Source organism: Bos javanicus, chromosome 16 (genome assembly GCF_032452875.1).
Source record: "Bos javanicus breed banteng chromosome 16, ARS-OSU_banteng_1.0, whole genome shotgun sequence".
In the NCBI taxonomy this organism is placed as follows: Eukaryota; Metazoa; Chordata; class Mammalia; order Artiodactyla; family Bovidae; genus Bos; species Bos javanicus.
Genome location: NC_083883.1, coordinates 22,357,508 through 22,479,403, shown reverse-complemented (window position 1 = coordinate 22,479,403; position 121,896 = coordinate 22,357,508). Strand labels below are relative to the sequence as shown.

Below are 121,896 nucleotides of genomic sequence, written 5' to 3'. Positions count from 1 at the left end.
TAGCAGGAGGAGCCCCTTTCTATCACTCAGGTGAGCAATCCCTTGAAGATGCAACAGGTAAGACTTCAAGAGCTGTCTCCCCACTTTGCCATAGCCATATGGGTATTTAACCTCCACAGACCATCCCGATTCCCTCAAGGAGGCAGGTGAGCATTGTGGTTAAAAAAAAAAAAAAAAAGTAGGTAGGTTCCAGATTCAAGTTTTCTTGGATTCAAATATCTGTCACTTTCTGGCTTTATGATCCTGGACAAGTTACTCAGACACCTTGTGTTAGTTTCTTCATCTATGAAATGGGGATAACACACAGCTACCAAGAATATAAGATGATTGTGAATTACACATGGTACGAAGAGAGCTTCTAACACAACCTGGCACTTAATACGTGTTCATTAAATGTTAGCGACCATTTTTGTATCCTCTTTCAGCTTCAATTTGTCAGATCTTTCCCTAATATAAATAGGATGAAAAACCCAGGGAAGATGCTGCTAAGAATTTGCTTCGTGGTAATGCTTCCATGCAGTTTCTATAAGCACAAGCTCACTGTTATTTAAATGTTATGATATTTTGCCCCTACTAGTTATAGGAAGAAAGGATAAGAAAATACACTTTTTCTATGGTGAATAGAACACTTAGTGATTACCAAAATCCAATTAAGTCCAAATCCCAGTTTCAGTTCTTATTATTTAACACCCTAAAATAGAATTCTTTGTTTTCCAGATCAGAGCAGTAGAGGGTACAGCTGTTTCAACTGCTAGCCCTTCTTTGCTTATTAATGGGTCTATTCATTTAACTTACCTGCAGTTCCTACAAGATCCTAAACAAATGCTTGATGTCAAAACAATTACCCCTACAGAGGAGTTTTTCCCCTAAGGATCACAGACAAAAGTTTATAACCTAGTAGGTCCTTCCTAAGTCTGGTGGAAGAATAACTTCATTTGTAACAATTCTGAAAGCCTCCCCAAGGGTTTCAAGCCTTATAAACCAGGAGGTACAGAAAAGAAATATATGGAGCAAATGTAATTGATTATACTCTCAATAGTTACACTTGATAGATGAAAAATAACTCTTTAATGTGAAGACATACCAAAAGCCTTTTTAAGTTCTAACTTATATCTTTGGTTTTGTCTTGTTTACTTGCTAAGTTGTGTCAGACTGCAGAATCTGACTCTACTGACCCCAAGTACTATAGCCTCCCAGGCGTCCTCTGTCCAGGGGATTTCCCAGGCAAGAATATTGGAATGGTTTGCCATTATGTTTGGTAACACGATTCAAAAACAATTTTTTGGTCCACACCATGTTTCGTCTCATGTTCTGTATACATGTCTATCCAAGTTTCTGCTCTCAAAATAATGAAATGATATAGTTTTTTGTTTTTCGCCATGAAAAATCATCCAATTATCATTTCCATTCTGTATCTACAGGTTTATCTTAAGAAAGAAGTGATGGAAGGATGAAGGAGGAACACTGGTAGGGAGGAGAAAAGCTGAAAGAGAAGATCAGAGGTGGTAAAAGATAAAGGGGTGAACTCAGGAGACAGGGACAAGGGAAAGCAGAGCATATCAGTAGGTTGTGAGGTTTCAAAGAGATAAACTCCTCACACTTTGATGATGCACCGTGGGAACACTGGTCTTAACACCTTGGAACTGTGACTAGTTGATGGATTACTGCTGGTGGCTTTGCAGCCCTTCCGTCTCTACATTTTCTTCAGTTCCATGAGATTTCCAACAAGGGGGGCAAACCTCCAGAGGCCTGTATCCTGTCAATGCCAGGGCTTACAGAAATCAGCCAGACTCTGGTTACTCTGGTTCTTACCCCGGGTGCAATTCAGCCACTCAAATAGCACTTGGTGACGGATATCAATGAATAGCATTGAGTGATAGATACAAATACATGGACGTTATGGGGACAGTGCTCATATAGTAAAATATGGATATGTGCTTGATGAAACACTAATGCTGATCAAATGAAGCCAGCAGCAGAGTTTTCCTTCATTTTTAGGGCAGGGTTTGACACTTGCCTTTACTGAATCTCTGCTCCTACTTCACTAACTGCACTAGGTCAGCAGTCCCCAGACTCTTCACAAAGCAAGAGACTGGAATTAGGCTGCTGTGGGAAAAGTATGACAGAGTCGTATGAACAAAGTAAAAATGTAAGAATGAGGAAGGAAGAGAAAAGGCAAAGGGTAAGAGAAAAACAGAATGATATTCTCATAATTAAAATGAGTAGGACAACATAAAGTAGAATTTTTATCATTTAACATATACAGTCTTTAAATGAATGTGTCATCCTTTCAGGGGGCTTCATAGATTGTGGAAAAGTTTGAATGGGCAAATTTCCATGAGCAAAGGTACCAACCATGTTTCCAAAGCCTTCCCTTTCTGCTGCTTCAATTATCCTGCAATTAAAAAAATGAAAATAAAACAAGAACCAACAGGCAGTAGCAACTGCACATCAACAGAAAACCTGGATGTGGTTTTTTTTAAACATTAGAAGGAAGAACTAGCAAAGGACTATCAAACCAGTCCTTTAAAAAGCAGTGTAAATATATTTTAATAAATATTGTAAAAAGCAAAGCCACATGGTAGTAATGGTTTGTAAAAATGGAGACTAAGAGCCACAAACTTTTCCTGATGTTTGTTTCAAGTCTCAGAAAAGGTTAGTCCTTACATCGAGGGCAACAGTATAATTCATCACACAAACCCAAAAACCTTCAAGAGTGAAGAGGATGCTTTTCATCAACACATTGGGCAACAGGAGGAAACCAGGACTGTCCCAGGCTGTCACCCTAAAATGAAGCTACCTTCAAATCTGAACCTGTAACAATGCATCAGTTAAATTTTCACCTTTTCTCAAGAGTGATATATCAGTATTATGCATATTTTCAAGCCTTTTTTTTCTTTGCTTATGCTACTGATGCTAATAATCACTATGAGAGCTATAATTTGAAAATGCTGAATTGTATGATTGTAGCGTTTATATAAACATGCATCACCCCCAAGATGAAGCCCCTGAAAGGTACCTGGTCAAGATTCTTCTGAGCTTAATGAAAGCCCATTTGCCACATGGACAGGAAGAAGAGGATGAGGATGAAAATGACGGGGGATTAGCAAGTGTTTCTTGTATTCTGGGTACAGCCAAACTCATTTTTAAACTTTGGAAAGTGAACAACAGAGAAACAATCTGCAAGGTAAAAATAAAGTGTCCTCTCCCCATTTTAGTGTACAGAAAGAAAGAACAGAATGTTTGTGTCATTTGCCGCTTCCAGGTCATGTCATACTGACTTTTTACATGTTGATCTTTCCAGTTTAGTAAACAGTAAAGGCTGCAACAAAACCAGGGACACCTGGGAGCTGCACCTACATTTCTGGTTTCTTTTTGGATTGTTTCAGCTGTATCTATGTGTCTTTCCAAGAACAAAGGCAGATCTTTACAGTTCCTATCAAATGGCAAACTGTTTATCAAAGACCAAAGAAATAAATCCAGAAAAGAGTGCATGCTAGGAGGCAGAGAGACTTCAGCAATACATAAAAATGATTTAGTTACTAGTTATTAGAGATAACAAGTTTTTGTTTTTTAAGAAGTCTTTGTTAATTAAGTTTCTTACAGTCACTAAACTACATATTGTTATAAGATCAATCTAGTTATGTGACCAGTTATAACAATTAAATGGAATCAACACTCCTGTTATTGGGGGGAAAAAAAGAAAAAAAAATCAGTTAATTCAATGAGAGCCTAACTCATGCCACCTAGAGGAGAAAAGCGGTATGTCTCACAACTTTCTATTTGTGGAGAAAACTGACATGCTCCATTTCCCTGGATATTTTCATCACGGCCTATTAAACAATCATACAGTGTCACTGGGCTATAATTTAAAAAGAAAACTGCAATTAAGCTTCACCTCAATAATATTTTCCATTGACTTCTTTTCTAGAGGAAAAATTATAAAGTTTTAGTTACCTGTTATCTCCTAGCCAATAATATCCTAAAATCTACTCTGAAAGCAGTTTGAATATCTAAATTCTTAATAGCAAAAATGTCAGCCCTTACACTTTCATAAGCCATCTAATATTATGAAGTATAACAACCAGAGTTATGGGCAACATATCATATTTTAATATAAAAGGAGCTACAGACCAGGGAACTAATCCACTCCAATAGTTAAGGTGGTTCCATTTCTGCAGCATCCAGATAATCAGATAGTAAAGTTTCAGTTGTCAGACATACTCAAACAAGATATATAATAAATTCTCCAATCAGATCAGATCAAATCAGTCGCTCAGTCACGTCCAACTCTTTGCGACCCCATGAATCGCAGCACGCCAGGCCTCCCTGTCCATCACCAACTCCCGGAGTTCACTCAGACTCACGTCTATCGAGTCAGTGATGCCATCCAGCCATCTCATCCTCTGTCGTCCCCTTCTCCTCTTGCCCCCAGTCCCTCCCAGCATCAGAGTCTTTTCCAATGAGTCAACTCTTTGAATGAGGTGGCCAAAGTACTGGAGTTTCAGCTTTAGCATCATTCCTTCCAAAGAAATCCCAGGGCTGATCTCCTTCAGAATGGACTGGTTGGATCTCCTTGCAGTCCAAGGGACTCTCAAGAGTCTTCTCCAACAGCACAGTTCAAAAGCATCAATTCTTCGGTGCTCAGCTTTCTTCACAGTCCAACTCTTGCATCCATACATGACCACAGGAAAAACCATAGCCTTGACTAGACGGACCTTTGTTGGCAAAGTAATGTCTCTGCTTTTGAATATGCTATCTAGGTCGGTCATAACTTTCCTCCCAAGGAGTAAGCGTCTTTTAATTTCATGGCTGCAGTCACCATCTGTAGTGATTTTGGAGCCCAGAAAAATAAAGTCTGACACTGTTTCCACTCTTTCCCCATCTATTTCCCATAAAGTGATGGGACCGGATGCCATGTTCTTCGTTTTCTGAATGTTGAGCTTTAAGCCAATCTTGATTCCAGCTTGTGTTTCTTCCAGTCCAGCATTTCATGTTGCATAAATAAACTGACTGTAGCAACCAAAATAAAGCCTATCTTTAAACTGCTTAACGCCCAGGAAAATGCCTTTTGAAATGTGCTGTCCACCCCTATTTTCCACTAGCCATAGGTTCATGTCATGAGTATATGAGACTAAAAAATGTACTACGCTTTTTTCCCCAGGAACAAAGTACAAATTTCTAGAATCTCATTTTCTCTAAGACATTAATATCATCTAAAATGTGAGTAAACCATTGTTGTGTTTAACGGCGTCTATGACTGGAACTTGGACCGGATTGTATTAGTTGGCTCTGTATCCTGGAGCAAGTTATTTAAGCTACTGCCTGTTTCCTTAACTGTATGTTGGGGATAACAACAGCACCTCCTTCACAAGGTTATAGGAAGACAGACCGGATGAGTTAAGGGTATTAGAAAATGTTACATAGTATCTGGAACATGGTAATTACTGTATAAAGATTTGCTATTATCACTTTTTCTGATCCAACTCATATTTGAAAGGTTGCATCTCTCCAGTGGTAAAGAATCTGCCTGCCAAGCAGGAGACGCAGGTTTGATCCCTGGATCGGGAAGATCCCCCAGAGGAGGAAATGGCAACCCGCTCAGTATTCTTGCCTGGGAAATCCCATGGACAGAGGAGCCTGGAGCAGGTTAGTCCATGGGGAGGCAAAGAGTCAGACATGACTTAGCAACAAAAACAACTGTCAACCCTTAGAATGTTGTATTAAGACAGTATTTAGTTTGGGTTCTGGAACAGCTGAAGTGGGTGGGCAGTAAATATGTCTTAAGCTCTCATTTAAACATCAGAATCTTGGTACTCAGTATGAGACGTCTTTTCAGACAGTCAAAAGTTATTTTCTTAAAAAGAGAATGCATTATGTTCTTATATTCATCTAATGAATTTCTGGCATTTGAAAAATGTACTTAAGCTAGCCATAATGCTTGTAATCTTACATTTTTGGTCTACATGCATTCTTGACATGTGATTTCACCAGTCTTCACAGCCCTCATGTTAAACGGTAGCACACACGTGGAAGTTACCATAGTTGATAGACATTTTTATATGTCCTCCTTTCACTGAACTTGTCTATAATCTGTTGCTGTTAAAAATAATGCTATTATATTGTTCACACAGCATTTTCTGTAATTGAGATCTTTTCCTGTGGAGGGTTTTTAGAAGTAGAATTACTGGGTGTTCACAAGTATCTACTATCTGCAAGGCTTTAAGCTTTTATGGGGGAAACTCGTTATCGAGAAGAACACTTACGATTACATAGATTAAAAATGAATACCATATCTACATGTACTGCACCTAGTTCTCCAACCACGTAATACTGTTTTTTCAGACTCTCCCTACTAGAGCAGGCACTGTGCTAGGCAGCCGCTGTGCGTGCATTATTCCAATCCCTCCAATGTAAACAAACGGATCCCTGTGCCTGAGCCACATGTGTGCTGTGCTTATTCGCTCAGTTGTGTCTGACTCTTTGTGACCCCGTGGACTGTAGCCCACCCGGATCCTCTGTCCATGGGGATTCTCCAGGAAAGACTACTAGAGTGGGTTGCCATCCCCTCCTCCAGGGGATCTTCTCAATCCAGGGACTGAACCCAGGTCTCCAGCATTGTAGGTGGATTCTTTACCGTCTGAGCCACCAGGGAAGCCTGAGCTACAAAATAGCCTCAAAAAGTTTTGACATCTTTGCAAGGTCACATGGCTTAATAAGAGTCCAAACTGAACTCTGAACTTAGTTTTGATTTCTTTTGTCATTTTTAACAATGAATACTGGCATTTCTAAAAATACTCCATGTAAATATAGCTTCATTCATCATTAAAAAGTATACTTGGAGTCCTCATGAAGGCCAAAATACGGCAGTTCTGTCATGCAACAGATATTCCTACCATTTCTACCATTTGTAAAGAAGGATAATGTCACCTTGAACCTTCTGGACTCTTGAGGTTATTTACAATACACTTAAGAGAGCCCAGTGTTATAATACAAAGACAAATATTATGCACAAACAGCCCTGATGTTATGCTTGGTACTACTCAGTATTTCAGGGTAACTGCTGTGTCTGGCTGCCTGGCTGATGTTTTGAGAGCTGATGTCAACCCATTGTTTATGTCCATCCCAGGGGAGGGGATCCATTTTTACCTAAGACTGAAGCTGGTTCTGTGAGTGTGCAGAGGCAACTGTCTAGTAGCTCCAGGGTGAATCAACAGCTGCGAGGCCACCCACGCAAAGGACACACTCTCAGCTGTCTCTCCATTCAGAGCCCCAGTTGGTCCTGACCCCATACAAATTTGGTGTTCCTGCTTTGTTGTTTATGAACCGATTGCATTAAAGATGCAGGATAATGATTCAGGGGTTAGAGAAACTGTTATTTATACAAATGTGGTTAACACCTCATCATTTTAAACTGGCTGTGCTAATAATGCTCATGGTGTACTTTGTTTTCTGTTGTTTTTTTTTTGCCCCAATCTGCAAGCTACATTTGCTCGGGCAGGATGTCAAGTGTGTGCTGGCGCAGATCAGAGCTGCCGGACACCGCGGGAGCCCTGCCACGGAAGGCACTTCCTCCGGAGACCCCCAAACTAAGGAGGCTCCTGACCAAAGTCCCCAGCACTGGAACACTGGCTTAGATGGTACCCGCTACCCACTGCTCCTGCAGTTCTCAGTATGTCCTTTTTTGCGTATCACACACCTAACACCTCTTCTTTCAGCACACAGCCACGAGACTTCAAGTTCAGTGTGTTCATTCTGAAAGCCACGGGTGATAATACTAAAAGCTCAAATACTGTTTGGTACGCACAGTGGCCTAACATGTAAGGATAATAGTTACACCTCAGGAAGTAATTACAAAGCAACTTAACACATCTCTTTAAAAAATACAAGTAGTGAAAAAGACATCAATCATAATTTAGTCAATAAAATCACACCAGTATTTGTATGTACATAGATTGTATCTATCAAAGTTTATGGGAGAATTCAAAGTAGACTGATGATTCCAAAATTGGCTGATGTTTTATTAGACTAAATATATGCTCTGGAACTTTAATCTGTTCACAGATAGACATATTACCACTAGCCACATGCAGCTTTTAAATAAAGAGATGCTCAACAGCCACTTGGACTCCCACATTGGGCAATGGAGATACACTCGCATCACCACACAAAGTGCTATTGGGCAGTACTGATGGAGGGACTACGACTGTAAGAAATTAAACCCACTTCTCTAGCATATACTCTTGTTCAACGACTCAATGAAAACCAAACAGCATTAACAGAAATACATACTCCTGCTATAGTGGGGTGGGGGGAGTGAGTGAGGTGAGCAATGTTGGGCCAGATATTGTTAACAAAACATACTTTGTAACTCTGTCTCTGAGTACAACTCATCTGAGTACAGAAGGTTCTTCACACACCTCCATAAAAAGCCTGAAGTCAAAACTCCCTCGAAGGATGCTCACTAGACCAGATGGAAGAATAGTGTGTGGCTCTAAGCTAGAAAACATCCTTTAGAGGACCTAAAATTGTTTAAGAATTGCTGGAAGATATCTTTTCAATCTACAGAGTTCGGATTAGTTCATTACAACTCTTAGGACTTGCCACCAGTCATTATTCTAAACATCTTGTCACCTATCTCAGACACAGTTTTACTTCCCAATGTGTTCAAGGATTCTTATGACTTATTTTTGAAGCATCAGTTTTTATAGATGATGGGTGTGTGCGCTGTCATGTCTAACTCTTTGTGACCCCCACAGACTGTAGCCCACCAGGCTCCTCTCATCCATGGAATTCTTCAGCTAAGAATACTGGAGTTGCCATTTCCTCCACCAGGGGACCCTACCAACCCAGGGAATCAAATCCACATTTCTTGCGTCTCCTGCATCGGCAGGTGGATTCTTCACCACTAGCACCACCTGGGAAGCCCCTCATGATTGACATTTTTAGTCAAGTTTCAGAAAAGCACACCCAAAGGAAAAATTCACTAGGGGCCTAACTTCACTGAAGTAGTTAAGATTCATCTATCCAGCTGGCCCAAAATCACAGATTCCTTTCTGTAGGCAAGGATGTGTCCTCTCTATTTCCAAAATTTGTTCTAACTGCCAATTCACCTCAAACAGTCTTCATACTGTTTCTGCAGAGCTTAACAGACTCTCTACCTATCACTGATGCACGGAGTGGAGATAAACACTAGTCCCATTGATCTTAACAGATGAATTTAAGGAAAGAGCAGTTATGAACTCTGCTTCCCTCAACTGAAAATTGTTTCCAAGTAAAAATGAACTTAACATCAATAGTGTACTGACAAATTAATCTATTTACAGACCTAATCTATTTAGTACAGACATGCTTCGTTATTCCAGGACTCTCTGTTTCTGTACAGTTATTGTACAATTCTACTGTAATAGACTTTTAATGTGCAATTTAATCTGAATCTTTAATCTGTGAAACATCCACTATAATCTTTAAAAGGTTATTTTTTTAACAAGTATTTTTTAAGTCATGGTAGGTAACTGATTTATTTCAAGTTATCACTGGTAATCCAAACTGCGGCAAGATTCAAATCACACAGTGGGCACTTACTACAGGAAGTCAACTTTAGAAAGGAAGAGGAGGTTTGATTTTTTTTTACAGGAGTAAAATTATTCCTTATTTTGCCTAAACAATATCATCACTCAAATAATTCTAGCACAGTTCTTGGAACAGGTACTCAATTAATGCCAGATAAACTTAACTTTCTAATTCTATTGAAATTTAAATATTAGGAAATTTAAGTTAAGAAGAACAAGGGCAGCTAAAGTTCTTTCATGTCTATGTACAAATGTACCGTTTGCTATTTTATACATTGCTATGGACTGGAATTTTGTATCTTCCCCCACAATGCATTTTCCAATTCCTATGTTGAAGCTCTCTATTCCTGATATGATAATATCGGAGGTGGAGTCCTTTAGAAGGTAACTGACAGGGTCATGAGGGAGGTGCCCTTGTAAGAGACACTGAGAAAGACAATCTCTCTCCCTCAAGTAAAGACACAGCAAGAGGTCAGCTGTTGACAAACCAGGAGGAGGGTGCTCATCAGACATCAGATCTGCCAGCACCTTGATCCTGGACTTTCCAACCTCCAGAACCACGAAATAACTGTTTGTTGTTTTTGCCACCCAGTCTACGGTATCTGATGTAGCAGCCTGGATTAAGACACACACTCCATCCCCCCCAACACACACACACACTTCCTTAAGAAATTACAAATGTCAAAAAATACTTACTGATTTCTTCAAATGTTTGTTTTAAAAGTGAGATTCATGTGGCATGAATGTATTAATAATAATATACTAAGCATACTAATGGTCCTCTGTGGGCATTTAAAAAGACTGAAAAAATAAAACTCCCATCCCATTTCACTTATGACTCCTTCAACACATATATTCATAAAAATCTGTAACAAAAATAAGTATATAGAGAGATAGAGGAAAATATATAGAAAGAGGAAAAAAATTATGCAGAAGACGCCAAAGTGTCAACTTATTTGAGCTCCTCTTATCTCTTTTAAAGAGATATTTAAGTCTCATGAAGTCTCCTGCAGGCCTTTCCTTATTACTCCTTTCACCCCTCGGCAACACCATTTGTCTTCAGTTTGTCCGTGCTCCCGCTCACACGTCAACCTCAGGACTTCTCTGCTGTTGTATGTTTGACAGGGGCATCTTTGGGTGTCTATAAACTGTAATTAGATGGCCTCATGGTTCAGTTCTTCATGGCCCTCAAGACCAGCATGGGCGGCTACAGACTAGGTTAGTTGGTAGCCGCTGAATAGTAAGTACGTTCACATGTGCAAAAACACAGTGACTGAAAAGTCCTAAGCGGTTTTCCACAATTTAAACATTCCCTCCACCCACTTATTATAGAAGGACTGGACTTTCCCGTCAACCAATATTCTGCAACTTCCTGCAGAGCCATTTCAGGTTATAAGTACTGACAGTGAGCCTTCAGACTAGTCCATCCAACGTATTTCCCAGATATATTTTTGTAATGAGTAGAATAATACCTGATCTAGTCGAAGTCTAAGTAACTTAAAAAATTCAGTATTTTAAAGTACTAAACTACTGTAATGATTCTAAGTTACTGTCAGTCTATAACTTCATGAGATTGCAAAGCCTAAAAACAAAAAAACAAGTAATTCTAAACTATGCTAATACTGAGAATATTCTCCCTAGCTATCTGAACATCCAGATAAGGGAATATGATAATACCTAGTAATTGGTTTCTTGCTTACTATTTTCCATTGTGCTTTCTAAACAAAAATAAAATCTATTTATTACTATTACCCTAAACAGTTAACCAAAACATATGCCCAAATATTGTTATATTTTAGGTGTCAGAAGAATTTAAATGTGGTAGGGTAAAATATTTAGGGTAGAGATGAGAGATTACTTAAAACATTCACCTAAAGATACACACTTAGTTTCTAAAATAATATGCTAATCCTTAGATTCATGTATGGTGGTATTTTGCTCAATTATTTGATAGTCAATATGCAGAAATACTAATACACAAAAAACATTCCATCTTTTATGATAAAAATTATTTCACATAATTTAAATATGCTTTATAGCCTTTTAGCATAAGTGATACATTTTTTTCCTTATAACAGCACTTCAATTTTATTTTGGAGTAAAACAGCTTCTGAGAGAAGAAAATCTACAAATATTCTCTTACTATCAGTTTGAAGTTAAACCAAGGACTATACAAAAACAACTTTTTTTTTTTTTAACTAAATGAGAAGTTATTTACCCATTTCTATCACCTGATGTTAGTACAGGAGAATTTTTGCAAAGCTTTAATGATTCAGAAACAAATAGCAAAAAAAAAAAATTAAAATCTTTGATTCTGAAAAGGTAAATTTTTAGGTGCTGCAAATTTCTCAAAATTATCTACGTATTAGGTTGCACTGAAATATTTATGTGTGTTAAGTTATATTGAGATATTTAGATGCTCGTGTTACTACTGAGGAATATCTGTTCACATTTATTTATATTACATTGACAAAATAGCAGTCCTATAATTCAAGAAAACACTAAATTTCAAAAGTTTGGATAAATATAAAAATGCATTTTGAGCTCTGCTGGTTTAAGCATTTGATATCTGAGATGTATACCTTCCTTTTAGGATAACAAATACCAGGCCATGGACTAATTTGACTCTGGTTACATAATACTTGTAACACTCAAATGGGTTTGCAAATATAAACATCTCTGCTCTAGCATAGTTCTGAGGGGAGGATTATCCTTCCATATATAACACACGCAAACAAGTGCAACTGGGTAGTAGGAGGCAACTATTTTTATTATGGAAAGATGGCGAAAGAGATGAACTCTTTTATAAAAAAGAACAGATGACTTTTATTAAATAATTCCCCTACAAACTTTGCAGCTTAGGCCCAGTGTCACAGAAATTTTAGAATGGTATTTAAATAGTCCTGCTTTCTTATCTCTTTCTGTTTAACATCTAGACTTTAAAAGTCACCCAATTTAGTAATCTTTAAGGCAACTATAAGGAATCAAGTGTCAACTCAGATGCAGCTTTCTGATGCAGACTATCTGTTGTCTGGGCTTCCCTGCTAGCTCAGTGGTAAAGAACCTGCCTGCAAGTCAGGAGCCGCAGAAGATGCTGGTTCGATCCCTGGGTGGGAAAGATCCCCTGGAGGAGGGCATGGCAACCCACTCCAGTATTCTTGCCTGGAGAATGCCATGCACAGAGGAACATGGTGGGCTACAGTCCATAGGGTCGCAAAGAGTCAGACACGGCTGAAGTGACTAAGCACACACCTACGCATCTATTGTCTACCACTTCACTGGTCAGTCCGTCCATAAAAGAGTATTTAAGCTAACTCAAATATAGGGGGAAAAACTCAAAAATAGGGAAAATAAGAGAAACTAGAACATGTCAAATGTGCTTCCTAAGAAATTATGCCTCACTGTGTAAGTTAAATATGAGAATTTCCACCTCAGTAAATCTCTCATACAAAAATAAACAACATTTAAAATAAATCTAAGTCATTATTTATATACATTACTTAGCATATAAAAGGCAACATATAAGTAGAAATTTTATACTTCTTAAATCATTATTTGCCAGAGTATCTATAAATAAAATCATTACCCCAAATCAGAAATGCTATGATTTAAAAATTTTGTTATTAATACATAGGTTTTCTCAATACCTCACCAAAACCACCACCCACCCTTTCCCACAAAAAATATACATATTCAGGTCTGTAAGTTAGAGGCTTAAAAACACTAACATCAAGGAGTTCATTTTAATTATAAATTGATGTTGCATTTCCACAAACACCGGTGATAGCTGAAATACCAATATCCAAGAGCAATATGTAAACCTACAGTGAACCTAGCAAAATGCACCTCTCAAGTAGAAATATTTCTTTTTACAAATGTTCTAAGGAACAATGCTTAAAATCATATAAGGTTTGAAATGTAATTTTAACAAAGTTTACATGAAAAAAGGAAACACCAAAGTTGGTAATAATGAAAGTCTTTTGGCTTTCTTACAAATGCAACCTTTATAATTTCCCAACTTTCAGAGTATGAACTATTTTTCCAGGAAAAACAAAATGTAAACTGTGTTTCTTATACAGCGTTATGTGTCAGAGTCACTTCCACACCCCAGTCTGCTGCCGTCTGGTCCATCGCTTTCTTTGTCCCAGTCTTTCATGGACGCTCCCATCATGAAATCATCACGCAAGATCATCCATCCTGGGCCCTCTTCTGATTTTGCTTCAGTCTAAGGGAAAGTACATGATCAAAATATTCAAAAGTCAATTTCACCATAAGGAAATTTTAAAATTCTAGGCTACAAAACAAACCTGTCAACACTTTGTTTTATAATAGGAGTAAAACCAAGACAAACGATAGATTAACTGTATGCATTATGATCATATACACACAAATATGTAGTACTGTGTTAAAAAACGTGAGCCTCATACAAGATGTTCAAGCTGGTTTTAGAAAAAGCAGAGGAACCAGAGATCAAACTGCCAACAGCCGCTGGATCATCGAAAAAGCAAGAGAGTTCCAGAAACACATCTTTCTTGACTATGCCAAAGCCTTTGACTGTGTGGATCACAAGAAACTGTGGAAAATTCTGAAAGAGATGGGAATACCAGACCACCTGATCTGCCTCTTGAGAAATTTGTATGCAGGTCAGGAAGCAACAGTTAGAACTGGACATGGAACAACACACTGGTTCCAAATAGGAAAAGGAGTACGTCAAGGCTGTATATTGTCACCCTGCTTATTTAACTTATATGCAGAGTACATCATGAGAAACGCTGGACTGGAAGATACACAAGCTGGAATCAAGACTGCCGGGAGAAATATCGATAACCTCAGATATGCAGATGACACCACCCTTATGGCAGAAAGTGAAGAGGAACTCAAAAGCCTCTCGATGAAGGTGAAAGTGGAGAGTGAAAAAGTTGGCTTAAAGCTCAACATTCAGAAAACGAAGATCATGGCATCCGGTCCCATCACTTCATGGGAAATAGATGGGGAAAGAGTGGAAACAGTGTCAGACTTTATTTTTCTGGGCTCCAAAATCACTACAGATGGTAACTGCAGCCATGAAATTAAAAGACGCTTACTTCTTGGAAGGAAAGTTATGACCAACCTAGATAGCATATTCAAAAGCAGAGACATTACTTTGCCAACAAAGGTCCGTCTAGTCAAGGCTATGGTTTTTCCAGTGGTCATGTATGAATGTGAGAGTTGGACTGTGAAGAAGGTTGACCGCCGAAGAATTGATGCTTTTGAACTGTGGTGTTGGAGAAGACTCTTGAGAGTCCCTTGGACTGCAAGGAGATCCAACCAGTCCATTCTGAAGGAGATCAGCCCTGGGATTTCTTTGGAAGGAACGATGCTAAAGCTGAAACTCCAGTACTTTGGCCACCTCATGCGAAGAGTTGACTCATTGGAAAAGACTCTGATGCTGGGAGGGATTGGGGGCAAAAGGAGAAGGGGACGACAGAGGATGAGATGGCTGGATGGCATTACTGACTCGATGGACGTGAGTCTGAATGAACTCTGGGAGTTGGTGATGGACAGGGAGGCCTGGCGTGCTGCGATTCATGGGGTCGCAAAGAGTTGGACACGACTGAGCGACTGATCTGATCTGATCATACAAGAACCATGGAGGCAGAATTATATTTTTTATCTGCAGTGTGGGGGGGCGGGGGCGCATTGTTTGTGGTGATATAGTAAAATCTAGGTTTGGGATCACTTTTTTAAATCTTCTAACAATCAAAACAGACTTACAAAATATTTCACATTCAGTGATAACCTATTAGAAAACATTTGGCAAATTATTTTAACACACAGAAATTTTTAACATGGTATTTTAATCCAAAATTAATTGAAAGAGTGAAAAATGAAACTAACCTGATACTGTGCTAGGTGTTTATAGATGCTCTCACATTTAAAATTTGATAAAAATCTGGACCAAATGTTATATAAGTTATGATCTCACTGCCTCCCCAAATCATGGACTCAAAAGACTAGTCACACACTAAAACCGTAAATAACCGAACCAGGCAATAAACATAATGGTAGTCAATTCATTTTGTTTATTCATAGGATTTATATAAAACCATGCAAGAGAGTCTGAGAATTACAGCCTTTTATTTCATGGTACAACAGTACCACCTTGTGGCATTAATTAAGTAGTGCAGGAGGCTGAACTAGTTTCTTCATTCCACAAATATTCACTGAGAACTGCCTATCAAACACTGTCCCGAGTGTGAGAAAGAGAGATGAACAAAACAAAGTCCCTGTCTTCATGGAGCTAACAGTCTGTGCTTTTCTACTTACTCCATGCACAGAAATACACAATGTGGGGGAAATATCTAAATATATAAGAACCCATTTGGTTAGAGAAAACAGTTACTTTATGGGAGCCTATTAACCTATAAAAAGCAATTATTAGAAGAAAAGATGTTAAAAACACTTACAGGGTTAAGAGATTACTTATCTAATTCTGAAGCCATTTTTTTTTTAATTTAAAAAAATATAGCCCTGAAACAATAATACCATTATTTTTTTAAAAAAAGGATGCTATCACAAACAGGAAAAAATGTCCTTTTGGCTTATTCGTCAAAGCTTTTTCCTAAATAGACCCCGAAGACTGGAGAGCATATACATGTGAAAAAGTTTTCAGAACTGACTTAGTGAATCAAACAGTACACTTTGTACTATAATTTAACCAGCATGAAGAAACAAGAGACATCTGTGTTGGTTAAAAACCCAACAGTTCCAATGCTTTCTGTGCCGCCACTGACAGAGGGCGACAAAGCAGAAAGGCAGTTTATAACGCTGCTCCTGGAGGACGCCAACAGGCCTCCATTCCTCATCTCTACAGGACCACACCCACATTCCTAAACTTCTGCTTCTGTTAGATTCAGTTACCTAACTGAATAAAAGGCCATTTTCCCTGAGTCAGCTAAAGTTTTCTCTGCCAATCTCACCTTACTTAAATAAGCCAGAGCTGTTCCCAATGAACAGAGATCCACTTTGAACCATTAACTGTAACACCTCTGCCAAGTTAATTACTCAAGTTTAGTCACTAGCAAAGTGAAAGTCACGCAGTCATATCTGACCCTTTGTGACTCCATGGACTATATATAGTCCATGGAATTCTCCGGCCCGTTGGACACTCTGCGATCCCATGGAGTGTAACCCGCCAGGCTCCTCTGTCCATGGGATTTCCCAGAGGCAAGAGTACTGGAGTGGGTTGCCATTTCCTTCTCCAGGGGATCTTCCTGACCCAGGGATCAAACCTGCGTCTCCTGCATTAGCAGGTGGATTTTGTACCACTGTGCCACCTGGGAAGCTCAATCCATGAGGACAAGATCCAAAGAGAAAACAGCAACACGATTTTAGAAGGTAGAAGCAGATGGATCATGTCTTGGCAAAGCCAAGGAAGGTGAATCCTGCAACTCCAACTGTCAGTCTGACAACTAATCCAACTCACCCTGCAGACTTTTCAGGGGAAAAAAAACAAAACCTAGGAATGGGCAGTTCTGGTACTTTTGCAAGTAAGGATAGAACGGAGGAATCAAGATAAAGAGAACTGGGTGAAAGTTAGATTGAGAAACAAGGAATCAAGATAAAGAGAACTGGGTGAAAGTTAGATTGAGAAACAATCAGATTGTTTCCCCTGGATTCCCCTCCCCACTCCCCTGGCGGAAGACTAGAGGTTTAACCTCTGGAGGGGTAATGGGCTAGCCCAGATGAAAGCATGGGGCGGTACCAAAACCAGGGGATTCAGTTCCACACAAGCACATACACATCACCTCCAATAAGGAGTCCCGCCAGTCCCATGGTGGACTCCCAAAATGCTGGCAGCCAGAGCTTTTTCCTCCAGGGAGGAGATCAGGAACACTCCATAGAAAATCTAACCAGTGACTACTAAATAACACACTAAGAGAAGGCTACATTAAAGCTCACATGTCATGTGGACAAACTCCACATATTCAGAGCATCCAATCAACTTTTCTAGGAGTATTTGTTCTAATCATGAACAAATAAGATTTATCAAAAAGAAGAGGAAGAATAATATAAACAAACATTTAAAAAGCAACTTCTAAGAAAAAGAAAGTATTCAAATAAAAAAAACAACTTAAGGGAAAATACCATTAATATCCCTGAAGAGTTAGGAGATTATATTGTATCTACAAAATAAGAACAGTTGCTATTTTAAAAAAGAAACATTAAGAGACTAACAAAAAGCTTAGAAATAGAAGCATGATGGCTGAAAAAAAAAAAGTGTAAAGGTGAGAAGACAAAGCTAAGGAAATCATGCAGAAAACAGAGCAGAAAGAAAAAAGTAATGGAAAATATTAGAAAAAGATAACTGGACAAACAGTCTGGGAGACTCCAGCACAGTGCCTACAGTCAGGCAGCGAGGAAAGCCTGGAACAGTGACCTCAAGGAAGCCAAAACCCCCGGGGGTGCTGCTGTTGTTCAGTCACTAAGTCGTGTCCAACTCTTTGTGACCCCATGGCCTGAAGCCCACCCCATCCCCTGCTCATGGAGTTTCGTATGCTTTACCAAAATAGTGGGAGTATCAATTTACATTCCCACCAGCTATGCAAGAAGGTTCCCTTTTCTCCACACCCTCTCCAGCATTTGACTTTTACCAGCAACACAAGAGGGTTCCCTTTTCCCCGCACCCTCTCCAGAATTTATTGTTTGTAGACTTTTTGATGGTGGTCATTCTGACTGATGTGTGGTGGTATCTCATTGTAGTTTTAATTTGCATTTCTCTCATGAGTGATGTTGAGCATCTTTTCACGTGTTTGTTAGCCACTTGTATGTCTTCTTTGGAGAAATGTCTGTTCAGGTCTTTTTCCCACTTTTTGATGGGGCAGTTTGTTTTTCCAGTATTGAGTTGTATGAGCTGCTTGTATATTTTGTAAATTACTTCTCTGTCAGTTGGTTCCCTTGCTATTACTTCCTCCCATTCTGAGGGTTTCCTTTTCACCTTGTTTGTAATTTCTTTTGCTGTGCAAAAGCCTTCAAGTTTAATTACATCCCACTTGTTTATTTTTGTTTTTATTTCCATTATTCTAGGAGAAGGGTCACAGAAGATCTTGCTTTGATTTATGTCATCGAGGATGCTGCCTATGTTTTCCTCTGTTTTATAGTTTCCGGTCTTACACTTAGGTCTTTAATCCATTTTGAGTTTATCTTTGTGTATGGCATTAGGAAGTGTTTTAATTTCATTCTTTTCAACCGAGCTGTCCAGTTTTCCCAGCACCACTTACACGGGGCACTATGGAAGATGATGAAAGTTGCTCAGTCATGTCCAACTCTTTGTGACCCCATGTACTATACAGTCCATAGAATTCTCCAGGCCAGAATACTGGAGTGGGTATCTGTTTCCTTCACCAGGGGATCTTCGCAATGCAGGGATCAAACCCAGGTCTCCAGCATTGCAGGTGGATTCTCAACCAGCTGAGCAGCACATGGGTGCCATCTCAAAAACAACAGAATGATTTCTGTTCATTTCCAAGGCAAACCATTCAGTATCACAGTAATCCAAGTCTATGCCCCAACCACTAATGCTGAAGAAGCTGAAGTTGAACATATACCCCAACCACTAATGCCAAAGAAGCTGAAGTTGAACAGTTCTATGATGACTTACAAGACCTTCTAGAACTAACATCAAAAAAAGATGTCCTTTTCATCATAGGGGACTGGAATGCAAAAGTAGGACATCAAGAGATACCTGGAGTAACAGGCAAATTTGGCTTTGGAATACAGAATGAAGCAGGGCAAAGGTTAATAGAATTTTGCCAAGAGAGCACACCGGTCATAGCAAACACCCTCTTCCAAAAACACAGTGTCTACACATGGACATTACCAGGTGGTCAATACCAAAATCAGATTGATTACATTCCTTGCAACTGAAGATGGAGAAGCTCTATACAGTCAGCAAATATAAGACGAAGAGCTGATTGTGGCTCAGATCATGAATTCCTTATTGCAAAATTCAGACTTCAATTGAAAAGTAGGGAAAACCACTCAACCATTCAGGTATGACCTAAATCAAATCCCTTACGATTATACAGTGGAAGTGACAAAAAGATTCAAGGGATTAGATCTGACAGAGTGCCTGAAGAACTATGGGAGGTTCTTGACACTGTACAGGAGGCAGTGATCAACACCACAGCCAAGAAAAAGAAATGCAAAAAGGCAAAACGGTTGTCTGAGGAGGTCTTACAAATAGCTGTGAAAAGAAGAGAAGCAAAAGACAAAGGAGAAAAGGAACCAACCATCTCATCCTCTGTCATCCCCTTCTCCTCCTGCCTTCAGTCTTTCCCAGCATCAGGGTCTTTTCAAATGAGTCAGCTCTTCGCATCAGGTGGCCAAAGTACTGGAGTTTCAGCTTCAACATTAGTCCTTCCAATGAACATTCAGGACTGATTTCCTTTAGGATGGACTGGTTGGATCTCCTTGCATAAGGGACTCTCAAGAGTCTTCTCCAACACCACACATGAACACAATATACTACTAAATCATCTGTTATAACCTAAAAATTACACAGTAGAATGAGTACTAAAATACACTGAGAACTGAAGCACACTTTAAGTTAATTTCTATCAAAGTCAGAAGTTGGGCAAATTATCTCACACAACAGATATACATAATTGCAACTTACTGAATCTTTTCCATAAAGATGGCTTTCCATTAAGTATAAAACTTCCTTTAAAAAATGGAGCACCCACAAAGAAAAGATGGATCAGAGATTAAGAGAAAGAGAAAAAGTGTGAGGCAAATTCCAAATGTGTCATTCATTGGTAAAATTTGCCTAAGGTGATCGCTAGATACTGTTGTTGTTCAATCACTGAGTCGTGTCTGACTCTGTGTGACCCCCATGGACTATAGCTCATCAGGCTCCTCTGTCCATGGGATTTCCCAGAGACAAGAGTACTGGAGTGGGTTGCCATTTCCTTCTCCAAAGGATCTTCCTGATCCAGGGATCGAACTTTCATCTCCTGCATCAGCAGGCAGATTCTTTACCACTGAGCCACCAGGGAAGTCCAATCCCTAGAGAGATTTCATTAACTTTTGAGACATCATGAGAATTAAAAGTTTTTGTTTTGTTTCTAAAACAGAAGCAATGGCAAACTGATGTATTACAATTAGAATAGGAATAAAAAACCCAGAGAGTTCTGGATTTGAATTACTAGTTTACTGCTGACTACAACAACACTACAAATGAGAAAGTTTAGATAGAGGTCTAAGATTGGAAAGAAACTAAATATACTTCCCATTCTTCACCTTGATATAAATATAATGTTAAGAGACAAGGCTCCAAACTGTATACAGAAGTTGTGTTGACTGATCAAAATTTACCAGCTTATGAAGTCTGTCAGATTTACTGCAAGGCAACAATGACTCAATGACCTAAAGCAACCTACAGGACAACTCTCTGTGCCTACATCAACTGAAAAATAAAACTGACTTAAATGCAAAAACTTAATGAAAACCATATGACACATGGAAACAAAATAGGCCCCACCCTCACTGGCCTGGCTCTGTGCAAACATTTAATCAAGATCACACAGAAACAGTCAGTGTTGATTTTGAAGATGAAGACAACCCTTCAAAATGTTAATCAGCTTCCATTTCAAGGATCAAACACAGACACTGGCAGCTACTGAAAAGGAAAACGGAAAACAGAACTTTGGAATGATTCTTTAGTCTAATACCAAATAATTAAGAACCTGAACTCATTTCAGTTTTGAAGGGGGAAAAATTAAGTCAAATCCTAAAAAAATAAACATGATAATCATATCTATATTTAAAAGCAACAGCTGATTTCATTGCTTCCCCTAAGAAGACCGTTATGTTTTCATTTTAATTTATTTTCACCTAAACTAAAACAAGTTCACACCACTGGCTAAATTCATCTTAATACCTTTGCTGCTGCAATTTTTTTTATGCGATTTACAACTGTAGTTAGTAAATCTCCCCTACATGTGTGAAAGACAATCAAAATGGAATCAGTAGTGTGCTAAGAGAGCCCCTCTAAAACGGAGCCAAGAAGCCATTAGAGAAGTATGACTCATGTATACCTCTGCCTGGATGGAATCTGACCTTCTGATCGGAAGAAGCCATTCAGGACACTTGCCAGAAACTCATGACAGCAGTCTTATCTACTTGTTGGACCTCCTACCCTGAAACAACTCATGATTCCTGAAGGACAAATCCCTGACTTGAGTCAGTCGATCACAATTCTCGGCGGGTGACTTTTGTTAAGTCCCTGTCTCTTTCTCTTCCAGGATTATCCAAATCTGCCTCCCTCAAATTGTAGTTCTTAAGATCCAACAAATAAACTCTTATTTGCAGCCTCCTGCATTGAGATGTGGTAGTGGTGATGACAGATCCTATCTTAAAGTTCTGCCTGTGAAATTAAGAGCATACGAAAAACCCCTTCATATTAAAAAAATGTATTCTGGTAGAAATCAACAGAAGTAAAATATAGCCCCAAATCTTTAGAATTTGAGTAAGAACATCAATGATTTTCTAACTGTGTAAGACACTGTGACATCCCACCAAAGAACTGAAAGTTGAATCATAAGAATTGAATATTTTCAATCTTGAATATAAGAGAATTTCAATGAAGAACCTACTGATTCAAGATTATATGGAAGATCCCATGTCTAAGCAAACTTTTCTTTAACTCTCAAAGAATTCTTAATAAGCAATTCCCAAGTGAAGAGCAACTAAAGAGCCTCCTGATGAAAGTGAAAGAGAGAGTGAAAAAGCTGGCTTAAAACTAACATTCAAAAACCAAGAAAATGGCATCTGGTCCCATCACTTCATGGTAAATAGATAGGGAAAAAGTATAAACAGTGGCAGATTTTATTTTCTTGGGCTCCAAAATCACTGCAGATGGTGACTGCAGCCATGAAATTAAAAGAAGCTTGCTCCCTGGAAGAAAAGCTATGACAAACCTAGACAGTGCATTAAAAAGCAGAGACATCACTTTGCCAACAAAATAACATCTAGTGAAAGCTATGTTTTTCCAGTAGTCATGTACGGATGTGAGAGCTGGACCATAAACAAGGCTGAGCACCATAGAATTGATGTTTTCAAACTGTGGCGCTGGAAGACTCTTCAGAGTCCCTTGGACAGCAAGAACAAACCAGTGAATCCTAAAGGAAATCAATCCTGAATATTCACTGGAAGCACTGATGCTGAAGCTGAAGCTCCAAGCCTTTGGCCACCTGATGTGAAGAACCAACTCACTGGAAAAGACCCTGATGCTGGGAAAGATTGAGGGCAGGAGAAGGGGACAACAGAGGATGAGATGGTTGTATGGCATCACCGACTCAATAGACATGAGTTTGAGCAAATTCCGAGAGATAGGGAAGGACAGGGAAGCCTGGTGTGCTGCAGTCCACAGGTTCACAGTTGGACACAACTAATCAACTGAACAACTGTCTTGATCAATTTCTGCCTTCTCCTTCCTTCACAGGTCTTTTTTTTTTTAGTTCTTTTAACTGTCTTACTATGATGGTATTCTGGGAACAAGCCCACTTGAGCTTCATTTCTGTTAACTTTTTGTTTAATTTCCAGATTCTCTGCTGCTGCTACTGCTAAGTCACTTCAGTCGTGTCCGACTCTGTGTGACCCCATAGATGGCAGCCCACCAGGCTCTGCCATCCCTGGGATTCTCCAGGCAAGAACACTAGAGTGGGTTGCCATTTCCTTCTCCAAAGCATGAAAGTGAAAAGTAAAGTGAAGTCACTCAGTCGTGCCCGACTCTTAGCGACCCCACAGACTGCAGCCTACCAGGCTCCTCTGTCCACGGGATTTTCCAGGCTAGAGTACTGGAGTGGGGTGCCATTGCCTTCTCCATCCAGATTCTCATATAGATTACAAATTCAGATGGATAATTTCTAAGATCCTAGTAAACTAGAAAAAAGCATTTAGTAGTATATCCTAGGTGAAAAAAGATCAAGATGCTGAAACCACATCACCTTTAATTATAGCCTAAGCATATATTAAATGTACAGAGCTCTCTAAGAAAAACAAATTCTGCCTGGCTTTCCAAGAATTCAGGCCTCATACTCCTGGAAAACACGCTTCTTCGATGCATTTTTTCATCCACATACTGTCTTTTGTTTATTTTTTGATTCCATTTGCTGCCCTTGACTTAACTATGGACTTAATTAACACTTGCTGCTAAGTCACTTCAGTCGTGTCCGACTCTGTCTGACCCCATAGACGGCAGCCCACCAGGCTCCCCCATCTCTGGGATTCTTCAGGCAAGAACACTGGAGTGGGTTGCCATTTCCTTCTCCAGTGCATGAAAGTGAAAAGTGTAAGTGAAGTCGTTCAGTCGTGTCCGACTCTTAGCGACCTCATGGACTGCAGCCTACCAGGCTCCTCCGTCCATGGGATTTTCCAGGCAAGAGTACTGGAGTGGGGTGCCATTGCCTTATGTCCTTGCTCAATGAAGACTCTGGTTTCTTCTATTCTAACTTGCATCCATTCAGCTCCACAGAATTAAATTTTAGGAAACATTCCTGAAACTCCAATTTTCTTCATTGTTTATAATCTCTGAAGGACTGCTAATAAGTAGACAAAACTGCCTAAAAGGACAAAAGTAACATCTCAAGGAGTCTTTGACACAAGTCCTCTATTCATTTTCATACTTAATTAGGAATGTGAGATATTCAGAATACACTCCACCAGTCTCTTAAAGTACATCATTATTTTTTTATCTGCTACATTACACAGTACACATCAATGAGAATTAAGATTTATAACAAATGAGCAGAGCTGTGAATTTATCTAGAAAATAGATACCAATGTTTTAGTATCACAAACTGTTAAAACCTTCAATGACACAAACATACATAAGCCTCTCACACGCAAGCCTCTCTTCCGTGTGAGAACAGAGCAAGAAGGCACCTCTAATGATAAAGGAACCATGTCCTCTCCAGACACCAAATCTCCCGGTGCCGATCTTGGACTCCCAGCCCCCAGCACAGTGAGAAATGAATGTCTGTTGTTTTTAAGCCACCCAGTCTGTGATAACCTGGTGTAGCAGTCTGAATGGGCTAAAACAGTACGTGACCTGACAGTTCTCTCTTCTGAAATGTGAAGGATGATAATAAATACCCCCTCTCTCACATATTACATGCACAGCCAGCCATATGGGTCACTGATTATAAAAACATGGCTGCTTTTACCACCAAACAGACTCCTTGTCAGTCTTTTAAATGTAATACATGATGATTCTCCCTCCATTCTTCTCTTTAACTTGTTGAAGAAGAGCAACCATCAAGGCCCTTGCAGCAACCGAATGCAGAGAATTCTTGCTAGTCCAGCACTGCAGTTAATGAGACAAGGTATCAACAAACAAAAAATTTAAAAAAAAATTTTTTTAAGTTCTTTGTAAGACCATGAAAAGCTATACAAATGAAATGAAGTTTTATCTGGTAGATAATATGCATAATATCAATCTACTGAAGTCAAGAAAAGATTTAGAAATAAATGTATTGTCTCACTAGAGTTCCCTGTACAAATAGGTGATTCCAAATCTGGGATACAGGAAGTTCAAGGTTCAGTCTGGGACATCTTGCTGTCCCAGAAAGCAAGAAAGCACTCAAAGAAAAATGAGGTCATGTCATAAGGCCATGAGGGTTAGTATGCACTGGTTCCCATTACCTCATTTGTGAATTTAAGTGTCAAAAAGCACAATGATTGTAAAGGACTGAACAATAATAACTCCTGTGTCCATGATATTAAAAAAAAAAAAAAATGCAAAAGGGGAGGGAAAGAAGGTTCACTCGCCACAACTGGAGATGACTGTTAAACCAACTTCTCACTCCAAAAAGCAATAATTAAAGGGAAAGGAATCTTAGCCCCCACCTTCAGGAACTTAAATTCAGTCCTAGAAAAACAAACAAAAACTAAAGGAGAAAGTCATCATTCTATAAATGACACTAACTGTTTTAGGCAAGAATAATCAACTGACGCTAAAAGGCAAAGATATACAGGCAAAGGTAAACTAGATACTAGCTCCTTTCAAAGTACACACCCCAGAAATGACTTTATAACTGTAGGGGGGACATGCACCCTTAATAAGGGACTATTCATTACCACTGTAACCAAATGAAAAACCACCATCACTAATATGAGATGTGATGCAACATGAAGTACAGAGCATTTAAGTCTCACACCTATGAAACAGGCCGAGCTGCTGCTGCTACTAAGTCACTTCAGTCGTGTCTGACTCTGTGCGACCCCATAGACTGCAGCCCACCAGGCTCCCCCATCCCTGGGATTCTCCAGGCAAGAACAGCGGAGTGGGTTGCCACTTCCTTCTCCCAATGCATGAAAGTGAAAAGTGAAAGTGAAGTCACTCAGTCGTGTCTGACTCTAAGCAACCCCACAGACTGCAGCCTACCAGGCTCCTCCGCCCATGGGATTTTCCAGGCAAGAGTACTGGCGTTGGGTGCCATTGCCTTCTCCAAAAATAGGCCAAGAGTCCACCCTAAACCCTAACCTTTAGCCCTAACTTCAGGGTTACATAAAAAGGACACAGAGGAACAAGTTAGTAGAAGACATTATGACAAAATCATCAGACGAATTCAGAATCTGGATTCATCTTCAAGACAACTGGTTTCTCTCTGTATAGGGTCTCCTTAAAGGGGGAGGGGGCACACGTGGGATGAGGAGGACTGGTCAGGAAGAAGAGGGAGGAAACAAGATTAACACAACCAAACGTAAGGCATGAACCCTGACTAGATTTTGGGTCTCAAAGTTTCAAAAGCATTCTTTGAATTTTGCAGTATGTGAATCATATCTCAATAAAGCTCTTTCTTAAAAAAAGAGTCTCTGAGACAGTATAGACAATACCTTCAAGTAGTCACCCCAAACAAACAAAAACCAGATGGAGAGAGAATAGGCAGACAGCTATATAAAATAAACACATGGACAACTGCTAACAATTTTAGCAACTAGGTGAGAGAAATAGTGGTCCTTCATACTTTTTTCCATTTAAAAATCTTCTATAAAATAACTGAGGGAAAAAAAAAGGATTCTAAAATTTCTATTAGGCAAACAATTAAATGATATCCAATAACTTTACAAAATTCCCTGATAAATGAATGGAAGTCAATTCCAACAGTAAACTCATAAAGAATTTTCTCTTCTTTGGCCACAGTGCATGGCTAGCTAGATCTCAGTTTCCTGACCAGGAAGTGAACCCAGGCCCACTGCAGTAAAAGCGCAGCGTCTTAAGCCCTGGATGATGAGGGAATTCCCTAAAGAATTTGCCAAATGAGTTTAATGGATTTCATTATTCTGAAGTGTTTCACTATGATAATATTTTATCTTGCTTCCTTCTTAGCAGTTTTGAGGAATAAGATTTTAAAATGAGTTATTTCCAAGTGCTACCATGCAAGCAGCGAAGGGGAGCTGAGACTCGGGAGAACTGAGCAGGCTGCCTGGCTCACCGCCTGGCCCAGTCTGGGCAGGTGACACTGGCTCGCCAGTCTGGGCAGGTGACACTGTGGCTCGCCAGGCAGCCCCCTTCTTTCCAGCTTATCTAGGTGAGAGGACGGAGACAGTCTTCTGCTCTGCTTCTAAAAAAGTACCTCACTACTCTAAGCACACAGGCACTGACGGCTAAAAGATGGTTCTGAAGCAACATAGCCTGGGTTTTGATCCAGAGTCTGTCCATTATTATCAGTGGGACCTGGGGCAGGTCATTTAACCTCATTTTGGGTTTCTCTAAAATGGAAGTTCTGGTATTTCTTAAAGTGATAATTACAGAGAAACACCTTCCATAGTACCTGGCGCAAACAATAAGACGACCCCTCCCAGCCCCGCTACCACAATTCCTACCTAGAAATGCCTTGAGTCGTCATGTACACACACAACTCCCAAATCAGGACATCTGTGATATTCTAATGATGCTCTGTGCTTTGCTCACAATGATGAGAATGCTCAAATAGTAGGAAAGCACACACTTAGAAATCAAAGTCTCCCTGGTAAAAAACATCTTTTAAGTAACACATTTCAACCACAGCTTGAAGTGAGGAGTAAGAAAAAGTGGACACATTTCTAGGTCCTCAAATCTAGCTTTATTATTTTGTTAAGAATTACACGTTAGTAAACCAGATACACCTAAAACGAGAGGTGTCGTTGCTTTGTTGTTTAAGTCGTGTCTGACTCTTTGCAACCCCGAGGACTGCAGCCCACCAGGCTCCTCTGTCCATGGGATCTCTCAGTCAGTACTGGAGTGGGTTGCCATTGCCTTCTCCAGGTGATCTTCCAGACCCAGGGAACGAACCTGTGTCCCCTGCACTGCCAGGTGGGTTCTTTACCACTGAGCCTCCAGGGAAGTGCAAAATGAGAGACAATTTTGCAAACACAATTTTTATTCAATTATTGGATAATTTTTGGACTACCTTGTAATTCAGCAGAAGTAACAACAGTTTCCCTTCAAAATAGCTTTCAACTTTAGATTCATCTTTGACTATTCGTTAGGAAAAAAATAAGAACTGAATATAAGAAACTCATTCTAATAATGACATGCAGTTGCAAACGTTTATATAGCGCTAACCAGATACTAAGCATTGTTCTAATTCTAAGCACTTTACAAATACTAATTCACTTGACCCTCACAGTTATCTCTGTGAGGTGATGATAACCCCTAGAATGACTGTCTCAAACAGAGGAAAAAACCCGAGGTTTGGTGAGGCTAAGCAACCTCTCTTCACTAAGTGGTGGACCAAGTATTTGGAAGCCGTTGGTCTGGCTCTGGAGTCTGGCGTCTCTGCCACTATGTATAATACACCATCCGTCTCCATACACATACTCAACTGCCGACAACACAGAAACGATGAGTCTTAGCGAGATACAATAAAATATTCTTTTGATTTTTAAAAATGCACCATAAGTGCAAACACATGCTACAAGACATACCTTATGCAGGACATTTAAATAAAAAAAAAAGCCTCAATCTCCTTGATGAAAATTTTATGTAGGCAGCCACTTCAGCAACTTCAAATAGAACATTTTTTCAAAGAGGGCCAGAATATGTATGGCACCATTATTAATTTTTATTTTAACAGTAACTAAAGATTTCCACAGCAGCTCCATAATTATATTCTTCACTTATACCCGTATTTTCCCCACGTCAATGCTCCACGTTACCACACTGCCAAACCTAAGTTCACTGTGATTACAACTGCTGTTCACATTAGAAACCGGCCTACATCAAATTTTCTTTTTCCTACATCAAAATTAAACAGCATATTTTAAAAGAAGTGAGTACAAAGAGAAACTGGCTTTCAAGTGTTCCCATCAACAGCAGTGTGCACAATCACGTGCATTCTCATTTCAAACTCCAAGTCCCTCTTTTGTCTAAGCTCCAATCTATTTAGGCATTTTCAGTAAACAAACATTAAGCTGAATTATTTACAAAGTTAGCATTCCACACATTCCTGTTAGAGCAGCTTTTATGTGAGAGTAAAATACTGTTGCCTTGCAATGTAGGGGCAACTTAAGGACAGCATCTTTCTCTACTTCCCCACCCCCAACTCCTTTTCAAACCTGAGGCCTGAAAACTGCTGGGGGACCACTGGGGGACGTGTGTGAGGAGTCCTTCCGTTCCACTCCCAAGGCGTTCTCCTTTGGGAGTAGGCATTCAAGAGGTCTAGGAACCAGCATGGATGCACGATTTTAAAAGTACACAGCAATTAAGAGTCTAGGTCTAAGTTACCAAGATACCAAAGAAGCAGGTATTGCAAAAGTACTCCCACCACTAAGTATCTAGCTGTGAAGAAATTACATGGCTGCCATTTACAAGAAACAGAGTTCCCTAACTTAGCTCTGTGTTTGACACATATCTGTGTTTGTGCTCCTATCACAAAATCAGAAAAAAAGTAAATACCTTATCTCTTCTAGTAACTTCTGCCCTTGATTTTGATGGAAATTTGCCGCCCTGCAATCACTAGGGAAGCTACTTTCTAACAGAAACTAGCTGGCACTTACTACAAGATTATCATTGTAGTTTCATTATCACAAAAGCCAAAATGGACATACTGGCAATTTCAAATAGATGAAAACCTTGCAGAAAGTCTGTAACTCAAGAGTGCTAAGTAACAGTTAGTCAATGATCTCCTAACAGCAGCCAATATATTCTCAAGAGACTTACAGATTTAAATTGCATCACGCTTGCTTCAATGCCACCTTTAAGGAAACAGGCACTTAAATGCCAAGAAATCTGACTGAATTTCAGTCAACTTTTCAAGAAAGGAGCAAAAGGAAAAATCACAACTTTAAAGGTATGGAAAAACATGAGCAACTCTAATTACCAAAATCTTGGGTTATTCAACATACTGGGAAAACAGATCACTCTAGACGGGTACGTGTTCTGAAATGAGGATAAGAAGGTACTATTTCCTTAAGGCGTAAAACAAATCTTTCTTACACAAAATGTAAGTTTTTGTTGCTTCCTTAAACAGACTGTCCTAAATACAATTTAATCTTTGTTTAAAAAAAAATTCACTCAAAGTTAACATCAAGGAAGCAGCCAGTGTGCCCTGCCGTATGTTGGTATGTGGCTGGTACAGGGCTTCATTTATTTGGTCCAATAGAGGGATTTATAGATTCTAGATTAAAGAATTCCCTCCAAATAGGTGACAATTACTTATTTGAACCTAAAAATGTTAACATTTCTAAAATATACTACTTACATTCCCCGACTGTGTAAACTGGCTAATTGTTCTCCGGGTGCCTGGGACCCTACAGAGACAGAAAAATTGGCCCACACACACACATGCACACATACCACACACAAACACACACACTTGGCTATCCAGGCTGCCTGCTTCTTTGTGTCATGTTTCCTGCACTAACCCAGGGCCTCTCCCCACAGTTGATGTTTTTAACCTCATCATTGCTTCTTGTCATCCATGTCATTTCCAATTACAACCTGGAGCAGGCACTGCCTCCATAAGTCTTGACCTCTCAGACACATTCCACTTTTTACAGTCTCCATTTGGTGAAAGCTCTCACCATCTGAATCTCCCAAGCTGTCACCCTCACAGTCCCTCCCCCTCCTTCATCCTTCTAAATCCTGTCAGTCCCAGACTCACTCAACCTCCAAACTGCCTTTCAAGCCTGCTTCCTCTTTTCTATTCACCCCCGACCCACCCCATCTTATACAACCTTAGTTCTCCCCTCTTCTCTGATTACTGCAAGAGCCTCCCACTTATTGGGCTTCTAATACAGGTTTTACATCCTTCAGCCTTCCTTTCCTTAAAAATAATCAACTCTGATCACATCACTTACTTGATGAAAAATTACAACTGGCACCCAAATGCCAAAAGGATAAAGTCCAGATTCCTTAACTAAAGGCACAAGACTAAAAAATCTGGTCCCAACTTCCCCAGAATCCCCTTTTCCAGCTCCCCATTGCAAAGAATCGGACACAACTGAGCGACTTTCACTTTCAACTATCAGTAAACACCCTATATCCCAACCTCTATGGAGGAAGAAAAGAGGAAAAAAAAATTATAAAGAATGTGAAAAACTGGAAAACTGTTAGGCTTTTCCGCCTTCGAGTAGTACAGTGATTGGCAATTCATTTTTCCCTAACCAATGAAGTAAAAACTAGATGCACTAGCTCCTTTTCCTTGAATTAATAGTAGGGAAAACGTCTACTGATTATGGCATCATTCTCTGATGCTTACTTCTAAGTGTTTTCAAAGACTGTCTCAATATAGGCTGGTTTCAGCAACACTGAAGACTTGGTCTTTGTGACCGTAACTTTTCCAACATTTAAGACTCTAATTTCATAAGCAAGTATCTGTACTACCTAGAACACATACTACATCAATTTTCCAAATGGTTTCTCTTCTTGTTTCTATATGAACTATTTGGTGGACTGATTCATTCAAAGAAGCAAACCTCCATCTACTGAATTTGATATTCAATACTTTATCCAAAATTTCTATTTTTTCAGGTAAGAATCACTCCTTTCTTAGGCTTTCTCACTTTCACTAATGATGCTCCTTTTCATAGCCCTATCTCACAAAAAATTAATAAAGAATAAAAATAAAGTAAGTCTGCCGTATTTAATAAGATTTGCTGTATCACAATGTGATAGGGAATAGAGAAAACAAGGGGCATTACTGAGAAGTGAATACTGTGTAGCAAACTCACCAGTAAGTGATATATTTCTGCACATAAGCTTTACAATATTAGGAACTTTTAATACATCCTCTGTACAAAGGACCTGGCTTAACATGATGAAAGAGATACAAAATTATTAAGAAAACAAAAATAAGCCATACATATTTAACTGAAGAAACAGCTCATTTTTAAGAGATGAAAAATACTCAGAATAATAACTGCCCCAAGCACAAATGAAGGCTTTTTTGATTTATAAACATTAACTGTTATCTCCTCTGAAATGAGCCCATCAAGTACCTTTTTGCTTTACTTCGCAGTACCCCAGCTTACCTCCAAGGAGTATAGTAATTAATTACTCACATGTAATTTAATATATCTGTGTGACATGTTTTAAAATACTTAAAAACCATTTCAAAATCTCTTTCCCTAAAAATGATCTTGGAAGAGCAGTTATACCTCTTCTGCCCTAAGGAAGGCTTTCTAACACGAGTTCCCAAGTACTCTTCTGCAGAATAATGACTACACGTGAAATAATTGGGGCGGGGGCAGGGGTGACTCTAAGAGCAATAATATTATCCAACTCAGCAGGATCAGAGGATGAAAACTGTCCTGATGAACAGCTAATGACATCAATGGCAGTCTTTAGAACGTATCAAAAAGTACTCCAATCTATGTACCAAAAGCCTTAAAGAAGATCATGGTTTTAAATGAAATAAGCAGAGTTTAAATAGCTAGGCTGTAGCTCACAAAAACAGTAAATATGAAAACATGAGATAAGTCAACTGTAGATGTATATAGTGCATAAACAGACTTATAAATCAGATATGTGACTTATAAAGAAATGAATTCGTAATTCTATTTTTCAGACTAGATAACAAAAATGATCGGACTAGTCAAAATTTTTAAAACACATACACTCTTTCCTTCTTTATTTTCTAAGAAATAATGCTAAACACACATGTGCTAGAGCATGAATCTAAATATCTAAAGATTTTCAAAAGAACAGAGATAATCACAAAGATTGTTTCCAAAGAAGAAAAAAACCCAGAGAAAGGAGGTATATACACCTGCTTTCTGTAGGCATCCCTTCTTTATATGGCTAAAATTTTAGGAAGTATTTTTTTTAATTAATTCACTTCACTTAAAATGTCCATTATCAAAATTTCAAGGTTTACTATTTGTGAAATACCTTATAATCAACTTAAGACTACCAACAATTCTATTAATATGATAAGATCAACCTTTTTGCTGTCAAGATAAAAAGGAAGTCTTCCAATTAAACATCAGCCATGCATTTTATCTCCAATTTTTATGGAGAACTTTAATTAAAATAAAGGTATAAAGTTATAAACATACAAGGAAACAACACAGAAGAGAAAATAAGAGTAAACACAATAAGCCAATTAATTTGGAGGGGGAATGAAAACTAGATAGAGTAGCAGCAACCAATTAACAGAAAAATAAATTGACATTTAAGTGAAAACCAGTGGATCCATGCTCAGAAACTGGAAGAAACGGGCAGAGGTGGGGAGCAAAGCATGTGATAAAAACAGAAGACTGGCTGACAGTCCGTGTAAGAAGCAGCTATTAAACCTCTAGGTCCCCTCTCCAGCCTATGGAGGCAGTGACTGACTCTAACATAGACAGTAGGTTACTCCCTGAAGATAGTTAAATCAGAGAGGTCTTGGACTCCAGAACATTGGTTAACACAAACAGCTTATACTGAATAAAGTCTTCATACTGAATGCTGGAGCCCCAAAGACTATTCCTATATCCTGTTCCAAGAATACTGGCAGTAGTAAGTTCTTAACCCATACATAGGCAGCAGATTGCTAAGAGTCTTCTCTAGAAAAGATAAGTTCCCAGAAGAAAGTCCTACAGAAAACTGATATTTGGACATTCCCCAATGAAAGAACCAACGCTCTTAACTCTTCCACAGCTGAGCTCACCAACCAGTAAACTCTGGGCTCATCCGGGAATGTGCAATCCATCCTCTTTACTCTTAAATACGAATGGACAGTGAGGATCACCATGTACTAAGGAAGGCCTCCAACTGCTGAGTGAGGCCAAGACAAACAGCATGAATGAACTCAAAAGAGATTAAAACAAGGCAGAGAAAAAGAAAAATTTAAGATGGCTATAATTAATTCCCCACAGAGAACAGACAGTGCATTTGTGAAATAACAGGGTCCCAAGAACAAAAACAAAACAACAAAAAAAGAGTTCTTCAAAAATAAAAAATATGAAGTCATATATTTTTAAAATTCAACGTAAGGGCTAGAAATCAAAGAACTTCCCCAGAAGGTGTCAGAGAGAGAATTAGAGGGGAAAACGTGAGAATAAGAGGATCAATCCAGAAGATCTAACAACCAATTAGCAGAAGCTCCAGAAAGGGAACACAGAAAAAAAGGGACAAAAATAATCAAAGATATTAATTCAAACAAACCAAACAATGTGTAGAGAAGGGAGGAACGTGAATTTCTCACTGGGTAGACAAAGTCGCCACGGTGCAGCACAAGGAGTGAGCAAGCTGCACAGGGCACTTCACTGCCAAGCTGTGGACCAGCAGAGATAAAGAGACGACCCGAAAGGTTTCAAGGAGTACAAAACCAGAAACCAGAGCAGCACCAGACCGCTAACCAGCAAAAAAAAAAAAAAAAAAAAACAAGAAAATGAAACAGTAACTTCAAAGTTCTGAGGGAAAATTTTTTCTAACACACACATCTATATGGTATTAGTTTCCCATGGCTGCTATATGATTACCACCAACTGGGTGGCTTCAAACAACAGCAATATATCCTCCCACAGTTCAGAATCTGGCCAGGCCTCCCTTCCTGGGGACTGTGGGCACCCTTTGGCTCACGGCTATCATTCCAGCCTCTGCCTTGGCTGTCACCTTACCAGCCTCCTGAGAAACCTGTATGCAAGTCAAGAAGCAACAGTTAGAACCAAACATGGAACAACGGACTGGTTCAAAACTGGGAAAGGAGTACGGCAAGGCTGTATATAGGCGCCCTGTTTATTTAACTTATATGCAGAGTACATCACGTGAAATGCTGGGCTGAATGAATCACAAGCTGGAATCAAGATTGCTGGGAGAAATATCAACAACCTCAGATATGCAGATGATACCACTTTAATGACAGAAAATAAAGAGGAACTAAACGGCCTCTGGATGAAGGTGAAAGAAGAGAGTGAAAAAGATGGCTTAAAACTCAACATTCAAAAAACAAAGATCGGAGGAGAACAAGATGGTGGAGGAATAGGTGGTCGTGGAGTACCTCTCTCTCCACAGAACATCAGAAATACACCTTCAAACACAGAAGTACATGCAGAACACCAGCTGAGAGTAGACAGGAGTACCTGACCAGCGGAAAAGAGTGTATAGAACCACCCAAAACTCGGTAGGATAAAGGAACTAGGGGGCAAAACAGGAGTGTTAGGAGGACTGGACCTGCCCTCAGTTGGGGGAAGAACTGAAGCAGGGGTCCAATCCCCACATCAGGGCAACTGTCTGAGTCAGAGGAGGAACATTTAAGGCTGAGAGTGAAACAGCTGACCTGTGGCAGCCTAAATGGAATGAGAATCAGACAGTCCTTGCCGCAGCCATACGTTACCCAGACAGGGACGCAGGTCCGCTGGAAGGTGCAGCGGCTGGGAGCTGGAGTTTAGGGATTGTGGAGCAACCCCAGGCGAGGGCTGCTGTTGACTGTGGAGAGACTGGATCTGGGGGATGTGAGGGAGGAGATTGTGGTGGGAAAGGCCTGTGGAGAAAGCCAGACAGGCAGCCATGGAAGCCAGGCAATACTGCTGAGTCACGCAAGGGGGTGGAGCCATCACCATAGCCTCTCACCCCACACATGACAGCATCAGCAGCTGAACAACAGAGGCCGGCCCATCAAATGCCTGAGGCACCGAACTACAAAGCAGGACCGCACCCAGGGCGCTCCTTTATGTGACTGACATGCAGATCTACAGAGCAGGACCCTGACCTGCCGAACAACAGGGAAGGACCACTAAGTGCCTGAACGGGTGGAGCTATGGAGAAAGACTGGCCAAAGGGGCCTTCTGATCATTAGCCACAAGAAGCTTGAAAAAAGACCCTGACAGGGCCATAACTCCTGCACCGGAAGCAGTCCATGTGCCTGCACACTTGGCGCCGCCAGGGTCCTCACAAGCCAAGAAACCATGCCACCTTCACACTCAACTCTCACTGGGAGAGAGCTGCTACAGGTGCAAAGTCTTCGTCTATGCGTGCAGTGTCATTTTGGTCATGAACAACTCTTTGCAACCCTGTAGACCCTGGGCTGCCAGGCTTCTCCGTCAGGGAGGGGGTTCTCCAGGCAAGAATACTGGAGCTTACTGGCCAATACTGGTCGCCATACCCTTCTAAAGCACTATACTTCCTGCTGCCCTAGCTGCCAACTCCCCTGAACACCTGGTGCTGCCAGAACCCCTGGGACCCAAGCAGCTGCACCACCTCCACACCTGGCCCTCACAGGGGCAAACCCAAGTCCTCCAGGGCAGCCTCAGGAGCAAACCCCAGTGAACGACCCACATGCAGAGGTGGAAATAAAACCACAGTTGAAACCCAGGGGCAGTGTGACTAAGGAAGAAGACCTAAAACCTTCCCACCAGCTCTACAAGCTGCAGATTAAATCCACACTATCAATTAGGCAGACTCTGTGTCTATGGAATATTCAAAATGACACTGAGAGCTCCCACAAAAGAAAACGCACTGGTTCTGATAGTTGTGGACACTGGAGGAAAGAACACACAGTAGGACCAGATGAGGATCTGAGATGCCCCCACAGCAGGTCCAGAGACCAGCACAGTGTTGGAGGGCATCCCAGGGAGGTAAGGTGGACTGCGATGCCCAGCAAGGGAAAGGACTCTGACAGCAGTGACTCAAGATAAACATTTGTTTTTCTTATGTTTTGACTTATTCTGTATACTCTTTTGGATTTTATCTTTTTTTCCCTCCCTTTCCCCACCCTGCTCTGTTGTAGTTATTGATTTTATTGGCACTATGAAATCTAATTAAGATTTTGAGCTTTTTTTTTTTTCTCAGTCACATTTTTTATTGTTGTTATATACCTCTGCCTCTACCTTGGGCTCTGGCAGTTCTGCGGAGTTTTTCTTCTTTTTTCTTCCTTTGTTTTTTTCATTTTTTAATTTTAACTTAAACCTATTATTATTTCTTCTACATCTGTTTCTTTGTTTGCTTTTCCTACTGCTCTTTTCCCCTTGCAATTAATCTTTAATGTATACAAATCTTTTTTATCTACCTCTATTTAACTTTGCATATCTTTCTTTTCTTTCTTTCCTTTCCTCTCAACAGATTTGTTAGTTTTATTTTCCTTGCTTTATTTCCCAGTTGGCACCATGCTTTAGTTTTGTTTTCCAGTCTGTGCGTTAGTTTTGCTCTTAACTAGTAGATATAATTTTTGGTTTCCTTTGTTCATCAGATCAATCTTTTACAGTTTATTTTTTGTTCTTTTTTTTTTCTTCTTTCTCTTAAACCTATTACTTTTTTCTGCATTTATTCCTTTGTTTGCTTTTCCTACTGTTCTTTTCCCCCAGCAGTTAATCTTTAATGGATATAAAACTTCTTCATCTACCTCTATTTAACTTTGAATATCTATTCTTTCTTTTCTTTCCTTTCCTCTCAACATATTTGTTAGTTTTGTTTTCATTGCTTTATTCCCTACTTGGCACCTTGCTTTAGGTTTTCCAGTTGTGCTTTAATTAGTTTTATTCTTAACTGGTAAATATAATTTTTTATTTACTTTGTTTGCCAGGTCAATCTGTACTTTATTTTTGTTGTACTATTTTGACTTTGTTTATGGGTGTGTGTATATTTATATACATGTGTGTATGTGTGTATACTCCATTATTTTAATTATTATTTTCCTGATTTTGTAACTGCCATTTGTCTGGGGTTCATCATGGTTTCTCGTTTCTGGGTATTTGTTTTAATCTCACTTAATGTCATAACAAACCACTTGTGGAATCTTTGTTCCTGATCAGAGATCAAGCGCTGAGCCTTTGGAGTGGGAGCACTGATTCCTACACCCTAGTCCCTAGACTACCAGAGAACTAAACGTGGGGAGTATTAAATAGTGAGAACTCACAAAGGAAACCATCTGAATACAAGACTCAGCATCACCCAACCACCAGTAGCACCTTGTGCAGGACGCCTCATCTAAACAACAAACAAAGCAAAAACACAAACCCAATAGTCAGCAGACAGGATTACCACCTCACTCAGCCTTGCCCTCAGAGGAAAAACAAAGAAACAAACAAAAAAGTCAGTGGAAATTTCACCCTATATGAACCTTACACAAACCACTGGTCCAACCTCAGGAGGGCAGAAACCAAAAGGAACAAAGAATTCAACTCTGAAGCCTGTGAAAAGACCTCAAACATAGTAAGCTAAAAAAAAAAATAATAATGAAAAGGCAGAGAAATACTACACAAATGAAGGAACAAACTAGAAACACAGAAGTCCAAATATATGAAGAGGAAATAGGCAAACTACCTAAAAATAATTCAGAATAATGACAGTAAAGATGATCAAAAACCTTGAAAACAAAATGGAGAAAATCCAAGAATCAATTAACAAAGACCTAGAAGAATTAAAGAATAAACAGACAAACAACACAATTACTGGAATTAAAAATACTCTAGAAGGAATCAGTAGCAGAATATCTGAAGCAGAACAAAAAATCAGTGAGATGGAAGATTAAATGGTAGAAATAACTTCTGAAGAGCAGAATAAAGCAAAAAGAATGAAAAGGACTGAAGACAGTCTCAGAGACCTCTGGGATAATATCAAACACACCAACATTCGAATTACAGGGGTCCCAGAAGAAGAGATAAAGAGTATGAGAAAATTTTTGAAAAAATTATAGTTGAAAATTTCCCCAACATGGTAAAGGAAATAGTCAATCAAGTTCAAGAGGTGCAAAGAGTCCCATAGAGGATAAACCCAAGGAGAAACACGCCAAGACACATACTAACCAAACTAACAAAGACTAAACACAAAGAATATTAAAAGCAGCGAGGAAGAAGCAACAAGTAATATACAAGGGAAACCCATATGCTTAACAGCTGATCTTTCAGCAGAAACTCTGCAGGCCAGAAGGGAATGGCAGGATATATTTAAAGTATTGAAAGGGAAAAATTTACAACCAAGATTACGGTATCCAGCAAGGATCTCATTCAAAATGGATCAAAAATAAAAAGCTTTTCAGATGGGCAAAAGTTAAGAGAATTCAGTACCACCAAACCAGCTTTACAACAAATATTAAAGGAACTTACATAGACAAGAAATACAAGAGAAGGAAAAAGATCTGCAAAATCAACCCCAAACAATTAAGAAAATGGCAATAGAAACATATATATCAGTAATTACTTTAAATGTAAATGGATTAAATGCTCCAACCAAAAGACAGACTGGCTAAATGGATACAAAAACAAAACCCATATATATGCTGTCTACAAGAAACCCACTTCAGACCTAAAGACACATACAGACTGAAAGTGAGCGGATGGAAAAATATATTCCATGCAAATGGGAAGCAAAAGAAAGCTGGAGTAGCAATCCTCATATCGGACAAAACAGACCTTAAAGTAAAGAAGATTACAAGAGATAAAGATGGACTCTACTAATGATCAACAGATCAATCCAAGAGGAAGACACAACAATTGTAAATATCTACACACCCAACATAGCACCTCAATACGTAAGACAAACACTAACAGGCATAAAAAGAGAAACGGACAGTAACACAATCATAGTAGGAGACTTTAACACCCCACTTACACCAATGGACAGATCATCAAAACTGAAAATTAATAAGGAAACACAAGTCTTAAATGATACATTAGATGAAATGGATCTCACTGATATCTTCAGAACATTCCATCCAAATGCAGAAGAATATATGTTTTTCTCAAGTGCACATGGAACATTCTCCAGAATAGACCACATCTTGGGTCACAAATCAAACCTCAGTAATTTTAAGAAAACTGAAATCATATCAAGCATCTTCTCCAACCACAACGCTATGAGACTGGATACCAATTACAAGAAAAAAACCATAAGAAATATAAACACATAGAGATTAAATAATAAATTTCTAAATAACCAATCGGTTATTGGAGAAATCAAAAAGGAAATCAAAATATTTCTAGAAACAAATGACAATGAAAACACGACAACTCAAAACCTATGGGATGCAACAAAAGCAGCTCTAAGAGGGAATTAAATAGCAATACAAACCAACCTCAAGAAACAAGAAAAACATCAAACAAAGTAACTTTACACATAAAACTGGAAAAAAGAACAACAATGACAAAAAAAAATTAGAAGGAAAGAAATCATAAAGATTCAAGCAGAAATAAATGAAAAAGAAATGAAAGAAACAATAGTAAAGATTAATAAAACTAAAAGCTGGTTCTTTGAGATAAAAACTGACAAATCTTTAGCCAGACTCATCAAGAAAAAAAGAAAAATCAAATCAACAAAATCAGAAATGAAAAAGGAGGTTACAACAAACAATGCAGGAATACAAAGGATTCTAAGAGACCATTATGTACAACTATATGGCAATAAAATGGATAACCTGGAAGAAATGAATAGATTCTTAGAAAAGTTCATTTTTCCAAGACTGAACCAGGAAGAAATAGAAATTATGAACAACCCAATTATAAGCACTGAAATTAAAGTTGTGATCAAAAACCTGCCAAAAAACAAAAGCCCAGGATTAGACGGCTTCACATGAGATATTCTATCAAACATTTAGAAATGAGCTAATGCCTATCCTCCTAAAACTCTTTCAAAAAGTTGCAGAAGAAGGAACATAGCCAAACTCATTCTATGAGGCCACGGTCACACTGATCCCAAAACCAGACAAAGACAATACAAAAAAACTACGGGCCAATATCACTGATGAACACAGATGCAAAAATCCTCAATAAAATTTTAGCAAACAGAAATCAACGACACATGAAAAAGCTCATACACCATGATCAAGTTGGGTTTATTCCAGGGATGCAAGGATTCTTCAATATATACTAATCAATCAATGCGATATACCATATTAACAAATTAAAGATAAAAATCATATGACAATCAAAGGAGATACAGAAAAAGCCTTTGATGAAATTCAGCATCCATTTATGATTACAACTCTTCAAAAGTGGGCACAGAATGAACCTACCTCAACATAGTAAAGGCCATATATGATAAGCCTACAGCAAACATTACTGTCAACAGTGAAAAACTGAAAACATTCCCCCTAAGATCAGGAACAAGAAAGGGTTCACCACCTTCACCACTATTATTCAACATAGTTCTGGAAGTCCTAGCTACAGCAATCAGAGAAGAAAAAGAAATAAAAGGAATCTAGATTGGAAAAGAAGTAAAGCTTTCACTGTGCACAGTGATGTGCAGTGAGTATGACATGATACTGTACATAGAAAACCCTAAAGATAGTATTAGAAAATTACTAGAGCTAATCAGTGAATTTAGCAAAGTTGCAGGATACAAAATTCACAGAAATCACTTGCATTTGTATATACTAACAATGAAAAATCAGAAAGAGAAAATAAGGAATCAATCTCATTCACCACTGCAACAAAAAGAATTAATTATCTAGGAATAAACTTATCTAAGGAGACAAAAGAACTGTACACTGAAAATTATAAGACACTGATAAAAGAAATCAAAGATGACATAAACAGATGGAGAGATTATCCATGTTCCTGGGTAGGAAGAATAAATACTGTGAAAATGACTATACTACCAAATGCAATCTACAGATTCAACGTGATCCCTAGCAAATTACCAATGACATTTTTCACAGAACTAGAATAAAAAATTTCACAATTCATATGGAAACACAAAAGACCCTGAATAGCCAAAGCAGTCCTGAGAAAGAAGAATGGAGCTGGAGGAACCAACCTTCCTGACTTCAGATTACACTACAAAGTTACAGTCATCAAGACAGTATGGTACTGGCACAAAAACAGAAATAGAGACCAATGGAACAAGATAGAAAGCCCAGAAATAAACCCATGCACCTATGGGTGCCTTATTTTTGACAAAGGAGACAAGAATGTACAATGGGGCAAAGACAGCCTCTTCAATAAATGGTGCTGGGAAGACTGGACAGCTACATGTAAAAAAATGAAATTAGAACACTTCCTAACACCATACACAAAGATAAACTCAAAATGGATTAAAGACCTAAATGTAAGATCAGAAACTATAAAACTCTTAGAGGAAAACATAGGCAGAACACTCGATGACATAAATCAAAGCAAGATCCTCTATGACCCACCTCCTAGAGTAATGGAAATAAAAACACAAGTAAACACACAGGACCTGATTAAACTTAAAAGCTTTTGTACAGCAAAGGAAACTATAAGCCAGGTGAAAAGACAACCCTTAGAATGGGAGAAAATAATAGAAAATGAAACAACTGACAAAGGATTAATTTCTAAAATATACAAGCAGCTCATACAACTCAATAGCAGAAAAACAAACACCCAATCAAAAAGTGGGAAAAAGGCTTGAACAGACATTTCTCCAAAGAAGACATACAGATGGCTAACAAACACTTGAAAAGATGCTCAATACCACTCATTATTAGAGAAATGCAAATCAAAACCACAACGAGATATCACCTCACCCCAGTCAGAATGGCCATCATCAAAAAGCCTACAAAACAATAAATGCTGAAGAGGGTGTGGAGAAAAGGGACAGCTCTTGCACTGTTGGTGGGAATGTAAATTGATACAGCCACTATGGAAGACAGTATGGAGATTCCTTTAAAAACTAGGACTAAAATCACCATATGACCCAGCAATCCCATACACCCTGAGGAACCATGGTTGAAAAAGACACATGTATCCCATTGTTCATCGCAGCACTATTTACAATAGCTAGAACATGGAAGCAACCTAGATGCCCAATGACAGATGAATAGATAAAGAAGTTTTGATACATATACACAATGGAATATTACTCAGCCATAAAAAGGAACGCATTTGCGTCCATTCTGATGAGGTGGATGAACCCAGAACCTATTATATAGAGTGAAGTGACTCAGAAAGAGAAAGATAAACATCGTATTCTAACATACATATACAGAATCTAGAAAAATGGTACTGAAGGATTTATTTACAGGGCAGCAATGGAGAAACAGATATAGAGGATAGAGTTACAGACATGGGGAGAGGGGAGGAGAGGATGAGATGTATGGGAAGAGTAATAAGGAAACTTACATTACTATGTGTAAAATAGATAGCCAAAGGGAATTTGCTGTATGGCTCAAGAAACTCAAACAGGGGCTCTGTATCAACCTAGAGGGGTAGGATGAGGAGGGAGACAGGAGGGAGGTTCAAAAGGGAGGGGATATATGTATACTTATGGCTGATTCATGTCAAGGTTTGACAGAAAACAACAAAACTCTGTAAAGCAATTATCCTTCAATAAAAAAATTAATTAATTTTAAAAAATAGGAATAAAAAGAAAAAAGAGACAGATGTCTCCTGGCAGAACAGACTGTACATGGAGTGAGGGCCCTCTAGAATTGCCAGAGGGCTGGAGAAGGGGACTCTGGAGTGGTCAATTAAGGGCAAGTCGGGGCACTGGTCCTCTAGGGGAGCCACTACCTGGGCCTGGAGGGGACTAGGAGGCCACCAGTGGAGGTGCTAAATTAAAACATGCACTGTCAGTGCATCAGAAAAATAAGGAATAGTTGCATCTATGTATGGTGGACATGTGATAAACCAAAAATAACACGTCAGCAGTGGGAGGATCTGGGTGGTGTCTTTATGGATATTCACTCTACAATACTTTCAACTCTTACGTATCCTTGAAAAGGCTCATAATTAACCAAACAAAATAACATACTTGTAGCATCTGTCTATAGCTGCTATTACTCTAACCGGCCCTTTAGATGGCTGCAGGGTGACTGGACACTGGAAGGGTGAGTCTGGCCCCTGCATGGGCACATCTGCTGTGGCCATGAAGCTGGAGCTGTGGGAGATCAACTTTCTTACCTATCATCACCACATCTGCCGTCAGCAATGTCCCAAGTAGCAGGAAGATGGCCCCCACCTTGCCCCTCCTTGCTATCTTTCCTGCAATTCTTGCAAGAGTGCTTTAATTTGAAGAAAATTAGTCTGACTCCTTAATTCAAGGAAATCTGAGAATCACGGTTCTTAGCTTCGTAGTGTCTGCAGTTTAGGGATATACAGAAGGAAATTATATGGAGTGAAGTTAAGTGGGACAGACAAAGACAGTTGTATGATTTCACTTACATGTATAATGTAAAAAAAAAGTCACAAATGAACTTATATACAAAACAGAAATAGAGTCACAGATGTAGAAAACAAAGGTTTTACCTGAGGGGAAAGGGGAAGGAAGGATACATTGGGAGATTAGCACTGACATATACACACTGCTATATATAAAATGGATAACTGATAAGGACCTGCTGTATAGCACAGAAACGTCTACTTGATACTCTGTAATGACCTATAGGGGAAAAGAATCTGACTATACTTCAATAAAAATTTTAAAATATATATACTTTAAAAAAAAAGATTGTGGCATCTGGTCTTATCACTTCATGGCAAACAGATGGGGAAAATATGGAAACAATATCAGATTTCATTTTCGTGGGCTCCAAAACTACTGTGGACAATGACTGCAGCCATGAAATTAAAAAATGCTTGCTCTTTGCAAGAAATGCAACGACAAACCTAGACAGCATATTAAAAAGCAGAAACATCACTTTGCCAACAAAGGTCCATCCAGTCAAAAGCTATGGTTTTTCCAGTAGTCATGCACAGATGTGAGAGTTGGACCATAAAAGAAGGCTGAGCACTGAAGAACTGATGCTTTCGAACCGTGGTGCTGAAGACTCTTGAGAGCCCCCTGGACAGCAAGGTGGTCAAACCAGTCAATCCTAAAGGAAATCAACCCTGAATAGTCATGAGAAGGACTGATGCTCAAGTATACTCCAATACTTTGGCCACCTGATGTGAAGAGCCAACTCATTGGGAAAGACCCTGATGCTGGGAAAGACTGAAAGCAGGAGGAGAAGGAGGTGACAGAGGATGAGATGGTTGGATAGCATCACCAACTCAATGGACATGAGTTTGAGCAAACTCCGGGAGATAGTGAAGGACAGGGAAGCCTGGTGTGCTGCAGTCCATGGCGATGCAAAGAGTCGGACACAACTGAATGAGTGAACAACCACCATTCAACCCACTGCATGTACCCAATCAATACATCAATTTAAAAAATGAGGATACCTAAACCCTTTCCCAGAAAGCTGCTGGTAAATGTAACTGTCAAAATGAGAGAGAAAGCCAAGAGAAAAGAAGACATTTAGTCCCAGAAACAGAGGTTACTGCACAGGAAAGAGACAAAGGGAATTCCCAGGACAGTGATAAAGCAGAGCTGAAAACAGACAGTGCATACCAGGTAAAAAACAACCAGTCTGGATTGTAGCAGGATGACCATGAAGAAAGTAGTACTGAGAAGGGTTTAAGAATTTTTTTTGCAGAGTGTAGGAAGGCTTTGGTGCATAAACTAAGCAAATGAGAAGAGGCGGCCATTAATTCCAGGAAAACAAAAACTATAAGGAAATAAGTTAAAGAAAGAAAATAATATTACCGAGCATTACTTTGCACAGCAAAGAACAATGTTTACATTGAATATTGATTTAGCCAAAATATGAATATATCATACTAGAAAGACCAAGTATTAGATATATGGGGGTGAAGGAATGTTAAGAGTGCCAATTCTTTATCTTCCATTAAATATAATAATATTGAGAGTGAGATAGTATAAATATTATTTAATATACAGAGGTAAATACTAGTAGAAAGATCTATTACTTTGGGGTGAGGGAATGAAACAAGGAGTAGAGGCAGATGTGGAAGGATACTGGCTATTTTATTTTGTAACTGTGTTCCTATTGCTTTGAAAACAAAATTAAACAAAACTACATGATGCAGGAAAAAAGAAAAGGTTCTGAGAAAAGGATTTGTTCAGGGCCATGACACAGTTAAGAAATATGTCACAATGTCTCAAAGTTTCTAATAGCTTGCAGGAGTATGGAAATTCTTGAAACAGGGTTCTTCAAAAAAAATAATAAGTTTCCAAAGGCATAAGTCTGCCTAAGGAGTCAAAAACAATCAAACCACACACACCACCACCAGCACTCCTGAAGTATGCTGACTAACAGATCCACCCTCTGTTACATTATTATAACTCTACCCAGCTTTGCTTAATGTAACACTGCTGGCTCCTTTTCATTTTTGAACTTTATAACTCACAACCATAAGTAACTGGTATAACCAGGTAAAGGAGTTGAAGATATAATCCAGACTGGGATTATCTGGGAAGATACCTGCCAGTGAATCCAGTCTGTATGTGAATGGACTCTAAAGACTGCACAGTATTAGGAGGATGAGATTAAAAGCCTGTGTTCTGAATACACCCAGAGAGGGACAATGAGCAGCTTCCATAAAAGCTCTTCTGTCAAGCTTGTATGAGGAGAGGAGGAGAGGCTATTAGGGAAATGTGTGGCAGCAAGGGTGCTAGGACAAGGTGAAACAGGAAAGGGAAATCTTACTCTCTACTTAATCAATGTCCTCCTTTATCCAGTTCATTAATGTCTGACTCACTGGCACACCAAATCTATTTCCACTTTGGCCTTCCCTCCTCTTCAGTTGCCTTGAAAGTCCACCTACTTCCACTAGACACAGACTAAACTGCTCTTATGTCCTAAATGCATATTGGCTACTTTGAAATTCTCCCCACAAATACGGACAGCCACTTAATTACAGCTGTTATACTCAGTGTAACTGACAATAACAAACAGTCTAAATGGACCAGTTTAGAATCTCGATGTTGTCATGCTAATCTTATTTACTTATTTTCTTGAGGTCATGTGTCTACCTGAATTGTAAACCTTTAAAAGATACAAGGATAGCACCAGGTACAAATAGGTATTTAATGTTTTCCTATAAATGTATGAAAACAAATATTTTTAAAAGAAAATGTGTCAGGGTAATTAATCACTAGTGTGAGGTAGGTAGCTCTAGAAATAAATTTTTAAAGCCAAGCCATTTTGGTTAACATCTCAAGCAGTTTTTTGACCTTGTCACAGATTACTACCACACCTGTGATCACTGTAGTAGGAAAAGTCGAAGGTCAAGAGCAAAAAAGCAAATGGTAACAAAGAAAATACAATGATGCCACTGAAAAGAACCCTTCATATATTTTCATAACTCATGAAAAAATTAATCCCAAAGCAAAAACAAATGCTTCTATTAAAAGTTATTTTGAAACCAACAAGGAAAAGGTGAAAAAAAAAACCTTTTTTGATGGAAAACATCAGCTCTTTCTCACCCAATGCTGCTTGATCTTTCTCCAATTATTACAATAAAACACTCTTATCATAAGTGAGGACAGTCTGTTAAGACTTTTTAACTTACAAGTGTAAATGCCCAATCATAGCATTCATGTCTTCATAATTACTTCTGACAAACTTTAAAACGCAGCACTAGTGAGCACACTTACATAAATATGCAAAATGTGAGTCCTTTTGATATTCAGAAGGAATATATATCAAAATATTGACATTTTGATATTCAGATCAAATTCAAACAGCTTAGAAAACTTTTGTCAAAATTAGATAAAATGGCAACTTAATCAAGAAACTTGAAGAATACTTCAACTCTAGAAGAGCATGAAATTCCTAAATGCTCTTCTTGCCAGAGTTTCTTTTGTTTTCCCAAAATACAAACAAAAACTTATGACAGAAACTCTAGTTTCCTGATTGAAGTTCTCTTTGTTGGCAACAGAAAGCAAGCCTTAAAATACAACTATGTACTTTGCTTTAATTTAAAAAGTAAATAAGCCCTTTTGAGAGTAAAGCACATTTCAGAACCTTTCACCTGGTATAGTAAAAAGAAAGCTATTGGGATTCATAGGTCAGAGGGCTGGAGAACAGGAGTTGCATGCCAAAGATCATGAAAAGCATTTACGTTCTTTATCTCCCAATCAGTCGAGTATCATCAAAGCTGCCTCAGCATAAGGATGAGTTTTCATCATACTTCCTAAAGCTCCAATTCTTCATTTTAGAAATTATGCACCATGTCAATTATCACTGTGGGTTAACAGTCTCAATTGAAGATGTATCCCTCACTTGGCCTTCTATTCTACAAAATGCAGGATTTCAAATAGGAGACCGTCCTATCTCTAAAAAATTTACCTAAATCTACCAGTTCCTGAGTTTTAACAGCAAGGCCCTGGCATATGCAACTGGCAACTTCCATATTGAATAAGTCATCATGAAACATAAGAATACAGAGTTAAAGTAGGCTGTGGGCATGTGGAAATCTTAATAACATCTGAAAAGAAAAAATATTAATTCTATAGTATGCTTTTTTTTTTTAATTTGGCTGCTTCAGGTCTTGGTTGTGGCACACACGTATAGTATGCTGTTCAACCTCCAAACTCTAAGAGCTGACATATATCTGATGTGCTGAATCCTGTGTAAAAGTCTTACCTGTTTGGCTTTCGAGTTCTTCCCAGCAGAATTTTTCTCACTTGCACTTCCGTCCATCCCTCTCAGAACACTGATGAAGTCCTTCTTGGAAACCGAGGATATCAACTTAGCTCGTTTTCTAATAGAGCCTCCAGCTTCTTTAACCTTTTCATCTACATTCTTTTGATGCTTTTGAACAGCATTAAATAACTGCACCACACCCCTATGGAACACAAATGACCAGAATAATTTCACTAAATAACAATTACACTAGAACACAAGCTCTTGAGGACGGGCGCAATCTATTTTCACTGCTCAGAAACGAGGCAATCATCTAATACGCGCTCAAGTGAAAAGCACAGAATAAATCTGAAAAGTGAACATACATTTCAATGAAACTGAATAGAAGTATCTGAATAGAGAATAAACACATGTGAGTTGATTTGTAGTTTTTCTCAGCTTCACTCTTTCTAAATCAACTTCTGAACAGATACTTCTCAAAATCTAATCATATAATGGCTGAAGACTTTAAGTGTCAATGGGATGAGCACAGGCTTTACAGTTAGCTATCTGATTATCTGACGCTAGAAAGATCTCCTGGATCTTGATTTCACCTGTAAATGGCAAAAATAATACTCAAGAAGCTTAGAAAGTATTCAGCTACCTTATCTGCAAGTCTTATGATATAAAACTATTTTTTTTAAGTCTATTTGAAGTACTTTATTCTGAAGTTAAACTCATTGAAATTCTGAAGATTAAGACTTGTAGTGTCCATTACAGTAGTCACAGGTTACATGTAACGAGTGAACACAGGACATACGGCCAGAACAATGTTGCAGTGTGCTCCAAGTTTAAAATACACACTAGACTTTAAAGACAGTATGAGAAAAAGATTTTAAATTTCATTAATACTTGTTTTTTATTACATGCTGAAATAATTTGAATATATTGAGTTAAACAAAATTTATCATTGACTTTCATTTCACTTCTTTGTTTTTACTTTTTTCAAGGAGGCGCTCAGAAAATTTTAAGTTGCATGTGTGGCTCACACTGGATTTCTAGTCGATTTCTACTGGCCAGCACTGCTTTACACCATCGACACCCCTTCCAGCTCTAAGCTTCTATCATCTATTCATGTTCCTGCTATAACCATCATCAGTGCAGACGATCCGCCACAGGTGCTGAGCATCCCTGCACGTTCCTGCTGGGTTCTGAAGAGCACAACGCCTGCTCTTTACCAGGCCGTTTCTCAGGGTTGTGTCTGCAGTACGCAACCTTGAGAGATGAGGTAATGTCTCCCCCCAGACAAAGAGCAGGCTTGTTACCGTTCCCCATAAAAGCAATGGATCCCCAGATGCAGAGTTCCTCTCCTGTAACACAACCCACTGCACGCACAGGCATCTGTCGAGGGCACCTGCGCCACCCCCGGGGACACGGGGAACCGGTGGGAACGTGAAGCTCTGGCTACGGCTTCAGCTGTGAGTAACAGTCCTTTGTCTCTGACCTACAAGCGTCTTGTCTTCTGCCAGAATCCAAGAAACCTTACCAACCTAGCTTATTTGTTTATAAGTTGGGTAAAATTCCATACACTCCACAGCAGGGCTGGGACCAAGGTGCCGAGACGGAGGTGCCCAGGGTATAAAATGTAAGGGGCACTTACTCTCTGGCACCAATCCTGTACTCTTCTCAGCTCTGCGTGGGTATTAATTCATTTAATTCTCAGAGAAATCCTATAGCATAGGTATAACGTTCTCGCTTGTTTCCACAGATAAATAAACTGAGACAGAAGGAAATTAAGTAACTGCCCAGGGACACCCAGCAGCCTGGCCCTGCTCTCACTCCCTCAGCCATCCAGCCTCACTGGCTCACCATCCAACACCCAGATGGATTGCTGTAGGCAGCTAGGAAGTTAAAAGGGATTTCACTGAATGTAACTGTTGTATTCTTTAAATGGTAATCCAACTGCTACCTCCTTCATGGAGCCGTCCTCAACTCCATACACAATCTCCCATTAGATGTTCCCAACACGCAGGACACACCTTTACTCCCAAAGAGACTAGAACCCCCACAGATAAGTGGGCAAGGACCATGCAGTAGCCACCAGATTCTATTCATCTCTGGGCACAGATGGCATCAACTAAATGTTGGTGCCAATTTTAAAAAAAAATGCTGAGTGGAAGGACAGCACGAAGCTGCTATAATGTGTAATTTGTTAGGTCATAAGTATAGTGCAAGATAACAAAAATGATCACCTCGTGCCATAAATTTAGATAAGCATCCTAAGAGAAACACAGGCAGAGGTCTGATTATAATGTTCTCGTGACCATAAAACACAAGATGATCCGAAACAGGTTCATACCACATACACACTTAGCCCATTAGACTCTTGCCTCACGAGACCTCCAAAATCTGTGGCTGAATCCAGTATCAGGTAGGCAGGCTGAGATATAAATCACTTGGCTCTGACCAGGCAGAGCTTAAGAACCAAACCTCGTCAGAAATGGATCACTACAAAGCTTTAGTGCACTTAGTTTTTAAAGGGCAACAACACTGTCTTACCTCGTAGCAATTCTCTGAAGATTTCTCTCCGTTTCTTTGTCTTTGACAACATCTGGCTTTACTCTGCACATCATTTCCCATTCCCGCTTCTTATCAAGCTGTGTTATAAATAGTGTTATGTGAAAGAATATTAGGCATTTTTGAAAGTGCAGCACACTTTGATATGATACTCTGTGAAAGGACAAAGGTAATAAATCATTCGAGCTTTAGTTTGTCGTAGGGCCTTTCAGAAACCCACCCTTTCGGGGGTCCGGCTCCGGGAGCCTGCGGTTAGTGCTCAGCGTGTCATGCGAGAGGCACCAAGTAAGCAGCCGGCAGGCTCTCCGACAGCAGGGGCCTGGAGCACTGCCAGCGTGTGGAGCCAGGAGGGCCAGGCTGGGGGTGAGGGAGCCCCGTGCCCAACCTGCCATCGCCAGAAGCCTCAGAGGGCAGCATCAGCAAGACGCCAAACCACCCTCTTCCGTAACCATGAGTTTAAGCACCGCTTCTCTTTATTTTTAGAACCTGACTTCCCCAGCGGCCGGAATTATTAAGAACTTGTATCAGCTTTTAAAAGAACAGCATGGTGTCCTACTAGCACTGTAATAGATAGAGACTATTTAAACAGTGACTGTTCTTCTTTCCTCTTATGGCACATCTGACCACTGTCCTTGCCGTATATGGCTTATCAGTCACAAACTACAGCAAGCTGACTCTCTGCGATAATGCAGACATAGAAACGGATTAGGAAATAAGAATATCCCACAGACAACATCATCTCATTCAAAACTGTTCTCAAGGGACTTCGTGACCTCAGGTCCTTGATTCGGTACACTTGCTTCTCCAGGTCCCCTGCTCAGGTCAACATATCACCAAACATCAAATATACTGAATATGATAAACTAATTATCAAGAAGCTGGTAGTAAGCATCAAAATCAGGAAGAACCAGTGGGGAAAAGTCTCCTTTTATCTTTTCCTTGTCTTCATTCATCTGATCTCTCACTTTGTATTAATGAAAACATCTGTTCACAGTAAAACCAAATCTTTGCTCTTGCTATACTCTGGAGCCTTTTTAAAGAAACAGATTCTTCCCCAAATCAGGTATTTTAACTATAATGAAATTCATTGTCAGATTATACCCAAAATAAAAAACCTTACTTTTAAGTGTAAAACAGTCAATCCTTAATTATCTCTTGTACGGAGGGGATAACAGGCATGCATGATCCCCAGGTATTTTTTAACTCTGAAATGTATTTCTTTACCTATAATTAGAAACAGGTAGCCAATATTCTGGAAACCAATAATACTTAACGTTAAGAAACAAACACGTTTACGCAGACTCTACCCGGAAGTATATACTGAAGAGCATCTCGGCTGCTGTGTCGTGTTCCCGGGATCAACACACGTGCTCTCATGCATTATGCGGACAGCATCAGCTCTAGCACTCAAAGCTCTGGTCTAGAGCAGAGTCAGGAATTTCTTTATGTTGGCTTTAAAACATTGTTCTCTTACTGGAACACTTGGACTAGGGGTAATTAAGGATTCTGATATTTTTAAAGCCTCCTCTAGTTTTTGCCAGATTAAAAAAAAAAAAAAAAGGTTCGAATTTTAAGTTGAAAAGCTATCAGTAAGACTCAGAGACAAAGTTGATCTTAAATAAAGTACAATGAGAATACTGAATTAGTAATAGAGTACGTTCTGTTTTGAAGGGCAGCACTTGAAAAGTTCCATCTTTATACAGCCTCCAACAGAGGGCACCCAGTATTAGGAACAAAGGAAACATTCATCTTGAAACAAGATAAGGGGATGGTGAACTTAAAAGGAAACAAATGCCAACTGAAACTTAAGTTTTCTCTCCTTTTTACATATAAAGTATCTCTTGGAAATGAGCACTTCTATATTGTCAGTATGACCGTAGAAAGTTATTTTTCTTTCATTAAAAAATAATATCTATTTCAGCAGCCAAATAGTTTAGACATATTCTTGTTCTACTGTTCATTTATCTTTGCGATACACAACAGCAAACTTAAAGTCCAACTTCTGGCCTTTCATTAGCAGACAGCACCAGTCTAGCTTCTTCCATCAGTGGTTTAACAAAAGATAGAATGAACTCAAGTTTATCCATCAGTAAAATAGTTTGTTTCAGAACTGCAACCAACCCTGTCAATGACATCATCACAGGTTTATATCATAAAATAGCCTTTAAGCTAAAAGTAACTAACATGATTCTATTAGTTCAGAGTTAACTTTATTAATAAAGTTAGCATCTGAACAGGTAAGTTGAATAAGATATTCAAACCCAGGAGTCACTGGCACAGGTATAAGTACTTGACTTTTAAAAGGATACATTTCCTTGGAGTTCACACTTTTATTATTTTGCTTAGATGAATAAAAAACATGCTCAAGAGAATGACTCAGACTAGGTTTCTGAACACAACCTTGGTTATCCACTCACAGATAAAACACAAGTTACGCACTGGAATGCTAACTGGACAAACACTGAACGAAGCAATGTGGTGCCAACGAGAACTAGCCTTGACACCCCAAGGTACAGAACAACTGGCAGGACACACCTGTTTTCTTTTCTCTAGTCTCTCTTGCTTTAGCTTCTCCTTTTCCTTCTCCAGCTCTTTGTTTCTGACCAGGATGGTGGGTTTGCTTTCAGGAATCTTCTTGCTCAGGATCCTAGCCATGGCATCTGCCCAGCCCGCGTTAGCCCCCGCAGTAGCTTCTGCAGCACTGTAGTTGTCATCCTCGCGGGGCTCAGCTTCATCTTCGTTGTCAGCTTCTACTGCTTCATCACCAGAGGAAAAGTGATCTTTTTCCAATCCACAGCTTCCTAGAGAACCTAAAGTAGAAACAAACTAAACTTTAATATTGGAGGCAGAGTTTGGCAAGGCCATGGTGAGACCCCCCCAGGGGCCTTCCTAAGGCTAATGGCTCTCCATCTGTCTCCATTCTCATTTCCGAGTCCCACAGCTGCCCTAATAGTGGAGAATGGCAGGACCCTCCATCCTACCGTCGCCCACCCGCAAAGACCTGGCCCGGCCATGTGGACAGGGGAGGCCGCCACAGCGTCAGCGCCCAGGGCCCAGCGAGTGGAAGTCAGCCCACCAGCCTCAGGGCATCCTGTGGTCAGTGGTGACAGATGCTGCCATGGGGCTGCTGCAGGGTGTGCTCAAACCCACAGGCTTTTAATTGTGTTATTAAACTACTTGAAGAAACTAACAAATATTATTTTAAAAACAAGTAACAACAAAAAACTAATCTCTCAAGAAAATGGAATAGTGTTTCCACGGCACAGAGAAGTCAGAGTAAGTTCTCTGAGGGCTTTGGCCCAGATGTTTAAAATCCTGAATCCTGGTACGGGAAAATCTAAAGACTTGTTTCCTTTTATAGAATCTGCCTATAACATTAATAAACTGGGTGTTGCAACATTTTTGAAAAAATAATCTAATGAAGTGATATGTGCCCAAAATTTGACTGCACTGCTGGATGGCCGCATGAAAATATCAAGTTTTGAGTGAAGGATACAGATTTGTACACTATAGAGTTGTATCATGCAGAACCACTGAGAACCACCCCAAGCATACACATGGAACTATGTCATCTGTAAGATTCAAACGGCTGAGATCAGAGGAGTGGCCAAAACATGATCCAGTTGGTGGCCTCGCTTGAAAACCAACTTGCCGAGAACCCCTGGGTACTTTAAGTTTTGCAGTCCGTCTCAAATTCTGAAACTCATTGTAGTTTAACAACAAGAGCACAAAGTGCCAGCGAAATCTGTGTGCAACTATATGATCCAGAGCCTTCTGAAGAGCTTCTGCTTTGCTCTTCAAAAACCTGTGGAGCTAAATTAGGAAATACTTCAAAAGTAGTTTTATATTAGCTCATGGCTACAATCAAAGGGAATGGAACTGACTGTACAGTCAGCTCTTCCACTCTGAGTGATCCTCCCTAACCTCTTGACTTGAAGTCATAAATTAAGACAGAACTGCTGAAAAGACTTGACTTAGCTAGTCATCACTACACTTGCTTTTTGGTATTACGTTTGCCGAATATCTTTGTTTTTTTGCTTGCTGAGAACTCATGAAACAAAAGGATGGAAAACTAAGTATTTAATACATTTCAAACAAAAATTTGCAGGATATTAGAAAATGGCAAATAAAAATATACTAAAAAAATCAGTTTATATATATATAAAATGAGTCTCAAGCATAGGAGTAAAAATGAAGTATCTTCAAAAAGTAACAGAACAATACATTTAAACACAGACAGCAAAATAATACTTTACAAAAGCATGATCTTACATAAAGTATGTTAATGGTATTAAAAAAATTAAAGGACATGATAAAGAAGCAAGAATCATTAATAATTCTACTGCCCTAATGTGTTGTGTATTTCTTAATAAAGAAAAAAAATTTGAAAGAGAACTTAATTTGACACATAATTTGAAGCCTCTAGTGTATCCTGTATGCCTGGCAAATTTACAAAATCTGAGAACGTGACAAGGATGTGACATGCAGATTTGGGTGACATAAAAATGCTCACTGCCTGCAATGGAAGAAAAAGTATACAAATTTCGCCAAAAGCTGAAAGCACTACCATTCAATGAAAATCTGCGTGTCTACTATACACCAGATTCCAGAGCCCAGAAGTATCTCCTAGGACCAGTGTTCCCTGGAAAGTACATTGAGAAACAGAGTTTGGAGAACGTAGTTAAGTGAAAAACATGTATGTTAATACAGAATATGTTTATTCCTCAGAGTCAGCAGCACTGGACAGGTACTAACAACAAAATAAACAATTCTTTGAAAAGTACTTCTAGGTACGCATTCATCTAAATGTAAGGAGGCACAATGGTTTATGTCAATGAAGAATCTCAGAGTGATCAGAAGCAGAGGTCTTTACTAGTTTCTGGTAAAAAATGTCAAACTCCAACACTGACACCTAGTGTTTTGTCCTAAGGAAGTCACACACAAACTGCAGTGAATTTCACATTCACCTACACTGTGAAGGCAGCCAAAGACTCACTGTCTAAGCCACTTCTCCATTTCTAAACCTGGGCTACTTTTCTTTAGTGTGTTTCTTACCCAGCTTGACTACCACAACGTGCATGCTACGGACACAATGAATCCATGACGTTTTATAACACCATTTCACACAACCTGCACTTACTCCACCAATTCAAAAAAAAAAAAATCCAGAAGAATTTGCTGCAGTCATGGCTTTTTATTTTATTATATTTTTAAGAGGCCCTAACTCAGAAGTTTTCAGTCATGCATTCATAGCCAATGGAAATGATGGTATGTTCTAGAAATAAATTTAAATATGTCAATGTTATGAGGTCAGCTAGCATATTACAAAACAAAGTTTTCTTCTGGAATACCAAAGAGAATCACTACACAAGTCAGAAAATAGAACTGGCCCTTAAAAATTTACTGTGGCCAATGAAGACGAGATTTTTTTGAATTTACCACAAACTGATACTCAACAGAAGTGGATGTAACCCAGGGATCTAAGGGCCCCAGATAAGTAAAAAATTCCTTTGAAGTCCTGTGTGTTATTTTAAATATTAACTCCAATTTTGCATTCTATTTCAAAAACCTGGAAATTAAGGAAGGGTAATAAAGAATGCTTACTGGAAGTAATAACCAATGGTTCCAACAGAAGCTTCTGTGCTTATGGAAATGTTCTCTTATCAGAGCTGCCCACCAACCACAAGAGCCCAGTGGGTCCTTCACATGAGGCTAGTACAATGAAGTCACTGAGTTTTTTTTTTAACTTGACGAAGTTTTAATTCCTTCAGCGTGACTAGTGGCCACCACACTGCGCAGGGCAAGGTTAGACTTCTGAGGTAACCACACAGGCAGAGGCGTCTCTCCGTCTCTTGCTGCACTTTCCCCAAACTTCCACCAGTCTTTCAAACTTGCCATCTGTCTCTCATCCCAGATATGGTGAGCTGCTGGCAGAAAAGGGAGTTATTTTCCTTAGCTTTTGGAACTGGGATAAAGTTTTTCAAAAAACTCACAGTCCTTCAATATTTACCAAGTACTCGTGAATGAAGATGAAGGAAGGAGAAAATGAAAAATCTAGATTTTCCCCTTGAAGAAGTAAAATATTTAGTAGGATACATAAATCAGTTAACACCAATAGAAAATTTTGGTTTAAAATTTATAAGCATTCTTCTAATAGAAAAATAACGAAGAAAAAGGTTTAGGGGTATCTTTTACAAAGATGATTTCAAGTTATTTCTTAAAGGTAAAGTAAGAGCTGGAATGACAAGAAAAGGAAAAAGCCAAAGAAGTAAGATTCTACAATAAGGCCAACCAAAAGAGGCATGGGCAAGACCACTGAATTGAGAACCGAAACTTTATATAGATTTGAGTCAATGCTCTGTATTAAAGTTAAAATTACTATTGTAATCATCACTACAACACTCCAGGCAGAAGAAACCAGCATGTCCAAAATGCTTGGGGATGTTGAAGAAGGTAAGTGAAGTGAAATCGCTCAGTCGTGTCCAACTCTTTGCGACCCCATGGACTGTAGCCTACCAAGCTCCTCTGTCCATGGGATTTTCCAGGCAATAGTACTAGAGTGCATTGCCATTTCCGTCTCCAGGGGATCTTCCCAACCCAGGGATTGAACCCGGGTCTCCCACATTGTAGACAGACGATTTACCGTCTGAGCCACCAGGCACATCTATAAAATATAAAGAAGTTCACATAGGCTGAAACTGGAGATGTGGGGATTGAACAATAAGAACGGGGTGTGAAAAGCTGGTTAGTTTATATAAATAAGCCAATCTGATTTATCATCCAAGAAAAAATACATACATCAAGCCCCAGGTTCTGCACTATACGTGTGTACTTCCAGTAAGTGGCCAAACTGCTACTGCTATTTTCACCTCCCACTTAACCTCAGATCCCTCCTTTTAAGAAAGTTTCTCTACTGGATTAAGAAGGTTGTTCTTTTAAAATACAATTATCATCTGGGAGCACTAAGGATATTGCTTAACCTTGATCTTCAGTTCAGTTTAGTTCAGTTCAGTCGCTCAGTCGTGTGCGACTCTTTGCGACCCATGAATTGCAGCATGCCAGGCCTCCCTGTCCATCACCAACTCCCGGAGTTCATTCAAACTCACGTCCATCAAGTCGGTGATGCCATCCAGCCATCTCATCCTCTGCTGTCCCCTTCTCCTCCTGCCCCCAATCCCTCCCAGCATCAGGGTCTTTTCCAGTGACTCAACTCTTCGCATCAGATGGCCAAAGTACTGGAGTTTCAGCTTTAGCATCATTCCTTCCAAAGAAATCCCAGGGTTGATCTCCTTCAGAATGGACTGATTGGATCTCCTTGTAGTCCAAGGGACTCTCAAAAGTCTTCTCCAACACCACAGTTCAAAAGCATCAATTCTTCAGTGCTCGGCTTTCTTCACCATCCAACTCTCACATCCATACATGACCACAGGAAAAACCATAGCCTTGACTAGATGGACCTTTGTTGGCAAAGAAATGTCTCTGCTTTTGAATATGCTACCTAGGTTGGTCACTTTCCTTCCAAGGAGTAAGCGTCTTTTAATTTCATGGCTGCAATCACCATCTGCAGTGATTTTCGAGCCCCAAAAATAAAGTCTGACATTGTTTCCCCATCTATTTCACACCTTTAGAGTTTACTGTAAATCAAACAGAACTTATAAAAACTTGAGATCAGTTAGTAGTGGTTAAAGAGTAAAGACACAGAATTCAGGCTGCTTGATTCAATCTTAACTCCAGACACAAACCTACGTGACTTTTCTGAAGGTTTTTACCTTCTCAATCTTAGTTTCCTTGTCTGTAAAAATGGCAATAAAACAGTACCTTCTTCATGAGGTTTTATGATAATTAACTCAGTTTCTTAAAAGAGTGTCTAGCCCATAAGAAATGTTTACATGTCAATTACACCCCTCCCCGGCCCCCACCCCCATACCCCTCAAGACACACATAATGTGGCTGCAGAGAAGACAGGAACAAAGAACAAACAGCGCTGGTGGCTGGAATCTGGAGGACATGTGCAGTGCTGAATGGGAAGCTTTAGATGACCTGTTACAGCACAGGGGTTAAGCACTAAGAATATAAAATGAGCAGATGTGGAGCTACGCCCCACTTCCATTACTTCCTACAAGCATAATCTTGGGCAAGTTACCTAACCCCTCTGTGTCTCAGTAAACTGGGAACAAAAACAGTACCTACCACAGGAAAAGCACTTAGCACAGCTCTGGCACACAGTAGGCATTAAATAGATGACAATAATCAGAAGACAAACAAGGAGACTAAGAACCTGGGAGCCAGAGCAGGGAGGCATCCCAAAAGTCCTAAAAAGGATTGACAAAAGACAGGGGGAGGGGGAATAAATTCTCCTTCCACTGTAATTCCACCCAGTCTTGGCTCTCCTCTAACCCATACGCAAGGGGTTCATGGTGAGCAAGACACCTTTGATTCTGTTTCAGAAGCGGTCGATATCTCTGTCCTATAGCTTCCCAAGCACTCTAAAACAATGATGAATATTAACTAACCAACAAGTGTTTAGGGCTAGGTACTATTTAAAGTGCTTTTTATGCATTATCACTTAATCCTCACAACACTCGTTGAGATGCTATTATTATTCTATTTACAAGGAGAATGCTTCTGAAGCTTAGAAAGGTTTTAAAAATGTCCAGAGTCACAAAGTGAACAGGTGGGGTGACAGGGTGCTGATTTTTAAGGCACTACAAAGCTCTGAATCCACCATTCAACTCAGACTAAGGTAACTGAACTACTGCAGAGAGTAGCCACAATACATTGGGTTGGCCAAAAAGTTCATTTGGGTTTATCCTACCAAAAACCTGAACAAACTTTCTGGCCAACTCAATAGCTTAATAAAGCTTGAATTAAAGAGGAATTTCTCTCTAAGCCATAGCTAACCAGAATGGCCAGCGCTCACATCCCATTCTCATTTCGCCCCTAGTCATTCAGAGCTCTAGGAAACCACTGCTCCCCAGTCCAGGTATTAAAACATCTGTTCTATCTCGCCATGTGCTCTTTCCTGCCCTTCACTACTTAATTTAGAATATTCAAAATTGATACTTGAGAACTTTTTAAAAAAGCATTTACCTCTAAAAAAAAAAAAAATGAAGTTACTCAGGTTTCCATAAAAATAACCAAAACTAAAATGAAAGTTTCACCATGGGACAAACTGTCGGATGTGATTACTATGTGCTATCTGGGCAAGCCAGACAGAGCCCGGAAGTAGTCTGTTTCCTGAGCCTGTTCTATAAATTGCTACTCAAGTAGGACTATGACATACTTCATTTCTTAGGCATGTTCCTTTGCTATTTTAAGTAACTTAAATGATGCAGAAGCTTGTAAGTTACAGTTTGATAAAAAGTTTATTTATCTGCTAGGTTATTACATCTTAAATACTACTTTGTAGTTTATCAAAAAAGGAAGGGATTCCTCCTAGGACCTTCTAAACTGGATTGTTATCAAGTCTTGTTTTAGAAGTATATGGCCATTATTCAAATATGTGACCAGAATAATTCAGAAAAAATGAAATTAGCATTCCTCCTTCTAGTTTATAGACATATGGGCACATGCTATGAGGGAGCAGTCAATCACTTGATGGCATGGGACCAAGGCTTTTTTTACATGGGTTGATTTACCGACTACAGAGCTTTTTTTTTTTTTAATAAAGATTACAATCTTAAGCAAGTAGGCAGTGCATATAAACCTCCAACAGTGCATAAATTCTGTAGGTCTGAGTAATTCAGTAACTCAGAGGTAGAGGTCATCATTATTGTTGTTTAGTCACTAAGTCACGTTTTGCAAGCTTGTGAACTGTAGCCCACTGGGCTCCTATGTCCATAGGATTTCCCAAGCAAGAATACTGAAACGGGTTGCCATTACTGCTCTTTATAATACTTGATATCATCACCACTGTTTTCATTTTTTTCACCTGAATTGATCTACTGAATGGGAAGGCTGTGTTTTTTATTTAGACTACAAACATAAGAGCCAAGCATACACGGTATCTAAACCACCAACAAGGTATTAATTCAATAAATCTGCGTAGCTCCAGGCTAACTCATGTAGGGGTGTCACCCTCTCCTTTATAACGCTTGGCATTTATGTATTACTCTAATGCTGACTAAGGCATCTTACCTTACACATCTCTCTGATTTGGGATCATTCGTAATTTTACTGTGACCAAAGTTCAAACCCTACTGAAGAGTAAGTATTACAATTTATCAAAACTTACAGTCTGAATCATTTTGCTATCATTCAAGTTTATATCACATATAACTTCTGCTAATCTGTAACCTCAGTGATATCTGGTACATGAGAAGAGAGTGTAAAAATCACATTAAGAGAAGTTTCCAATTTTATAATAAATGGATATCGAGTACTACATCATGTATCAGGATTCATGCCAAGTTCTGAAACACAGCTTTTACCAAAGCTTTAAGGTAAGGGAACTAGGAAACTTCTGCAACGTCTGACAAACAATATCCAAGAGTTTTACACTCATGAAAGCACCATTTTCTACCTTTCTTACACAACATGTCAAAAGAAATTAAAGCCAAAAGATAAAAAATAAAAGTGCAAACAACACATGAGCTATACTTGTGTGTTTTTCTAGGAAACGTAAGTAGCATCTCGCTGAAGGAAGCTGCTTTCAAATGTTGATATAAGGCACATCCTTATCAATTTTTATGAACCAATTAAAATTCAAACATAAGTGTCTAACTCAACTCCCTGATAAAATGAGCTGTACACTTCAGTAACAAGCCTGTAATGTGCACGCTGATTCCTCATGTGTCTGAAGGCCACTTCAATTGCCTGCCTTTATAGTCTTTCAGAATCCAGTCTCTGTGAACTTTTTATAACAATATAGTTCTGCCAAGGCCACACGTACACAAATATCTGAACCAAAAAGCTATTTCTGGGGACTTTCCTGGTGGTCCAGTGGTTAAGAAATCTGCTTTCCAATGCAGGGGACACAGGTTCAATCCCTGGCAGGGAGCTAAGATCCTGCATATTGTGGGGCAGCTAAACCCGCTTGCTGCAATTAATACTCGAAGCAGCCAAATAAATAAATTAAAATTTAAAAAAAGAGAAAGCTGTTTTTATGTATCATCTTTCCAGAAATACCTGATTTCACAGGAGGAAAAAAAAAATCCATTTCTTATATTAAATAGAAAATTCTGAGTTAAATCAAAGGAAAACATCTCCATCCAAAGGGCCTGCTGCTGCTGCTAAGCAGCTTCAGTTGTGTCCGACTCTGTGCGACCCCATAGACAGCAGCCCACCAGGCTCCCCCGTCCCTGGGATTCTCCAGGCAAGAACACTGGAGTGGGTTGCCATTACCTTTTCCAATGCATGAAAGTGAAAAGTGAAAGTGAAGCAGCTCAGTCATGTCTGACTCTTCGAGACCCCATGGACTGCAGCCTACCAGGCTCCTCGGTCCATGGGAGTTTCCAGGCAAAAGAGTACTGGAGTGGGGTGCCATTGCCTTCTCCGAAAGGACCTACATTACTGAATTTATTACATAAAAGGTCTTTTATTATTTGTCTTTATTGAAGAGACACATTCTAAATCCTGAAAGAAAAGGCAGAGGGAGACAACTAAATAGAAATCTAGACAAGCTGGTCAAGAGAAAGTGAAGGGAAAAAGAGAGTACCTAGTGGGCCAGCACAAGCATGGCGAGGAGGGCGGAGAGGAACTGTATTCAAGAGATGAGGAGTTCAGATACCGTGTCACCAGCAAGCCAAGGGGCAGCAAGATGTGTGCCCGGAGGAGTAAACAGCCGTCAGGTCACATGCAGATCACCAGTGCACAGTGACACAGGCCATCCTCCTCATCCACTGGGTTCTGTTTTGAAGATGAAATCATGAATTCAGCCTGGCAAATATTAAGTGCACGCTATCCACAGAACAACTAGGCAGAGACAATCCATGGTTGTCAAAATCACTATCCCTAAAAAATAAATAGAACCACTATTCATGCCTAATTTTACCACGAAAACATGACTGAATGGTTAATTACAGAGTAAGAAGGACAGAATTAAGAGAGAACACCTGGCATCTATGGACGGACAGTTTTCCACTGAGAGGCTTTCTACTATAATGGAAAACGGTATCTCCAAGCCTGTTTCCTCATCTGTAAAACAGAAAGGCCATCAGCTCCCTTGTAGGGTTACCTGAGGAAATTTTAACCTCTTTTCTGGAGAAAGCTCCACCGCTGTTATCAAAGGCTGGAAGGCTTATTGGGTGGCTGAGAGATGGGACTAGAAGTTTTGTTAGATCAGAAAAGATGTCACGATCATGACTCCAAATATTTATGAGTAGGCTGTTGTTGTTTAGTCGCTAAATAGTGCCTGACTCTTTGCGAAACTATGGACTGTTGCTCACCAGGGTCCTCTGTCCATAGGATTTCCCAAGCAAGAATACTGGAGTAGGCTGTCATTTTCTTCTCCAGGGGATCTTCCCAACCCAGGGATCGAACCCTCATCTCCTGCACTGGCAGGCAGATTCTTTACCATTGAGCCGCAATGGTATGGTATTTATTTTATGGTTGCCATGTGCCAACCATTAAATTAAATGCTTTACATACATGAGCCCATTGAATCTTCACAACAATCCTGAGGAGACACTATTACCACATCCATTTTATGGATGAGGGAACTGAGGCAAGTTCCCTACTAAGAAGCCCAAAATCCCTCTGAAAGGCAGTACAAACACAGATGCCTCTTATACAACTGAGAAAAGAGTGATCATTTATTTCTGGAGATAATACACAGATTTTAGGAGAAAAGAAAGGATGGAAGAAGAGAGGAAGGAAGGAAGACTACAGTTATAAATGGGAGAAAGACTGCTATAAAATCTGACCACAAAAACACCCCTTAGTGATCAAACCTTAGAGAGTGGAACAAAAACCTGTCTCAATACCATGGTCTGCTCATAACCAATTCTTGCTTTAGATTCTGTGGCCCTGGTCTTTTACTTTCCAGAAAGTTTTGTTTTGTTTGATCATTTCTGTACTCCTGGTTCCTCAACCTTATCAGGGAACTGTAGTGTTGGAGAAGACTCTTGAGAGTCCCTTGGACTGCAAGGAAATCCAACCAGTCCATTCTGAAGGAGATCAGTCCTGGGATTTCTTTGGAAGGAATGATGCTAAAGCTGAAACTCCAGTACTTTGGCCACCTCATGTGAAGAGTTGACTCATTGGAAAAGACTCTGATGCTGGGAGGGATTGGGGGCAGGAGGAGAAGGGGACGACTGAGGATGAGATGGCTGGATGGCATCACCGACTCGATGGACTTGAGTCTGAGTGAACTCCGGGAGTTGGTGATGGACAGAGAGGCCTGGCGTGCTGTGATTCGTGGGGTCGCAAAGAGTCGGCACGACTGAGCGACTGAACTGATCGGATCTGATCTGAGGGGTCAGAGAAAAAGCTCCAGAGCAAGCTCCAGTGCTGGTTGTGTCCTCTATCAACTTATCAGCTTGTGCACTGCGGGAGCAAGATATAAACTCTCTACATCTCAGTTTCTTACAAGTAAAATGAGGATAATATTAACAATAACCCTGTCTTACAGGATTGTTATGATAATTAAAGTGACACAGTACCTAAACTATTACTATTACTACCTAATTCCTCTAACAGAAATATACCCAAAATCTATGGTGCTACAAATTTATTTGGAAGTTGGTTGTCTAGAAAATTGAATGCTTTCCTTCTGAAAAACGTTTCAAGTGGGGACCCTCTCTCTGTCTTCACTGTACTTTCCTAGTGAAATCCCTAGTGGAGCTTTGCAACTCTGCCTAACTGTTCTGGCACTCTATGGCAGTCACCATACAGTTAGTAGTGATACTTATAAAGAAGTGGCATTCTCTTGCTTAAAATGTCTCAAGAGCTCCATATTGCCTACTAATAGAGAATCCAATCTTCTTCATATGGCACACAGGGCCCTCTACAATCTGGCTTTATCCTGTTCCTAGTCTCAATAACACCTCTGAATAGCTAGAGCCACAGCCAATAATTCATTTCAACCTAACTAGCCATGTGTTTCAGGAGACTACATGCCGCTGTGTGTGCTTTCCCTGTGTCTGAGAAAACTGCGCTGTCTACCCCCAGACTTAGAAAATTAAGGCCCTGATGAAATGACTCCTTATTTATATTCAGCAAGAAAACTTACTTAGTACCAAAATGTATAAGGGAGGCCCCATGAGAATAAAGATAAAGAAGACATGTTCCAGCACTTGAACGACTTGTATCCATAAGGAGAAAGACACGTTAAAATAAAAATAATCATACAGTATGAAGTTTATGTATAAGACAGAAGGAAGCAATGCCTCGACTGGGTTCTACAGGATATGGATTTCTCTGTCTCCATCCTTATTGTTAACTGGACCAGGATCATGAGAACTACCTTTGTAACCACCTCTCAATATATTAAGGAGCAATCTCTGAGCAGAAGATCAGGGGTCGTCTGCGATCCCATGTAACCTGAGAAGCCAGTGCCAAGAACGATGGGAAAGAGTGGCAGCATGGGCATATCATAGTCGAAAGCCTCAAAATACATTTCCTTCCTTTCAGTATAAACGTCTCTGAAAAAACATCTTTATCAACCGCTACTTTTATTTATTCTACTTTAACCACCTACGGTTTCCTCACTAGTATCCCATCCCTAATTCCCCAACACACGCACGCACCTACTGCACAAGAAAATTCAAGTATACCGGCCGTCTTCGTCTCTCCGCCTTTCCATCCTTGCTCCTTATAAGCCTCTCTCGGACTTTCCCTTCTTGCTCCCTAGGAGACCCAACTCATTCTTGTAATTTTAAATATCGCCCTTCCTTTCGCCCCTTGCTACCGTAAGCCTCCTTTTTTTCTTTTTTCTTTTTTTTCCGCTGCTGCTATAAAAAAAAGCAACAGACTCATCTTGCTTACAAGAAGTTAATTACAGTGACAATGAAAATGTCTAATAAACTAAGTTGGAGGCTTTAACACGCGACAGCGACCTTCCTTCCCCTGAACACCACTTTCTCAAACCTTCTCACACGGAGCCAAACTCGCCCCTTTGCCGTCCTGGGGAGATGAAATTCGGGCTGCCAGAGGGAAATTCACTCGCACCCCCTGCTCCCGCAAACTCAGCCCGGCCTTTTCTCTGAGTAGCCAAAGCTCAGCCCAAGTAGGTTACCTTCATTATCGGAAGCGTCTTTGTCCTTATCTTCCAGCTCCGATGCTACAGACGCGACTACCATTTTCATCCTCTTTTTCCTTAGTGAAATTTTCAGCTTTTTCCCCGCACTCACACGTGAGTCTCCAACGGCCGCTGCCATGATTCCTAACCGGAAGCGTTCAGTTACATTTGCGTCCGGCAGTAACACAGGGAACTTCGGCATCTAGTTCTGGCGAAACAAGGTTCCAGTAAAGCAAAGTTCCGGTGAAACAAGGTTCCGGGGCGGGGCCAGCTAACGGGAGTTCTCTGGCTGGAGCTTCAGAATTCGGGGGAAGAGGACTTGTTGGTTGTCTTCCCGAGCTACCGGCTCCAGTAAAAAATAATAATAATGAAAAAAAAAAAAAATCAGTGAGTGTAAGTTCTCCTCCGAGTCTGCCAGCTCGCCCTGGTCCTGGCCCGCCGCCCCACTCTGACCCCAACCCGACCCTGCTGCTGCTGCTGCTAAGTCGCGTCAGTCGTGTCCGACTCTGTGCGACCCCATAGACGGCAGGCCAGCAGGCTCCGCCGTCCATGAGATTTTCCAGGCAATAGTACTGGCGTGGGCTGCCATTGCCTTCTCCGGATTAACCCCTGAGTGGCTTCCAATTGCACACCGACAAGAATCTGGATTTCTTCCCCGGGGTCCTGGGTGTGAAGCACTCCAGCCCCATCCTCCTGCCTCGGACCTAGCTCCGCCCGGTAGGCTTGCGGCGCCCTCCCGCGCGGTGTAGACCGAGGCTGGAACAGCTCTGCCCTTGGCAAGATGCCCCTGCCTCCCTCCCGAGGCCGGCTTCTCCCTGAGGTCAGCCTTTGTCACCTGTTTTCCCAGCCCCGCTTTCCCCAAAGCTGCTACCACAATCCGCCGCTATTCCTTTTCCCTGACTTGTCGGCTCCTTCTCAGTAAGGACCACATTTCATTCACCATCCTGCCCCCAAGCCAGCAATGGGACCTGGCCCAAGGTAGGAACTCAGACATACATTATTAGAAGCGATAAATGAATGAACGACAAATACCATTCACAAAGTTAATAAGTCGAAAGGATAATGTAGCATATTCTTACATTGTGTTCTATAGGCCGGGCATAGTCTAAAGGCTTTCTGTAAGCTTAGCATTTTCTTGGAAGAGCATTCTTGGTTTTTTTAATACCCAAAATTTCTAAAGGGGGAGGGAGCACACTTTTTCTTTGGGTGCTGTATCTCTCTACTTCTTTTAACTGCTATTACTATATTCTTTAGAGTTCTCTTCACTTATTAGCGCAGTCCCTTGCTATTACGATCCTCTGTGGGATCACGGGATCTTCCCAACTCAGGGATTGAACCCAGGTCTCCTACATTGCAGGCGGATTCTTTACTGTCTGAACCGCGGGGCTCAAACTTATATTAAAATGTATAATCAAATTCCTAAGTGGTATCCATCTCCTAATTGGCCTTGACTGATACAAAGTTAGAATGGGTGTTGTGATGGAAATATTATCAGTACCCAACTACTGTCCCTGCCAGCCTACAGCACTGTTAAATGTTCCACTAAAGGTTATTCATTTTTGGAATAGTGGGAGGTATTAAGGGGGCTTCCCAGGTGGCAGTGATTGCCTGCCAATGCAGGAGATGCAAGAGACTCCAGTTGGATCCTTGGATCAGGAAGATTCCCTGGAGTAGGAAATGGGAACCCACTTCCGTATTCTTGCCAGGGGAAATCCCATAAACAGAGGATCCTGGTGGAGATACAGTCCTTGGGGTTGCAAAAGAGTCCTCTCACAGGACTGACTAACACTTTCACACCATGTTCATGGATCAGAAGATGCAACATTATTATCACTTCTTCCCAAAGTGGTCAATACATTCACTGAAATCTCAGTCAAAATTCCAACAGATTTTTTGTGGAAATTGACAAACTGATTATAAAATCCTTATGAAAATTCAAAAAATCTAAAACAAAAAAAAAATGAAAAAGAAGAACAAAGTTCAAGAGTTAGCACTATATAATTTCAAAGCATTATAAAACTACAGCTACCAATACAGTGTAGTATTACCATCAAGTAGACAAACAGATCAACAGAACAAAATAGAAAGTCAGAAAATAAATAAATACATATATATATATATGGAAAATTGATTTTTGACAAAAGTGCAAAGTCACATCAACAGAGAAAGGACAGTATCTCCCACCAGTGTTATTGGAACAATTGGATATCCAGATGAGAAAAGATGCACTTCAATTCATACCTTGTACAACACATAAAAAAATTGATTCAAAATGGAGTAGGCCTACCTAAACATACAACTATAAATTTTTAAAAAGAAACCAGAGGAGAAATCCATTGTGCCCTTGAGTTAGGCAAAATTTTCTATAAGAAACCATAGGAGAAAACCATTGTGTCCTTGAGTTAGGCCAAGTCTTTGGTACAGCACCAAAAACATGATCCACAAGGGAACAAATTGAAAAATTAGACCTTATCAAAGTTAAAAACCTGCTCTTTGAAAGACACTAGAGAATGAAAAGAAAAGTCACATCAAAAGAAAGCAGGAGTAGCTGTATTAATTTCACACCAGCAGAATTCAAAGCAAGAAAAGTTATCAAGGAGAAAGAAGGGCATTATATAATCCCAAAAGGATAATTCTCTAAGAAGACATAACAACTGTTAAGTGTGTTTACCTAACACCAGTTGTCAAACTATGTAAGACAAAAGCTGTTAGAATTGCAAAGAGAAGTGGATGAATTCACCAATCATAGCTGGAGATGTCAACACACCTCCATCAGAAACGGAGAGATTCAGGAGGCAGATAATCAGGAAGAACACAGTTGAATTCAGAACACCATCAACCAAAAGGATATAATTGCTATGTATAGACTCCATCCAACAATAGCAGAATTCTTCTCAAGATCACATGCAACATTCACCATGATAGACCACATTCTCAGCCATAATACACAACTTAACAAATTAGCACTGTAGCCTGCCAGGCTCCTCTGTCCATAGGGATTCTCCAGGCAAGAATATGGAATGGATTGCTGTACCCTCCTCCGGGGGATCTTTCCAATCCAAGGATCGAACCCAGGTCTCCCACATTGCAGGCAGATTTTTTACTGTCTGAGCCACCAGGGAAGCCCTAATAGACTTAAAGAAATAGAAATAATGCCATGTCTGTTCCTGGATCACAAAGGAATTAAACTAGAAATCAATGGCAGAAAGATAAATGAAAAATCCAAAAACATGTAAAGATTAAACAGCAAGCTTCTAAATAACATATGAACTAAAGAAAAAATCTTGAGAGAAAAATTAAAATATTTTGAACTAAATTAAAAACAACATCAAAATTTGTGGGATACAGAAAAAAGTAGTGCTTAGAAGAAAATTTATAGCATCAAATGCATACATTTATAAGCATATAAAAGAAGAAAGCTCTAAAATCAATCATCTAATTTCCACCTTAGGAAACTAGAAAGAGAAAAGCAAATTAAATCCAAATGGAAGAAAAGAAATAATAAGCATTACAGCAGGAATCATTAAAATTGAAACAAGCATCTCAAACAAGAAAATTGATGAAACCAAAAGCTGCTTCTTTGGATAAGTCTCTAGCCAGGGTAAGAAAAAAATAAGTTCAACAATTACTAATATTAGAAACAAAAGAGAGGACATCACTAGATACTATGAATGTAAAAAAGATGATGAAAGAATACAGTGAACAACTATATGCCCACAAATTTGATGACCTAGATTAAATGGACCAATTTCTTAAAAAGTGTTTTCTCCAGATTCACACAAGACTAGACAGTCCAAATAGGCCTCTCTCTATTAAATAAATGGAGTGAATACCCGACCTGTCTCTTGAGAAACCTGTATGCAGGTCAGGAAGCAACAGTTAGAACTGGACATGGAACAGCACACTGATTCCAAATAGGAAAAGGAGTACATCAAGGCTGTATATTGTCATCCTGCTTATTTAACTTATATGCAAAGTACATCATGCAAAATGCCAGACTGGATGAAGCACAAGCCGGAATCAAGATTTCTGGGAGAAATATCAATAACCTCAGATACATAGATGATACCACCCTTAAGGCAGAAAGTGAAGAACTAAAGAACCTCTTGATGAAAGTAAAAGAGGAGAGTGAAAAAGTTGACTTAAAACTCAACATTCAGAAAACTATTACGGCATCTGGTCCCATCACTTCATGGCAAATAGATGGGGAAACAATGGAAACAGTGACAGACTATCTTCTTGGGCTCCAAAATCACTGCAGATGGTGACTTCAGCCATGAAATTAAAAGATGCTTGCTCCTTGGAAGAAAAGCTATCACAAACCTAGACAGTATATTAAAAAGCAGAAACATTACTTTGCCAACAAAGGCCCATCTAGTCAAAGCTATGCTTTTTCCAATGGTCATGTATGGATGTGAGAGTTGGACTATAAAGAAAGCTAAGCACGGAAGAATTGATGCTTTTCAACTGTGATGTTGGAGAAGACTCTTGAGAGTCCTTTGGACTGCAAGGAGATCCAACCAGTCCATCCTAAAGGAGACCAGTCCTGGGTGTTCATTGGAGGGACTGATGTTGAAGCTGAAGCTCCAATACTTTGGCCACCTGATGCGAAAGGCTGACTCACTGGAAAAGACTCTGATGCTGGGAGGGATTGGAAGCAGGAGGAGAAGGGGACGACAGAGGATGAGATGGTTGGATGGCATCACCGACTTGACGGACATGGGTTTGGGTAGACTCCGAGAGTTGGTAATGGACAGGGAGGCCTGGCGTGCTGTGTTTCATGGGGTCGCAAAGAGTCAGACACAACTGAGCAACTGAACTGAACTGAACTGAACTAAATAGAAAACACTAGGCCCAGTTGTATTCACTGTTATGGGTTGAATTGGGTTCCCAAAGTTCATAAGTTGAAACTGTAACTGCCAATGTGACTATATTTAGAGATAGAGCCTTCAAAGAAATTATTAAATTTAAATCAGGGCCTATGAGTGGGCCTCTTTGAGCAAACTCCAGGAGATAGGAAAGAACAGACAAGCCTGGCATGCTGCAGCCAATGTTTGGTAGCAAAAGAGTCATACATGACATAATAGCTGAACAACAATGAATGATTGGGCCTCAACCCAATAGGACTGGTGTCCTTAAAAGAAGAGGAGAAAACAGCAGTGATGTGTATACAGAGAAGGTGGCTACTTAGAAGCCAAAGAGACTGGCTTCAGAAGAAACCACCCCTGCTGGCACCTCAAAACCTCTTCAGTTCAGTTCAGTTCAGTTCTTCAGTCGTGTCCAACTCTTCTTGACCCCATGGGCTGCAGCACGCCAGGCTTCCCTGTCCATCACCAGCTCCCATCGCTTACTCAAGCTCATGTCCATTGAGTCAGTGATGCCATCCAACCATCTAACTGTGAGAATATAAACGTGTGTTATTTAAACCACTGAGTCTATGGTATTTTGTTACGACAGCCCAAGAGAACTAATTTTGCTGTTGCTGTTGTTTAGTCACTAAGTCATATCTGATTCTTTGTGGCCCCATGGATGGTAGCCCACCAGGGTCCTCTCTCCATGGGTTTTCCAGGCAACAATGGGAAGTGGGTTGCTATTTCCTTCTCCAGGGGGTCTTCCCTACCTAGGGATCAGACCCACATCTCCTGCATTGGCAGGTGGATTCTTTACTACTGAGCCACTTCCTCTCACCCTGTATCTATCCTTCCTTTTAGTGAGATAAATTCAATCATTATTTAGGTCAGTTTGTAATAAGTCAAGTTTTCTGTTCTTTGCATCCAAAAACCATTGCACTGGATACACTACATGATCTTGGTCAAGCTGCTTTACTTTCAAAGAGGTAAATGTGTTTCAATTTCCTCATGTTAAAAATAGGGGAGCTGGACTAAATAAACTCTGAAAAGTTTTTCAACTTACATTTCTATGCTATTGTAGAATATACTTCCAGGAAGTCTTTGTTTTCCCAAACCATCCCCCCTTCATCCAAAATCTATGATTCAATACTGATATGCAAAGTTACTTGATAACTTTTCCAAAGTTATTTGATGGCAGTAATCTAAAATTAATAGTAATAATAATAGTTTGGGGTTCTGAACTCTGGGTGTTTATTAGAGTATAGCAGAGTAGAAAGAATATAAAGATGAACATAAATTCTTCTGTGTAGAAAGACTCTGAACACAGCAAAGGAGTCTTCCTTTGTGGGGAAAGAGGACTCGTGGAATTTAGATGCCTCTGGAGATTGGCGCTAAGGACAGAAGAAATTACTTGTAATGATCTTTCATGTGCGTCACCTTAAGGCTTTTGAAATCCACTAAGGAGCAGCTAACTAGAACACCATTTCCTCTCAAACCAGGTAACTTTGATTTGTAAAGAAAAAACATAACTCCTCACAAAGCCCACGTATTCCAAACTCCTGTTCTTATGGCTGTTTCTGAATCTTAACATCTTTATTTTAAGGGTGTCCCTGGTGGCTCAGTGGTAAAGAATCCACTGGCCAATGCGTTCAATTCAATGAATGAATGAAATTATTTTTAAATGGACACATGCCTCTGAATCCTTCGGAGCATCTTAAGAGGAGGATAGCTTCCCTCTGTCTTTCTTCTCCTCTAGCACTGCACTTCTGCCAGTGATAGAATTAAGACCCAAGCAGTGGCTTCATTATTCGTAATCAGACTGAGGCATTGTTAGATTGCCTCTTTAGAAACACCCCTGTAAACAAGAAAAGGACAGATTATATCATCCGGTTGGTGTTAAACAACGAAGCAGGGGAGTACTGGCAAGACTAACAGGCATTATTTCATTTGAACAAATTACTCTTGGACTCCTGGTCTCAGAGCCCGCATTAGTAAGATGGCTACTATCATGCATCAAGAAGACGTATTCCACCTTGCATAAAGCCTTTCCATTAAACACTCACCTCCCTGTGGGAGCTAACAGTCTCTTAGGCAGTATTCATCAGCCATGACAAGATTTGCCCTGGATTTCTGAATGATCAAGCAACCGTAAGATAAAAGTGGGCTTCCTCGATCCTTCTAGACTTTCAGATTCTCACTGGTGCTAGTATAAAGTGCATCCTGAATTATACAAGGAACTGCTGCTTCCTTTCCACGGTGACAGTGAAACTCAATCTGTGCATCCTTAATAGACCAGAGATACAGATGAAAGAGGCCTTAAGAGCTTGGCCTTCTTATTTCATCCTTCTGAAGTTGAATGGTTTCATCATCCAAGACAAGTGATTGTTTGTCCAGTGGTAAGGTCCCAGGCTCTAGCTTTCCCAGACATGACATCTGTTCATTCATTTATTCATCAAATATTTAATGAATGCTTACTATGTACCAGGTTCTGTTTGAGGCACCAGGGATTCCTTAAAAAAAAAAAAAAAAAAACAGCCAAAGTCCTTGTTCTTATTGACGCTTACATTCTATGTGAGAGAAACACCAACAAACAAGTAAATAAAAAAATAAATAGCTACAGATAATAGTGTCAGGAAGATAGTAAAACAGGGTCATGTAATACAGACTGATTTGGTGATAGGGTGATGGCTGGAGTGGAGTACCTTAGATAGAGGTCAGAGCACTCCCAGGGATGACATTTGAGCTGGGATGTGAATGGTGTGACTGAGACAGTCATGTGGCAATCTGGGGAAAAATTTTCAGGAGAAAGCAAGTTCTTTTGAGGAACAGAAGCATAGTGAGAAAGGGAGATGCAGGACATGCTGAGATAAGAGGGTTAAGAAGAGGCTAGATGAAATTTGTCCTTATAGGTCATGGCAAAGACATTCAACTTTATGTCAAGAGAAGTGGGGAGCCATGGTACTGTTTTAAACAGGGCAATAACAGGATCAGAACTCACTTCTCAAAGCAGCTTTAAGTTCCTTTGGAAAATATGGGGATCAGAGTGCCAATGCATAGACCAGTTAGGAGGCAACTCTAAAATTCTTTATGAGAAATAATGGTCATTTAGACTGGGGTGGAGATAAATGACAATTGACATAGTAAGGGTATATTTCAGGTATGGAAACAGCTGTTGATGGTTTGGATATAGGAAGTGAGGGACAATAAATTAGAAATTAGGCCTAGATTTTTCTGTTTAATAGCTAAGTGGATGATGGTGTCATTTGCTAATAAGAGGAAGGCTGGGAGGAACAGCTTTATGGGAAAAGTCAATTGTTTCTACTTGGACTTTTCAGGTTTAAGATCTTGACAGCTAAGTCTAAATGTTGAATAAGTAGTTGAATCTCAAGAGAGGCAAGGGTTAGACATATGGGGTCTAAAATTTGATAACAAAAGGCCTCCTATTGGTGGGTTTTAACATCCTGGGATGGTGGAGCTTTTCCAGGTGGAAGAGAGAAATGGAGGCTACAGCCCAGGTGGCAGGAACTCCAGTACCAGGAGATCTGGAGTCAATGCATGAAAATGTATAGCCAGAAAGTAGGAAGAATTTGCAAATTAAGAAAGCAAAGGAGGAAAGTGTTTCAAAAAGGAAGCAAGCATCATCTTTGTTAAATGTGAAGTCAGGATAGATGGGAACAAGACTATGTTCATAAGGTATTTTCAAAGTAGAAATCTCTACTCATCTCATCCATCTCAAAGAGATGGTGGGAATGCCACACAGGGGAATATTTTCATCATCTCATTCAGGCTGAGAGGAAGGGACCGTGTCCCTTCCACAGAGAAGAACCAATGCCGAGGTGCAGGGAGACTCAGCCACATAGAGACCACGGTCCTCACCCCATCCCCACTGCCTTTTCCCTGGGGTTCCCAGCACTTGCTGAGACCCGCCTACTCCCTGAGGGCACTGGGTAGGGAAGGCTGTACCAGGAGCCTGCCCTGAGTCTGGCCAGCACTAGTCGTCTGTCATCCTTCCTGTTTGCAGACTGAGGCTCTCCTGCTGGCCTATTGGGCAGACATGGTGATCTTTGAAGTCTACACCGACATAACCAGAGGCTTTGCTACCAAGACCAACAGCCAGCTGGGCACCTGTATCTCCTTTGGGATGTGAAGAGTGCTCTCTTTTCTCGGCCATGCCAGGAACTTGAAACTCAACTTTGCAGAGCCCATGCAGCCCTTGGCTGGAACAGCCCTGAGTTCTCTGAGCTGAAGCCTGAATCCTGACGTGCTTTATGGCGTGAGGAGAGACTTCCTTTGAGTAAAACAGGTCAGGTGATCTGAACCATTTTGTAAGGCTTCTCACATGGCCATGGGAAGCTAAGATTTCCAGTGCTCTATTTACTAAGCCCTTGTACCAGGCAGGTACAAGGTGTTTAATAACCCCATTTTACAGATAAGGATTGTTGCTGTTGTTCAGTTGCTCAGTAGTGTCCAACTCTTTGCAACCCATGAACTGCAGCACGCCAGGCCTCCCTGTCCCTCACCATCTCCAGCAGCTTGTCCAAGTTCATGTCCATTGCATCAGTGATGCCATCCAGCCATCTCATCCTCTGACAAATAAGGATATAGTGGCTCAAACATAATCTGTGAGGTACCCAGAATCAAGATTTTAGCTCTAGCAATTATTGCTTCAGGTATTTTGAGTCTCTGTTACTTGATAAACACAAATTTAGGATTGTTAATGTCTTCCTGGTGGATTAATCCTTTATCATTATGTAATGTCTGTCTCTAGTGATTTCTTTGCTCTGAAGTCCACTTTACCTGATATTAATATAGTCTCTCTTCTTCTGTCTTCCATTGTATCCATTCTACTATTGAACAAATCCAGCCGGCTTTTTATTTTCACTATTGTATTGGATTGGTCAAAAAGTTCATTTGAGTTTTTCTGTAACAGTTTTTAAAAACCCAAATGACCTTTCTGGCCAACCCAATGTTTTTCAGTTTTATAATTTCCATTTTTCCTTTTAAAAAGTAACTTACAGTTATTTCTCGAGATTTTCTATTTTTTTATTTGTTTAAAAAAATCATAGTTATTGTTGAGGCATTTTATGATGGCTGTTTTTATTTATTTTTAAAATTTATTTTTTTTATTTACTTTTGGCCATGCTGTGCAACCTGTGGGACTTTAGTTTCCCAACCAGGGATTGAACCTGCGCCCCCTGCCTTGCAAGTGCAGAATCTTAAATGCCGGACTGCAAGGGAAGTCCCGATGACTATTCCTAAAATCTTTGTCATACTTCTAAGATCTGAGTAATCACCATCTCGGAGTCTACTGATTGCTTTTCTCACTCAAGGTGTAAATGTTCCTGGTTGTTATTATAATGAATAATTTTTAAAAATTGTATTTTGGACAGTTAAGGTATAATATTATAAGACTCCAGACCCGATTGAATATTTGGAATATTATAAGACTGGATCCTGTTTAATCTTCTTTATTTAGCTGACTGTGCCCCTGTTGAGGTGTGACATAGGGCCACCTAGGCATGTGTGTTGCTTTCTGCTGAATCCTCTGATCTCATCCCAGCAAGAGTAGAACTCATTCATGTTGCTTAGTTGTTTCTAAATGGAGGTGTCAGCCCAGCTCCCTGTTGGGCGCTGCTGACATCAGCCACAAGCTCTGTGGCTGCTGGGCCCTCCGGACACTAGGCCTGCCCTCCTCCCAGCTCCCTGTGCCTTGTCCCACCTCCTTGCTGCCAGATGGGAGTGGAGGTGCTGCTGTCTCCCGGGCTCTGCTGCACTATCCTGATGAGGCAACAAGAGCACCGCCTGGCAGAGTGGGGGACAGAAGGCAGCTCCTCACGTAGCCTTTGACACCATTGGCAGGCCTGGAAGTACTGCCTACTTCCATCAGGCACTGGAAGGAGAATCAGCTCCCTGTTCCTTACACACCACCTAGACAGCGTATTAAAAAGCAGAGACATTACTTTGCCAACAATAGTCAAGGCTACAGTTTTTCCAGTAGTCACGTATGGATGTGAGAGTTGGACTATAAAGAAAGCTGAGCGCCAAAGAATTGATGCTTTTGAACTGTGGTGTTGGAGAAGACTCGAGAATCCCTTGGACTGCATGGAGATCCAACCAGTCCATCCTAAAGGAGATCAGTCCTGGGTGTTCACTGGAAGGACTGATATTGAAGCTGAAACTCCAATACTTTGGCCACCTGATGCGAAGGGCTGACTCATTGAAAAAGACCCTGATGCTGGGAAAGATTGAGGGCAGGAGGAGAAGGGGACAACAGAAGATGAGATGGTTGGATGGCATCACTGACTCAATGGACATGAGTTTGGGTAAACTCCAGGAGTTGGTGATGGACAGGGAGGCCTAGCATGCTGTAGTCCATGGGGTCACAAAGAGTTGGACACGACTGAGCACCTGAACTGAACTGAACTGGACGGGAAGACTGGTGCACTACAGCCTTCGATGGGACAGATAGGAGTGGACTGAAGTGGGAGATCCTCTTCTTCCTGAGAGATAAGTCCTATTCCAGGATCACTAAACCCACACCTCTGGGGAGAGGGCACCAGCCCTGGTGTTTTCAGGAAGCATTTCGGTTCATTCTGATGTTCAGTGAGGGTGACAGCCATGAGTCTATGCAGCTGCTGAAGTCACCAATGATGATAAGAGGTGCTAAAATCCATGATGAATGAGGTGCTGAGACTGAAGGATGACAAAGCAAGGTGAATGGGAGCAAATGTTTCGGGAAGGTATGGTTCTAAATGTTTATCGTTTATTTCTGGTTGCTCTGGGTCTTCGTTGCTTTCTCTAGTTGTGGTGAGAGGGCTTCTCACTGCGGTGGCTTCCCTCGTGGTGGAAGCCGGGCTCTAGGTGTGCAGGCTTTGGTATTTGCAGCACATGGGCTTTGATTGCTCCCTGGCATGTGGAATCTTCCCAGACCAGGAATTGAACTTGTGTCCCCTACCTTTGCAGGCAGATCCTTATCAACTGTACCACCAGGGAAGTCCCAGGAAGACGTGTTTTTTAAAAAGGAGATGCGGGTTTGGCAAAGAGGAGCAGGAAAAATACTTTGGCCACGTCAGGCATGACAGGGAGAAAAAAACAAAAGCAGCCTCCCTATGAGAGGTTTCTAAGGTCAGTCAAATTTCAGATGAAGAGGATGTAAAAGGAATCCTGAGGGAAGAAGTTGAGACATAGAAAATTTACTGATGGCAGGATTTGGCTGATGTAGGGCACAGGAGGAGGGTTTGAGATGGTGGCAGAAGAGAGAGTGCATCAGATCAGAGATTATCCGAGCAGCGCGGGACAAGTGTCTGGGTGAAAACGGATGATCTAGAGATCTCAGGGGGTAGGTAACTGAGGGAAAGAGGGAGGTGCAGTCATGGTGGAGCTCATCCGATCACCAGCTAGTGAAAGGAGCAAAATTCAGATACAGCTCAAGAGTCTGTTTTTGGTAGACATGGGCTCACTGAGCAACTATGAAATCCTGTGGCAATCTAGGCGAGGGGCCATCTCACCTGGGAAACGTGGTCTGCTGGCTTGAAGGTGATACTTTCTCATACAGTCACAGCATGCCCTTGTTGCTACCTTAGGGTAACTCCCTGTTTCCAGTCCACAGGATATTTCTCTTCTCTCCTTTGTCACTGAAAGGTATTCCCCTCTCTTCCCAGCAACTTGCTTATCGTGCTGTAAGTCTTAGGATCAGTAAAATACAAAGGCCTAGTTACCTGCTTGCAACTAAAAAGAGGGGAGGCTGGGACTTCCTGGCAGTCCAATGTTTACAACTCTGAGCTTAAACTGCAGGGGGTTCGAATTCCATCCCTGACTGGGGACTAAGATCCAGAATGCCACACAATGCCTCTAAAGTAAATTAATAAATAATTTTCAAACATAAAAAGAAGGGAAGAGTCTAGAAAGAAGAACACAAATTAATGACTCAAAATTATCTGGACTCACCATACAGAAAATACTTTGTTCAGCCAAATTTAATTGAAAATTTAAGTGAAGGTGTTAGTTGCTCAGTCATGTCCCACTCTTTGCTACCCCATGGACTGCAGTGCGCCAGGCTCCTCTGTCCATGGGATTCTCCATTTAAGAATACTGGAGTGGGTTGCCATTTCCTTCTCCAGGGGATCTTTCTGACCCAGGGATCGATCCAGGTTCTCCTGCAGTACAAGCAGATTCTTTACCATTTGAGCCACCAGGGAAGCCCAAATAAATAATTCTTAAAAAATAAAGAGAAGGAGGAGTCTAGAGAGAAAAACATAAATTAATATCTCAAAATTATTATCTGGACTCACCATACAGAAAATACTTTGTTCAGGCAAATTTAATTGAAAATCTTCCTTATAAAGAACCTTATAGTGCTTACTCGGAGAAGGCAATGGCAACCCACTCCAGTCCTCTTGCCTGGAAAATCCCATGGGCGGAGGAGCCTGGTAGGCTGCAGTCCATAGGGTCGGGAAGAGTCGAACACGACTAAGCGACTTCCCTTTCCCTTTTCACTTTCATGCATTGGAGAAGGCCATGGCAACCCACTCCAGTGTTCTTGCCTGGAGAATCCCAGGGACGGGGGAGCCTGGTGGGCTGCCATCTATGGGGTCACACAGAGTCAGACACAACTGAAGCGACTTAGCAGTAGCAGTAGCAGTAGTGCTTACTGGAATCTAAAATTATCTTACGTATTTATTGATTTGATTCAATCAAAAATATTTGGGGGATACTTTTTATATGCCAGATGCTCTCCCAAGTGCTTAAGATACAGCTAAGGCTAAGAATGGGGCTTCCCTGATAGCTCAATTGGTAAAAAATCTGCCTGCAATGTAGGAGACCCCAGTTTGATTCCTGGACTGGGACGATCCTCTGGAGAAGGGACAGGCTACCCACTCCACTATTCTTGGGCTTCCCTTGTGGCTCAACTGGTAAAGAATCTGCCTGTAATAAGGGAGACCTGGCTTCAATCACTGGGTTGGGAAGATCCCCTGGAGAACGCAAAGGCTACTCATTCCAGTATTCTGGCCTGGAGAAGTCCATGGAATGCATAGTCCATGGGGTCGCAAAGAGTCAGACACGACTGAGCGCCTTTCACTTCAAGGCTAAGAACAAGACAAGCTAGGACATTCTTCTTATGGAGATTATATTCTTATGGGACTGAGTGAACAAAATCCCATCAACCATCAAGAATATAAACAAGGAAGATGCCAGTTAATGAACCTCTTCACGTTGACTTTTCACTTTCATGCATTGGAGAAGGAAATGGCAACCACTCCAGTATTCTTGCCTGGAAAACCCCAGGGACGGGGGAGCCTGGTGGGCTGCTATCTATGGGGTCACACAGAGTCGGATACAACTGAAGTGACTTAGCAGCAGCAGATCGTTCATGAAATCTTTACCATGTACGGTAAGTGCTGCCACTTGTCCCCTCCCCAGAACTTAGGGTCTTGCCTCAAAAGCCTAAATAGGTTTAGGCGAATCTTGTCCATTTCCTCCTCAATTATGCTTATTAAGGTATTATTTACATGCACTAAAACTAACCAATTTAAAAAGTACAGTAATGAGTGCTTGAATAGAATCATGTCAGCACAATAATTAAGATACTACCCTAATTCTCGTGTTCCTTTGAATTAGATCCCCTCAATCTGCCACCAGGCCCTAAAAACAGCCGAACTCCATTTAGACACCCTAGTTTTGCCTTTTCTACAATTTCATATAAATAGAAGTGTGTAGCACATGGGCTTCCCAGATGGCACAGTGGTAACGAATCTGCCTGCAAAGCACGCGACAGGGGTTCGATCCCTAGACTGGAAAGATCTCCTGGAGGAGGAAACGGCAATGTACTTCTAGTATTCTTGCCTGGAAAATCCCACGGAGAGAGGATCCTGGAAGGCTACAGTTCACGGGATCACAAAGAATTGGACACGGCTGAGCAACCGAGCACACAGTACATAGTCTTTTGTATTTAAGTTCTATTTTTATTGAATCTGTAATTATAATTTCCTTAACACCATCCCATTGATTCAGTAAAGATGACCACAGTCAGCTTTATCTGCAAAGATATAATGTTTTTAAACTAGTTATTTTATTTTATTTTTAAACTTTACATAATTGTATTAGTTTTGCCAAATATCAAAATGAATCCGCCACAGGTATACATGTGTTCCCCATCCTGAACCCTCCTCCCTCCTCCCTCCCCATACCATCCCTCTGGGTCGTCCCAGTGCACTAGCCCCAAGCATCCAGTATCGTGCATCGAACCTGGACTGGCAACTCGTTTCTTACATGATATTTTACATGTTTCAATGTCATTCTCCCAAATCTTCCCACCCCCTCCCTCTCCCACAGAGTCCATAAGACTGTTCTATACATCAGTGTCTCTTTTGCTGTCTCGTACACAGGGTTATTGTTACCATCTTTCTAAATTCCATATATATGCGTTAGTATACTGTATTTATGTTTTTCCTTCTGGGTTACTTCACTCTGTATAATAGGCTCCAGTTTCATCCACCTCATTAGAACTGATTCAAATGTATTCTTTTTAATGGCTGAGTAATACTCCATTGTGTATATGTACCACTGCTTTCTTATCCATTCATCTGCTGATGGACATCTAGGTTGCTTCCATGTCCTGGCTATCATAAACAGTGCTGCGATGAACATTGGGGTACACGTGTCTCTTTCCCTTCTGGTTTCCTCAGTGTGTATGCCCAGCAGTGGGATTGCTGGATCATAAGGCAGTTCTATTTCCAGTTTTTTAAGGAATCTCCACACTGTTCTCCATAGTGGCTGTACTAGTTTGCATTCCCACCAACAGTGTAAGAGGGTTCCCTTTTCTCCACACCCTCTCCAGCATTTATTATTTGTAGACTTTTGGATCGCAGCCATTCTGACTGGTGTGAAATGGTACCTCATAGTGGTTTTGATTTGCATTTCTCTGATAATGAGTGATGTTGAGCATCTTTTCATGTGTTTGTTAGCCATCTGTATGTCTTCTTTGGAGAAATGTCTATTTAGTTCTCTGGCCCATTTTTTGATTGGGTCGTTTATTTTTCTGGAGTTGAGCTGTAGGATTTGCTTGTATATTTTTGAGATTAGTTGTTTGTCAGTTGCTTCATTTGCTATTATTTTCTCCCATTCTGAAGGCTGTCTTTTCACCTTGCTAATAGTTTCCTTTGATGTGCAGAAGCTTTTAAGGTTAATTAGGTCCCATTTGTTTATTTTTGCTTTTATTTCCAATAAACTAGTTATTTTAAAGCCACCTGCCTCACTTTTGTAAATTGCACAATAAAGTACTGTAGGCAAATATTCATATAATGCCAAGTGCCATGACACTAAAGACAGGGATTTTGTGGTTCTTATTCCTAATCTTCTCATTTGCCCCATGATGTCACACACATATACACACACACACACGTAAGAGAGCATTTAAGTGCTGTAATATAACATCCACCTTTCCTATGCTTAGCAAAAAACATGTAAATTTTTGGCACAACAAGTCAAAGTCATTAATACATGCATAACATTTGAAAAAATAAAAATTAAAACTGGAGTGACTTCTCGGCTTGCATAGATTTGCTTACTATTTCTATGTTTTCAAAATGGAATTTGTTGTATTTTTACAACAAAATAAAATTTCACTATAATAATTTTGGAGAGAATGCATATAAAGAAAAATTTATGTTTATAATTAAATATAATTTGGAGCATAGTTGTATTTATTACTTCTCTACAAAATGTCATATTATAAGGATTTTGTCTTCAGATTCTCTGCTATTTCACTGCATCATTTCAACACTGAACGTGTTTTCCTCTTTGTACCTGGAAGGGGTGCCCAGCACAGAGGACTGATGCTATTACCCTACAGAGTTTTTCAGTGTTTATTTCTTATTGAATTTATGGGGATTGCTAGCACTTGCTGGGTTCAAAATATGGACTCAGCATGTAGCATAATTCACCACTCAGTCCTCAGACTTCTTTGTCATAGAAAACCAGGATTCTGTTTTCTGAATCTCTGATTCACAGATGGGTCATAACAACAATTTTGACGTTTAGACAATGGAGAAATTTGTCTAGTCTTTCAGTCTTGTTCTGAATACTTGCTGCCTGGTGGTGTGAGAAAAACATGCCTATTTTCAGAATGATCCCAGGCCTGTGCAGAAAAGGACGCTAATGTGCAGTGTCTGGAGACTGAGTTCTCTAGTTGAGAGAGAGATTAGGGGACAAATCACCAAAAGCCAACCTCTCGTTTCTCAGCAAGGGAATTTGTTTCTCTTTTCCCTCTTATGGTCATATGCAGCCATGGAGGATTAAAAGAAGCATGTAATCTTGTGAATTCTTTTTCTGTTAATTTTTAAATTTTTTCTGGCCACATGGCTCTGTGTGATCTTAGTTCCCCAACTAGGGATCAAACCTGTGCCCCTGACAGTGGAAACATGGAGTCCTAACCACTGGACCACCAAGGAAGTCCCCAATCATAGAATTTTAATGCCTGACAAAGCCTTAGATATATGAGACTTGAGTGGGCTGATACTGACTATGACCAAGACCACGAAGGGAGAGGAACTGTCCAGCACTCGTAGGCCTGACTCCCAGCTCTGCATACTTTCTTCAGCACAAGTTGCCTCTCCATGGCTAAGAAGGTTGTCCTTTTCAGGCTCTACTGAAATATTAACTTCCCAGTTTTTTGGACTCCACTGCTTTGAGTGGGCTTCCCATGTGGCGCTAGTGGTTAAAAAAACAAAAAACAAAAACCCTCCTGCAATGTAGGAGACACAAGTGAAATTGGAAGTCACTCAGTCGTGTCCAGCTCTTTGCAACCCCTTGGACTCTACAGTCCACGGAATTCTCCAGGCCAGAATACTGGAGTGAGTAGCCATTCCCTTCTCCAGGGGATCTTCCCACCCCAGGGATTGAACCCAGGTCTCCCACATCGCGGGTGGATTCTTTACCAGCTGAGCCACAAGGGAAACCCAAGAGATGCAGATTCTGTCCCTGGGTCGGGAAGATCTCCTGGAGAAGAGTATGGCAACCCACTCCAGTACTTTTGCCTGGAGAATTCCCAGGACAGAAGAGCCTGGTGGACTACAGTCCATATGGTTTTAAAGAGTAGGACACGACTGAAACAACTTAGCAAATATGCAGCTTGAGAAGTAGTGACAGATTTTATTTTATTTTTTTGAGCTCCAAAATCACTGTAGCCATGAAATGAAGAGACACTTGCTTCTTGGAAGGAAAGCTATGACAAACTTAGACAGTGTGTTAAAAAACAAATACATCACTTTGCTGACAAAGGCCCATATAGTCAAAGCTATGGATTTTCCAGTAGTCATGTATGGATGTGAGAGTTGGACCATAAAGAAGGCTGAGCACCAAAGAATTGATGCTTTCAAACTATAGTGCTGGAGAAGACTCTTAAGAGTCTCTTGGACTGCAGAGAGATCAAACCAGTCAATCCTAAAGGAAATTAACCCTGAATATTCATTGAAAGGACTGATGCTAAAGCTGAAGCTCCAATCCTTTGGCCAGCTGATTGAAAGAGCCGAATCACTGGAAAATATCTTAATGCTGGGAAAGATTGAAGGCCAAAGGAGAAGAGGGTGGCAGAGGATGAGATAGTTAGATAGCATCACTGACTCAGTGTTAAGAATTTGAGCAAACTCCAGGAGATAGTGAAGGACAGGGAAACCTGGTATGCTGCAGTTCATAGGGTTGAAAAGAGTTGGAGATGACTTGGCAACTGAACAACAGCCTTGAGAAGCTGTTGTGGTATTAAATAGACATAACTTTCCTTTAAAAAAAAATAGGGATAGTCCTTTTTTTGATCAAGTCTAATTTTAGTCATTGTCACAAACAAATAAAAAATGACCATTATCACCACAAACATTTCTTGAGATAAGATAGAACACATCGCCTACTTGCTTTTCTAATTTTATTTCAAACTTGGTTCATTTTGTGATTTCTAATAGACTCATTCATATGAAAATAGAAAACTTGAAATTTAAGTTTTTTAAGATGGAAACTGGGCAACATTTGGCAACAACAACAGTATTGAACTCAGTGCCCTTAGGTCTTGATTTTGCACAGAAGATGAGGAATGGGTGGAGAATGTGGGAGCTTGCAAAAGAATTCATAGCTAGCTTCACCGCCAAAGAAGAAGGTGTCTCCACGAAGCTAGTGGTTCTCTAGTGACTTGAGATCAGGTTTCCAGGTCCTAATCTAGTCGTGTTCATACAGCTCTAGGTTGAAGTAAGTACCATGGCTTTGTCTCTGTATTTACCCATGGATCTTCCCAACCCAGAGACTGAACCCTGGATCGGAAAGATCCCCTGGAGGAGGGCATGGCAACCCACTCGGTATTCTTGCCTGGAGAATCCCAAGGACAGAGGAGCCTGGTGGGCTACAGTCCATGGGGTCGCAAGGAGTCAGACACAACTGAGCGACTAAGCACAGCACAGCACATATTTACCCACAGATTATTTTGGAAGGAGTGCTATTAAATTGCTCCTGGAATATGGTTGGCTTTAATCTTGGTGCCTGTACTGAAGAGTTTTCCTTTCAGTGTTAGTATTTTTTCCTGAACTTGCCATTGAATAGGGTTCACCATGGTAAGACTAGATATTTACAATGGCTTTGGATCAGAAGTAGGTCCCAAATGGTGACTTGTCCATTCAGTTTCTTTAATGTGAGGCATAGTAATAGCATCCTGGAGCTGGAATCTCACATTTAGAAAACCCATCATTAATAGTCTTGCTGTGCCTTGAATATCCATTGATGATCTGTGTCTCACTGATAGAAAAACCAACAAAAATGGAATTGTGTATTTTTTATTTTGTAATGGGATTAGGTAATGGCCCAATTATGTTCAGCCTCACCGAGTAAAGGGTCTCTCTCTCTAATTAGTGGGTGGACATTGCAGGATAGCTCTGACCTTTTGTTCCTCCTTATACTAATGGAAAAGACCTTATACTGTGTGAGGGGGGTCATAATGAGATTGTTGCTGAAATCCACTAAATAGGGTAATAAATATAGTCTGACGACTGTTGATTTTTCTGTGACATAACCAGAAGGCAATTCTGTTGACTTCAGCAAGTGCTCAGACTGTGGTAGACTCACCAATGGTAATTATTTTTTCCCTTTAAAAAGTTGGGATTTCTCCCTGAGTTTCCTTGTAAAATGGGGATCAATGGAAAGATGGGAACTGCTTCGACAAGCTTCTGCTAATTCTGCCTCCAAGAAAGACAGGTAGATAATCAAAAGGGGCATGTGTGTCCTCGGCTTCACTTCAAAAGAAAATGCACACAGTCTTTCACAGTTAGGAATTATAGCAATAAGTAATAAGCAAGGAGGGCTCCTGAGTCAGAAAAAGGACCTAACCAATTGAAATCAGACAGGTATTAACAAGAAGACTTCCTCTGCTGATTCTTCCTCAAGCATGAGTAGAGTCCAATAGAACAGTGAAAATGATCAGAAAAAAAGATGCAGGCAAGATTATTAATACTACTTGCATTCTACTCCCTAACATCCCTTGAATCTACCAGTTTTAGTCCATCTGACTGCCACCACCTTAGTCAAAACCTCCGTTGCCCTCGAGTGGACTCCTTACCGTGGCCTCCCAGTTGGTCTCTCTGCATGGATCCAGCAGATAGTAATTTCTTTAAAATGCAAGTCAGGTCACAGTGATCTCCTACACTTCCTTGTGTGACCTGCAAGACCCTACCACGACCTAGGGCCCAGTGCTTCTCAGCCTCAGAAGTTTGTCTCTTAAGGGGCCTTTTGGTGGCATCTGGAGATGGCTGTGGTCACCCCACTGGGGCAGACTGTTGGCATCTAGTGCTTGTGCTGCTAACCATCTGTTCATGCAAATTCATATGCCTAACACGCAGTGAGGCCAAGCAAGCTGAAACATTGGAGTTTGGAGCAGAAAAAGGTTTATTGCAGGGCTTTGCAAGGAGATAAGGTGGCTCGCACCCTAAGAAGTCATCAGGGTACGTGTGTGTGCTCAGTCAGGTCCCACTCTTTGCAACCCCATGGACTGTAACCTGCCAGGCTCCTCTGTCCATGGGATTCTCTAGGCAAGAATACTGGAGTGGGTTGACATTTCGTACTCCATGGGATCTTCCAGATCCAGAGATCGAACCCATGTCTCTTACATCTCCTGCATTAGCAGGTGGATTCTTTAGCCCTGTGCCACCTGGGATGCTCCATCTTACCCCCCAGGCAAAAACGTCCTTGAGTTCCACACATACTCCCCTTCCCCCACCAAGAGTTTCAACAAAGCACTTTTAAAAGCCAGATGAGACAGGAATGTCACCGGGTCACAGATCAGATCCTACACAATTGTCTGACTGGCTGATGGTGAGAAAGTAGTGTGGAGTCACAGGGGTATCAGTCCTTAGGCTCCAGGAGGCCTGGGGCCATGTGCTCAGGTCATCAAGTAGTTAACATCTTTAGTTTGGTTCCAGGGTTTTCACATTTGCAAAACAACTCAGGAAATGTATATCAAATACTGTTATCTAGGTACCGGAGAGGAGCAAAAGCAGAGGATCAGCGGGGAGAGGTGTCCTGGGGACACCCAGAGGGTCCTGCTCAATTACACATCCACAGGGCACAGGACCCTGAATATTTATTGGAAGGACTGATGCTGAAACTGAAGCTCTGATATTTTGGCCATCTCATGCAAACAGCCTACCCACTGGAAAAGACCCTGATGCTGGCAAAGAATAAGGGCAAGAGAAGGGGGCAACGATGGATAAGATGGTTGGATGGCATTATCTACTCAATGGACATGAGTTTGAATGAACCCTGAGAGACAGTGAAGGAGAGAGAAACCTGGTATGCCACAGTCCATGGGGTTGCAAAGAGTCAAACACGACTTGGTGACTGAACAGAAAGCAAAGGCGCAGGATGGAACTCCACATCAGAGAGTTTTCTGGCCTCAAATGTCAAGCACAGAAATTGCCAACCCAGCCTAGCCCTGCCCACCTCTTACCCTCATCTTGAACCACTCTCCTCCTGACTTATTCTTCAAGCATGCTGGATTTCTTCCACAAATTTTCCATCTTTCCCATTTTCAGTCCTGTGTGTCTGTTATTTTCTCTGAAGGCTATACTCTCTCCCCTAAAATTCCCCTCACACATCATCTGAATGTCTCTTTAGGAGTTCTTTTCACAGGGAAACCTTGACCAATGTCCACCCAATCTCTTATATGCTAACTGACGTGGTTAGGGTCATTTTCTGGAGAATGCAATGGCACCCCACTCCAGTACTCTTGCCTGGAAAATCCTGTGGACGGAGGAGCCTGGTAGGCTGCAGTCCATGGGGTCACTAAGAGTCGGGCACGACTGAGCGACTTCACTTTCACTTTTCACTTTCATGCATTGAAGAAGGAAATGGCAACCGACTCCAGTGTTCTTGCCTGGAGAATCCCAGGGACAGGGGAGCCTGGTGAGCTGCCGTCTATGCGGTTGCACAGAGTCGGACACGACTGAAGTGACTTAGCAGCAGTAGCAGGGTCATTTTCAAATCTAAGTAGGGCTGATTGTAAACTCTTTACATAATGGGAGAACTAAGATCCCATATGCTATGTGGTGCGGCCAAAAAAAAAAGAAAGTGGAAGCTAAAATCTACAGTATTGGTAGCTGGCCAGTGGAGAGGGCTGTGGTGGATGCAGGTTGTAGGGGGCTTGAAGCAGACATGGCTGAGTGCTGATCCTCCCCCCTCCCCGCTTAAGTTTTTTATTTGAAATGATTATTAACTGACAGACATTTTTCTCAAATAAATTCCAAGCCCCCTCTATGCTCCAGTGACTATGCCAGGTAAGGAAGGGTGAGGGGAATACTAAGATGAACATAACACGCTCTCACCTGGTGTATTTTTCAAAGTGCTGTCTCATTTGTGCAGAGCAGAAGAGGAAGTGAGTAACTTGATCTCTACTGGTGTTCATAATCATACAATCATTTTTTTCACTAAGTATCTACTAAATGCCAAGCATTGTGCAAGGTGCAGGGGATACCAAAGTAAATAGCAAATACTTTTTACTCTTAAAGAACTTCCTATTCAGAGGAAATAATAGCTAACTTTACTGGGCTTCATAATTCCTTCACACAGATTGTATCTCATCCATTCCCTCCTTCTTTCTCCATGAATTAGGTGTTATTATTACACTGAATTAACAGAGGAGGAAGGTGAACTTTGGAGAAGACAGTTCAGTTCAGTTGAGTTCAGTCACTCAGTCATGTCCAATGCTTTGCGACCCCATAGACTGTAGCATACCAGGCTTCCCTGTCCATCACCGACTCCCAGAGCTTGCTCAAACTCATGTCCATCCAGTCGGTGATGCCCTCCAACCATCTCGTCCTCTGTTATCCCCTTCTCCTCCTGCCTTCAATCTTTCCCAGCATCAGGGTCTTTTCCAATGAAGATAGTTAAATAGAGTGAAATCTTTTGAGTGAAGGGCCCATACCTGACTTTTTATTGTCATAACTCCAGTGGTCAGCTGAGAGTGGGTGGTCATTGTATATTTGTTGAATGAATGAATAAACTTCTTTGCCAAAGGTCACAGCTTACAAAGTGATGTGCTAGGATTTCCAGCCTTCCAAGTTCACACTCATTCTTTCATATCACAGCCTTCAATGGTTTCATGCTTGCCTTCACTTAATGTCTGTTTGTCTACCAGGTGGCTAATCTATGAGGTATAAGAAGGAGGTTTATAAGAGGAAAGGAGAGGCACTTCCTTGGTGGTCCAGCCTATAAGAATCTGCCCTCCAATGCAGGGGATGTAGGTTTGATCCCCGGTCAGAGAACTAAGGTCCCACACGCCCTGGGGCAACTAAACCCCTAAGCCACAACTAGAGAAGCCTGAACGCCACAAGGAAAACCCAACACAGACTATAAAGAAAAAGTAGAGGAAAAGAGCCACATAGGCGAAGCAAAAGGAATGCTCATGGTTCTGTTTCTCTCTCTCCCTTCAGCTAGTTAGAAGCCCCTGTAATAACAGGCTGTTCTTTAATGAATCGCTGTGAACCCCCTGTTAATGGCAAAGAGTATTCAATTTTACACAGAAGTTATCTAACAGAGGAAAACTTACACAGCAGAAGGAGACCTTTAAATCTATGCTTCATTTTCACAACCATAGACCTAAATTTAAGTAAATGAGACCTCCCTTGTTAGCTGTGAAGGGTTTGATGATTTTATAAGTTCCACGAAATGCTTTGGCTGTTAACTATAGTTGACTTTCAGAAGCAGAGTCAGGAAAGTTAGCAAAGTGGAAATTATACAACAAAGTATTTTGTTCCCCTTAAATGGTTGAAAAGAGTTCTTTAAGAAGCAAAAACACTAATTCAAACATATACATATATCCCCATGTTCATAGCAGTAAGATTTACACTTGCCAAGATATGGGAGCAACCTAAGTGTTCATCATGAGATGAATGGACAAAGAAGAAGCACACACATCTTCAATGGAATACTATTCGGCCATGAAAAAGAACAACATTTTGCCATTTTTAGCAACGTGGTTGGACTTGGAGGGCGTTATACTAAGTGAAGTAAGTCAGAGAGAGAAAGACAACTACTGTATGATATAACTTATGTGTGAACCCTTAAAAATACAACAAACTAGTGAATAAAACAAAAAAAGAAGCAGATTCACAGATATAGGGAACAAACTAGAGGTGACCAGTGTCGGGGTAGAGGGGAAGGCATAAATTATTGGGTGTACGATAGGATCAAGGATGTATTATACAACGTGGGGAATATAGCCAATATTTTATAATAACTGTAAATGAAAGTAACTTTTAAAATCATGTAAAAAATAAACAACAATTTTAAAGAATTCTTTGGGTAAAAAGATATTATAAGACTTATGTATACAGTATATGACTTGAGTTTGAGTGAACTCCGGGAGTTGGTGATGGACAGGGAGGCCTGGGTGCTGCGATTCGTGGGGTCACAGAGAGTCGGACACGACTGAGCGACTGAATTGAACTGAACTGATACAGTATATGAGTAATTATACTGGTGCCAAGTAGATATAAACATGTATATATGCTGTGTCATTAGTGACTTAGTTTGAATAATTATATACTGGGGATAACAATTAGTCCCACTATTCATGTCATGTCAATCCAACCCTGGACTAATCATGAGCATTAGAAACCTAATACGAAGTGGTCTGCCACTCATAATTCCAAACCCTGTTCTTCTGGAGTCATTAATTGTAATTTGTGGATGTTACAGATAGTGGCAATTGCACATGTTGCCAAAATTGACATGCTTATGATTATCTAAGCTTAAACTGAGTGCTACTGCCAGGGAGTCTTGTCTGAAAAGCTCTTAGGCATCAGCCCTGCAGGAGACAATGACGCAGTGTCTGGGGTTAGGCTAACAGAAACTGCCAGATTCATTTTCCCTTAAACTCCATCAAAAGTGTCTAAGCTCCAAACCTAAGCTCTAAATGTAATCAAACACTTACATTTGCCTTTTCCTACCAACCATAAAGAGTATGATGTTTGGTAAACTTTTAGAAGATGAGTGGGAAGTGGGCCCAAGCCAGCCAAGGACTGTTTTTAGAGAAAGAAATGGGAGAAGCAGGAGAAAAACTAAGAACTTCTTTTTAATTTGGGGATAGAAAGAGAAATTAATAGAAGTTCAAAATCAATTCTAAGACACTAGAACAAAATCAAATCTCAGTGGCCTCACTGACTGAAAGGCAGGTCCGGTTTGAGAAAGGACCTCGAGACTTCTGAGTGGTGATTCTTGCATTTAGTGTCATCAGTGCCAGACCTCCTGAGAGGTCTGTTCAGGAAGGTACAAAAGATACCAGAACAAATTCTGGCCCAGTGGACTGCTGGGAGGAACTGGGATAAAAGAAAGAGGTCAAGTCCCTACCTGTAATAGTTTGATGCTTTCGAACTGTTGTGCTGGAGAGGACTCCTGAGAGTCCGTTGGACAGCAAGGAGATCCAACCAGTTCATCCTAAAGGAAATCAGTCCTGAATATTCATTGAAAGGACTGATGCTGAAGCTGAAGCTCCCGTCTCTCAGCCACCTGATGTGAAGAACTGACTCATTGGAAAAGACCCTGATGCTGGGAAAGATTGAGGGCAGGAGGAGAAGGGGGAGACAGAGGATGTGATGGTTGGATGGCATCACAGACTCAATGGATATGAGTTTGAGCAAACTCTGGGAGACAGTGAAGGACAGGCAAGCCTGGTGTGCTGCAGTCCATGGAGTTGTAAAGAGTCAGACGTGACTGAGCTACTGAACAACAACAATTCATTTCCTAGGGCTGACACAAAGTACCACATACTAGATGGCTTAAAATAACAGACATGTATTCTCTCCTCATACTGGAGACTAGACGTTTGAAATCGAGGAGTCAGCAGGGTTGGTTTCTTCGTATGCTCTGAGGGAGGCAGCTGTTCTACCTCCCTCTCCTAACTTCTGGTGGGTGGTTGTCATCCTTGGAGTTCCCTGGCTTGAACACATGTCACCAAATTCCCTGCCTCCATCATCATGTGACATTCTCTCTGTCTCTCTGAATCTCTCTCTCTTGATAAGAACTCTAGTTATTGGATTCAGGGCACACTCGAATCCAGTGCAACCTCACCATTTTATTATTATTATCTTTCATTTTATTAAAGCTTCTTATTTTGTATTGGAGTGTAACTGATTGACAGTGCTATGATGGTTCCAGGTGCACAGCAAAGGGACTCAGCCATACTCACACATGTATCCATTCCCCCCATTCCGCTCCCATCCAGGCTGCCACATGACGTCGGGCAGAGTTCCCCGAGCTGTACAGTAGGGCCTTGATGAGTCCTTCTTCTTAACTTGACTTCATCTGCCTAGACCCTATCTCTGAATAAGCTCACGCCACTGAGACCAAAGATGAGGACTTGAACGGACCTTTCTGGGAGAGACACTTCAACTTACGACAACCTCTTTCCTTCTCTTAGGCTAGCATGCCTTCCACCATTCTTCACCTAGCCGCCATTCATTCCTGATGTTTCACCACCCTAGCTGTCCCATGACCTGAGTATCCCCTTGAGCTGAGTATCCCCTTGAGTATCCCCTTGAGCTGAGTATCCCCTTGAGCTGAGTATCTCCTTGAGTATCCCTTTGTCTCTCCCATTATGGACACTGTTCGGATTAGTGCTGGCCTGTAGCAGGTTGTATTTGTGATTTGGACTGCTGACTCTTCTTTGCTCAACAGGTGGAAGTGGGTGGGGTGAGGGAGTGGGGAGAGCAGGGTCACACTTCTCTCATCATTCCCAGCCCCACACCCCCCTGCTCCCAGGTAGCATCAGTTGCATCTGGCATCTGGGTGGTGTCTGTCATCAGCAGTGAGGCCTCAGCTTGCCTCTGAGCAATGACTACGCCATTTATGAACAGTGTGCAGTCATGCCACATCCTCCTTTTCACATCGTTCTTCACTCTCTGTTATTCTCAAATTCAGACAAAATAGAGGACCATAATAGGGACTCACGACTAAGTCCCAATACCTGGGCTTGAAATCTTTGCAATTTCCTGTATAAAACATTTTTCTCTGTCACTAATCTCTTTCAGGACCGTGTGATTCTGAAGGGAGGAAGAGAGGTTTTGCTGTTGATTGCTATATAGCTTGAAACCATCCTTATTCTTTATAGTACAGAAGTGATAATCTCTCATATTTTAACACACAATGCCAGGAGGGGAGGGGATCCAAGGGGACCATATATTGGGATTCTACTGTTTTCAGATTTCCAATATAATTGAAGAAGGGGATTCTCCCATAATAGAAGCTGTAGACCTGAGTTACTATACCAGTCCCACAAATTCAATCCTCTTTTGAATTAATTTAATTAAGCCATGATTTACAGTTCTCTTTGTAATCTTGAGGCAGGAGGTAGATACTCCCCTCCCTGCCGCGCCCACCCCCCCCCCCCAAGAGTAAAGCAATTGGAGTTTCATTCCCTATGGACTGAAATTCCAAGAAAGAATAGCAGGACAATTGAGAGAGGAGGCTGGACCCTGCTGAGACCACACATTTCTCAATCTCAAGTCAGGAGACCTCCCCACCCACACATGCGCAGAAAGGCTCTGTGGAGGTCGAAAGGGAAGTGATGTTAAGAGACGCTTTGCCCGTATGTCCCTTCTGTAGAACCCATCTTGGCTAAGAGATGCACGTGCACGCATGGGAGGATCCTGAGATATACTAAACATGGACTTAGAACCAAGCAAATCAAAATGATCGGCAAAGGAAACCCAGAAGAAATGCCCCATGTAGGTGTCGTGAGAGCACAACTCAGCAACTCTCTCTCTCTGAGTCTGTCCATGTGTCCACATCTCCTGTACTTTTTTTCCTCCTAATAAATACTATACTTGTTTCTCTACTTTCCATCTTTGAGGAAATTCACTTCTGCAGAGTGAAGGGCCGGGGCCTTGACCTTTGATCTAGTGTCTGGAATTCGGTGCCCTCACCGCTATGACCCAGCCTCAATCTTTGACCTGGAGCCCAAGCCTTGCTCTGAGCCACTGAAGGCTGAAGCCACCTGAGGTCAATCTGAACTTAATGTTTTTATTTTAGAATAATAAAGTACAGAATTTGAAGGAAAAAATTCTTTTCTGCTGAGATGGGAACAATAAGAACTAAAAGAGAAGAAAATTATGCCCCCCTAAAGCCATCTCATCCTCTGTTGTCCCCTTCTTCTCCTCCTGCCCCCAATCCCTCCCAGCATCAGGGTGATGCTGGATGGCATCACTGACTCGATGGACGTGAGTCTGAGTGAACTCCGGGAGTTGGTGATGGACAGCGAGGCCTGGCGTGCTGCGATTCATGGGGTCGCAAAGCGTCGGACACGACTGAGCGACTGAACTCAGCTGAAATCACGTCTAAATAGCAGAAGCAGATAAAAAGCTTTCTGCTTTGCTAGTATCCTCTTATTGTTACTATAGATAAAATATTTTAAAAGATAGAGTTATTGATACAAAAATTTTTAAACACAAAATAAATTTCCAGTCATCGGAAAGGCTTTTCTTCCACTCTCTTTTCTAAAACAGAAATCCCTGGAGTAAAGAGAAAAACGACGACAACAGGAAAGTCACATGAAAATGGACATGGAAACCACCAGACTCCCTGAAAATACTCCCGTCTTGCCTGCTTCCTTATTTGCACTATGCTACATTTACTGCAGGACAATCTTGTTATTGTTTCAATGTACAGACATGCAGGTTTATTTATCTGGCCAAGTGCAAATACTAATGCCACTGAGAAGACAGCAGTGGTTGCTTCCAAATTCAGGACTTAACAATTTCCTGTCCCTGAAGACTTTTCCAGAGCACCATTAAATGCACAGCCATGTCTGAAATCTGAAAAAGAGTTCTGTGTCCCCCCTGGTCAGCTCTGCTTTGGAAAGAGGTCTTTCCCCCATCTCTTGGGAGGGGGAGGGGGTGCATTCTTGGCCTCACTCTAGCGTTCTTTATTTGCATGTGCTAGCTTTTTTACTGCAAATAGGGCTTTAAATCTTACTTTAGAAATGGATATTGCACTGAATGTGGGTGCCTGCGAGGGAGAAGCTATCAATAATGTTAGTTATGAAAACCTGATCATAAGTGTTTTTAGTCCATTAGCCATTTCGCTTTATTTATGTCCCCTTTCAGGCAGGATTTGAAGCCAATATTCAAAAGATGAAGTTTGGATGAAGAGCAACACAAGAGGATATAAAACACTGTCACGTATTTTCATGCTAGAAAATATTTCTTCCTTATATGATTTTTTTTTTAAACAGCTCCTAAAAATCAGTAACCTCTGGGCAAATGAGGAATGCACAAAAGAGGAGCTGGGTCAAGCATAGATATTATTTAACATTTATCTATCTATCTATTCCTTTTCTACCGTTGCATCTAATTACTTTAACCAAAGGTAAATTACAAAATTTTTAAAATTACTTATCACACCCCTCATAAACATACCCACAGGCAATTTGGACACGTTTTTTTCCTCCATTTCAGCTCCTGACAGAAATTCAGCTCATGATTTATTAATAAAGTCCCGTTTGCTCTCATTTGCTGCTTTATCTTCCAAAGAGCCTGCAGTCTGAACAGTTAAACGTACAAGGAGAGAACACTTCTGGGCCTTTTCCTGGTGGACAGTGGCTGTCCAATATTGAGATTGTGTGGTTACCAATTTAATGCATCCCCGAAGCGACTGCCTGATCCTGATGCACAGAGAAGCACGTGGAAATGTCAGCCCAGGGACTTTGCTCCAAGCTTCACCCCAGCGTAGAGAGCAGAGCCATATTGAGCATGTCCAGTGATTCGCTCCCATTTCACAAAAATAATGCTCAAGGAGAGTAGGAGAAGAAACCAGACTGGTGAGGAAAAGGACATCTTGAAGGATCTAACTTTCTACTGTATTAAAACCCATCATAATATAAATGCAAAGATTAATGCGTTTTTTTTCCAGGTTAATAGACATTTGGGGGTCTTTTAAGAAAATATCAAATGTTTCAGTTGAATGTCTCACACCAGTGAGCAATGTTGTTTCTCAGTGTTGGGCTCTGTGCTTCATCTGAGCTCTGCACCCTTAATGGTAAGGCCCTGACTTTCATGTTAATTTCCATGAATGACAAGGCAGAGATGAGGTTTTAAGTCCTCCTGCACACCCAAATGAAGGCGAACCCTAGCAACTTGAGTCACCTAGTCCTTTTCTGTGGACTTATTTCTAATTGAATGTTAAGATCAAAGTTTAAGTTTATAAGAAAGAAAAACAAGTGCCTATAAATAGTTATTATCTGACATCCTTATGAAAATTCATGACCTGCCGTTTTATCAGAGACCTTCGAAGAATTCTAATTGTGAAGTCTGCAGAGCTATTAAATGGCTAGTACACTTCAGTCTCTTGATAAGAAGTGAGTTAAATAATTGTCCTGTTTAACTTGTGCTTGTTAACCTTTAAGGTCAACTAGTTTGAACATACGTTTAATGAAATCCTGGAGCCAGAATTTATGATACTGCTGCTGAATGTTAAATTGGACAATTTACATAAGCAGGACATTAACCTTCTGAGCACTAAATAGCATTTTAGCACTTAGCCGCTGGGGACAATAAGGAACATGTTCTATATATTTGTGATTAGCTTGCCTGGAAACTCTCATGATGACCAATTGGCCTACCAAGTTTAGCAGCATAATTAAATGAATGGACTCGGCCTAAGTAAATTATCAGTGCTGTGTACAGTATATCATTATAGTCTGAAGGAAAAAAAGATATGAATAATTTAATAATACATTACTAATTTATCAATGCTAAGTGACTTCGAGGAGGCTCTTTGTAGTTCATTGTTTTCAATTTGATATTTGATTGACTGCTCATATGATTAAAATTGAACCTATTTCATTTGTTACCAGGAATATATAGAAGCAGAAGATTTGATGTATTTTTTTTTTTTGAGCTGAGCGGTGTGGTGTTTTCTGCCTTGATGAGATTACAAGATAGCTACTACTGGGCGCTGATTAGCAGGTAAGGTAGGCATTTGTCACAATCAGATGTGTGCAGTCCCTACTTCTTTGTTGCTTTCCTGAGGGAAAGGTGCTAACCCTTGCTTTGTTCATAAGCCCAGCTTGCAACACAGCAGCAATTATCATTATGGCTTGGAAGGGTCAAGCTTGAGGGAAAGCAATTTGCACTTCACCTAGAAATGTTCCTGCTGATTGTGGACAATCAATCCACTGGGCGGGCTGTCCAGGAGTTGCATTCTATAACCTCAGTCCAACACTTGGGTGTATTGATAGCCAAGCACATATTTGGGGAAATAGTAGCTTACCCTGAAGTGTGCTGTCTTCAAAGACAATACCAGGATCTTGTAGCTCTTCCCCGTGATATTCTATTTTGTATGAATTTGTATGTCTATCTTTTGATATCGACTTGGTAACATACTGGTCATGCTAGTCAGATCTTTGATTTTTCACATAACTATATGTCTTGGTGTGGAGAAGGCAATGGCAACCCACTCCAGTACTCTTGCCTGGAAAATCCCATGGACGGAGGAGCTTGGTAGGCTGCATTCCATGGGGTCGCTAAGAGTCAGACATGGCTGAGCGATTTCACTTTCACTTTTGACTTTTCACTTTCATGCATTGGAGAAGGAAATGGCAACCCACTTCTGTGTTCTTGCCTGGAGAATCCCAGGGACGGGGGAACCTGGTGGGCTGCAGTCTATGGGGTCGCACAGAGTCGGACACGACTGAAGCAACTTAGCAGCAGCAGTAGCATATGTCTTGGTGACTGATCTCTTAGCACACACTAATATGTTTAATTTCTTTTAAGGTTGCATAGTACTTTCTTGTATGTATTTGTCATAATTTATTTATTCTTCTGGCTCCATCAAATTTTTTGTCTTTTCCTGTTACACACAATTTTAAAATCTTTGTAATACATTTTTATGTTTGAATTCAAGTATATCCAGAAGATTAATTTCTTATTTGAAAAGAATCACTCTGATACAATTCCTGGTCATGCACTGGTTACTCAGATTGGCACCAAACTTCCTCATTATAGAAAGCAGGCTTTCCTATTAGCATGTATTCCATTTTGCTCTCAGCTGATTTAACTTAATTCTATCTTTCCAAAGTAAGCTGTCTTTGGGTTTGATAACCAGCATTAGGAATATAGCAGAACATTAGGAAGTTAACTGAGACAGAGGATCTGGCTAAGTTTGAGTCAAGTGGGCATAGTAAAAGGTTTAGACTCTGGAACACTACAGCCTCGGATTCAAGTGGTAGCTCAGCTGATTAGTAGCTGTATAGTGTGGACAAGTTACCTAGGCACTCAGTCTGTTTTTTACATCTTTTTTGTGTAGCTAGTAACAGTATTGGCATTCATGTAATTGTACAGGAATGAAAGTATGTAAATGCACAGTTTCTGGCTCACACTAAGCAGTCAAAAAACTTAACTATCATTAGCTATTAATATTATTTAAATTTTATAGAATGACTAGATCACTGAGTCAATCACAGACAAAATTTGATTGCTCACTTTTAAGTAATTTAAATTTAAAACCGTTTCCATCAAGCTATTGCTTGACTATTTTTACCTGGTCAGAATAACAGCCAGACAATGCTTTTGACCTAACACTGTTTAGAACTGTCTTATAACTGGATACGGTTCAAGCTTTAGCAACTACTATACATACCTTTGGCACCCCACTCCAGCACTCTTGCCTGGAAAATCCCATGGACGGAGGAGCCTGGTGGGCTGCAGTCCATGGGGTCGCTAAGAGTCGGACACAACTGAGTGACTTCACCTTCACTTTTCACTTTCATGCATTGGAGAAGGAAATGGCAACCCACTCCAGTGTTCTTGCCTGGAGAATCCCAGGGACAGGAAGCCTGGTGGGCTGCCATCTATGGGGTCACACAGAGTCGGACACGACTGAAGCGACTGAGCAGCAGCAGCAGCATGTATACCTTGTTAGGTGAGAAAAGTATTACTAGTCAGATAAGCATTTTCAACTGAGACCTTATAGTAAAATATTTTGTAGGTGTGAAATCATTTTCTTTCACTGTTGCTGTTAACTTTATATTAATCTATAATGCGAAAGGACTCATGTATTGGATTAACCGACACCTACTACCATATAGAAGAGATTAACAAAAAGGATTTTACTGTATAGCACAGGAAACTATATTCAATATCTTGTAATAAACTATAATGGAAAAGAATAGAAAAAAGAATATATATAAAACCAAATCACTTTGCTATACACCGGAAACTGACACAGTATTATAAATCAACCACACTTCAATTCAAAAAATAAAAGAAATTCCAAGGAAAGCATTTTAACTATATGTCAGAGATTAAATGTGCATATCTTTGAACCCAATGATTCTACCTTAGAAATTTATATAACAGATATTTGGAAAAATCTATAAATACTCATGTTTTTGTTCTATTGCTTCTACCAATAAAAAAGTAATAGAGTGAGGGAAAAAAAGAACTCAGAATGTTTGGCCTTCACTACTTTGGAAGCCTCCAGGCCTATGGTTTTTACATAGTTAAGAGAAAAGTAAAGGAACGAATCAAGTTAGTTGTCTCCCTCTGCCTAATCTGACTGTGGAAGGCCGGAATCCTTCCTCTTGAATTCTCTAGGAGGACCACTCAGATCAAAGCCCTTTGGGATATTCAGTTTCCACTTGGAATGTACCATCCCACCTCAAAACCTGCACCTTTGCTTCTAGATGTTCCATGACATTTCAACTCAGTGGGGGCGGGGGTTGGGGGGGGAAGTACTAGGATCTGGAGTCCCAGGGCTTGAGTTTGTGGCTTATTCAGTTGCTTTGCACTCTGGGGAGCGGCCGAAGTCAGCTTCTTCATCTGTCAGGTTTTATAAAAGTACTGACCCTACCTACCTCACAGAAGCAAATGAACTGATAAGAGTCTTTGTAAATAACAGAACTTGGGGAAGAGTTTAGCAATTATTGTTATTATGATTTTCTTAGAGACTGGAAACAATGTTGAGTCGGAGGTAGTATCTGAGGCCAGCAAAAGAAGTCATCCCTGGAATTAACTGGCCCTTTTGTTAGACTTCCGATTCTGTCCAGTAAACCCTTTGTCAGTATGTGCAGACCAACTGAGAGCTTTTCTATGGGCAGAATTTAAGTCTTACTCCAGGGTTCAGCTTGAAATTATAGATGTATATGTGTGTGTTGACAATACCACTGAATGATTTTCTCACCTTGCTAACACTCAGGTCAATACTTTGAGCTGACAGCTGATACTATGAAAATTCAGTGTCTTTTTAAATTTCTTTTTAGATGATCTCCTTTTTCTTTTTCCATGATCTTCCTCCTGGGCTTCCCAGGTGGTGCTAGTGATAAAGAAGCTGCCTGCCAATGGTGGAGACATAAGAGATGTGGGTTCTATCCATGGGTCAGGAAGATCCCCTGGAAGAGGGCATACAACCCACTCCAGTATTCTTGCCTGGAGAATCTCCCATGGACAGAGGAGCCTGGAGGGCTACAGCCCAACAGATCAAAAAGAGTCAGAAACGATTGAAGCGACTAAGCACGCACACATGGTCTTCCTCCTAGCCTGTCTTTCAAGTCAGTCAGTCAGTTCAGTTACTCAGTCATAGCCAGATCTTCGCCATTCCATGGACTGCAGCACACCAGTCTTCTCTGTGCATCACCATCTCCCAGGAACTTACTCAAAATCATGTCCATTGAGTCAGTGATGCCATCCAACCATCTCATCCTCTGTCATCCCCCTTCTCCTCCAACTTTCAATCTTTCCGAGCATCGGGGTCTTTTCCAGTGATTTGGCTCTTCGCGTCAGATGGCCAAAGTATTGGAGCTTCTTCAACATCAGTCCTTTAGTGAATATTCAGGGTTGATTTCCTTTAGGATTGTCTGGTTTGATCTCCCTGCAGTCCAAGGGACTCTCAAGAGTCTTCTCCAACACCACAGTTCAAAAGCATCAATTCTTCAGCACTCAGCTTTCTTTATAGTCCAACTCTCACATCCATACATGCCTACTAGAAAAACCATAGCTTTGACTAGATGGACCTTTGTCAGCAAAACAATGTCTCTGCTTTTTAACATGCTGTCTAGGTTGGTCATTAGTGATGTCATTAGTGATTAGACTATCACTAATGACAAAGGCCGCTTGAGCAAGGAAGACATTGAATGCATGGTTCAAGAAGCAGAGAAGTACAAAGCTGAAGATGAGCAGCAGCGGGATAAGGTGTCTTCAAAGAATTCACTTGAATCCTATGCCTTCAACATGAAAGCTACTGTTGAGGATGAGAAACTTCAGGGCAAGATTAATGATGAAGACAAACAGAAGATTATTGACAAGCGTAATGAAATTATCAACTGGCTGGAGAAGAACCAGACTGCAGAGAAGGAAGAATTTGAACATCAGCAGAAGGAGCTGGAAAAGTCTGCAACCCCATCATTACCAAGCTGTACCAGAGCGCAGGAGGCATGCCTGGGGGACTGCCAGGAGGAAGGCCTGGGGGCTTCCCTGGTGGTGGAGCTCCTCCATCAGGTGGTGTCTCCTCTGGGTCCACCATTGAAGAGGTTGATTAAGCCAGCCTAGTATAGATTTTGGGGCTTCCCTTGTAGCTCACTTGGTAAAGAATCTGCCTGCAGTGCAGGAAACCTGGATTCGATCCCTGGGTTGGGAAGATCCCCTGGAGAAGGAAATGGCAACCCACTCCAGTATACTTGCCTGGAAAATCTCATGGACAGAGGAGCCTGGTGGGCTGCAGTCCACGGGGTCGCAAAAAGTCAGACACAACTGAGTGACTAACACAACAAGGTTGGTCATAGCTTTTCTTCCAAAAAGCTCTTCTTTTCATTTCATGGTGGCAGTCACCATCTGCAGTGATTTTGGAGTCCAAGAAAATAAAGTCTGTCATTGTTTCCATTGTTTCCCCATCTATTTGTCATGAAGTGATGTGACCAGATGCCATGATCTTAGTTTCTTGAATGTTGAGTTTTAAGCCAGCTTTTTCACTCTCCTCTTTTACTTTCATCGAGAGGGTCTTCAGTTCCTCTTTGCTTTCTACAATAAGAGTAGTGTCATCTGTAAATCTGAGGTTATTGATATTTCTCCCAGCAATTCCAGCTTGTACTTCATCCAGCCTGGTATTTCGCATGATGTACTCTGCACAGAGTGATGTACTCTGCACTTTCCAGCAGCGGCCACAGGACTGGAAAAGGTCAGTTTTCATTCCAATACCAAAGAAAGGCAATGCCAAAGAATGCTCAAACTACCGCACAATTGCACTCATCTCACACACTAGTAAAGTAATGCTCAAAGTTCTCCAAGCCAGGCTTCAGCAATATGTGAACCGTGAACTTCCACACGTTCAAGCTGGTTTTAGAAAAGGCAGAGGAACCAGAGATCAAATTGCCAACATCTGCTGGATCATGGAAAAAGCAAGAGAGTTCCAGAAAAACATCTATTCCTGCTTTCTTGACTATGCCAAAGCCTTTGACTGTGTGGATCACAATAAACTGTGGAAAATTCTGAAAGAGATGGGCATACCAGACCACCTGACCTGCCTCTTAAGAAACCTATATGCAGGTCAGGAAGCAACAGTTAGAACTGGACATGGAACAACAGACTGGTTCCAAATAGGAAAAGGAATACGTCAAGGCTGTATATTGTCACCCTGCTTATTTAACTTATATGCAGAGTACATCATGAGACATGCTGGGCTGGAAGAAGCACAAGCTGGAATCAAGATTGCCAGGAGAAATATCAATAACCTCAGATATGCAGATGACACCACCCTTATGGCAGAAAGTGAAGAGGAAGTAAAAAGCCTCTTGATGAAAGTGAAAGAAGAGAGTGAAAAAGTTGGCTTAAAGCTCAACATTCAGAAAACGAAGATCATGGCATCTGGTCCCATCACTTCATGGGAAATAGATGGGGAAACAGTGGAAACAGTGTCAGACTTTATTTTTTGGGGCTCCAAAATCACTGCAGATGGTGACTGCAGCCATGAAATTAAAAGACTCCTTGGAAGGAAAGTTATGACCAACCTAGATGGCATATTGAAAAGCAGAGACATTACTTTGCCAATAAAGGTCCATCTAGTCAAGGCTATGGTTTTTCCAGTAGTCATGTATGGATGTGAGAATTGGACTGTGAAGAGAGCTGAGCGCTGAAAAATTGATGCTTTTGAACTGTGGTGTTGGAGAAGACTCTTGAGAGTCCCTTGGACCGCAAGGAGATCCAACCAGTCCATTCTAAAGGAGATCAGCCCTGGATGTTCTTTGGAAGAAATGATGCTAAAGCTGAAACTCCAGTACTTTGGCCACCTCATGCGAAGAGTTGACTCATTGGAAAAGACTCTGATGCTGGGAGGGATTGGGGGCAGGAGGAAAAGGGGACGACAGAGAATGAGATGGCTGGATGGCATCACTGACTCAATGGACATAAGTTTGAGTGAACTCCAGGAGTTGGTGATGGACAGGGAGGCCTGGCGTGCTGTGATTCATGGGGTTGCAAAGAGTTGGACAGGACTGAGCAAATGAACTGAACTGAGCTGAGCTCTGCACATTAGTAAATAAGCAGGGTGACAATATACAGCCTTGACATACTTCTTTCCCAATTTGGAACCAGTCTGTTGTTCCATTTCTGGTTCCAATTGTTGCTTCTTGACCTGCATACAGATTTCTCAGAAGGCAGGTAAGGTAGTCTGGTATTCCCATCTCTTGAAGAATTTTCCATGGTTTGCTGTGATCCACACAGTCAAAGGCTTTGGCATAGTCAATGAAGCAGAAGTAGATGTTTTTCTGTAACTCTATTGGTTTTTCTATGATCCAACAGATGTTGGCTATTTGATCTCTGGTTTCTCTGCCTTTTCTAAATCCATCTTGACCATCTGGAATTTCTCAATTCATGTACTGTTGGAGCCTGGCTTGAAGAATTTTGAGCATTACTTTACTAGCTTTGAGATAAGTGCAATTATGCTGTAGTTTGAACATTCTCTGGCATTGCCTTTCTTTGGGATTGGAATGAAGCTGACATTTTCCAGTCCTATGGCCACGGCTGAGTTTTCCAAATTTGCTGGCATATTGACTGCAGCACTTTCACAGCATCATCTTTTAGGATTTGAAATAGCTCAGCTGGAATTCCATCACCTCCACTAGCTTTGTTCATAGTGATGCTTCCTAAGGTTCACTAGACTTCACATTCCAGGATGTCTGGCTCTAGATGTGGGATCACACCATCATGGTTACCTTGGTCATTAAGATCTTTTTTTTGTATAGTTCTTTATATTCCTGCCACCTCTTCTTAATAGCTTCTGCTTCTGTTATGTCCATATCATTTCTGTCCTTTATTGTGCCCATCTTTGCATGAAATGTTCCCTTGGTGTCTCTCATTTTTTGAAGAGATCTCTAGTCCTTCCCATTCTATTGTTTTCTTCTATTTCTTCACGTTAATCACTGAGGAAGGCTTTCTTATTTCTCCTTGCTCTTCTTTGGAACTCTGCATTCAGATGGGTATATCTTTCCATTTCTCCTTTGCCTTTCACTTCTCTTCTTTTTTCAGCTGTTTGTAGGCCTCCTCACTTTGCCTTTTAACATTTATTTTTCTTGGGGATTGTCTTGCAAGGGCCTCTGACAAATGACTGTGTATGCTGAAATGCAAAATCACTAGAATATTTGTCATATCAAGATGAAATGAGAATCATAACTTGCTATGAAGAATCCCAATAAACTTCATTCTTCTCTCAAAGCTAAACAGATGTGGTTTATGGTTTAGCTGATAGTTTGGGTTAGCTAAACTGGCAATCCTCTCTAATGTGTTTGATACTCGAGTTAGAGACTTCCCTGGTGGTCCAGTGGTTAAGACTTCACCTTCCAATGCAGGGGGTACAGGGTCAGTCTCTGGTGGGTGAGCTAAAAATCCCACATGCCTTGGGGTCAAAAGACCAAAACATAAAACAGAAGCAATATTGTAACAGATTCATAAAGACTTTTAAAATGGCCCACCTCCAGAAAAAAAAAAAAAAAGGTAAAGGTGTCGTGGCTTCTTTTTTCCTCCTAATTCTTATGATTTACTCAGTGGTTTCGAGTTTTCCGGCCAAGAGGTGTAGTAAGAAAATGTTTCCATCTTTGCTTCTGCATCTCCTTTTTGGCACAGCTTCCCTTGAGGCTATATCGCTACATTAATGTTACTAGGATGATTTAAGTATGGAGAAACTATTTTTTATTTATTTTTAAAATTTTTATTGAAATATAGCTGATTTACAAGTTGTGTTAGCATTAGGCCTACAGCAAAGTGATTGAGTTATACATACACCTACATATTGATTGTTTTTTAGATTCCTTTCTATTATAGGTTATTATAAGATGCTAATATGGTTCCCTGTACTAGATAGTAGGTCCTTGCCAATTATCAATTTTATATATAGTACTGTGTATATTTTAATCCCAAATTCCTAATTTATCCTGCCTGACTTTTCCCTTTTGGTCACCATAAGTGCCTGTTCTTTGTCTCTGAGGCTACTGAAATTGGTAGATTTGGTACATAAGTACCTATTTTGGAATCTGTAGCGCCCCCTAATGGTTGCTATGTTTACCCATTTAGACAGTTTACTTTTTCTCTTTAAACATATTGCTTGTCAGACACCTCAAGAACATTAGTTTCAGGACAATTTTCAAAGAATGCAAATGATTTCATGGCCTTCTAATCTTAACTAGAGCTTGGTTTCAATAAACATTTGATGCCTTGTAAGCATATTTTCTTGTCTCCTGTTTACTGCTCTTCCATGTTTCCTATGTTTTCTTTCTTTTCTGGAATAAATTACTTAGTTGCACAAGGATAACCTTACATTATTCCCAATCAACACCAGGCTAGAAATACATACAAATTTTTTTCATCTATAAGGACAAGCTCAAAGCATTTGATGGAGAGGGAAATGGCACCCCACTCCAGTACTCTTGCCTGGAAAATCCCATGGACGGAGGAGCCTGGTAAGCTGCAGTCAGTGGGGTCGCTAGGAGTCAGACACGACTGAGCGACTTCACTTTCGCTTTTCACTGTCATGCATTGGAGAAGGAAATGGCAACTCACTCCAGTGTTCTTGCCTGGAGAATCCCAGGGATGGGGGAGCCTGCTGGGCTGCCGTCTATGGGGTTGCACAGAGTCGGACACAACTGAAGCGACTTAGCAGCAGCAACAGCAGCAAAGCATCTGAAAAATGAAAAGTGTTCTTGTAGCCATCTGAAAAGATTTGAAACATTCTTTTCAACTTTAGTGCAACCATTCTCCTGCTTTGCAAAGAACATGCTTCCTGTTAACTGGAAGGAAAAGAAATTTCCCTGACATTTTTCCCACTCAGCCCTCTTCAAGGTAATTCCTTTCATTACTTTGGGAAGTCAATCACACTAACAGATACCAGCAATTCTATGCCTGCCTTGGGCTAAATAGAGCAGGTGACAAAAACGCTTTCAGGTTGTCAGGTATTAATGTAAAATATCCCTAGACCTCACTGCTTATTCATCTTCATCTAGTTGACTAATGGTTTTCCCATGTTCTTACATGTTGGTAAATTAAAGAAACCTTCCAGACAGTTCTGTCAACAGTTTACTGAAACTTACCTCATTAGTGAAGTTGAGCTGTCACATGAGTGTAATTTAATTCCATTGAATTATCACTCAAAAATGCCGAGATGCTTGGTTTTTATACACCAGATAGAACATAAGGTGCTAACACTGTCATGTTTCCAGTTGATGAGAGAGGAAACAAGCAAAAAATATGCAGGCCCCTGTCTCCACCTGCCCCCCTTCCCCAGTATAATGATGCTAATGTCAACTCCTGAGCACAATATTATGTTTCACTGTAGATCAAAAACATCCCCACGGATCATTTTCTTTTCAAATCTACAAAGGAAAGCATGAATGCTGACTGCTATCTTTATTTCCTTGTCTACCAACAGAAGAACTCATTGATACACAGACCAATCTGAAGGAGGAGGTTGGTTTGCAGAGTCTAGGTAGCATTTATTACATGTTAGTGAAATTTCTTATTGTGAAATATTATTTCTGACCTGCTGTAAGTAATATCATGTTTCATCAAACAGTACATGACATTAATTATTTTGCTTTAGTTCTACCTTTATTGTGATTTTTACATTATTCCGAGGTGAGCTGTGTCAAGAGAAGGACAAGAACTGATTACAAGGAAACGATGCATACTTCGCATTTTGTTAAGCTCTCCTTTGCAGAACACATTTGCAATTGTTTCCTTGGTTATTCCAGTAATAGTCATGATAAGATCAAGGTGTGAATTTTTTCAGTGTTGTGATCTGCCAAGTTAATCAGCCTAACCTATAGAAATTGAGGATAGTCTCTTTAATAAGTAAAGTATATTGTGTGTTAGTCACTCAATTGTGTCCAGCTTTTTGTGACCCCGTGGACTGCAGTCCACCAGGCTCCTCTGTCCAGGGAATTCTCCAGGCAAGAATACTGGAGCAGGTAGCCATTCCCTTCTCCAAGGGATCTTTCTAACCCAGAGATCGAACCCAGGTCTGCATTGCTTCAGATTCTTTACCATCTGAGGCACCAGGGAAGCCCACAACAGGTAAAGACAAAGCCAAATAACTGTATGTGCTGCTGTGCTTAGTCACTTATTCACGTCTGACTCTTTGCGACCCCATGGACTATAGACCGTCAAGCTCCTCTCTCCATGAGATTCTCCAAGCAAGAATACTAGAGTGGGTTGCCACGCCCTCTTCCAGGGGATCTTTCCAATCCAGGGATTGAACCCAGGTCTCCCACATTGCAGGCAGATTCTTTACCATCTGAGCCACCAGGAAAGCCCATAATAGGTAAAGACAACCAAAAAACTATATAAGCAGGTCTAAGTAAATCAGCCTGATGTATCACAGACTGGTGAGCTACCTGTCATAATTATAAAAGCTTCCTATGGAACGTATTCTGTATCGTACATGGATTAGTGTTTTCTTTTAACAGCCCTGAGTGCTTGTCTTTATTCTGGTCACCATCCTGTAGTTAAGGAAAATGCAACTTATTGAAGCAGAAGTCAAAGTTATCCAGCTCACAAATGGGAGAATCAACATGTGAACCCCAAACCCATGCCCTGAACATCTAGGCAGGACTAAGGTCACAATCACACAGTCACAGAGTCAGAGCCCAATCATAAGTTCCGGATGCCCTCATCGGTCACGAAGGTTCTCCAAAGCGATGTAGTTCAGTTGCTTGCAATTGGCCTCCTGGTTATCAGGCAGGGAAGCGGCAGAGTTCTGCAGTTGTTGTCCTGTTCTGTCAGAGTAGATTAGCTCTGGCCCTAGAGCGGGCCTTTTGTGCGCTGCGATGCAGGTCACAGGATAATGAGATAAAACTCTGTGGTTTGTGGAGGCCTGGCTAGCCCCCGTAACAGCGCCCTCGACCTTACCTGCTTGCTGTGCTCTTATGGTCCTGAAGACTGTAAATTAGACGGCTGCTTTCTTAGCCCTCTTACCTTCCTCCAACCTCTCTCTACCGACCCTCAGTGTACCTGTCAGGCTTCACCAAAGATGCACTAAATCCTAACTGGTGGAAAACTGACTCTGCATAACGGCGGGTGAAAAAGGCCAGGGGGCCTTATATTCCTATTCAGATGGCAGCCCACTTTACCTGAGAAATAAAGAGGGAAACACCTGGGAGAAAAATCTCAGAAAGAACACATTTTCATACTCATTTTTTTTTCTTCTAAAAGTGGAGCAAAGAGATCAAAATCAAACTAATGCATGTGTATTTTTTTCTGTAATTTCTACTGATGGAATAAAATCCATAAGCAACATCTGAGATCGCTATAGACACAGAACTTAATGATTTCCACTATTCCTTAATTATTTCCGCTGTAGCTATTTTACATGGGCGACGCAAAGGCAGGGTGCCAGTGAGGGATTGTACCAGATATGGGAAACCTTATCTGAGAAGCAGAGAAGACGGTGGACAGAAGTTGGTTTTGGAGTATCAAGCTCAAGTTCTACCACTATTGACTTGTGTTACATAATATTTGGGAGATTAAATAAGAAGATCTCAGAATTCCCTTTCAATTCTAAAATTTTAAGTCAGTCCTACCATCATATGATTCTTGAGGAGTAAATATAAGCTCACCTGCCACCACTGACACCGTATTTTAGTCTTCTCAAAGTGTGGTTCCCAGACCGGGAGAATCAGCATCACTCGTTAAAAATGCAAAGTCTTGGTAGCATCACCCTGTTACCAAGTCCAAACATGGTATGACAGGTTAGTAAATCGAGAGAAGGGTTATTGGGGCAACGCATGGTGACTTTATTTGGAAAGGCAGCAGATTGAGAAGGTGGTGAACTAGTGTCCTGAAGAATCATCTTCCCCTTGTTGGAATTCAGGCTTCTTTTATACTAAAAGAGAAGGGGAGTGAAGTCCTGGTTCCAGCCACACTCTTTAGAGTATGTGCTAATTTCTTTCTTCCTGTAGCCATTCACAGGTCAGGATGTTTCCTGTGAGCTATACAAGGTATTTTTCCTTAACCCTCATTACTTGGGAGGCAGGATTTCTGGAGGTAGACCATTATGTAGAATTTAAGCTTATAGGAAGTGATTAACTTGTAATAGAATATAGAAGTTTTTCCTTATTACAACCTAACACCTACTGTATTAGCAATTCTGGTGGTGGGGCCCCAGTAATATGTGAATTAACACAGCATCCAGGTGATTCTCATGCATGGCCAAATTTGAGACCCTGCTGCGATTTATGGGGTCGCAATGAGTCGGACACAACTGAGCGACTGAACTGAACTGAACTGACTAATACTTGCATGATGGTCTGTTTACACATATGGTTCTCCATGTATTCTATGATAAACTTCTTGGAGTGGAAATTGCATTAGTTTTGCTCTAATTTTAGCTCATAGATTATGAGTGAGGCATGGCCTTTGCTTCCCCAGAGATTATGATCAAGTAAGGAACATAAAACTAACAACTCTCAAGGTATGAAAGAGACAGGCTCCTCTTATCATTCTGAGAATTACAAGTGTGGGAGTGACACTTGAAATCATATGTGGTAATTTTTGATAATAAAGTATAAAATGCACCTTAAAATTCATATCTACTGATAAACTGGCAGAGAAACATATTTGATTCTCTACAAAATGATCAGCGTGCCGATATCGCTTTCTTGGACATGTCAGCAAATGGTTTGATACAGGGAAAAAGAACTGAATACGATACACCAAGCCTTTTGAAAAAGTCATCACAAAACTTGCCAAGTGAGGACAAAATTCCTAACCTTCCTCAGAAAGAAGAGTCTCCAGTAAATGAAAGGATGTTTCATTGTTGTTCCTTGCTTCAAACCACATTCAGCCAAGCCATGATTAGTTTGGAAATGGTTGCAATTTTCAGATTTTACCTTCTCCTCACCATGGAAAATCCCATGGACGGAGGAGCCTGGTGGGTTACAGTCCATGGGGTTGCGAAGAGTCAGACATGACTGAGCAACTTCACTTTCACTTTTCACTTTCATGCATTGGAGAAGGAAATGGCAACCCACTCCAGTGTCCTTGCCTGGAGAATCCCAGGGAAGGAGGAGCCTGGTGAGCTGCTATCTATGGGGTGGCACAGAGTCGGACACAACTGAAGCAACTTAGCATCATCAGCAGCACCCTTTTATAGAAAGGGTAGGGTGAGCCTACCCTTTCTATGAACTTGTTAAAAAAAGAATTAATGACAACATGTGGTTTAGGTGACTTAAGAGTTAGTGCATCAATGTGCTTTCCTTCAGCATTTCTTCTTTGTCTTATTTTTCTTAATAAACCACACACACATAAATTACATGCACACAGCTCTTCATTCATTCATTCGTTTATGAAGTGGTCATGCCTATTTCCCATTCCAAACCTTTTTACCCTATCATGCCTGGTCAAACTCTTTTGCCTGCCTTCCCACCTGTCTCTCCATCTTCCAGTCTCTACCGCTGCTTTTCTAATTCCATTTTTCTTATCCTCAGGATCCTTCACGTTTATTGCATTAGAAGGTGGAGGGTGTAATAGCCCTATTTACATGGGTGAGAAATGTTGGGAGAGACTAGAAGGTGGGTGGAAAGGATAATGTGGACTTGGTGTATTTGAGGTGCCCATGGAACAAACATGTGGACATTCTTTCCAATATGTGCAGATCCAGGGCTCAGAGGGACGACGTGTGATGAATTAATGATGCACATGGTAGTTTCAAGTCCACATATAGATGAGATCATTGCAGAAATTAAGTAAAAGGAAATGAGCTCTGAACTTAGAGTAGCTTCCCAGTAAATGTTTGTTGTTTGTGGCATCTTTACTTGGATATTTACTACCAGTATGTATGTCATTGCGTCTTCCCCAATGGCTCAGCAGTAAAGAATCTGCTTGCAATGCAGGAATGGAATTTTGATCCCTGGGTTAAGAAGATCCCCTGGAAGAGGAAATAGCAGCTTATTCCAGTATTCTTGCCTGGAAAATTCCAAGGACAGAGGAGCCTGGTGGGCTACAGTCCATGGGGTCGCAAAGAATTGGATGCAACTGAGCAGTCAGGCATGCGCGTCATGATCCTTTTAGGCGGTCATGACCTGCGCCTTGGCGGTTGTTAAACTTGCTCATCCCCTATGTTCATTATGGATTCTAACTCTCAAAAGTCACTTTAAGAGAGAAATTCCTAGAAAGTTTTGGATAATCAAACGGCAGCTCAGTGGATGGAACACTTCCAAGATAAATACTGAAAATAGGTTTTAACTCTCACCCATTTTGAGGATAAGAAAAGAAATATTTTGTAGAAGAAAAATCCAACAGAAGCTATAATCAGAGAAGAAATACTGGCAGGGACCTTGGAGACTGAAGCTGAAGCACTTACTTCCTATGAGAAGACACTGAGGCAAAGAAAAGTTCAGAAGCTGAAGCAAGGGCTCCTGCTTAAAACTAGCAGAAATCTCAAGCCATGTCAACTGAGTAACAGATTTAAAGACAGAATATTTACTGTAAGTTCTGATAATGCTGAGAGTGCTCCCTGGAACTTAAAGGGTCAAAATAATGGCCTGTTACCTAATTTCAAATTAAAGCTTTAAAATTTCAATTATATTTTTACTTAATTAAAAAAGGAAGGCAAGTTCTGTTATTAGTGAACTCTTAAAAGTGTTTTTTAAAATATAATAACAACAATAATTATAAGTATTATAATAAATAATAAATATAACATAATTATTATAATAAATCTAATACTAATTTTTATAATTGTTACTATCCTGGCAGCACTGTGCTGCATGCAGGATCTTAGTTCCCCAACCAGGGATTGACGTCATGCACCCTGCAGTACAAGGGTGGAGTCTTAACCACAGGACCAATAGGGAAGTCCCTAAGCTGACTTCTTGATTTAAGTTTCATTGTTTTTTTTTTCTTCAACATTTGTTTTTAAGAGGGGAATGTGGATTGGAATAGGTAGTATCAGGTAACTTTTAGCTCCAAAGGGATGTGCCTTGAAACAGATAACATTAGGACACTTTTAGCTTCAAAAATGTGAGACATCCTATGATTTTTAAAAATCCCTATATACTTGTGTGAGGAAGGATGAGAATGCCAGTAAATCAAATACTAACATTCATGCTGACATTTTATAATTATAAAAAGATTCAAAATTCTTGACCAACACAATCAGTTGTAAAGTGAAGATTTTGCTTGCTTTATTCTATTTTTACAATCTGTATATATAGCTCTTCAAAACACTTTTTGAATCATCATAGATATGGATGACTTCTACAGTTTATAGAGCCATACTATAACATTCAAAGGAAAACTTCAGACTACTTTTATTTTAGAACAAGCAAAAGTAACAGTTCCATCTTTCTTTATACCCTATGCTTTTTTCCTCCAAGTTAATGAATTTTTTAAGTGTGAAAGCCCAAACTTCCCAAGTACCTAATGTTCCTTTAAAAAGAACAGACACTACCTTTTCTCTGACTTTCCACCGCATAAATTGATAGTGGTGGGGGGATGGGAGGAGTGAGTTTTAGTTATAAAAGAAATGATCATCTCTAATATTCTCTTCCAGTTCTACAAGTGAGTCACTATAGCTAATACCTATAAAACATCTTTTATGTGCAGCCAGAATTCAAGAACATGCCAATTATTTATTCATCTGATGTTAATTTTTTATTTATTATTCATTCAACAGACACTATTCAGCCTTGACTTGTGAGCTAGGTGATCAGGTTAAAAAAAAAAATCTGATGTAACACCTAGCAGTTGCTTTCACTGAACTGTGGGAGGAAACTCTTCTATTAGGCAGAACTTTTCAAAGACAACTTAGAGCATGATATGGAGTAATTATGGAGGTGATCACTAAAAGAAAAAGAGATAACACAATTCCTTCATCATTGCCCTTGTCAAATCAACTTGTAAAATCATTAGGAATCACTAAATCTTTTGACAGATTCACAAATAGGCAAACAGAATCACGATGATAAGATGAGAGAAAGTTTTACTGTTCAATATGAACATCGAACAATAGTTTTATGAATTGCAGAGATTTATTTCAGAGTTTCTTCTCTTTCCCCCATACCTGTGTGCTCAGTCAGTCGTTCAGTCCTGTCCAACTCTTTATGACCCTACGGACTGTAGCCCACCAGACTCCACGGTCTGTGGGATTCTCCAGACTAGAATACTGAAGTGGGTTGCCATTTCCTATTCCAGGGGATCTTCCTGACCTAGGAATCAAGCCTTAAGTCTCCTGCATTGGCAGGCAGATCCTTTACCACTGAGCTACCTGGGAAACCCTTTTCCCCATAAAACACATACAAAATACTTCTGAAAATCAGCAAACAACCAAAGTCACTCAAAGGTTTTGATTTCTTGGCTAGCCATCCAAAAATGATCAGCAGGTTGTAACAAAATAAAACCATAGGATTAGGGTATATTTTTGGATTTGACGTAATCATGAAAAAGTTTCCATCTTCATTTTGTCATATAATCATTCTGGACATTGTTTTCTTTTTTGACTGTGTTCCCAGCTTACCTCCACCATCCATGGAACAGTTCATCCTTTCTGTCTCACTCTAGTCATTGTACTTTGACCACATTTCTCATTTTGCTCATGTACATTTTTGATTACTCTTTCATATTCAGGGTTGATTATTTATTTACACAAGAGTAAGGCATTGTTTTATTACTCTTTGCATTTCTACAAAGTGTCTAGTGCAATGCAAACACATCATAAGCCTCCCAATAAATGAGGATTCAATGAATAAAGACTGACTCACATTCAACCAAATTATGATATAAGCACTGTTAATTCCCAAAGAGTGATTTGTTTACACATTCATATCATTGCTGCCTTGGTTCTTTCTGTTTAATGTTTAAAACATAATGAACATATCACAGCTGAAATTTATCTGTAAATAGTACCAGATGTTATAGTAGATCTAAGCTTTATAGCTACAAGAAGGATTCTAAGAAATATTGTTGAGTTTGTATCTATTTTGAACCCTTAAAGTCTCTGCATAGGATACAACCTTGTATCTTTGATAAGTATGAAATGAAATGAAGCTAAGCAAAATCTTAATTATAAATAAAGGAAGCCCCCACATCCATGCAGTTCACTTATTCAATAGTTGCCTATCAAATGGCACTGGACTAAAAATTCCTTGCCAAATATTGAATTTACAGCATTCTATGAAAATAAGGGATCATGCTATATCAATATGACTTTTAAATAAATGTCATTAATTAAAACTGAGAAAATATTTCAGGCTTGCCTTCAATCCAACAAATGTTTACAGAATACCTATTAGGTGTTAGATGCTATTCTGGGTACTCAGCACATAGCAGTGACCACACTTTTTGTCCTTAAAATTCACGCACAGTCTGAATTCATTTGCAACTGGAGGCATGTGGAGAAGATAGTAGCTTACTTCTTAAGCAAGTTAATAAATATGTTGTTTGCATTTTCTGACATTTAATTACTTGACGTTTCAGATTTCATATGAAAGAATTAACATAGTAAGGAAAGAAGGCATTAATTCTTTCTGTATCCTTTCCAAACATTCAAGACTATTTAAAAACTGTTACTTAGAATGCTTCAATAAGGATTTGGTGGATTCCCAATTAGGATGATTTTCTATTTTACTTTCTAATTTACTGTTTTACTTATGTGTAATTATTATTCCTTGCCTTGTAGAAATATAGTTACAAGTAGCTATCTGGCTACATATTTAGGCAATAGGTTCAAATTTAATGTTTTATTTTAAAAGAAACAGAATTTGTCTGAGGATAGGGAAAAATAAGCAGGAAAAAAAAACCCTACCTCTGGTCATTAGTATAAATCCAGTTGCCTGTACTTTATAGGGAATTAGTCGCTTTTTAGAAAGAGCTTTTAATTGCTTAATCTAAGTAATGTGGGCAATGGCATACGTGTTTTATTTTAGAGTCTATCTAGCCCACTCAGAAAATGTAATGGACCTAATTTTCATTTAGTATAGGTCTGTGCAGTTCCTAAAACATCCAAATGGCTATTAATTTAATCAGGTAATTTAACTATAGCTCGAGAAAAGGCCACCCGCTAGTTGTCACGCAATGATTACGAGGATGACATTTCTATCCCATGATGCCAGAGGCAGACTTTGATACATCATTTTCTTTTTGAAGGTTAAACTCAGATAACCTGCCTTTGGCATTTAATTAGCTACATATTAAACACTCTTTTAATAATAAAATGATTAAAAATTTTATTGCTTCTCAAATGAGGCCCTTTTAGATAGATTTAATGACTTGGTTAGAGCTCTATAGTTTGTGAACCAAACCTTACTTAGGCCAGTATGTAGTAATGATATGCTTTACAGCTTACGAAATCTGTATTTTATTCAAATGATGGCCATAATCATTTTGGATAAAACTTATAATGCTTTCTTCTGTATTTTTAAGTCTAACGGTTAAATGTCATTGGAAAGTAACCAAAACCCCCTCAATTCAAAATTTCCAGAGATTATCAAATTCAAGATGAATAAAGAGACCATGAAATGTGTGTAATGTGCTGAATCTTATATACTAATTGTTTACCCTTTGAAAAATCACTCGTCCCCATTGAACACCTGCCAAAAATTCATAAAATGATTGCAGAAATGACGGAGAAGTGTGAGTGGACTGCAAATCCTCATCTATATTTTCACTTAATACCAGCTCTTCAGTGAAAATGGTCATCAGGAGACTCTCCATTGTTCATCCTGAGCATGAACAGGGAGTTAAAATACCTGTACCTGTAAAATAGGTTGAAGAGACCAGAAGCCATCACACAAGCACAGGTTGTAACTACAGTCTGAATAAAAGTGATCACTGCCCTCTTACTCCTTCTTAAAATTTTAATTTCAAACTTATTTTATCATTTATATATGCACACGTTATAAGTGCTCAGTCCAATAACATTTGATGAAAATTTCCAATAATAGAACCACCGCCTCAGCTGATCTATGGAACAATTCAGATATCACTCACCCTTCCTCATGCCTCCGTCTAGACAGCTGCCCATGGCTATCCAGCTGTTTTGAATCCACCCTGTCATTATAACTTGGTATACTTGTGGTAGAATATTACATAGACGTCAGCATGTAGGATGCACACTTCTTCTGCTCAACACATTATTTTTGAGCTATATTTGATTTTGCTCCTATCACTGGCTTGTTCCTTTTTTAAAAAAAATATTTATTTATTTATTTGGCTGCCTGAGCTCTTACTTGTGGCATGGATTCCTGACATCCGTGAATCTATAAGGGTATTTTTTCTCCAAACAACTGACTTATTAGTATTTTAGTTATTCCAGCTAAATTCTGTGCTGGTTTCCTCCTTGATAAGATGTACATTTGGGTTCCTTGGGTCAAAGAAGGAACCCAAGTATACAATCAGTTTCTTTGTTAATTCTCTTTCTACAAAGATAATAGAGAATATATCTATATATTTTTTAAATTATTGATTTTGTTTTATCAAATAACAGATATTGGAGAAAAATTTAAATGCAAATATGCAAATAGGAAAAGGAGTACGTCAAGGATGTATATTGTCACCCTGCTTATTTAATTGATATGCAGAGTACATCATGAGAAATGCTGGGCTGGAAGAAGCACAAGCTGGAATCAAGATTGCCGGGAGAAATATCAATAACTTCAGATATGCAGATGACACCACCCTTATGGCAGAAAGGGAAGAGGAACTAAAAAGCCTCTTGATGAAAGTGAAAGAGGAGAGTGAAAAAGTTGGCTTAGAGCTCAACATTCAGAAAACGAAGATCATGGCATCTGGTCCCATCACTTCATGGGAAATAGATGGGGAAACAGTGGAAACAGTGTCAGACTTTGTTTTTGGGGGTTCCAAAATCACTGCAGATGGTGATTGCAGCCATGAAATTAAAAGACGCTTACTCCTTGGAAGGAAAGTTATGACCAACCTAGATGGACTATTCAAAAGCAGAGACATTACTTTGCCAACAAAGGTCCGTCTAGTCAAGGCTATGGTTTTTCCTGTGGTCATGTATGGATGTGAGAGTTGGACTGTGAAGAAAGCTGAGCGCTGAAGAATTGATGCTTTTGAACTGAGGTGTTGGAGAAGACTCTTTAGAGTCCCTTGGACTGCAAGGAGATCCAACCAGTCCATTCTGAAGGAGATCAGCCCTGGGATTTCTTTGGAAAGAATGATGCTAAAGCTGAAACTCCATTACTTTGGCCACCTCATGCGAAGAGTTGACTCATTGGAAAAGACTCTGATGCTGGGAGGGATTGGGGGCAGGAGGAGAAGGGGACGACAGAGGATGAGATGGCTGGATGGCATCACCGACTCGATGGACGTGAGTCTGAATGAACTCTGGGAGTTGGTGATGGAAAGGGAGGCCTGGTGTGCTGTGATTCATGGGGTTGCAAAGAGTCGGACATGTCTGAGCTACTGAACTGAACTGAATGCAAAAAGGAAAAACTAGTGGTAATTCTATGACACAGAGTCCCTAACATCACAGCACATATTCTGTCAGTTTTTTATGTTTTTATATATATACTGTTGTTGTTATTCAGTCACCCAGTTGTGTCCAGCTCTTTGCAACATGATGAACTACAGCATGCCATCGCCTTCACAGATCACTGCCTTGTTGTGGTGAAGGGGCTTGCATAACTCAGTGAAGCTATGAGCCGTGCCGTGTAGGGCCACCCAAGATGGACAGGTCATAGTGGTTGAGTTCTGACAAAACGTGATCCACTGGAGGAGGGAATGGCAAACCACCCCAGTATGTTTGCCATGAGAACATCATAAACTGTATATATGTGTATACTTAAAAAAAAAAGTAACCAATTTCATTCATCAAACAAAATACAGAAATACCTTGTCAATACATATTATCCACAAAATAATTTTGAATATTTGAATCATAGTCTATTGTATCACAGTTGATGTAATCATTCTCATATTGTTGGACATTTACATTGTCTACAATTTTATTTTCTTATACACAGTGGTGAAGTAAATATTTTTGTAGACAAAGAATTTAATACATACATTTAAATTTCTTTCCTTAGGATAAATTTCTATAAGTAGAATTGCACAATTACTAGATATCCATAGTAAAGATTCTTATTCGGCAAATTATTTTTGCCTGAAGACCAATCAAACATAGCTCAGTTCAGTTCAGTCGCTCAGTTGTGTTCGACTCTTTGCGACCCCATGAATCACAGCACACCAGGCCTCCCTGTCCATCACCATCTCCCGGAGTTCACTCAGACTCATGTCCATCGAGTCAGTGATGCCATCCAGCCATTTCATCCTCTGTCATCCCCTTCTCCTCCTGCCCCCAATCCCTCCCAGCATCAGAGTCTTTTCCAATGAGTCAACTCTTCAAATGAGGTGGCCAAAGTAATGGAGTTTCAGCTTTAGCATCATTCTTTCCAAAGAAATCCCAGGGCTGATCTCCTTCAGAATGGACTGGTTGGATCTCCTTGCAGTCCAAGGGACTCTCAAGAGTCTTCTCCAACACCACAGTTCAAAAGCATCAATTCTTCAGTGCTCAGCTTTCTTCACCGTCCAACTCTCACATCCATACATGACCACAGGAAAAACCATAGCCTTGACTAGACGGACCTTTGTTGGCAAAGAAATGTCTCTGCTTTTGAATAGCCCATCTAGGTTGGTCATAACTTTCCTTCCAAGGAGTAAGCGTCTTTTAATTTCATGGCTGCAGTCACCATCTGCAGTGATTTTGGAGCCCCCCAAAATAAAGTCTGACACTGTTTCCACTGTTTCCCCATCTATTTCCCATGAAGTGATGGGACCAGATGCCATGATCTTCGTTTTCTGAATGTTGAGCTCTAAGCCAACTTTTTCACTCTCCTCTTTCACTTTCATCAAGAGGCTTTTTAGTTCCTCTTCCCTTTCTGCCATAAGGGTGGTGTCATCTGCATATCTGAAGTTATTGATATTTCTCCTGGCAATCTTGATTCCAGCTTGTGCTTCTTCCAGCCCAGTGTTTCTCACTTTACTACTAATCCATGTTACTCACTTTTAACTTTTTATGGAACATTTTGTTAACTATAATACAAAATCTTGAGAACACTTGTGAACCATAGAAATATCCTTGAACTTTGATCTTACAAAAAGAAATTCATTATAGCTTGACTTTATCAGCTGAGAATAGATTCCTGTTTACATAGAACCTTAATTTTTAGGGTAATAGTGTATACAATTAAGGTAGAAACTAAACAATAATGAGTCAAATAAAACTGGACTAGAGGTAACTTTACTTAATGATTTTTAACCTCCTTTTGATGATCGAGAGCAGAGAGGTCCCTGACCTCTAGGATCTAATGCCTGATGATCTGGGTTGGAGGTGATATAATAACAATAATAGAAATAAAGTGCACAGTAAGTGTTATGTGCTTGAATCATCCCCAAATCATCTCTCCTCCACCGGGTCCATGGAAAAATTGTCTTCCATATAGCCAGTCCTGGTGCCAAAAAGGTTGGGGACAGCTGATCTAAAGCTTCATTTCCCAGTAAGGTAGCCACTGGCCACATGTGGCTCTTGAGCACTTGAAATACAGCTAGTCAGAATAGAGACTTAGCACCAAAGATATAAAATACCTCATTAATGATTTGTATATTGATCACATATTGGAATGAGAATACTTGGGATATATGGGTTCAATAAAATATGATATTAAAATGAATTTCACATGTTTCATTTTACTCTTTTCGAATGGCTATTGGAAAACTTTAATTTACACATGTGGCTCTTATTTTATTTCCACTGGACAGAATTCATCTAGATGTATATTCTACTGCTATAGAATATGTACAAGGATCGCTACATACTAACTATATTTTTTAGGCTTATGAACTGAGAGTGGTTTCAATGCTGCTGCTGCTGCTGCTGCTGCTGCTAAGTCGCTTCAGTCGTGTCTGACTCTGTGCGACCCCATAGACGGCAGCCCACCAGGCTCCTCCATCCCTGGGATTCTCCAGGCAAGAACACTGGAGTGGGTTGCCATTTCCTTCTCCAATGCATGAAAGTGAAAAGTGAAAGTGAAGTCGCTCAGTCGTGTCCTACCCTCAGTGACCCCATGGACTGCAGCCTTCCAGGCTCCTCCGTCCATGGGATTTTCCAGGCAAGAGTACTGGAGTGGGGTGCCATTGCCTTCTCCGCTGGTTTCAATAGTGGTTTCAATAACTGATCCACAAAATTTCCCTAAATTGTACTCTGATGAGTGAGTAAGTGACTGACAAGAGAAATCTTAGTTTGCTCAGAGTACCTAAGCTCTATAGATGGCAGAAGAAGAATTCTCCCTGGCAGCTTAATAGACTTTCTCCCTACTGAAGTTCCACATTGTTGAAAAGCATTTACACCAGTTTTCATGAGGATGAATTGAGGGTGAATGGATAAAGTGAATGGCATTCTGTTCTAGATCCACTTTTCTCATGTCAAGCTTCTTAAAGTATGTATATATATATTTTATCTTTGGCTGCATTGGGTCGTCATTGTGCACAGGCTTTCTCTCGTTGCAGCAGGTGAGGGCTACTCTCTAGCTGCAGTGTGCAGGCTTCTCCTTGCAGTGGCCTCTCTTGCTGTGGAGCACAGGCTTTAGGGCATTCGGGCTTCAGTAGCTGTGGCACGTGGCCTCTGCAGTTGCGGCTCCCAGGGTCTAGAGCACAGGCTCAATAGCTGTGGCATGTGGGCTTAGTTGCTCCGTGGCATGTGTAATCTTTTTGGATCAGGGATCAAACCCGTTCTCCTGCATTGGCAGGCAGATTCTTTAGTACTGAGCCATAGGGGAAGCCCCTCAAACTTTGCTGATCACCATTCGGCCTATGTATTGTTTGCATTTATCCTCATGCAGTTTCAACATAGGCAAAAAGGATGAACTCAAGTGAAGAACTAACTTACCCTGAAGCAACTCGAGACTTAAAGTTTGAAAGTAAAACTCCATGTGAATTTTTGTTCATGTCCTGTACATA

The 121,896-nt window shown here is 40.4% G+C and overlaps 1 protein-coding gene and 1 pseudogene across 1 annotated transcript; one reads left to right on the top strand and one right to left on the bottom strand.

Annotated features, from left to right (window-relative positions):
* Positions 1-1,045: 1,045 nt before the first annotated feature.
* Positions 1,046-68,014, bottom strand: RRP15 (ribosomal RNA processing 15 homolog). Its single transcript, XM_061382220.1, has 5 exons — positions 66,075-68,014; positions 53,435-53,709; positions 50,882-50,979; positions 48,344-48,545; positions 1,046-13,797 (listed from the first exon to the last, which is right to left on the bottom strand). The coding sequence occupies exons 1-5, from the start codon at positions 66,277-66,279 to the stop codon at positions 13,654-13,656; spliced, it is 924 nt and encodes a 307-aa protein (XP_061238204.1). The 5' UTR covers positions 66,280-68,014; the 3' UTR covers positions 1,046-13,653.
* Positions 68,015-99,484: 31,470 nt separating this feature from the next.
* LOC133228283 (heat shock cognate 71 kDa protein-like) lies at positions 99,485-102,018 on the top strand (annotated as a pseudogene).
* The last annotated feature ends 19,878 nt before the right edge of the window (positions 102,019-121,896 follow it).

Coding starts and splice junctions, on each gene's coding strand:
- RRP15 (XM_061382220.1), bottom strand. CDS start 66,279: ATGCCGAAGTTCCCTGTGTTACTGCCGGACGCAAATGTAACTGAACGC. Junction 53,710..66,074: donor AGACGCTTCCGATAATGAAG/GTAACCTACTTG, acceptor TTTCTACTTTAG/GTTCTCTAGGAAGCTGTGGA. Junction 13,798..48,343: donor AGAACTCGAAAGCCAAACAG/GTAAGACTTTTA, acceptor ACTTTCCCTTAG/ACTGAAGCAAAATCAGAAGA.